At 42.7% G+C, this 121896-nt stretch overlaps 1 protein-coding gene, 1 long non-coding RNA gene and 1 other non-coding gene across 4 annotated transcripts; 2 read left to right on the forward strand and 1 right to left on the reverse strand.

Moving 5' to 3' along the window:
* Positions 1-27919: 27919 nt before the first annotated feature.
* LOC124104387 (uncharacterized) lies at positions 27920-64034 on the reverse strand. The gene is made up of 2 exons (XR_006855418.2): positions 63922-64034; positions 27920-28619 (listed from the first exon to the last, which is right to left on the reverse strand). It is a non-coding gene; the product is annotated as an uncharacterized LOC124104387 (long non-coding RNA).
* Gldn (gliomedin) lies at positions 37319-110196 on the forward strand. Of its 2 annotated transcripts, XM_046461314.2 has the most exons (11): positions 37319-37829; positions 73570-73621; positions 81016-81033; positions 81368-81475; positions 97862-98008; positions 100163-100291; positions 102104-102187; positions 102361-102486; positions 103747-103897; positions 105375-105613; positions 109951-110196. In XM_046461314.2, exons 1-11 carry the CDS (start codon positions 37467-37469, stop codon positions 109956-109958), a joined length of 1425 nt encoding a protein of 474 aa, XP_046317270.1. In that variant the 5' UTR covers positions 37319-37466; the 3' UTR covers positions 109959-110196. The 2 variants fall into 2 exon arrangements, with proteins under 2 accessions (XP_046317270.1, XP_046317269.1); XM_046461313.2 differs by lacking the exon at positions 109951-110196 and having other exon boundaries at positions 105375-109182.
* On the forward strand, positions 44231-44303 carry Trnag-ccc (transfer RNA glycine (anticodon CCC)). The gene has a single exon. It is a non-coding gene; the product is annotated as a tRNA-Gly (tRNA).
* Positions 110197-121896: the final 11700 nt, after the last annotated feature.

Raw genomic sequence — 121896 nt, forward strand, 5'->3', positions numbered from 1 at the left:
AGTAGTCTTTGAGGCTGAAGGAACAGGAATTACAAAAACACTTCTAGGGCTGGAGGGGACCTAGTCTCATGACCTTACAATGTGACTGTAGGGACATTATAAAGAGCACTGTGAGGGCATTAGAATAGGGGAGAATGTGGACCACTCTGAGGAACAGGGGAAGATCCAGGAAAGCTTCACAGAGAAGACGTTCAGGCTTGGCCTGGAAGCAAGAGTTAGAGTGAGGGCCTTCTGGCTGTAGCTCTCTCCCGTTCACTAGCAACCCCAAGAGCAAAGTGGGGGCTGGAGAACAGACTTGCATTAAGAGCTCAGCGGGGACTCAGCAGCTGGGCTGCAGCTACTGTGGAGGGTGGGTCAGGAACTGAATGCTCCTGCCATGTTAAGTGATAGGCCCTCAGCTGATATTATGAACTGAGATTTTTGTCTTAGTGACATTTAAACTACTGCACATTTTGGATTTATCTTGTTAAGGGTTTGTAGAATAATTTAGTTTGATGAAGTCCATGCTATGGAAAACAAAACATAAGAAATCAATGTTTTAACTATTATTTTGACAACACATCTTGATAGCTCCCCATCATTTATGCCCTTGGGTATGATGAAAAGTAATGATAGAACCATTATGATGAGGCTAGAAATAGGTCATGAACCTTTGTTTTTAGAATAACCTTTGAAACTAACAAAGGAATCCAGAAAAAAAATGTTCTATTGATCTTTGTGGGAAGAGCATCCACATGGGCATCAGGACTTGGCTCCTAACTCAAGCTCTGGCTCAGCACCAAAGCTAAGTGTCTCATCCCTAAACCACCACTCACTTGACTTCCTCATCTGTAGAAAGGAAGCAGTTGCCTATGGAGGGGAAAAATGGAATACATGGTTTCTAAGGACTCTTCCAGCTCTGCCGTAATTAGGACTAAATTCCAAAACATTTCCTTCCCTGCCCATCCATCATATTCATCATTTGCTTCTGAAACTCCAAATTCCTGCTCTCACAGGAACTCTTAAGTCTTGGTAGCTTGTTGACTCAAAAATTTCTCAGCTGCCAATGGTCACTGTCCTGTCCCGCTGCAACTGTTGCTGAAGAGGTGGCAGGGCCAGGGGAAATGAGAAAAGAGAAGTTGGGGCTGGGGCACAGAGGCACCCTGGGATAGTGGGATTGCTTCTTTTCCAAAAGTTAGAAAATGAGGTGTAAGCTGACAGCCAATGTGAGCTTCCTGCACAGCTAATGGTAAGTTGGAAAAGGAAATGAATAGGGCCAGACCGCATCTGACAGCTCTGTGTAGGTTTGTAGGACCCAACAAAATTATTTTTGCCTCTCTCAATCCTCTGCCTTCAGAGACGCAAGGGGCCATTTGCCAAGGCAGGACCTTTCCTTCTGAGGCCCCATGCATTCCTGTCCATTGTTGATGGCCTTTTCTGTCTGAAGGGCAACTGGGCATCATGCCACCACCAGGCTTCTGTTCTGGCTCCTGGTTTACATGGTTTTCTGCTGAGCAAATAAACGCACACTTCTCCCCACCCACAAAAAGACAAAGGCAGATCATTCACAGGAGCTGCTGCCTAGCTGACAGATGTTCCAGCCTTCTTGCCCTGCAGCTGGGCATGCTGCTGACCCCAAAGGTGAAAGGCTCTGTCACCCATTCTCATCCCCCAGTTGTCCAGTGGCTACCCGGGATCATCCAAGAATTTTGATATTTGTCTTTCCTCCCCTACTCCTGCCTCCACAGCTCTTAGTGGCTTTCAGGACAGAGCTGTTCCCCAAAGTGGCCTTTGATCAGGTCAGCTGGAGGATGGGAAAGATGGGCCATGTGACCAGAGATGCTTTGCCTCAGCTGCTCAAATTCTACATCAGCAGCCCTGACTGTACCTCTGCAAAGACAAGTCCATGAGAAGCCTTTTCACACTCTTCCTCACACACACACAGAGAGCAATGTCATTGAGAAGTCCCTTTACAGGAATTTAATCACTGAATACACAAGTGCCAATTTTCTGGCTTATTATAACCTTGATGCTCAGCATTCTCCTATTTACTCCTAGTTCACAGCCCAGCGGGGGCAATAAGACTTCTACTAAGATGCTACCTTAGCTTTTGAAGTATAGGAAAACAACCAACCAAATGCTTGTTGAGCCAGGGGGAGGTACCTTGAGCTCCCACAGGGTACTCATGGAAGTTCTAGGGAGGTGGTAATATGTAAGACCAGCCCAGAGAAGAGGAGGGATTTCACTGGGCAGAAGTGGTGATGGGAGAGTTTCATGTATGTCGCTGCCTCTGTGTGGAGGGAAGAGGATGCAGAGCCAACCTGGACAGCAGGGAATGTGGGAAACAGCAGCCCATAAAGCAGAACCACATCACCCCATGTACACTCTTCCAATTTGTCCATCACCGGGCTTGAGAGTCCTGGGAGCAGTCTGAGTAAAACTCAGGCCATTTTCTTCATAGAAACCCATAGGAAGAGTTTTGACAGAGAAGTGGCCCCTAAGGAATCCTTAAAATAGAAGACAACTCCATGACCTCAACTCAACTCCTCATCTAGGCTTCTTTGGAGTCTTCCAACATTTTTCTACATAAGTTACTGAGTGCTCTCTGCTTATACCACAAACCACAACTAACAGGAGGGCTGCAAGCAGCCTATTAGATTCTCAAAGAGGGTTAAGACTCTAAATATATCACTTCAGAGTTTTTCAACTGTTTTCATAGAATACTATTTCCAGGGGAGACAGTTTAAGTCACTTATGGGAGCGTTGAGCAAACAGATCCCTCATTCCCTGTCCATCATCAGGACAGAGCGTTTCAGGAAGAAGACCTTAAAGGGCTTGGGCTTGCTCCCAACTGAAATTTCTGGAATCTCCTGTGCCAGAGCCTGCAGCCTGAGCAGGGCCACCACTTGCTCCTCCTCCAACCCTCTGCTGAACCAGTTCCTGCTGCCTTTCCTTCCTGCAAGCAGAGTCCATCCCCCAAAGTACATCCGTACTCTAGACCTTTCTTATCAGACTAAATGCTTGAGGATCTTTGTTCATGCGATTTTTATTGTTTAAAAAAGCATAGTAAAAAGTGCATTTCCCCTTAAGAAAACTGTCACCCTCGGAGACAGAAAAGAATATTTGGGCATGGACTGGACTGGACACCAATATGATTGAAGGCCAGCAAATTGTGATTGGAGAATCAGCAGGAAGGAGAAAGAGGCGAAGAGAAGTGAACAGAAAGTTTTGTCCAGGGAAGAACATGCAGCCAGCCCAGGTTCAAGGGGAGCTGTCAGAAGAGAAATCAGATCCAAAGGAACCTGCCACATTGAGGGTTAAAGAGCTCCTTTGCTTGGACTTGGAAGGGGCATAGGAAAACTGGACTTCTGAAGCAAGCTGCTTAGAGGCAGACAGAAGCTGGAAAGACTGAACTTGGGGGGCTAAAATCCCCCAAAGGCAGTTTCTCACACTGGACTTAGCCATGTGGCCCCTTGTAATTTGTCTCCTCTCTCTGATAACCTGAGATTATTTGCACCCTTCTATGGCTGTTCTTGCCCCACCACATGGGCAAACACTGAGCATAAAACTGAGATGGCACAAAGTGTCCTTTCCAAATTAAGACAATTTAGCCTTCCTAGATATGACTTAACCAGAGGCAAATTTACTTCATTTTGGATGCAGGGGCTATACCTCCAAGGCCAAAGTTCCTTCTACCAAGCCTGATATATAATAGGTCAAGCAGAAAAGAAATGCCTCTCCTCTCCCAAGTGTTCTTAGGATCAGGAGCAGCAGGCTTAAATACTGTTTGACCTGCCTATGGCTGACCCACCATGCCTGCTCTCCCTTCTTTTATCTGGTTGTCCCAAATATGCTGCTGCTCTCTGGCCTGAATCTCCTGATCCTCATCCTTGGATTGACTAGACCTGACTTATCTGTCACTTTCTTTTCTATAAGGTATCATTGGGTCACTTGGTCTTTGCAAGGCTAGGGTGACTGCTGGCTAGTACATTCAGCCCACTGGGAATGACTAGAATCCTGAAAAAAATACTAGTTATTCTGGGACTTCAAAGTCCAAAGGGTGTGATGCTGCCCAAGGATTAAACAACAATTGTTCTTGAAAGTTATACAAACATAAACAGTCATGATTTCTGTAATTTCCCTGCCAGAGAAAAAATTTTACAAAATCCTCTGTAATCTCCACAAAATGGTAGCACTACAATTCCAAAATGGCAACAGAGAAAAAGAAATCTCAACTTCTAATGATTCTCCCTTCTTGGCCATCTTTTGGGGTTCTCACCAAGCAACCCATTGCCATCTCCTCCCTATCCAGTATTACCTCCAGGCTTCCTGTTCCTCACCTCTATCTGCCCACATATTCTTCAAAATATGTGTGCACACTGGTTGCGCTGGCAGACATGAACTAAACATTGAAACTACTGCAAATTCAAGTAAATAGCCCTGAGCATATTCACTTTTTGGGGTCTCATCTCCCATTCTACTGTGAAGGAGCATTATTCACATGGAGGACTTGCCCAGGTCCAAAGATATGTCACTCTCTCTCTCTGAATCACAAACTTGTAGAATGGTGGGGCTGAGGATTAGCCAACTGCCCTCAGAGGGCACTTAGCAAACACAGGTCTGAGTGTTCAACTTTTAGCCATTACTTTCTATAAACCATGGCCTATTTTTGACTGGGCAACACTGGGGAAAATGTTAAAGCAGGCAGAGTGTCATTCTCAGTGTCCTCTTACTACAGAAGGTGTCCAGAGCCTCCTTGGTCTCTTATCCTTCTCTAGCTTCCCCTACCCCATGCACACAGATCACAGCCTCGAAATGAAGGTGTCCAGCACCATAACTAGCAGTAGCTCCAATCTGTGCCTGTGGAACACTCCCTGTCATCTTCCAAGGTCCAACTCAAATGCGACCTCCTCTGGCCAGCCTTCTTGGATGTCCAGCTTATGGTCTTTCTCTCTTCTGAAGTCCCGTGACCCTTGGAATTGTCTTTGCTATGTACTTGGCACTTTTTGCCACTGGTCAATAAGCTCCTTGAGGGCAGGATCCATGTCTGATTCATCTCTGGATCCCCCATAGGGCTGAGCCCTGTAGATCCTCTCGGAGGCATGCAGGAATGACTGAGGGAGGGGTGAAGTTCTAACTATGGTGCCACATGCCTGGCCAGGGGGCTGGGAGGAGCTCAGGCCAGGAGTCTGCCTCTTCCTTAGGTATTCCCCATCCCTCTCCCTCTCACCCGCAACCCATTCCTGAAAGACCTGTCTCTCTCACTGTCTTCAGCCAACTGTCACTGTGGAACAGAATCCTCTGGGCAGTCTTCAGCTGTTAACAGCTTAGAATGTTGCTGCTCCCAGGAGTCTTTGAACTAAAGGGTGAAGATGAGGTAGGGCTGGGGGTTGAAAAGAGTGAGGGTATGAACATTTGCTCTTGAAAGTCACATTATCCTGTTAGAGGATTTAGGCAGAACAGGACGAGCAAAGGAAGGGATTGAAGGGTGGAGAGTGCTATTATTGATACTCCTTCAATTAGTACCTTCAGTTACTTTTCCCTTTGTCTAGTCCCATTTTAGAAAGATATATGTCCTGGCACATTTTAATAAGTAATCATTCTTATTTAATTACCATAAAGTCAAGGACATAAACAGTGTAAGCATGTGAAAACACACATAGTCTACTCTAAATACATGCATGCTTGGAGATACCAACCAAGTAGGAGATCTAAATGCATTAAGTTAGGCATAGATTCTAATAAGCAGTGTATGCAAGTCTCAAGGAATCCTCCCTTCTGGTGGTGGAAACAGTTTGAGCAAAGACAGGGAAGTGAAAACCAGCCAATTGCATACATACGGGGGGGGGGGGGATGGCTAAAGACAAAAGAGATGGCCATAAGGGACAGTAATGAAGCCCATTAGATGGCAGGAGCCCATGGAAAGGGAGATAGGAGCCAAGCAGCAGGGAGACATCATAACAAATTCAACTTTGAGTTACAATATCATGTGTTGGTAGACCAGGAAGTGGAGCCTGAAGATCCACTATGCAGGTGGAAAGGTGGGGTCTGGGGCCCCTGGGAGCCAGTGAATCATTCAAAGAAGCAAGTATAGATGAAAAGGCAAGATGCAAGATGTAGCAAGGAGTTCGAATGGAAAATAGGGTAATGAGGGTAGTGGTAGTAGTTCTTTCAGCCCCTCTAAGTTCACTAGTTGTGGCAAAAAGCCCAGAAAGGCCAGGATGAGAGATTCATTAGAAACCAACACTGGCTCTAAAGGCAACTTCATTTAAAATAAATACTTTTGGATTTACTCGGCCATTTCAAAAATCAACATTTTTATTGTTTTCCTCCTGCGTTTGGAGATATAATGAGGGCTCCACATATATTGAGTTAAAATTTCTGCTTGGCCCTTTTCCCTGGCACTAGAATTACACAGTTTCCCCCCCTACCCTGCACCCTGCCCCACCCTTACCTTGCAATGCTTTCTCAGGAGTGTTATGGAAATCATTACTTTTTTCCCATTCATCTTCCTTTACCTGCCAGCCAGGTAGAAAATCTTGCCAAGTAAAATCATCTTGACATGATTTGTGCTTCCCCTATTCCTAACATCCCTAAGCTAATGTTTGCTGTGAAGTTTGGAAGGAGTCAGCAATACTGGCTTTTCCGGGAGTAGACCTCTCCCTGATTTTTCCAATTCAAGTCCAGTTCCAAGTCTTGTTAACAGTGGTTTTCAGTGGGTGGTGAGATTATAGAGAATGTTTATTTCTTTTATATTTTCTGTATTTTCCAAATATTACTTCCATAGTTAATTTTTTTGTTTTAAAGACAAGTAGATTAGAGATTATGGATTTGTCACTTGGAAAGTCATGTAAGAGAATCCACCTATGCCACAAAATTCCCAGTGACTTGACAATAGTGCCTTTTTTTTTTTTTTTTTTTTTTTAGGTTTCTTTCAAGATGCTTGAGAAAAAAGTCCCTCACATGACTTTTCAGACTGCATTTAAAAACAGGTCACTTGCCACCCCCACCCCTCCTTTTGGTGTGAGGAGTCACTCACAAGCATCAACTCTTCAATGTATCACATAAAAATGTGACTTTGGATGTCTAAGAACAGAGTTGTGAGGGCATGGCCTACACCCTAAGCCTAGGAGAAACGGCCAGCAGGGAAGAAGGGAGAAAGCAGTCATCAGGTTATGTTGGTCTGGAGACCAAATGCAGCCAGAGTAAACTTAACCCATGAAGTAGAAGGGGCTGCTCACTGGCCTTCACTGCTCATCTTCACTTCCTGAGCCAGTCCAGCTGACAACCTCCTGTCTGCCCACATACTCTCTGGTGGCCTGCTTCCGACTCTTCCATTCAATGACAGTTCCTAAGTACCTAGGATGTGCCCTTGACTATGCTTCAGTTCTGACATGACAGACATGGATGTGGAGAGGCCTTGCCCTGAAGAGACTTTGGAGCTGGGTAGAGGGGCAGCCACGCCAGCATCACAGTCAGCAGTCTGCTGGCATGGAGGCACGCGGTGAGGGAGCAAGACAGTTCCTGTGACAAAGGGGGTGACCCAGGACCCATTCTGCCAAAATATTAATCAGAAGACTGAGCCTGGTTGACCCTAGGACAGGAGGGAGACAGCTGAGGCAGACAGAATTTTAAGATGGCCCCAAACCCTGTTCCTGGTACAAACATCTCCCTCTTTATTATATATATGTATATATACATATATATCTCGTATATTATATATATATCATATATTATATATATATATATATATATATATATATATATATATATATCACATACATATATTATATACATTGGTCCCCTGCCCTTGAGGATGGGTAGGACTTATGAATATGATACAATTTCATGCTTGCAATTATGAATTATATTACCCTTATATGGAGAAAGGACTTTTGTAGATATGATCAAGGTCCCTAATCAGATGACTCAAAGTTGATTAAAAAGGAGATTTGTTCCCTGAGTGGGCTTGACTAACCCAGCATAGTGCCCAGTACTTCTTGGAAATCAAACTGATTCAAAGCATCTCCAGAGAAAGCCTTGAAGAAACAACCTGACATGTTGTATAGAAGACCACATGATGGGGAGTGTTAGTTAACTTGTAGGAGCTGGGACAAGATTCTTCCAATAAACTGGGAACTTGGAAGAGAACCCCAAGTCTCAAAGGAGATTGTAGTTCTGACCAGCACCTTGATTTCAGCCCAAGGAGTCTCTGAGCAGAGGATCCAACCAACCCACACCTACACTCCTGGTCCACATGAGACAATGTATTTGTTATTTTAAGCTACTGAGTTTTTGGTAATCAGTTGCTTAGCAATAGAAAACTAATATCGAAGGAAAAGAAAGGAGTAAATGTTGAGGACAGAGGAGGACATAAGATCTAGAGTCCTTCAAGAAGAAAGCACTCAGGCCAGCTGACTCAGTCAGGCAGAACCACTGGAACACAAGGTCCTGCAAAGAAGCCTGCCTCTTCCTCAGTGCTGGAGCTCCCCTGGTTGGAATTAAGGCTCAAGCTTTTTCTTCAGGAGAGGGGTCCTCAGGTGAGCAATGCGGGCTGCCACTCTGGGATTTTACCTACCCAACAAGAATGGTAGAGATGGGCTGGGGTTGTGGCTCAGTGGTAGAGTGCTCGCCCAGCACGTGCAAGGCCCTGGGTTTGATCCTCAGCACCACATAAAAATCAATAAATAAAGGTATTGTGTCAACTACAACTAAAAAAGATTTATTTAAAAAAATGGTGGAGAGAATGGAATCCAGAACGAGGTGAAATGTACATGCTGGGGAGGCCCCAAAAGGGTGTCTCAAAGGCAATGTTTCACTTCTATCCCAGGAAACTTGGAATTTTAGAATTTTGTTTTTAGAACTTTCCTTCATTTTGTTGCTTGCTCCAAAAGCCACAAAAACAAGCTCTCTCATGTTGCATTTCAGGTTCTTTCAGAATGTTGAAAAAAACAAAAGCATAGCAAATTTATTTTTCCCTAAAAAGAGTCAATATTTGGCTCTTTCCTTCCTTCCTTTTTTAATTGTTTTGGAAGGGACATAACAGGTAAGAGAAATGTTTGGGAAAAGCAACCCACAGTGGAAGGTTTTAATCACTGAGTCTAGACCTTTCCATGATTGGTAGTATTTGGTTTTAATTTGTGGCAGAGAACCCAATGAGAGTTTATGGCAAAAAGTGACTTAAAAAAAAAAAAACAGCTAGGGCAGGGCAGTGGAAAAGAGAGGACATGATGTCATGCAAAATGTAAAATATAGAAAAATCAAAAGGACATGGTACTTCTCTAGGGAATCCACTAACTTCACAAAGCTTCAAAGATTTTGGTTTGGTCAGGACCCTACTTATTTGGTGGGGGACAAGCAGCCTCAGGCAACCTTCCTTTCCTTTTTTAATGATAAAGAATATGATTATTGTGGGCTTACTCTGATATTCTTACAAAATTAGCTCATGACTAACAGAGAATTTCGGAAATTAAAAATCTGGAACAGAGCATTTTAACAGTGTGAAAACCCTGCTGTGGGGCAAGTATGAGGCAACTTTTAAAGATGCTTTTTTGGTGCAAATTGGTACCCAAAGGTGCCGCCTGTGCCCGGAGTTTGCATAGGCTTCCATACATCTGCTGGTCCCTAGGTAAGCTGTCAGTTTCCGAGGTGCCTCGGCTTCCTTCTCATGCAACAGGCCTCCAAAAGAGGAGCACCCTGAGAAATGTTTGTGATTAGCTCTAACACTATCATTTGTGTCTGCCATTTTGACGTTGTTCTTGCCTCTTCTTTGCAGCACCCGTGAGGCTGAGCAATCAATCACCTGCTGCCTTGGGCCTGGAGATTGGAGATAGAGACACTAACGGTAAGAGCTAACATCTACCCAGCCTCTTCAGGGGTCCTCTGCTAAAAAAGAATAAATGTAAAGTGCTTGGCCCAGTCAGGGCTCAGTCAAGGTTCATTTCCTTTCTCCCTGCTAATAATTTAGAAAGCAGGAAGGAAGAAGTGGGAGGAAAGGAACTGGGAGAGGAAGGGGGGACATTGACAGGGAGAAGCCCTGGTGGCTCCCCCAACCCTCCCAGAGAAGGAGGAGAAGCTGCCCCTCAGTAACCACTCTGGGAGGAGAGAAGCCTCCCACCTCAATGCCCCAAGCTCTACTCTGACCCAGAGCCTACACTGAAGGCAAGAGGGGAACAAGGAGGGACAGGTAATTCTGCTACCCTGAGGCTGCCTCTGATGACATCACACGTTTACCATCCCCAACTCGCCCTCCTAGTCAGAGAAAAATGTCTGGGGAAATCATTCCTACCTTACCTCACTTTTTTCCTCTCTCTCTCAATTCAGCGCCTAAGCCAGATGCAGCCCCCAAACCACAATGCTACCACCAGAGGAAATCTGTGACTCTGGATAAAGTAAGAAAAAGGACTCTTGTTATGTGAAGAGAATGAGAGAGTCCTCATTCTTCTTCCCTTGCCACTTTATCTTGAGGAGAGACCAAGTGGCATGAAAGTGTGACATCAGTAGTGACTCTGACTCTTGAGAGAGACCTATCTTTCTAGTCAGAACACCAGGGAAAACAGTTCTGTGGAGCTACAGAAGGTGCTGCAGAGGAACGTTCTGAGCTCACCTACACGCTGCACAGGTATGGAACATGCCCAAACAGCCCAGTGAAGCCTTGGAAACCTGCAGAAGGTGAAACAGAGCTTGGGGCCTGGACTTAACTGGGCTGGTTGCTTACTAAAGCACAGCAAAACCAAAACATCACTCTGATTTTAACAGCACCCAGAGTCTCTGAACACATTATCCAGAATATCCAGGATACAATCTAAAACTATGCCACACAGGGAGATCTGACCAATTCTAAACTGGAAAGAATAAGACATTGTAGGAATTAGTAGGAAAAAGTCTCCAAAGCAGCTATTAGAAACAGCTTTCATTATGTAAATGTGAACTCTGTTGAAATGAGTGGAAAGAAGTTCTCAGTAAAAAAAAAAACACTAAAGAAGTGAATGAAAATTTTAGAACTGAGAAATGTAACATCTGGAATAAAACATTCACTAGTTGGGCTTGACAGAAGAATACAAGTAACAGAAGAAGTCAGTGTACTGGAAGGTAAATCAACAAAATATCCAATGTGATAAGCAGAAAGAAAAATGTCTGAAAAAAAATAGTCTCAGGGATCTATGGGACAATAGCAAATCACTTTCATGTCATTGGAATGCTTGAAGGAGAGGAGAAAGGAATGGCATGGAAAAAAAGTTTGAAAACTTCCACATTTGGTAAAAGATATAAACTTCTGATTCAGGTGACTCAGCAAATCCCAAATGGGAGGGAAAAAATGAAACTGGACATCCCTCAACTCCCTAGTATCTTACCTGCCCAGTGACCTGCTCCTTCCCAGCCTGGACTCTGAGGTATCTGGGGTTTCAACCCCCTGGTAGGCAAAGGAGCAATGAATAAGAGTGAGACCCCTGGAGATAAATTCTGGCTCCCAAACTCAAATTCGAGACCCACAGAAAACCAATTTCACTTCCCAGGCCTCAGTTCCTCATCTGAAAAATCTCAGGATTAAACTACATGGTCCTCTAAGCTCTTTTCGGGGCCAACATGTCACCCTCTATCATATGCTCCTATATGGAAGTAGTCTGTTCGAAAATTAACATCAAAACCTAACGCTGTGAAAAAAAGAAACTTGGCATTTCTCTGCTAAGAGTCCTTCCAACATTCAAAATGATGTAAATGAATGAAATTAAGGTGGCTGCAGAATAAGACCAAAAATGGAATTTCATAGCAACCAGCATGGAAGCCAGCTTTCCCCAGCTGCTTCTCACAGAGCCCTGCAAGCACCACAGGAAGCCTGGAATTCACTGGAAAGAACAGAAAGCTCTGTTGAAACTTTTTACTCTCAATAAGTGAATTTCCAATTTCACTGTTTTCAGATGCCGAGGAATGGAACATAATACCCGCATTGCCTCGGATTCTGAGTGTCAAGTCAGAACATGTTAATTTGCCTGTCTGTAATGACCACCATTTGCATAGCCTCTTGCAGTCCACAGAGCAGTTCCACATGCATTAGCTCACTTTACCCCTAAAAGCGCCATCCTCCCAGGTAGGTGGTAGAGGTTTTTGGTTTCTGAAGTGGAAATTGTTTGAAGATTTTGTTCCAGACCATGCAGCATAAGCTGGAGAAAGAGCCAACTCTTCTCGATTCCAAGTCTACCCTCTTTCCCCACCACCAAGATCCAGAGTCCTGAGCAATGCTGGGGCCAGGCTGTGGGCCACAGCCCACTGGGCCTGCGGGGGGCCAGTTACCTCACATCTGAAGGCAGATTCGGGTCCTCTTAGCTTTTTTCTCCAGAGAGGAACCAGTGTTGACAGCCAGCTCCAAGACTCTTCTGTCCCTCTCCCATCCCCTCATCTGCCTCTGGTCAGACTGCTTTGTCATGAGCCATCCATGGGCTGTGTGTGTGGACTATTGCACACCATAGCCAAATGAGGGGTTAGATCTGGCTCTGCGAACTCCCTCTCCCCGATTGATTGCATGATGCAGGTTAGCCTCCCCCTCAAGCTCTGCCTAAGATCCCACATAGCACCTGAGATGGGTGTGACCTGCAAGATGTCAGTCTTTCTGCTGACCATCAGACATCACAAAGGAAGACTCCACCCTTGAAGCCTTATCCCTGCCTTTGATGTCCCCATTATAAAATAAACCAAACACGAGCTCAGGCCCTCTGTCCCTCCGGTGTGGAAGCAGGACCCTTAAGGTCGCAGAGTCAATTAAAAATTATTTCTGTGTTGTTCGATTTTTTTGCCACCTTCTTCTTAGCTTAATGTTGCATTCTGCCTGTTTAAACCCAATTTGTTTCGTCTGTGCGGGTCATGGCCAAGACTGCTTGGCTTGGAGAGGTTCCTGTGTTAGACACAGGAAGTTCTCTGTCCCAACACCCTGCATATGACCTCTCTTTTGAAAATATCTTTCCTCCGCCCTCTTCAGCTCCTTGTGAAGATTCTAGGTCTTTAGTCAGGTAGGCTTGAGGATTGGAGGTCCTTCCTCAGGTTTTGCCACTGAGTGGCCTTGACAAGCTTTGCTGCTCAACCTCAGTGTCTAATTACACTCAGCTGTCCTCCCCACAAGGAGCCTTTCTTCCCTTGCTGGCACATTCACTGGGCCAACCCTGAGTTGAAGTGCCAGAGGTCATCCCTCCCTCCCTTCATGAGCCATTCCTGGCTCATTTATTCTCTCTGTTTAAAAAAAAAAAATACAAAGTAGTCTCTTTGGGTGTGATAATTCTGATTCAGTGCACACTGTCAACATTTGAGAGCAAAAGGAGACAAAAGGTGGGTGGGTTCATTTCACCTACAGGGGAATAGGCCCTCTATTCTTTGTTTTACCCTTGGTGAATCCTTCAAGCTGAATCAAAGCTGAGTAGTCCTCCTCTTCAGATAGGAGTCCAAGGGGAGCAATGCGTGGCACCATCCAAACTGGGGCCATGTTCATGCGGCAAGGAGTGCACAAAAGGGACAGAGAAAATAGAGCAGGAGCATGGTGGCTTGTGGAGCCCTCACATCTGGATTTCAAATCTGCCACCTGTAAGAATTTCAAAAGGATCACGCAAGACAGGGCTCTGCTACTCGGGAATTGATAGCTACATTCAGGAAAGGAAGTTCCACCCTGGTCAGCCTTATTTACTTGGGAAGATGAAGAGAGGAGGTTTTGGTGTTAGAGTTCAGTTTGAATACCACTTCTGCCAATTCCTAGCTGTGTGACCTTGGATTCATTACTTATCCTCTTTGAGACTGTTTACTCATCTGCTAAAGGGGAATACTAATGCTTATCCTTGTTAAGATAAAACTCCATCTATGAAATGTCTAATCATGCTTCCTATAATCAGTATTATGAATAGGAAAATAGTCATCTAATCTTACTTAGTTACATCATTGATAAAATGAAGGTAATACATGCTTTTTTTGTAAGAGGGCTATGAGCGTTAGAGATAACATGGTAAAGAGTCCGCATTGGCACTGGGTCACAGTGGCTCCTGAAGTGAGGCATAGTTATATGTTCATCTTAGAGGTCTCTAGCAGGAAAAGCTGAAAAAGTCCTTAGAGTCAGTGCCAGGACCTGGAGGCAGGGCCAAAGCAGGAAATACCATGGATTCCCAGCTGGAAAATGTGGGACAGGATGGCCATTAGGGTACAGGCAAGGGCCTGGGACAGGATGCCTATGCAGGACATGGTACCTGGCAAGAGACCTCTGAGAGCTGCTGCCCCTCATCCCCAGGGTGGAGCATGTCTTCTGCAGCCTTGGATTCATGCAGTCACCCTACTGAGTGCCGAGGCCTTGCTCATGGATACAGTCTGCCAGGCAGGTCTCTGCTGGGGTGAGAAGTAATGAAGCAACCCCTGGGACTGGAGCATCTCCCAAGATGGGGTGGGGTGGGGGGGGCAGGTCACAGCAGGAGGCCCATGAGCACAAAAGTATTCCTTTTGGGAAAGAGGGACTTTTTGTCTTTCTCACAGTGAAAACCAGTAGCTGTAGGGCTTCAGGCATGCTGGGTTGTCTTTTGGTCCATAGACCCCTGGAGCTTCCTACACTGGTGACCTGGGGTACACAAAGGACTCTGTACCATTTCTGGGAGGATGATGAGCACCATCTTCCCCAGTCCCTCTTTCCAACAGCAGTTTCAGTAGCAGCCCCTGGAGACCCAGATCATCAAGGCTTTCCCAAGAAAACCACAATCAAACCAGCTGCTAGACAAACCACAGCAGCCTGCCTCCATACTCTAATTGGCATGGCTGTTCAGCCTGAATGTTCTCTCCACCCACCCAAACCTTGCCCTTGCAGAAGGCTCAACTCCAGTCCCAGCTGTTCTAGGAAACCCTCCAAAATCCCTCCTGCCCACAGTGACCATCCTTTCTTCAAAACACAGGGTCATACAGTCATTTTCTTCTTGGAAAAATGTATTCAATTGCTTTGGGTGTTGGCATCTGTTTCGGTAATTTTGATCTTTTTTTTTTTTTCATGAATGTTGGTTTCTTCCAGCTTTCTCTTAGGAAATCAGTCACCAAAGCCTATCTGTTGTACCTCTCAAAGATGTCTCAAATCCATCCATCACTTTCTACATTCCAGGGCCAATTCCTAGTCCACGCCACCATTGCTGTGACAGCCTCCTCCTAAATGGCTCACATCTGGTCTTACCCACTCCAATCCACTCTCCACCCTAAGACCAAAGGGCTCTTTGTAACATAGAGACCAACTTCCATACCCTCATCCCACTTGCCTTGTACTCCCAGAGCATCCTGGGCCTGCCTCCAGTAGATGCTCAAGAAACAATGTTCTGAATGAATGAATGAAAATAAGACAGGATTTAAAGATCCAGAACCTCGAGAGCAGCAGCCATTTCTTATGCTTCTCTGTATTTGCACTCAGTGCCCAAGTCCGGGCTGTACATTCTAGAGACAAAGGAAGTAATATTCTTTCTAAGCAAAAATGTATCATTATTTTAATAGCATACTCCTCTGCTTCTCGATGTTTCTTCTCTTCAGACTAAGGGGTTTTGAGTGTCATGCTGGCACTGTTTCCCAGGTTTAGGCCTTTTGGTTCAACGTGGCCTAGATCGGCCTTTAGAAGTACTGGTTAAGCAGGATCCCCAGCTAGACTCGGAGAGCCACAGAATTTAAGCCCTCCAGGTGGCATCTGGCAGAACCTGACCAGATCATTCATTAAAGTGAGCAGGAAAAAGCCCTGAAGGGGTCCAGGAACTCAAGTTCCAGTCCTGGATCCTCCACTACTCAGCTATATGACTGTGGGAAAATTCCTCAGCTTCTCTTTAAGTAAAATGTGGTAAGGGGAAGGGCTGAGAATCTCTCCACATCAACTCTGAGCTATCATTTTATCATTTTATGAAAAAAAGCATGCTAGCATTCCCATTGGAGGTGAAGAAGGACTGGGCTGTTTCCCATTCAAAAAGCAGGATACATGTAGGTATCACTGCAAATGAGTTAAGTGTGTTTAAATAATTTCTTTTATAGAACTTTGAATTTTCTATTGAGGTTTATATTTTTCTTTCAATAACTGACAGGCAATTACAGGCATGTGTCACTTAATAATGGAGTATACTGACACAAACTTAAGATGGCTATGATGCCTTTAGGTGATATAATCTTATGGGACCACCATCATATATGCACCTGTCATTAACCATGACTATGTCATTAAACATGACTATGTGGCACATTACATTATAGGAGCACACCAATATCCATGCTCCCTCTTTTCCCTATCAATTTTATTAGAAGTTGCAATTTGCACAGTTAAAAAAAACTATATTCCTCAGGCTCCTTGCAGTCAGATGTGACCATGTGACTAAGTTCTAACCAATAAGATACAATCAAAAGTGCCATGTATGACATCCAAGTCTCCCTGAAGGGAGGGACTACACCCTTTTCCCTCAGCAACATTTCTGCCGACCAATGTCTGAAACCGCCAGACACAGTGGCACATGCCTGTAATCCCAGAGGCTTTGGGAGGCTGAGGCAGAAGGACTGTGAAGCCAGCCTCAGATTTAGCAAGGCCGTAAGCAATTTAGTGAGACTCTGTCTCAAAAAATATATAAAAAGGACTTGGTACCTAATTAAAATAATATTTTTTAATAAAAGGACTTGGGATGTGACTCAGAGGTTAAGTATCCCTGGGTTCAATTCCCAGTACCCCTCCAAAAAAAATTTTTTTAAGATGTCTGAAACTTGGGCAGCTGAACTGAACCCTGGGTGATGTACTAAGAATAGTTGGGCAGCAAAGCAGAAGGAGTCTGGGTTCCTAATTCCTAGAGCCACCTTCCTAAGCCTGGTTAGCTTTCTTTGGCACGAAAGAGAAATAACTCCTATCCTATTTAAACTACTGTTATGTTATCAAACTTAATTGATTAAAAAATATTTGATTTACACAAGAACCTTTGCTAGATGCTGTGTGTGGAGGGGTGCAAAGCTACATAGGATTTAGACACATGAAGACTTGGGCAAGAAGTTTCTGCTTAGGGGTGAAGGAAGCACCTAGAAGCTTGACAGAACCCTGTGGGCATGAAAAGGAGTTTTGGAAGGTGAGGTGAGAAATATGAGGAAAGAAGCTTGAATGTCAGGCTGAAAAGTTTGACCTTTATCCTGTGACAAATGAACAAGGCAGACAGACTTCCCCAGTCACCAGACAGGTAGTGACAGAGCCAATCTCAGTTCTCCCGACACTTGGCCCAGTGCCATCCCACAACCCTGGACTACCTTGAAGAGAATGTGGAACAGAAAGAAGAGCAATGGAGGTTTTGTACATAGATGCAGCTGGAGAAGTGAACTGCACTTCCAACCCCCTCATAGCCTCACGTGTTCATGAGAGGCTTTGGGGTATGTCAGAAGCCTAGGATCCAGACCTACCTTTAACTCAGAGGACACTCCCTTAGCCATGCCCACAAGCCTGCCATATCCAGGGCAGGATTTTGCTACAGAGTAAGTACCAACTTGTCAGGTATGGTGCAGTTTGTCTTATACACCTCACCTAATTTACTGCTTTCAAAAGCCTACAAAGAAGGTAATAACACCCCTATTTTACAGATAAAGATGAAGAAACTGAGGTTTTAAGAAATGAAGCCATCTACCCAAATCCACTCAGTTGATGGCAAAGTTGAGGCACAGCCATGTTTTTGGAACTCCAAAGATAAGTTCTTAGTACCACATTCTCACGTCTTCCCATTCCCTGCCAAACCAGCCACCAATTAAGAAAGCCGTCAAGCTCAACAATTATAATACCTAATTCCACTATTTCTATATCCTCTGGGGTCCACGGACTTACTTCTTTAGGTAAGGAACAAGGACCTCCTGCCAGGTTTCATCTGTGCACATCCCCACAGCAGCCAGGAGCCAGTGTCCCATCCCACAATCACATCATCCCCACCCTGCCCATGACCCCACATAGGTCAGGAATCTCCTCAAGAGGGACGGGCCCTCTGGTGCCCAACCTCCACAGCCTGGGTGCTCCCAGGGCTCTTGGCCTTATCTGATCATGGAGCAGGGCTGTCAGAGTCCTCCAAGTTTAGGTTGTAGAGGTCACAGATTCCAATGGGCTGTTTCATGGGATCAGGGACAGTCTGTTCTTTGTATCCTGTCTGTGGCTATCATGGTTAGAATGCATTTGTTATGATTTCAGCCAACAGTCTTTCAGGGAACAACTGGCCATTGGAAATGAAACTTATTACCAACATTTGGAAAGCTGAGTTTCAGCTTGTCAGTCATCCAGGGTACATCTTTCCAGTGATGTGGTATGTATCCAGTGTCCCAACATGAGCTCCATATTCCCCCAAGGTTACTGTTATCACTTTCTTCTTGAACTCTCCAGCAAACACCTAAGAGGTAGCCTGCAGAGCTGAGGGCAGTGGACGGCCTCAGCCCCTCTGCATTCACTGACCAACTCTGAAGGGTCAAGCACTGTGCCAGGCTTTTCCTTGGGTTGCCACCAGTCCAAATCATTCCTGTCTGGCACAGCCTCCCTTCCCCATCAACTAAATTCTTACTGTTCCTATCTAAGTTCAGCCCAGGTCTCTCACCCTTACACCCTCTCCCCATATCAGGCTGAAGTCAGAATGTAGTCATCTTATTTTATAACTAAACATGTCAGGCTTAGCCTAAACACTAGCAGATTTTGTTATTAGTAGAATACATATTCCTTTGTGAACACTATAATTAATCTTCCCATTCTCAGATGCACCACTTAAAGTACCTGAAGATCAGACATGAAAAAGTTAAATTTGTTCAAATTTCAAAGTTTTTGAAAGATATAAGCAGAGTCTGTCAGAATCAGAAGCACATACAATTCTTACAAACCCTTTCAGAAACATTATGTTATCAAAATATCTGACCAGAGCTTGTTATTATACCATGTAGACATTCTTATAAACGGTTCTCATACAATCTTCATAGCCCAACATCTGTCACCTGTAAGTGATAGACAGTAAAAAAACAGTTGAATCCACATGATCACCAAAGGCTGGATTTTTCATCAACTGTAGCAATCTCATATGAAAAAACATGCATTAAGTGAGTCACATATAGCAACACCTCACCGTTATATATCCTCCTAGCAAGAGTAAGCTGGATATGAAAGGCCTTTGGGACCCTGTATGTCACTGTCCATGTGCAAGCTGTTCTTTCATATAGACAGCCAAGGACAGTGATGGAAGTCAGGCTGGGCTCCAGGCCTAGTTCTACCTCTTACTAGTTGTGGGATCTCCATTAAGTCAGTTGTACTCTGACCCTCGGGTTTTTCATCATCAGGTAAAATGGAAATTATAATAGGGCCTGTCCTACAGTGAGGTTCATATGAAATAATGTGCATGAAAGCACTTTGTAGTCCATGAAGCAACTCTTGAGTAACAGCCATTATGTTTTTCACATAAGTTAATTGTCATAGCTCTAGGGGGTACAGATCATCTCCCCCTTTCACAGATGTGGAGATACAAGTAAGTAGGCACTTTTGGACTTCGAGTCCTGAGTAAAAAAAAGCAAACTCAGATTCAATTTCTCCTGCTGTACGCTCACCACACAGATCACTTGTGTGATCCCAAAATATGTGAGGATTTCTCCCCAACCAGCAAGCAAGCAGCTCTGCAGCGGTTGGGCATCTTCTAATTCAGTTCAGTCCTGACACTTTCTACCTGGCTACAAGGTTTTCTTGTCGCTTTCTTCAGGTTCAATTAATTTGCTAGAGCAGCTCCCAGAACTCAGAGAAATGCTATACTTACATTTACTGGTATAAAAATATTTTTACAGATACAAATAAGCAAGCAGTCAGATAGGGAAAGGTCTGGAAGGGTTCCGAGTACAGGAGCTTCTGATCCTGTGGAGTTGGTGCTAACCTCTTGTTCACCTTCCCATGAGCCTCTACAATTTCAGCTGTTCAGTTGCTCCCTGAACCTTGTTCCTGTGGGTTTTTATGAAGACTTTACTGAACAAGCACTACTGAAGCATAGACAGCTGTGTCCAAATGTGATTGGACAAAAGGGGCATGAGCTCATGCTAATACAGTGAGTAGGGAAACAGAGAGGCCTGTCTGTTCAGATTCCTCACTCCTTCCTCAAAGGTATGGAGCAAGACCCCTTCTGAAATGGGTTTTTTATCATCTACTATCAGGCAAGACAGATAAATGCTTCATGGCCCAGCAAGGTGGTGCACACCTATAATTCCAATGACTAGGGAGACAGAGGAAGGAGGATTGCAAGTTCTGAAGCAAGCCTCAGCAACTCAGTGAGACCCCTGTCTCAAACAATAAAAAGGGCTGGGGATGTAGCTCAGTGGTAGAGTGCCCCTAGGCTCAATCCCCAGTACTAAAAAAAAGGAAAGAGAGAATTGCTTTATGGCCAGCTATAACATAGAAGGGCAGGGGAAGATTAAAGTATTCTTTAAATTTCTATGACCCATCTTGAGGGGAAAAAAAATCTCTACTTTTTTCTTCCCAGTAGTTAAGATTGAACCCAGGAAGAGGCTTTTGATTTGGCTGAGGCAAGAACTCAAGAGACCCAGATAAGCAACAATCAAGCAGAAAGCAGCACATGGACAGGTGGCAGGCAAGTGGAAAGGCCAGAAGGACATTCCTGAATGTTCTTTTTGGAGCACTGGCAGTTCCTGAAGCTTCCCTAGGCCCCACCAAGCCTAAGAGGCTCCTCAGTTTGGAGAGACACTAAATCTGCATTATCTGCCCTTTTCCTCAACACTACTCCTGAGGCCCTCCTCTTAGTCCTGTCCTTTCCTGTTCCCAAACCTTTTTCATGTCCCTCACCCCCAACCCAACAATGTCCAGCAGAGACAGAATGTGAGCCACGAGAATAATTTCAAATGTGCTAGAACACACATTAAACAGAGAAGCAGGTGAAGTGATATATTTCACTTAGCATGCCCTAAATGCTATTATTTCATCAAGTAATCGATATAAGAAAATAATTAAGAAATTTTGCATTCTTCATATGAAATCTTTGAAATCTGGTACTTAAAAAAAGAAAGCTAGCACGTATTTCATACTTACAGTGCATCTCAATCTGGACTAGCCACATTCAAGTAATACAGGCTCATGGCCTCCATGGAATGGTATATCTATAAACCAATGATTTGATTCTCCCCCATCTATGACCTCAACCCATCCCTTTTCCCTCTCCACCCCACCCCACCCCACCCCAGGCCCTTGCTGTCAGTCATCTGCCCACACCCAAGCACTAGCATTCAAACTGGCTCCTGCTCTTTTTTTCCAATCTGCCCTTCACACTTCTGGCCATGCCTTCCCTAAAAGGCACCCATGATTGCCAGTGCCTCTGCTTTGCCTGTGGAATTCAGGGTTCTTCACAATCGGCCTTGCCAGGTCCTACAAGTGTCTCTCCCCATCCACCCCCATGTTCTGCACTTCACCCACCATGATGATTCACTGTACCCAGCAGAGCCTACCACGCCTTCCTCCTCCTGACCTCCCATGGCTCCCTCTGCCTGCCATGCCTATGTCTTGATTTGTCAGTATACTGTTTGCTTCACGATCCACTGCCCAATGGCCATCTTCTCAGGAGCTGCTTCCCTCATCTATTGATTTAAAATCAACTGGGCCTTAGAGTTTCCAAAGGCATTTCCCTGTTCTCCATAGGCCCTCATGCAGAGACAGGAGCTCAGAGGAATTCCCTGGGAGGAAAGGAAAAGAAACCCGTCAATACCCGATGAACTAAATTGAGAGCAACACTGTTTAGCAAGCACAATAAATGAAATTCCTGAGAGCAGCAGCTAAGTGAGGGAGCACTGGGTCCCCTTCTGCAAGGCAAGGGGGAGACGGAGCCACAGCGCCATTTCCATGTGCTTGTCTGCTTTGGACTCTCATCACAGGCCGTGGGTCAGAGCGGGGCTCCCCAGGCAAAGGGGACTTGAAGTAGACAGAGCAGAAAACTGCAATCCCCTTCCAGCCTCACTTTGAAAGGAGAAGGAGCCATCGGTGAGTTTGGAGAGCCCCCATCTCTACAGAGGAAGGTGTCCCAATGGCCAGGCAGGCTGGGAGTTCTCCCCAGACTCCTGCTGAGACAGCCCAACAGAGACCAAGCAACAAGCCCTCGCTTTCCTCTGAATTCTCTCAGAATGATTCAGTCCTCACCTGATTTGGAAGCACAAAGGGAAAATTAATAGCTAATTTATGCAAATGCTTCTCTCTTTTTGTATACTATATTTAGAGAAAGGAACTGCTTTGGCATTTAGAGATAAATTTTATTTTTGTTGCTGCTGCTGCTATTATACTGCTGTTAATTATCTAAATGATAAGAGTGAATTGGAAACACTCAAATGTCAGTAACATCACCAAGTAGCTTAAAAATACATTCTAGGCCCCCTTCAGTCATCACACCTCTCAATTTCTAGAATAATGCTTGACAAAATGTTTTGCAACCTTCCCTCCCCAACCTCTTCCTTTAGGGTTTTGCAAGTGCATTTGACTGCAAGAAACTTGGGTGAAACGAACTCATTGTGTAGTTTCAGTGAAGTCCTGCCTTCTGGGTCTCACTGTTACAAACCTGTTTCTCTCCTAGGGTGGATCACCTTCCAGCTCCCTGAGTCCATACCATACCAGTGAATGCATCCTATTATGAAGCAGTGTGGCTCCTAGACTTAGGGGTTTATGGGGAGCACACCTCACTTGGGGCTGAACTGCTCCTGAAGTGTGCTATGCAGAACTTTTTCACGCACTTCCAAGACTCAACAACAGCTCTAGGAAATTTGGTGTTTTCTTCTGTATCTATGAATGCTGGCACTAGAAGGGCTTTGGACAGGACTTAATTGGCGCAGGAAGAAGGAATTGACCTCCTGCCCTTTTCCTGCTTTCCCTTCCAGTACCCCAGGGCCGATGTCTCTGGGCCTCTCCCCAAATCCCTTTCCCATATTATCACCACCCTGAGAGTCCAGGTCCTGGGGTGGCCATCATGCCAGGCGTCTCTAGCCCTCTCATTCCTATCTGCTGAGAACCTCTGCTACTGAGAAGCTACTCTGAGCTGGGAAGTAGCCATGCCCAGGCATAATAATTCCTAAAGAATGAAAATACTGATGTCCTATGGGGAAAGAAAATCAATTAAGTTCCCAATGTTTGAATAACAGAACTTGAGGCCAGCCTCCAAGATGAACCCACAGAGAGATGTTTTGTGGCATGGGAGCTTTCCAACACCAAATTTCTGGATTGGGGTGTGGCTCTCCTTTTTTCCCAAGTATGTAGTATTTAGAAATTTATTTGACCCCTCCAAAATCCGCTGCTATGACTGCTACATGGCCATGAGTCGCTGACCTACCCCATGAGATAAAGTAAAAGTTCTTGCAAACTGTAAAGCTCAGCACGGATCTCAAAGCCCATGTCCCCAGCCCCAGCTTCAGTCTCCTCTGCCAGGTAGCTGGACCCACCCTCTTCTGTGTCATATCTAATAGCTCCAATGCTCAGGAGCTCTTCTGAGAAGAAGGAGAGGGAGCAGAACATGCCAGAGTTTTCCCTTCCAACCCTCTCCATGCTCCATTCCACCCCCCACCTCCCTAACTCACCACAGAGATTCCAAATGTTGTTTTGTGTATGTGGATTGTTTTTCCCTCAAGAAGTCACTCCAAAATTCTGAACCCCACAGATTTGAATTTCACTGCAGGGCTTCTGACGCTGGCCATAACAGGACAACAGGAGACTGGGCCAGACAGTAGAGAAAGGCATGTGTGTGGAGCTTGTCTACATCGTGAATAAAATGAAGGAACACAGGGATCTTCGTTAAAAAAAAAAAAACTATTCAAACGTGTCTCTTCTAACATATTCACATATGTACAGTGTCTCTCAGTCGCCTCCAAGACTGGGCAGCATGAGGACAAGCTTGGTCCCATTTTAAAATCATGCAGCACAGAGAATGGGGCTATTCCCACACGGAGAGGCCAGTGAGAAGTCAGCTCTCCAGACTCCAAGAGGGTGGACACTCCTACTTCTTTAAATGTAGACATTTTTGGTCATTTTTCAAAGATTACTATTTTATAAAGCCAGAACTTCCTGGGAAGTAGTCTAGATATTCCTAGTTACCATTAGGCTCATATGTTCCTAAATAAATTGGGGGATTTTTCTAAAAATGCTAATAAACAAAAGCAAATAAAGCCAATTCATAGGCTACTAGAACACCGTAAAGAGGGGCACCATCATGTTTATTAAGCTTCAGTCTGATGAATTAAGTAATATATCCTGTATGACAAGGTCACAGACCTATCCAAAGGGCTGCTATCTCTGGACCTCTGGGTCTCTGGGCCAGACCCAGGCCTTTCAGTCCTGCTCTTCAATAGACAAGAATTATTATTAATAAAATAGCATAAATGAAAACATAATTATGAGTCAAACATAAAAGGTAACTTGATAGCTGATTAAAAATTAAATGTCCAGGGACTGGGGTTGTGGCTTAGCAGTAGAGCACTTGCCTAGCACATGCGAGGCACTGGGTTCAATCCTCAGCACCACATAAAAATAAATAAAGTTATTGTGTCCAACTACAATTAAATATATATAAAATTAAATGTCCATTTAAATCCAACCAAAAAACATTTTGATAAAAACATAAATGGAAAATGCAAATTTCAGACCAATAGAGTAAATGTTAAGTGGAAATCCATTTCAACTGTTCACTATTTTGTTTGTTTTTAAACTACCTCTAAAGGTCCTAGAGTAATTCTAGAGTAGAAGTGAGTTTGTATTGGAAAAACAAAAGTTAGAGACAAACGATAACAAAATTCTAGGGTTTGTGTTGGACACAAATTGAAATCAGAAGTAAAATTGTAAATTCATTTTTGTATGTGAAAATGGCCAAGAAGAGTAGAGAGAGAAAACATCTCCTTCTCTTCTCCACAAAAATGGAACAAAATGTTAGTTTCAAGATAAAGTAATTAAGAGAATTTCTGAGTCCAGAGAACATTCCCAGTTTGATTAGGAATGATGTCCTAACCTATTCTTGGTGCGGATGGCTACAACAGCAAAGACTTGCCGGTCAGCTCCATGCATAGTTTAGCCAGAGGCAAATTTCTTTTAGATAAACAAAGAAAGAGGTATGCAGCTGTAGCATTTAGGTCAAATACTGAGAACTCCTGGACAAGAGATAAGACATCATACTGATCCTACAGTAAAAGTGTTCTTGTTGTTAAAAATTTAAACTACAAGAAAATGTAGAATGTGACTCAAGTTTAAATATTACACTGGTAAATTCCAGAGATCTAGGCTTTCATTAGTTTGTTTGGGTTTGTTTTTTGTTTTGTTTTTTTCCTTTATCAGAACTGTCCAAAGTCATGCTAAGTACCTAAGAAAGGAACAATGTACCTGACCCATTGTCCTTGAAACTCAAAAATTAGAAGTTATGAAGTAGAACAGAGTTATATAACAGAAAATGCCCTTCCTCAAGCCCTTTGGCCAGGAACACAGAATTTTGAACCAGGTTTAGGGTAATATTACCATCTGTCAAAATGAAGTGCAGGACCACTGGGATGGGCCTATGCCAAGGGGAGCCTGAGAGCTTAAACTCTAGCTTCAAGGTCAGTGTTCCCTGAACACATCACCCTGTAATCCCTCTAAGTTGCTGTTTACTGCATGTCATTGAATTGTAGACTTTCAAACCTGGAAATATACACTGACTTGCCATACAGCTTCTTGGTAGGAAACAGGGGCCAAGCCCAGTCTTGAGAATTCAAGTCCAGAATTTCTTTCCCCACACCCACGATGGCCCCAGCTACTTTGTGTACACCACTCACCATCCAAAAGCAGCTCATATTTTAGGATTTGGGCATTCAGTAAAAGGTATTAATCATCTGGCATTTTGAAAGAACAAATGCTTCTAACATTTAGCAGGTACCTAGGACTGAGTCCAGTCCTACACGGAAGCCAGTGAATGATACACAGCACCATAGAAAGGCCCACATCTCTCCTGCCTGTGCTCATTGCATTTCCCCAGTTTTTGCAGAATCAAGTGCCAGAGCTAATTAAACTCCTGATTAAAGCCCAAGGCACCACTAGGGGCTCAGCTGGCAAGCTGGCTGGGTAGACAGCACAAAGCAGCTTTCTCTCCATTTGACTTCCACAGATACCAGGGTGAAATCAATGGAGCATCTGATATTCTCCTCATCATGCACACATTAATCCATCCATCCATGTCTCCATCCACCCATTCCTTCATTCATTCGACATTCTTACTAAATGCCTTGGGACCTGGGGCATGCCAATCTCTCCCTTCAAGGAGTTTACAGTCTGTTTGAGAAATTAAGAAATGAACTTATGAAAAAAGTGAAAGTAGAGCAAGTCCCAACAGAACAGAAGAAGGGGAAAGAGTTTGCTCAAGACAGAGCTGATGGGAACCCAGAAACCTTCAGGGAGGAGGCAGAATCTGCATGCTCCTGGGAGGAACCAGGTGTGAAGTCTCTTCATCCTCCCATCCCTTAGTTGAAGAGAGAAAGATCTCAGCAACTCTGAGGAGTAAAACAGATTACCCAGTTGCTCAGGGACTTGTTCATTTCTGAAGTCTTCCTGAAGTGGAAGATAAGGTGATGGGACACCCAGTAACTTCACTGCACCCTTTGAGCTGGGTTCAGCCCAACAGGCAGATGAGTGGTTCTTTAGAGACTGGGTTCAATTAGAATAGCAGCTCTCAGCTACAGTGACACAGTTCCCTTCTTCTAACAAGTAATTTATAACTCTTCCTTTGTTGTGCTCCAACAAAACCCATAGACAACACTAACTTCTTATACACATGAAATTTTCCCCAAAATCCATAATATTAAATATATCACTATAACACACTATGTTAAAATCAAAGAACACAGAAGATCAATTTTATAGAAAAATAAGTATTTTGATCCCTGAAAAAAAAACATGTACACAACTACACTGGAATACCTAACATGTATTAGACATCTGCACCTGTGTGCAGAATCACCATCGAAGCAACAGATATCAGGGCACACAGATTCAAGTGTGTTGTGAGGATGGCTTGCTATGAATGTGACTGCTGTTGCCATTCATAACATGATTTTCCAGAGTTTGGAGCAATCCTCAGCAAAGTCCTGATAAAAAAAAAAAGTACCCCCTTCACTTCAGCTTGCACTTCTGAAAAAGTCAATGCATGTTAAAACTTTAAAAATCCTTCATGTTTATATATAAAATGGAGCTTGATACTAGATCTAACTAATTATGAACAGGGTTTTCATAGCCATGAATACACAGTGGAACATTTGACAGTCATGCAGGACTATCCTGACTACTGCAGAGCCTCTGACATCCCTGGCCCCATCCACTAAATACCAGCATAAACCCAATTTCCATCATTGTGACACCAGCAGTGGAGGGGAATCAAGGCTGAAGAACAGTCAGAGAAATAGGAGGAGGAAAACCAAGAGAAAGCAGTGTCACAGAAGCCAAGACCAAAGGAGTATCCAAGGTTGCAGAGAGGATGGTCCTTCAGATTAGAAAGTGTTTGTTGTATTTAGCAAAGAAGCTGTCAGTGACCCTGGCAGAAACCATTAGCCAAAATAAACCTTTCCTCTTTTTCAGTTGTTTATCTCAGGTATTTGATCAGAGTGATGGAAAACTAACAAGGAAAAGCAAGGGAGTAGAGGGAGCAAGAAGATAGGTATTTTAGGAAAATCCCTCCTCATGAAATAAGGACTGGGTAATACCTCAACAGACAAACATATATACTGACCCAGGAAGATAAGCGTAGTATGATTGCATCTTCTCAAGAGGTATATCTGTATTATGGGGTGGGATTGGATGGGAAGTGGGCTGTTCAGTGGGCACAACCTCTTAATGTATACAAAGCAAAAACGTGCTAGAATCATGAATGGTTTTGTCACCAAAGCCTAAGGAGTTCCCACACAGGGGACCTCAGACTCAAGATAAGTGGAATTTTTGCATACACGCCAGTCAGAGACATAGACAAAGGTTTATTTAGGAAAACAGAGACACATTCCGGGAGAATGTAGGCTCTCTCAGGGAAGAGACATTGGGGGGCGGTAAAGTAAGAAGTACACATTCAAGAGAGAATGCAGGCCATCTCCAAAGGGAAAGTTGGTGACCCCTTGGTGTGGGGCATTGATATTTATAGAGGGACAAATGCTAGGGGCTGGACTAGAGGTGCAGCCAAGGCAGAGGTACACAACTTCGCACCAGTATTCCCAGTGCTTGTGCCTTTCCCTCATGATACATTTCCAGGCAAGGGCATGGGCCAAGGGCATGGGTCAAGGGTACAGTCTAAGGACATGGACTGGGTTGCTCATCAATGCTTGTATTTTAAAGGTTCATGGGTACTTCCTGCTTTCCAGGGCTCCTGGCACTCCTTTTTTGAGACTGTCTTATCTTTCCATTTCTGTATCTCCAAATTCATGTCTCACCTCTCTCCCAACCCCCCAAGACTTGTGATCCCTTATTTTTAAGGCTCAATGAAGGGCAAAGATCCATCTTCTATGGCTGCTTCAAGCTGGTAAGGAGTGGTGATGCTGCTTAGCCAGGGATCTAAAGTCTCTCCTGCCTGGTCTAATGCAGACAGAGAAAAGACTGGTCCCACTTGTTGGGTTGGGTTGGAGTCCTCGCATTGCCATCATCTTAATCATGAACTGGTTGCAATCTGGAAGATACAAATTTCAGAAGGAGATTAAGAAGTATAGTAGCCAAAGGTCTTTTTTTTTTTTTAATAAGCCAACTGTTTTCATTTACAATGGTTATTTTTAGACTTCAAAATGCATTCATTGGTAAAGAACAACTGTGGAATTAATTTTATGTGAGCATAACAGTCTGTTTTATCTTCTTTGTAATAACTACCTTCTTGGGGATGAGAGCTCAGATAGTCCCGAGTTTCATCTTCTGAGCATTTCTTCCCTCTCCACTCAGGCTGCTCTGGGGGACTCCCTTAGAGGTGATAGTACAGATGAGTGCATTAGCTGACATGCCTAAGCATCATTGGGCCTATTGAGGGTGGCCAGGCAGAGTTCTGATTTATTAGAGACTAAGGAAGAAGGCTGTCTATTTCAACAGAGTAATGATGTGAGGTAGCCCTGCAGTGGCACTGGCTAGGTTAATTCTGGGCCCATTAGCTTTATCTTGGGAGGCTTAGCCAAAGGTCTTAATAGTAGTAACAGACAAGTTAGCTTAAATAGTTTTATTTACATCTCAAGTTCTGGATTTTTTTCTTTCAAAAGCATGTCTGTTAGATCAGACTTAAGTCAGGACAACTCAGGAAAAACTTAGAATTTTGGCCAAGTCTCTTTTGTGGGGGAGTGGGGGAGAGTTTACCAGGGAGTGAACTAAGGGGCGACTGGACCACTGAGCCACATCCCCAGCACTATTTTGTGTTTTGTTTAGACACAGAGTCTTACTGAGTTGCTTAGCACCTAGCTTTGGCTGAAGTTGGCTTTGAACTTTTGATCCTCCTGCCTCAGCCTCCAGAACCACTGGGATCACAGGTGTGGGCCAAGCCAAGTCTTTTTTGATAGTTATCATCAGACACTCATGAATAACGCCCCTTTTTCTGTAGCTTCTTGGCTTCACTTACTCTTGGTAGGGCTGACACAAGTACACATCTCAAGTCATGTTTTACTTTTAAATATCTATGAATGGCCGGTTTTTTTGTTTGTTTCCTTTTTTTAACTTTAAGACTTTGCATACAGCAGTGCATCAGTGATACAGTTCCTTTGGGTTTCGCCAGTGATTGTTTTCCATCAGTCACTGCAGGAAGATTCAGCAAGCTTTGTTTTTCTTTCAAACATGCATTCAACTAAATATGATTCAGAATAGATTACTACTTCCTTTTTATCATTACAATTAGCTAAAAACAAAATTGCCAAACTGTTCACAAAACAGGATTTGCTTTAAGACCAACTCGCAGAGTTAGTTGAAGACTAACGGTGCAGTGAGCTGCTGGACCAGTTTAGCTAAGTGTCAGGAGCAATATGAAGAAAGTCCTGGTTGGAGGCGCAAGGCTCCAAGGCTTCAGACTAGCTGTGGAACCTCAGTGGTGACTGTACAGCTCCATCCACAAGCAGTTATTTGCAGGGTGATCACCATGGAGGGGGAACATAGCTGTAGGTGGATGTTCTTGGGACCCAGTTCGTGGGCACAGTGACCAGATGAGGGGCAACAGGAGTTGGGCATTGGGCAATCAGCAGGTACCTACTAACATGGTCACAGTGTTCCCAGCAACCATGTGCATGGTGATTCCAATGCCTCTGAGCTGCATCCCATGGTGTGGCGGATGATGTGGGGGGATGCTGCATACAGTGGCTGTGCGTGGTTAGTGCCTTGCTGTGTACAGGCTCTGCTGGAGGTAGGTACTTCACACAGGGTACACAGCAGTCCGGCAGTGGGTGGGGGACCAGGACACTTAGTAAGGTGTGCCAGGAGTGTGATCTGTTTAGAAGGTGGAATTTGCTCAAGCGCATGTGTTAGGAGTACAGGCAGGAGCTGCTGCTGGGTAGACCCTGGGGAAACCAGTTCACGTCACCTGGGGCAGCACCTGGGCTTTCATTTCTCTTCCATCCTCATATTTGTAGATTAGTCTTTGGCTATGCTGCCCTGCCGGGTGACCCCTACTTTGGCCCCAAATTAACCTCACTCCCTTCCACTGTTAAGGTCAGCAGAGATTCCTTAGGGGCCACTTTGTGGAACGTGTGAGAAGCCTCTTGTCTCCTTTAGTCTTCTCCTCCACCAGTTTTGCCTCTTCTCGGGATGGGTCAGTGTCTCTCTGACTACATGTGGCTTCCTTGGAAGCTTTAGGGAGAATTTTACTGTTTTTCTCACATTTGATTTTTAGCACATACTGGTAAATTGACTTCTTTGTAAATTATTTTCTTTTCTTTACATAGCAACTCTCTTAGTCCTTTAAACTTTAGGTTTCATTATTTGTTGGGTATTAATAGAGTAATGCTTCCTGTTTTGTCACTTGCATTTACCTAGTATCTATTTCTGCTCCTCTTTTTTATTTTCGACTTTTCTTTATCTGTCTTATTTAGATGTGTTTCTCTTTTATATATAGCATATAACTGTTTTTTTTTAATTTTTTAACCAATCTGATATAGTGTCTCTTTTAAGGGATTATTCTATTTATTCGAATTTAATATAGCAAACAGCATACTTTTTGTCTATTTTATTAATGTTTATTATTCATTTGTTGCCACCACCCCCATGTCCTTTTTGTTAATTATGTAGCTTAAATTTCTGTTCTTTTTTTCTCTTGCTAGAGAGATTAATTCTGTTTTTCAGTCCTATCAGCTGCCTCATTCTTTTTGTCACTCAGTCAAACTCATAGGATTAATTTATTATATAAAGATAAGAATCCAACTGGTTAGCCATGGTGAAGTACCTCCTGGCTCCTCTGGAGGCTAAGGCAGAAGGATCAAAAGTTTGAGGCCAGCCTCAGCAACTTATAGAGATCCCTTATTTCAGAGGCTTAGAATGAACCCTAACAGCAGAAATTCCTTGGATCCTTTCCCTGCCCCCATTCTCCCGCCTCCTGTCCATTGTCTTGCTCATTTCTAACTAGTCCAAACTTTGGGCCAAAAAGCTTCCTACTTCCTAAGCAGGGGTATGGGTGAGTGTTGATGAGCTTTCTGTACCTTGAACTTGGGAAGTCACCTAACTTTCCTGAGATTTGGTTTCCTCATCTATGAAAGGGCAGGTTCTAGGACCTGCCCTTGGGGCTGGGAAGGTAGCTTAGTGGTAAAGTGTGCACTTGGTAGGTGTGAGGGCTGGGTTTCATCCCCTGCACCACATTTTCAGAAAAGAAAATAAAGAAGGCCTGCCCTGCCCACTTCACAGTCTTATTATGGAACTCTAGTGACATAAGACAGTACTTTGAAAACTGAGGTGCACTATACATGCAAGGCTTTGTTTGATCCTTTCAAAAAAAAAAAAACAGTGGTTCAAGTTTCATCAATGGGGCTTTGCAGTATTAACTTACTTCGGTGGACAAGGCAGTTTCAAATTCATGAGTGATTCTCATGATCTCACAGAATCCACTCCTGGAGCTTCTCTTCATATTTTAATGGTTTCTAAAGACAATCCCTTTTTTATTCACTGAAAGGCCATACTCCAGATAAAAAGTGAAAGGCGTCTCTCCACAGCCTGACACAGTATTGATTTAAGTTTAGTAATGTTGGAATTGGCAGACCCGTATCCAACACTAATCAGGTGGTTGACCTGTGTCCCAGATTCCCCTTGAAATAGTCACTTGCTGCCCCGCTGCAGGGTTGAGGTTAGGACACGTCTCAGCTGCAGAGTTACCTAACGCAAAGCCACACCATCTGAGGTTGCCCTCATCTATCCTATGACCAAGGAGACAGGGGTAAAGTCCAGTCATCTCTGATGGGTCATACACCATCCAGAGCTCACAAGTGGCTTGGCCAAGGCTTTGCAGGGCTGTCTTCAGTTGGACTTCTCTGCCCAACCCTGTCCCTGCCCCCCACCCCTGCCTTCACAGGTGCTGTCCCTAAGAAATATCTTGCATATCAAATTCCATCTCAACATCTACTTCCAGAGAAGCCAATCTGTACAATTGGCTACAATGCTCCAGAAGGGCAGGATGGGATAGGGAGGGTATGTTTGTTGTGAAGAAATAAAGAATGGAATTGGGGGGATTGAAATGATCCCACTACAGCAATCAAAAGACAGTTCTGCATCTGCTGATGAATGGGTGACTCAAAAGTCAAAGATACTGCAACTATGATAGGCAGAAACCTGTCATTACTTGCCCAGTTTAGATTAAGGTCTCACAAATGAAACAGTATCACCTAATTTTGTTCTCAACCCTAAAGGTTCCCTGAGTTAATGCTGTCAACTAGAGCCACCAAAAGTGGATTCCTGGGGCTGGGGCTGTAGCTCAGTGGTAAAGCGTTCGCCTCGCATGTGTGAGGCACTGGGTTTGATCCTCAGCGCCACATCAAAATAAATAAAGATACTGTATGTTCATCTACAACTAAATAATTTTTTTAAGTGGATTCCTGAGAAAATGTTGACATACTGGAGACTAACACAAACCCCAGATAGCATCATGATTATCCAAGTAATCTAAGTGTTGGTTCCAGGTCTTTCAATTATCTTTCTATCTGCAGATAACAGAGGAAGAGGCATTTGCTAAAACTCAAATGCCTTACTCCATTTGAAAAAATGGGTTGAAAGGCTGAGGTTGACCCTGGTGGAAGAAAGAGATGCACATAGTTTCTCTACTAACTAGTACTGGTAATAAAAGGTAATCTTTAAAAGTGAAAATCTGTCATTCATCCACACAGCCCTCCCCTTTGTAGCCTTACACTTCAAATTCCTCATTGGCTTCCCGTTGCTTTTACTAGGACCCCAACCCTACAGGTCTCACCCATGGATTCTGGCCCCTGGCCTGGCTCAAGCCTCACTTCACTGCCTTCTCCTCCCTCTTGATGCTGTCCGTACTGCAGCCTCCTTACCCTTCAAGTAATAATAAGGGTAGCTGAAATAACATCAGTACCTCCTGCCCTGGGGCCATGACCATACCGTTCCCTCTGCGACTCTGCAGTCCTGTTCTGACCCTCACCTTGTCAGCAATTACCCTGCTTCAGACTCCGGCTCAAAGTTTCATTACCTCAGACAAACCCCTGTTGACCCCCCGCCCTTAGGCTCCTCAGTGATGGCATCTTACAGAATCCCGCTGCCTCCTCTGATGACGCGTCTGTGACAACTAGGTTAATCTCTGTCTCCCCACTTGGATGACAGGCTTCAGGAAGGCAGGAATGAGTTCTTGTTTCTGTCTCCACTCTATTCCTAGCTCCCAGCACAGTTCCTGGCAGACAGTAGGCAGGAACCACTTATTGAATAAATGGATATGAATGGGGCGGGGGGAAGAAGAAGAAGAAAGAGAATTGATAACTTTGATTGGGTGGTTTGAAGTTGGTTTTTGTTGTTGTTGTTGTTTGGTTGTTTTGTTTTTTGTTTATTTGTTTGTTTTGTTTTGTTTTTGTTTTTTGTGGTACTGGGGACTGGACCCAGGGGCACTTTACCACTGAGCTCTGTCCTCAGACCTTTTAATTTTTTATTTTGAGACAGGTTCTCACTAAGCCGTTAGGCCCAAATTGCTGAAGTCTCCCAAGTCACTGGGATTATAGGCAGGCATCACCATCCCCTACCATTGGTTTGAAATTTCTTAGGTTTAGAATGTAGTAATGGGAAGTTAAAGGAGAGGAGACTGGGTGAAAGGTGTATCTGGTGGCAACTTTTAAAGAGACTTTCTTCCCAATCACTGGCAGGGACAAAAGCTAGGGCAGACAGCAGAACACCATCAGGAGTCACAACATAACTGCTACCCTCATGTCGGATCAAAATACCCAAGTGCCAAGCCTTAGAGTAAATGAAAATTATTCACTTCACAATCAGGAGGAGATGCTGTGGAATTAAAATTGGAGTATATTCTTGAATTGGATTTGATTCTCTAGAGCCCTAAAGTTAACTAGCTAGAATCATTTTTTAGGGACCATTCTATTTAACCTTTGGAAATAAAGTATCTTCCTTTTAATGAAAAAAAATGCTTCTCATTGTAAAGAGAGTACACAGTGTTCTTTGGCTTCTTTGGTGTCCAGAAAAGGGAATTCAGATATCTCCTTGTGCCCCTACTATTTCTTGAATCTTCCATATCAACAAAGAGGTCAGACTGATAGCTACCTTTTACAAAAATAATAATAATAAGTAGAAAGTACCAACTCATCCTGAGAAATACCAGGTAGGCATACTATGGAGACGAGACATGTCTGCTTCTTAAGAAGTCTCAAGAGGCTTAGGCATCCACAAATTGAAGGGCCCCACAGAACTCATGTCAAAGCCATGCTACTCAGACAAGAGCTCGAGTTTGCCATGCATTCAAAAGTTCTGTTGCTCAAGAGCATCAATAAAGTGTGATTACCAACCAGTTGATTAATCAACTATTCCTACTTGGCACAAGTTCCTGCTGTTTCCTGCTGTGATGGCCACAGTGAAGGTAGGTCCCTGACTTAAGCACACTATAACCTAAATGAGAAATGAAGATGTTGATCAACAACACAATGCACAGTGTTGCTGTCCACGAGCTCATACAGCCTAAGAGCAAAATTAATAATTAAAAAGCAGTTTCCCAAGAGTTATCTGTAAAATTGCAAAGCCTAAAGTGCAGTAAAAATAAAATATTTTGAAGAGAAAAAGCAGCTTCAAGCTCAGTTCTACTTGATTCCAAAGCTCATGTGCTCCTGACCACTGAGCTCCTGGGGCTTGCAGAGTCCAAAGAGAGGGAGTGTATGGCAAGGCAAGACTCAGTGAGGAAGGGGGGACACCAAGATAGGCCAGAGGAAGAAAGTGGATGTGTGGCACCTTGATGGGAAGAAGGTCTGAGAAGAGGGTCCAGGAGCAAGAGCACAGAGCAAGGCAGCTGCTATGCTATATGATGGGCACCACAGGGTCAAACAAGACACATTACCTAACCTCAGGAGAATTATGTTTTATTGTGGAGGGTGGATGTTGGTGACAGATGGGCAACGGTAACATTAATGAATGTTAGGGTGAAGAAAAGCCCAGAAGCACCACTGTGTTCCAACTGCTCACACTGCCTGCCTCATTCATTCCTACATCTCAGATGCCCATCACAGTGCCCAATACACAGTAAGCACTCAGTAAATATTTACTGAATTAAAAGAAGAACTTACTGATGCTGAGCCCCAACTCTGCCTCTCGGATGGCTCCTTACCATCTGCCCTAATTGTGACATGGATCAGAAAAGAAAGACAATACACAACAATTCTTCAAAGAAGTTCCAGTGTGTTGGAGTTGGGTGGAATTGAACAAAGTTGTCTACATTGCTGCCTTCCCTGCTCAGTCATCATGTCCCCTTATCAAGGAACTTTCCTAATTCTACCACATCCTGTGTGCCCTTTAGAAGACTGTTCTTAGACAATACTCAAGTTGGTTAATGTTCTTATTCAAATTCGGGAATCCAGACCCTGACACAGAGTTCTGGTTAAGGTGTAACTTCAGTATCCTTATTCTTGCTGGGAGGCTCTACTTGCTGGAGAGGAGGTAAGAAATCTAATGTCACTCTGTTTTTTTTTTCTCCTGTGCCACAAAGCCTACCTGTAGGTGTGCAAATCTTTGAGGAGTAGATGGTTACAGAGCTCCACTGTTAAATCAAAAGATGCTTACCTCCTACCCATTACCCTGCTGTTCTTCCTCCAGCACTGGCTGAAACAACCATGGCCCCCTGCTAGAAGTCCATTTTCCCTGACTATGCCAGGTGGCTTGATGACGCAGCAGCCATCTCCTTCTTGGGTTATCTACTATGAAAATAGCAATCTAAGCTTCTGGTTGGGTCTTCGCATATGACCAGGGCCTCCTATAGGCCCCAGGGTCCCAGCAAAGCATTACTATTCTGGAAGAAGCAGAGAAACATGGTGAGTGACTAGGTCCTTTCAGGAGGCTCAGAAATGACTAAGGAACAGTGGCCCTTGAAGCAGAACAAGTGGCTGCGCTAACAAGAAAGTGAAGGTGTCCTGAAAAGGTAATAAGCATGGAACAACCACAGGGCTAAGTAAGGTTCCAACCTGAACCAGGCTCTCCAGCCCTTAAGCCAGAAAGAAGTTCAGTATAGTCTTGGGATATTCTCAACTGCCCCACCCCCACCTCAGCGGTGATGGAAAAGGGTCTCCTGACGCTTCATTTTTTCCTCATAGCTCTCTGCCTCCCAGATATGGGTCTCATGGGAGAATTCTTGGCTTGTCAAATCTTGGAAATCACCCTTTGGGATAAGTCCTGCTTGCCAGGCAGGTCTGGGCTTCCTGGTTCTGACAGTAGCCTTTTTAACCCTGTAACACCAACTGTCTCCTTGTCCTCAACCATGCCCTTCCAGGGGAAAGATCTTAGAATCTTCAGTGGTTACATGAGGCCCCATGTCCTTGGAGAGGGGTGACGGGCATCCTGGTGCTGGGTCCAGCAGTAAACCTCCCAGGGACAGTGGACTTCTGCCTTGGCATCTGGACATGCTGATCATTTCATCCAAAGAAGGCAGTGTAGGGGGAATGGGATGCAATCTAGAGACTTCTCAGGCCTTAAGAATTCCTGCCTTCCCCCTCAGTCTGACCCTCGCTGTGCCCGTCTGGGTCATGACAATGCCCACTGGTTATACAGGGGGGAAAAAAGGAGAGTCCAGTTTGCTGGTTTGCTTGGCCGGCCAGGCTCTGGGAATGCGAGCCTTGCCCGCCCCTCCTCCGCGGGCTGTCTCCACTAGCTTCTCACCCCCTTGCTGCACGCCTGTCCCTTCGGGCTGCTCCGGCGCCACCTATACAGTCCCCAGCCCGCCTCGCCAACCCCGCGGAAGAGCGGCGTGACTCACAGCGCTGCCACCAGCCCACGGTTTGCTGGAGGCAGGCGAAGGGTATAAAGACTGCCCTGCGGGAGGGGACCCAACCCTGCCCTGCCTAGCCCGAGGCTCACAGACATGGCCCCAGGCGCCGAGCAAGGACACCGGGCAGCAGGCTGGGGACTGCGTGGCGCCCTGGCAGCGGTGGCATTGCTCTCTGTGCTCAATGCGGCAGGAACGGTGTTCGCGCTGTGCCAGTGGCGCGGCCTGAGCGCTGCGCTGCGGAAGCTGGAGGCGCAGCGCGGCCAGGAGCAACGCGAGGACAGTGCCCTGCGTGCCTTCTTGGCGGAGTTGAGCCGCGCGCCGCGCCGTGCGCCAGCGCCACCCCCGGACCCCGCGAGCGCGGCGCGCAACAAGCGCAGCCATCGTGGGGAGCCAGCACAGCACATCCGCACAGAAAGCCAGGACATGCTGATGATGATGACTTACTCCATGGTGCCGGTAGGCGGGGGCTCGTCTCCCGGTGGCGCCCCCGCCGGGCAGAACCTCGGGAGGTGTGGGGAAAAGGGAGGCGAAGTGCTGTGGGGAGGTCCTTGGGCGTGAGTGTGGCTAGGGAGGTCACCTTAACCCTTCTGGGATCAGTTTCCTCATCTGTCGGGGAAGGGGTGACGGGCAAGTCTCTTCCACGTCTGGCATCATGTGAGTCTTCAGGTGAATGGATTCTCTTTTCCTTCCCAACTTAGGACAGTTTTTGCCTCCTGATATGAACGGAGCCACAGAGGTCTCAGGGATCTGCCTGTGCCACTCGCCTGTGTCAGGGTCTCTCTGAAAGATGGAGGCGACCTTTCTGAAATAGCTCAGGCATCTTTAATAAAAGGCTTCTTTCCCTGGCACAGTCTAGTGGTCCAGCTTTTCACTTGACCTCCGCTTGACCCCACGAAATTGTCTACCTAATTTAATTGTCTCCGTTTAAGTAAAAGTCAGCCCTGATTTTACTGCCTTGGGACCTAGATGCTGAGAAAGTTGCTCTTGGATCTCAAGCTGTTCCAAACGGAAGAAATCAATACGGAGCAATGTTTCTTTAAAAGCACTGGCAATGTTGAGGTTCTTAATGTGGGGCCTGAGGATTGCCCTTTGTGTGAGCTCCAGAGAATCTATGGAACTCCAGAAACTTGCCAGTGTGTGTGTGATGGTACCTTACCCTCCTGGGGAAGGGTTCATTGTTTTTCATTACATTTTCAAAGGGGCCCTACTTCTCTCTCCATCTCTCCCTGCCTCTCTCCCTCTCCCCACCCCCAAGAATTATAACACACTGTTCTAAAGAAAGTCTTTAAAACGAAGCCCCCACCCAAATCATTTTTCCAGCTTTAAGTTTCTTTGCTTTTGCTTATTTCTTTTTTTTAATATTTTATTTTTTAGTTATAGGTGGACACAATGTTTTCATTTGATATTTATGTGGTGCTGAGGATCAAACCCAGTGCCTCAAGCATGCTAGGCAAGCGCTCTACTACTGAGCTACAGCCCCAGCCCTGCTTATTTAATTCAATAATTCTTTAACAAATATATTTAGATCATATTGCAGTTCCCCATTCCACCTCATTATCCATTAGAATAGCTCCGATCTTGTTTCACTTTATAATTAGGAAGATTTCAGTTGTCACTTCAAGTAATCCATAATTCAGAATCCTAGGTATTTGAAAAGAAATCCACTTAAAGCATCTGTTATCATAAAAGCTGCTAAATATCTTATGTGAGCTTGACTGCTTTTAAAACTACAAGTAATACACACTTCAAATAAATCTTTTGAGAGAGATCAAATTTTCCATTCCTAGCTTCATTTATTTTTTTAACTCATTTAAAAATCTGAGCCTAAGCAAAAATTTCAAAAAAGAGCTGTAAAATGAAGACTTCTTAGGGGAATTTACCTTTCCTCTCTCTTGGCTCTTGACCCTGCATTTTAGGTGTTTTTTGAAACCTTCAAAGAGAAATACATGTGAGCATCAACATTTTATATTTTTAATCCTGTGTTTAAGGTAAAGACTTTAATAACCAAATTGTCACCTGTTCAATCACTAACACAAGAAAATGGAGAGACTCCTTTCAGAGTCAACCCGAAAGGTAGATTTAATTCTAGGTGATCTAGGAGAGCCATCACCAGCTCTTACAGAGTAGAGAGCAGAAACATCGCAATCATCAAGCTGGGAAGCATTTGTAGATCATCATCAGCATGTTCCTCACCTGCAGCTTGTGTGTTTTGATCTTTTCCAGCCACTGAGGGACTTGCCCAGAGGCCAGGAGAAGGCAATGTAATGCTGCTGACTGTCCTCCTGAGGGTAGTTCTGGGTCAGTGGTTTAGAAATCACCTGGAAGTTCATTAAAACGCAATTGTTATAGCAATATTCTCACCATTCATCTTTTCAAATTTGCTCATGTTTACTATCTGCTTTTCTCAGAACAAAGAATTATTCACATGAGAACAATTTAAAAAAAATCACTGGGCACCTCTAGTAGAGAAGTTGTAAGAGAAGAATCTAGAATATATCATGGAGGTAGTCATGCACATTTCTCATGGTTGAAGTCTACAACTTCCTCTTGCCTTGTTATAGAGCACCAGAACTTAAATGAGAGTGAGACCCGAGGCCCTCACCCTGAGGTCCTATGTCCTTAAAGATCTAGGAACAAAGAAATAAGCTCTACACAGACTAATATCAGTGTTTTGAAAATCCTTCCAAAATGGTTTGTTTATCCAAGTTAAGCCTCCTCAAGCTGACTGACACTTCATATTTTTTGTGCTTTTGGCTGAAAGTACCTTCCTCAGCATGGTAATTCTGATCAGCACATTCTGACCAGAAGCTGGTTGGCAGCTGTAAATGACTTTTAAAGAGGCATGATAATTAATTTTTACTGAAGTACAGTTAATTTGGTACAGCCAAGCATATTAAGACTTTAAAAAGCAAGTGGGTACTTTGGAGGAAAAATATTAAAAGTGGCAGTGGATGAGGCCTAGGAAGCAATAAGCCAGGCCAGAAATGGGACCCAGGATCTGGTGAGGGGTAAGGAGGAGGTAAGATTCTGCTGCTTCTCTTGAATCTTTCTTTCTCCCAAATCTTTATATTTTTTTCTAGCTTTTCTTCCCAGCAGATACTCTCTTTCATCCCCTTCTTCATATCATACCTGTACTGATATTCTGATAGTTTTATCATCCTATCTTTCTTGCCCCAAATCTAGAACATCCAGAAAGTGTTTGACAAAAATCAAATTAATCAAACATAGAAGATGTAACACCATGAGGTTGGTAAATGTGTAGCCACAATAATCACTGCTCTGGGGGACCATATATTTCTATACCCAGGGCATTGTTCAAAATGCTGAGCACCTAACAAGAAAAACAATCTTACTATTTTAAAGTAGCAGTTGCAAATCCCAATGATTTATTCAAAAAAGGCTCAACAGCTATCAGACACTAAAAAGGCACATTTGACAAAATTTAACACTTATGCTTGATTTTTAAAATATGCAATATAATGGGAATCATGGATAAAATACAGTTTATATCTCTCACTCCCCAAAACCAGCTTTGCACTTAACAGAGAAATTCTGGAGATGGTCCTAGTAGTCACTGTTAAGACAGGGATGCCCACTGTCACTATTAGTATCTCAAATTGTCCTAGAAGGATTAGCCAAAGCAATGAGGCAAAGGAAGTAAGGAAGCAAAAGTCTGGCTATATTCAGATCAAACCAAGAGAAACCCAAGGGAATGTCATGATAAGCTATTTCAAACAAAAACAGAATTCAGTGGGAAGTAAGATATAAAAAATAATACAAAGAAATTGATAGACTTCTTTTTTTTCTTCTTTAAGATAAGAGAGAGAGGAGAGAGAGAGAGAGAGAGAATTCTTTAATATTTATTTTTCAGTTTTCGGTGGACACATCTTTATTTTATTTGTATGTGGTGCTGAGGATCGAACCCAGCACCCCGCGCATGCCAGGCGAGCGCATTACCGCTTGAGCCACATCCCCAGCTCCTGATAGACTTCTTATACAAAGATATAACAGAAGAAAAGATGTGCAAAAACTTGTGTATGTATCTATATCTATATCTTTGGAATGAAGAAAGGGCTGGGGCCAGGAGAGAAAGGGCTGGGGGACTACTCTGAAAGATCACAAAAGATTCAAATAAATGGAAAGAAACATCTTTTGTAGTAGGACTTTTAGCATCATATTAAGTTAATTCTCCTTAAGTTAGTTTATCAATCTAATATTATTCCAACATAAAAATACCGATAGTCTCTCCATCTACCCCCACTTCCCAGGAATAGACAAGCTGATTCTGAAGTGTACATGGAAAAGTAAAGTCACCAAACCTGCATTGCAAGGAAATGACTATAAAAGAAGAGGAATGAGGAGGACTCACTACTAGTTGTTAAAATATAATTAAAGCCTGATTCATTAAAACAGTATGAGATATGAATAGACAGACCAATGAGAAAAAAATAGAAAGTTCCTAAGTAGTTCTAAATATATTATGTCAATTTAGTACCTGTCAAAGATAGCACCTCATATCATGGGGGAAGGATGGAGTTAAGAAGTGATATTGAGCTGGGCTCCATGGCGCATTCCTTGTGATCCCAGCTGCTTAGGAGGCTGAGACTGGAGGATCTTGAGTTCAAAGCCAGCCTCAGCAAAAAGTGAGGCACTAAGCAATTCAGTGAGACCCTGTCTCTAAATAAAATACAAAATAGGGCTGGAGATGTGGCTTAGTGGTTGAGGGCCCCTGAGTTCAATCTCTGGTGCCTAAAAATAAAAGAAGTGATATTGAGACTAAAGGCAAGCCCTCTGGGAAAAGCAAAAGTTAGAAAAGCATGGTTCTGTTCCCACAGTGTGCAACACAACAAGCCCTAAGTGGATCAAAGATACACATTTTTAAAAAATGAAACTAAAATTACTGAAAGAAAATATGAACAAGTTCATTTTTAATCTTGAATTGCAAAGGTCTTCATTCAAACTGTAATTCAAAAGCCAGACACAAACAATAAAGAAATAAATTTTAAAAACACATGAAATCTCAACAAAACTTTTACATGGCAAACAACAACATAAATACCTCAAAGGCAAAAGTAAATGACAAGCAAGCAATAGTATTTGGAGCACATAACGTAGCTACATAGTCTTCCTAATATGTAGCTCTCCTAAAAGTTGATGCCAAAAAAACCCCAAGAATTTAATATGAAAATCAGCAGCAGAAATATGAATCCAGTATGAAAATGGAATACATATTTCCCAGGAAAAGAAATATAACTATCTTGTAAACACATGGAAATATATTTTTAATTTAAAAATACAAATCACAACTACCCTGAAGTATAATCTTTACTTGTCACAATGACAAAACTACCAAGGTTTTACAGTAGGCTCTATTGAGGAAGCTGAAGGGAGATAGACATACTCTTACACTGATGTTTGGAATACAGAATGGTACAACCCAAACAGAAAGCAATTTGGTAAAATCTAGAAAAATTACAGATGTATTTATCCTTCGACCCAGCAATCTCACTCATGAGAATTTATCCTGCACAATTGACTTTCTCACCTATGAATGACACATGTATGTTGTCATTCATTGCAGAATATCTGTGAAAGCATAAGTCTGTAAATAACCATGGCCATCAATCTAGGAGTAGTTAAATAATCTGATCTATACACCTACTACTAGGTAGCTGTAAAACAAGAATGAGGAAATTTTCTATGTACCATTTAGCACAATCTCCAGGATATATTGTCAGTGAAGAAAGCAAAGCAGAGAAAAATGTATATTACATCATCTTGTATAAGCAAGAAGGAGAAAAATAAATGAACTAATAAAAGTGCTTACTTATGGAGAGTGGGAATGAGCCTTTCACTGTATAGCTTTTTGTATTGTTTTTGACTTTTGAACCATGTGACTGTGCTATTCTTCTTAATATGAGTAAAAAAAGGCTCATAAGCCCCAGTTACATGGCAGCTGCTACTAGGCATGATAGAGATTTTACCAACCTCAGGTTCTGTCTTTGTCTGTTTCTGTTGCTATAACAAAATACTGGATGCTAGGTGATTTATGAAGAATAAATTTTTATTGGGCTTATGGTTCTTCAGTCTGGGAGGTCCCAGAGCATGACACAAGCATCTGGTAAGGGTTCTACTGCTGCATGATAGCATAGCAGAGGCACCACAGTGAAACAGAGCTAGCTTGTTAGCTCAGATCTCTCTTCCTCTTATTATAAAGCCACTAATGCCATCATGTGGACCCCACCCTCATGACCCCATCTAATCCTAACTATGTCCCAAAGGCCCCACCTCCAAATGCTGTTAACAATGTGAATTTTAGGATTGGGTTTCCAAAGTGCAGACCTTCAGAGGATGCATCCAAACTAGAGCAGGTTCAGATGATCTATCTAAAGAGGAAGTGCTCACTGAGGGTTGCTACACAAAAACCAGAGCCTAGTGTGCCTGATCATGGTATTTTTGTCAAGAGAAGTAAAAAAAAAAAAAAAGAACCTCTGACTTTTCATGTGATATCTCTCAACTTTCAAATATTGACAGCAATGCAAAAGAAAAAAATTTTTTAATTGGCTGACACTGAGTTGGTTGAACAACATTCACATTGTTAGAGGCCCTGTTAGGACGTGCAGTCATGAGTTTGTAGCAGTCTCATCTCATAATCATGAATTTTGAACAAAACTGGCTTTATTTAGCTTGACCACAACCATGTTATTTACCAGTCGGAATCTGAAAAGTAAGAGGTAACTATGTCACGGTTACTATTGCTATTACTGGTTGAGATAGAAATGATACTTTTGTATTTGGTGTGGTTTGGGTTTGGTTTTGTTTCCTTTTCTGCTTTTAAAAGTCCATTCCATGGGGCTGGGGATATAGCTCAGTTGGTAGAGTGCTTGCCTCCCATGCACAAGGCCCTGGGTTCAATCCCCAGCACCACCAAAAAACTTTAGTGGAAATTTCCTGTCCCTGTGTTTTTTCAAAATCATGCAAGGAGGAGATTCTAGCTGGACTAAGTGTAACACATAATTGTTTCAAACAAAGGCTTTTCATGATGACTGTTATATAGTACACTCATGTGAATCTACAAATTCTGTTGTTCATGGGAGGTGGTGGGAATCACATTGCCTCTAGTAACAACTCCTGCTTGCTTGGGTGCTCTATATCCCTAAATTAGCTGTGCCAAGGTTTACCTCCCTTTCCCACCTCCTTGGACTATATACTTCCAAATGGTATGAAAGTTGAAGATTTAGACCAGGGATCAGAAAACTATGGTCTATAGGCCAAATCCAGCTCAGGTCTTGTTTTTGTACAGTGCATGAAGAAAGAATGGTTTTACATTTCAAAAGCTGTGTGTGGGGTGGGGGGTCAAAAGAATAAAAATATTTCATTCCATATGAACAATACATGAAATTCAAATTTCAGTAACCATAAATAAAGTTTTATTGGGATATAATCACTGCTATTTGTTAACTTACTGTCTGTGGCTGCTCCTGCATAACAGCTTCAGAATTGAATAGTTCCAACAGTGACCAAGCGGCCCACAGAGCTTAAAACATTATCTGTCTGATCCTTTAGAGAAAGTTATCTGACCTCCCACATAGACTGTGGAGCAACAGCACTAGGGTTAATACTCTGGAGAGCCCAAGACTACTAAATCAGGGTTGTTCAGCTTTGGTTAAATCCGGGATATAAGACCTCCCCCAAGGAGACTGCATTCAGGATCCTGAATCTTCTTGGATGGAGGCTGTAAGGCTGAGCCACACTACTAGCTTCACAGTCAAGAGCAGTCAATTTGAGGGCAGCTTTTAACCACCCACTAATCTCAAATGCAGGCCTCTTTCAAATTCTGTTCTCTTTAATTGAAGAAGACAGCTTGTGTCCCTAAGTCCTGCAGTATGAAGAAGGCCCAGATTAGAAATTAGAAGCCTAATACAGAAGGACATTGAAGAAAGGGTATCCAAAGCTGTAAAACCACACAGAGAGCCTGGGACTTGGGTTTCCATGTCCTTCTTCAAAGCAGAATGTACCCATGGACTTGGGATGCCAGGACAGTATATTCTGAGCACATGACATTGTGCAGCTGATTGTATGTCAGATGCCATCTCTAGGTATCAATCAATGGTGGGGAAGAACTTAAAGCTATGTTTCTGCTAAGATTGTGCCCAGTGGTCTTGGTACAGTGAATGTGTCCATAAACTCTTGTCTCAGGGAATGATGTACATGGAGGAAGACAGGAGAGAGCTGGCCTTTTAGCTCCATCCTTCAGACACTTTACCGTACATGCTTCACATGTATACAAACAAAACATTTCCTATAGATAACGTTAGTCATCCATATTCATCCACAGATTCAACCAACCACAGATGGAAAATGTTTTTTAAAAATTGTATCTGTGGGGCTGGGATTGTGGCTCAATGGTAGAGCGCTTGACTCACATGCTTGAGGCCCTGGGTTCAATTCTCAGCGCCACATACAAATAAATAAATTTTTTAAAAAAAGATATTGTGTCCCTCTACAACTAAAAAAAAATATTTTAAAAAAAATGCATCTGTGGGCTGGGGTTGTGGCTCAGTGGTAGAGTGCTTGCCTAGCACATGTGAGGCCCTGAGTTCAATCCTCAGTACCACATAAAAAAATAAAGTTACCTCATTTAAAAAAAATTTTTTATTTACATCTGTGCTCAACATGTATAGACTATTTTCTTGTCATTATTTCTAAATAATACAACACTATTTAGATAGCATTCATATTATTTTAGGTATTACAAGAAATGATTTCAAGTATACAGAAAAAGGTGCTTAGTCTGTATACAAATGCTATGCCATTTTACATAATGAACATGAGCGTCTCTAGATTTGGGTATGGGGGGTGGGTTGTGAAACCAATCCTTGTCAGATACTGAGGGATGACTACATATGATTATCATGATTCTCTATGGGCATATGTAAGAAACAAGTGGGTCAAGACAGCATCTGGAACCATGGGAACACGGTGGGTCATGTTGATGGCATGAAACCATCTGGACCTGCTCCCAGATCCCAGCCCTATCAAAAAGACCCTGGTCTCAGTTATACGTGGTAGCCACACCTATAAACCCAGTGACTAGGTAGGCTGAGGCAGGAGGATCACAAGTTCATGGCCAGCCTCAACAACTTGGCAAAACCCTGTTTCAAAATAAAAAAATAAAATGAGCTGGGGCTATAGCTCAAAAGCAAAGCACCTGGGGTTTAATTCCCAGGACCAAAAAAAAAAAAAACTCTAGTCTTTTGCCAGCCAAGGTAGCAGAGGTGAAGGCAGAAGGAACAAGCCTGCAGAGCCCTTGTGGCCTGAGCAGGATGGGGCCTCTGGAGCCCACTGAATTATCTGCTCTCATCTTCATGCTCACTGACTCCCTGGCTCTTACTCTACCTTCACTGCCACCAGGCAGAGGAGAAACTGGATTTTTGTTGTGGAACCCAAAGCCACATGATCCCTAGAAAGTGCCTCTCTGCTCTAGGGAAACAGCAGACCCCCACAGACCCCATCATTGAGAGGTGCTGCATACTAAACCATAGACTGAGGGATCCTTGGGTGAAGGGCCCTTTCTGAAGGAGTAGCAGAACCTTCTCGATCACAGGTGCTCCCGACACCCTTGTCTCAGGATCTCTCTGTGGCAGGCCCAACCTCCCCTCCACCTGGCTCTGCTGTACCTTCAGCCTTTGTGTGGCTGCCCTAAAGTAGAACAACCTGGCATCCATTCTTCATTATTAAGTTCCCAGTTAGATTCTCTCCCTGGTCCTTGTCTGAAGTCTGAGGTGGTGAGCACCGTGGACCAGGAATCAGACGGATTCACCTCCTGGTCCCACAGGTTGATGGCTGGGTGGCCTTTGGCCGTCTTTTAACTTCTCCAACCTTCTATTTCCTCATCAGTAAGACCTCATAGGGTTGTTAGGAGGTTTAAAACATGTAGTATAGTAGAGGTCAGGTTCTCACTAAGTGTTGGTTGCTATTTTTAAAATGAGGCACTATCTGGGGTGATTAGGTTTCAACATGTGAGTTTCAAGGCCACAAAAAACATTCAGCCCATGGCAATCACTATTATTTGTCGGTCCTTCTTGCCCCATGCTCTCGCCTCTTGTATCTGTGTTTTCTGTTTCCAGTTCCTTTGGAGTGCCTGGTCGTCTGTTGTCTCTGCTCTTATCAGCTGCTGCCTTGGGATAATATCTTAGCTCATGGAGGATTGGTATTACACCAACTAAATCATCTCATCAATGACAGTGAGACAGAGTGACTCTTGAGATGGTAGCAGGGCTTCTTCAGTGGTTCAGGATTTCCAGCTCCCCACCGCCCTGTCCACCGCTGTTGATGAGGGGTGGCACCACTGAAAAGGAGTGATCTTCCCCCGCTTCCTGACTAGCTTAGCTGTTGTTAAATTCTGTTAACTTCCACTGATTCCTGTTGGTGGCATTCCTGAAAAAAAAATTGTTTTTGTATGTAAGCTTTCATTTGGAAAAATTGAGAAAATGGAAGTGAAAAGCAAAGCAAAACAACTTCCAAGAAAGTAAAACAATTTACTTCTTAGGGGCGGGGTCTGTGTTCTCCAGTTCTCCCTATATGGGAACTATCAGAACAATACTCAATTTGATTTAAAAAAAAAAAAACTTATGTGATTAAAAAAAAAAAAAGACATTCATTTTTTTCTCTCTCTACATTCCTCAAACTCCCCGCCACCCCACCACCACCAAAGAAATCCTTGGCCAAATCTAGTTGACATTCAAGCTTAATTTGCATTCATTTTATCTACAGACTAAAGGTCATGTTATATGAAACAAGCTGAAGCTTTTAGGTTGTGATTCAGCTATAAAAGGAGCATTTTTCAGCCCATCAGTTGCTTTTATGTAGATCTTTGAGTTTTAACAGCTCTATGTTTTAAATAGATATAATTTGCTTCAAGTTAACTAAAGTTCAACACTGAATTTTCTTTACTGAAAGGTAGAGTTAAAGTAACAATGCCAACTAAAGATCATTCAAAATGCAATTTGTGGAGTTTGTTCTTAATGCAATAATAGAGTAACCCCTTCATCTGCCACTCAGAAAAAGTATCCTGTGCTTGACAAAGTGCTGGGGACCTTGAGGGCTCTGCCTGGGATAGATATAAAAACTGTGAAGTTCTAGAAATGAATTATGGATAACTGTACCCTAGCTAAAATATTGAGCTGGTGACCACAAAATAATTCTCCATTTTTTTTTCATTTGAGCAAGTGAGTAAGCAGAATCTGGAATCCTTTTCAGTAAACAGCAGAAAATGGGGCTAGGGGCATGACTCAGTGATACAGCACATGCTTAGCATTTGTGAGGCCCTGGGTTTGATCCCCAGCACCACAAAACCAAAAAACAAAGATAGAAAATGCCATCTCTCCCCAAAAGCAGTCCTTGAAGACGTTGGTATCAAATTCTCTGAACAAGAAGAACTTTGGGGAAAAATCCTTTACAGTGTATTATGTGATGTGTCAAGAAGAGAGGAAATCAATCCTCTCTCAGGTGATGGAGGCCGGTTTCAAGAGACTACCCTTGAATGAGCAATGTTGAGATTAAGCAAGGAGGGTGAATCATTCCCAGTGCAGTCAAAACTTGAGAGGTCTAGGGACTGGGATAAAAATGGAGCAAGTCATGGGGAGAATGTCTTCTTAAACTAGAACTAAATTCAGAATGAACTGGTGAGCCACTGTTGACCCTGTGTAACCGATGTGATTCTGCAATCTGTATTTGGGGTAAAATTGGGAGTTCATAACCAACTTGAATCTAATGTATGAAATATGATATGTCAAGAGCTTTGTAATGTTTTGAACAACCAATAAAAAAAAAAGAGGAAAGTTGTAAAGAATGTGGTTTTATAGGAGGACAGACCTGGTGGTCTGGAAAGACTGCAGTGGGGAAGCCTGAAGGCAAGAAGAAAGTTAGGAAGTTATTTCATTAATGCAGGCAAGAAATGATTCCTGTCTGGCTAAGGTGGAGGCATTGGGAATGGAGACAGCACAGCACGACTATATCCTGGAAGTAAAAAGAGAGAAGAATGAATTGACCTTGGTAACTCATTGGACTTAAGGAAAAGGGCCACATGGGCCAGATCTGTTCAAAACGGAGAGGGATAGCAGTGTCATGGACAGAGAAGAGGAAACATGGAAATGGATTGGAAGTTAGGGTGCTGACTGTGTTTAGGGACTGAATATGACATGAAAAGAAAGAAAAGAGGGAAGAAAACCAAGAAAGAGTATTCAAGGAAGGGAAAGCAGCTTACTCCCAAGGAGAACTCTGTCTTCTCCATGAGAGAAGTCTTTACAATCTAAAAAGGGGAAGGCAGCTGGGCACGGTGGCCACGCCCATAATCTCAGCTACTCAGGAGACTGAGGCAGGAGGATCAAGTTGCCATCCTGGGCAACTTAGCAAAAAAAATTTTTTTTCCATTTTTTTAAATTTGTTTTAATTAGTTACACATGACAGTACAATGATCTTGACATATCATACATTTGAATCAGATGGGATCTAATTTCTCATTTTTCTGAGTGTACAGGTTACAGAATCACATTGGTCATGCAGTCACGTGCATACCCACAGCAATAATAATGTCTATTTTATTCTGCTGTCCTTCCATTCCCCCCTTCCCCTCCCCTCCCCTCCCATCACTTCTCTCTACCCAATCTAGTGTGCCCCACTTTTCTTTCGTTTTTTCCCCTCATATCGTCATACCTGTATACTGTATAACAAAGGGGGTCTCCTTCCCTCTTCCATGCAATTCCCATTCTCCCTCCTTTTCCCTCCCATCTCTCTTCCCTATGCAAAAAAAAAAAATTTTTAAAGGGCTGGGGATGTAGCTCAGTGGTAGTGCACCCCTGGGTTCTATCCCCAGTATGGAATCTCAGGCAATTGGGGCAACACAGAGACCTCTAGAAAAAATCCTGTTTTCCAGATAGTTTTTCTGATGGTTCATGGGTCTAAAAAAAATGTATTTTGGATATTAGATTTAGAAAGGTTAATTATACTGAGCATAATTTGAAAATATTTTTATCCTTTAAATCCAACATGAACTTACACACTCATTCTTTCATTGACTGAATCTGCATGCTTGTTAGACCAAAGGTCCCTGACAGCCCCTGTTCTGACACTAACACATCAACAACTGTTTTGTGGGTGAGCATCTCACTACATCCCGGAGGACCTCATCCACATGTTTTCTGGAGTAGCCACTTGTAGATGTTCCTATGCTTGGGGAGAGGAGCTGAGTAGGTTGATAAAACATCTTCACAAATGTTTTTGCTGTGCACAAAGAAAGCTACAGAGCAGGGTTTGGGGATAATGGTTTCCTTCTCTGTCCATTCCTCTCAACATCAAACAAGTTGCTTAAATATGGTTTATGCACACTTTTCTGACTATTGGGTGAGGATAAGAATGCTTGGATAAAAATCAGAAATTATCTGAAGATGCTTGTTGAAAGGGACAATGTGAGCACAAAACACTGTTATCAGTGGTGAGTGAAACAGTGTTCCAGGGCCCTCTTGCTTCAGAAGCTCCTTTAGAGGCCTGGGAGATACAAGTGATTCTCAGCTCATTTCAAAACACTCATCTCTTCCTACCCTAACTTCTGCACTTATATGTTTATATCGTAAACTGAAACTTTGTGCATGTATTTGTGTCTGTATTTCTTTGTCTCTAATTTTACCATCAGTCACCTTGTCTCTTTAAATATTTCTCACAGTTCTTCACTGTGCCTCTAGTAAGGTATTTGATAAATACCTCCTGACAGAGTTATCTACAACTCAACAAGGAAAAAAAAAACTCTGGTATATGGTTTCTTGCCATTTTAAAAGTTTTGGAGGTGGATCCTGGAGCATTTTCAAAATTGTTTCCTAGGAATTCATGCTACCCACCACATAGGAGATGACATAGGTTTTGGTAAAACTGACTTAGAGATCTGTGAAAGATTCATTCATTCATCCCACATGTCATCACTGAGCTCCTCTTGTGTCCCAGGCACTATTGTGGATGCACAAAAAACAATATGAACAAAACATACAAATCTCTGATCTCTTGGAGTTTATGTTCTGGGGGAGGTAAAGAACAGACAGAAAAACAAAGTAAGTTAGTAGATTATTTACAATATTAGAAGGTGATAAGCACTGCGGACAACTATAAAGCAGGGGAGGGAATGAGAGAGAAGGATAGGAAGATGTAATTCTAAGCAGTGTGGCTGGGGAAGGGCCACACTGAGCAGGTAACAGTTGAGCAAAGACTTGAGGGAGTCAGCCGTGTCCATTTCTGGGGAAGGGTCATTTGGGCAGAAGAAACAGTAAGTGCAAAGGCCCGAGTTGGAAAGCGTCTAGAGAGCTCAGGGAACAGCAAGGAGACTGGAGTGGAGTGAGTGAAAAAGAGAGTAGTAGGGAAAAAGGTCAGAAAGATGATTGAGGGAAGGAAGAACAGGGACCAGTTCATGAACAAGGGCTTCGAAGGCTATTGTTAGAACACTGGCTATTATGAGAAGTCTTTGGAGGACGTGGGGAAGACCAGTGACAAAGAATGACTCTGAACATCATGTACAACCAGACGAATGGGAAGTTAGACTCATTTATGTAGGATGTGTCGGAATGCATTCTACTGTCATGTCTAACTAACAGAACAAATTTCAAAAAGAAAGAAGAATGACTCTGATTTCTCTGTAATGAGAATTTCTCTGTGTGTGGGCAGGTTGGGGAGAAGTAGGGCAGGTTTGACAGCTATCAGTCATTTAGGTGAAAGACATTGGTAGCTTAGACCAGGTGGTAGCAGTAGAGAAGATAAAGTAGACAGCTTGTCTAGAAATGCCTGAGGCTTGAGCTGACAGTTTAAATGTGGGATGTGTATGTGGGGGGGGGGGGGGGTTGGGTGGGTGTGGTGAGGGGGGGATTAAGTAACTCCAGTATTAGTGGCTGGACAATAAAAGAATTACCATTAATTGAGATGGCAAAAACACAGATGGAATAACTTTGGGGAGAAGATCAAGAGTTCAGTTTTGGAACATTGATATTTTCTTTAGAAGTCCAAGTGAGGATGTCAAAGAGTTAGCTTCATACTTTGGCTGGGAGTGGGTCTCTCAGGAAACTGTGGAGAAGCTGAACATCCTCTCTTTGGTTAGCTGGACACAGAGAGGCTAACAAGAGTCCGCCTTATCCTCATTAAACCTAGACAGCTTGGAAAAAATAAAAGCTTTTTAAGCAACCAAATTAAATCAACTAACTCTATTGTGAGTCTTTTGTACCCAGAAATTTTGTTTTACTTCGAAAAGCATAGGGCCTGGCTCATCAAGTGTTTGGTTATGAATAAATACTTTTAAATCAGTCATAAATGTCTTGAAGACACCAGGCGCAATGATGCACACCTGTAATCCCAGTGGCTTGGGAGGCTGAGGCAGGAGGATCACCAGTTCAAATCCAGCCTCAGCAATTTAGTGAGCCCTAAGCAACTTAGTAAGACCCTGTCTTAAAATGAAAAATAAAAAGGGCTGGGAATGTAGCTCAGTGGTTAAGCACCCTGGGGTTCCATCCCCATACCAAGGAAAAAAAATTCTTGAAAAAAGGTTTAAACAAATTATGCTGTGTACATATATGAATATATCACAGTGAATTTCACCTTTATGTATACCTATGAAGGATTATTTAAAAACAATAAATTAATAGAAGGAAGACCAATGGAGTAGAGGAAGGGGAACAGGAGGAAAGAGGAAGAGAGAAAGAGGAGGTATTGGGGACTGAAATGGAGCAAATGACATCCCATGCATGTATGATTATGTATCAAATGAAACCCACTATTATATAGAACTATAATGCACTAATAAAAACATTTTTTAAACAAATCTTTTATTATCCTAGTAAAATTTAAGTACATGTAGCAAACATTCAGTTCCTAATATAGGCAGTGTGGGTGTGAACTGTGGGTGATAAGGAAGAACAAGAAAGGGGCACTCCTGGAATGTATGGGCTACTGGGAGGGAAGAGGCCAATTCTCAAACACTTGGGACTCAAAGCAATGGATAATAGGACCCAAAGAGAGGCATGAAGAGGGTGCAGCGGGCAATTGGGGAAGATTTCCAGAAGGAGGCAGCATTGAGCCTGGTCTTGAAGGATGGGAGGGGGAGGGGCTGGGACAGCAGGTGGTTTTTCTCATCTTGAGGGTGACACAGGTAAAGATGTGTAAATATCAGAAAACTCTTTATTCTGGCTTGTCTAAAGAAAAAGAAAAGGGTTGATCTCCACTTATTCCTTCTCCCATGCTTTTCCTTTGTGTAAATAATGAGTTTCTGATCTATATCATTTTTATTTCTCTGAAGAACTTCTTTGTATTCATTTTTTAAAATAATTTTGAGTATAGACTTCTGGGCTGAAAATGGTTTTCTTAGGGCTGGTGTTGAAGCTCAATGGTAGAGCACTTGCCTAGCATGTATGAGGCCCTGGCTTGGATCCCTGACACTGAAAACAAAAAAGTTTTGTATCTTTCAGGTCACTTAACTGATGTTACTCCACTGTCCACTGTCTTCTCATTTGTGTTGTTTCTTTTTTCCTTTTTCTTTTTTTTTTTTTTTTTTTGTACTGGGGATTGAACCCAGAGGTGCTTTACCACTGAGCCACATCCCCAGCCCTTTTTACTTTGAGGTAGGGTCTCACTAATTTGCTCAGGGACTTACTAAATTGCTAAGGCTGGCCTCAAATTTGTAATCTTTCTGCCTTAGCCTCCTGAGTCACTGTCACCACACACAGCTCAGCATTTTTTTTTTTATTTTTCCTTTAATTTTCATTATTGGTTGTTCAAAACATTACATAGTTCTTGATATATCATATTTCACACTTTGATTCAAGTGGGTTATGAACTCCCATTTTTACCCCATATACAGATTGCAGCATCACATCAGTTACACATCCATTGATTTACATATTGCTATACTAGTGTCTGTTGTATTCTGCTGCCTTTCCTATCCTCTACTATCCCCCATCCCCTCCCCTCCCATCTTCTCTCTCTACCCCATCTACTGTAATTCATTTCTCCCCCTTGTTTTTTTCCCCCTTTCCCCTCACTTCCTCTTGTATGTAATTTTGTATAACCATGAGGGTCTCCTTCCATTTCCATGCAATTTCCCTTCTCTTTCCTTTTCCCTCCCACCTCTCACCCCTGTTTAATGTTAATCTTCTTCTCATGCTCTTCCTCCCAATTCTGTTCTTAGTTACTCTCCTTATATCAAAGAAAACATTTGGCATTTGTTTTTTAGGGATTGGCTAGCTTCACTTAGCATAATCTGTTCTAATGCCATCCATTTCCCTGCAAATTCTATGATTTTGTCATTTTTTAATGCAGAGTAATACTCCATTGTGTATAAATGCCACATTTTTTTATCCATTCGTCTATTGAAGGGCATCTAGGTTGGTCCCACAGTCTTGCTATTGTGAATTGTGCTGCTATGAACATCGATGTAGCAGTGTCCCTGTAGCATGCTCTTTTTAGGTCTTTAGGGAATAGACCGAGAAGGGGAATAGCTGGGTCAAATGGTGGTTCCATTCCCAGCTTTCCAAGAAATCTCCATACTGCTTTCCAAATTGGCTGCACCAATTTGCAGTCCCACCAGCAATGTACAAGTGTACCCTTTTCCCCACATCCTCGCCAGCACTTGTTGTTGTTTGACTTCATAATGGCTGCCAATCTTACTGGAGTGAGATGGTATCTTAGGGTGGTTTTGATTTGCATTTCTCTGACTGCTAGAGATGGTGAGCATTTTTTCATGTACTTATTGATTGATTGTATGTCCTCCTCTGAGAAGTGTCTGTTCAGGTCCTTGGCCCATTTGTTGATTGGGTTATTCATTTTCTTATTGTTTAATTTTTTGAGTTCTTTGTATACTCTGGATATTAGGGCTCTATCTGAAGTGTGAGGAGTAAAGATTTGTTCCCAGGATGTAGGCTCCCTATTTGCCTCTCTTATTGTTTCTTTTGCTGAGAAAAAAAACTTTTTAGTTTGAATAAGTCCCATTTGTTGATTCTAGTTATTAACTCTTGTGCCATGGGTGTCCTATTGAGGAATTTGGAGCCCGACCCCACAGTATGTAGATCGTAGCCAACTTTTTCTTGTATCAGATGCCGTGTCTCTGATTTGATATCAAGCTCCTTGATCCATTTTGAGTTAACTTTTGTGCATGGCGAGAGAAAGGGATTCAGTTTCATTTTGTTGCATATGGATTTCCAGTTTTCCCAGCACCATTTGTTGAAGATGCTATCCTTCCTCCATTTCATGCTTTTAGCCCCTTTATCAAATATAAGATAGTTGTAGTTTTGTGGATTGGTTTCTGTGTCCTCTATTCTGTACCATTGGTCCACCCGCCTGTTTTGGTATCAGTACCATGCTGTTTTTGTTACTATTGCTCTGTAGTATAGTTTGACGTCTGGTATCGCTATACCGCCTGATTCACACTTCCTGCTTAGAGTTGTTTTTGCTATTCTGGGTCTTTTATTTTTCCATATGAATTTCATAATTGCTTTATCTATTTCTACAAGAAATGCCGTTGGGATTTTGATTGGCATTGCATTAAACCTATAGAGAACTTTTGGTAATATCGCCATTTTGATGATGTTAGTTCTGCCTATCCATGAACAGGGTATATTTTTCCATCTTCTAAGATCTTCTTCTATTTCTCTCTTTAGGGTTCTGAAGTTTTCATTGTATAAGTCTTTCACCTTTTTTGTTAGGTTGATTCCCAAGTATTTCATTTTTTTTGAGGATATTGTGAATGGAGTGGTTGTCCTCATTTCCATTTCAGAGGATTTGTCGCTGATATACAGGAATGCCTTTGATTTATGTGTGTTGATTTTATATCCTGCCACTTTGCTGAATTTATTTATTAGCTCTAATAGTTTCTTTGTAGACCCTTTTGGGTCTGCTAGGTATAGAATCATGTCAACTGCAAATAGTGATAATTTAAGTTCTTCTTTTCCTATTTTTATGCCTTTAATTTCTTTCATCTGTCTAATTGCTCTGGCCAGTGTTTCGAGAACTATGTTGAACAGAAGTGGTGAGAGAGGGCATCCCTGTCTTGTTCCAGATTTTAGAAGGAATGCCTTCAATTTTTCTCCATTCAGAATGATGCTAGCCTGAGGCTTAGCATAGATTGCTTTTACAATATTGAGGTATGTTCCTGTTATCCCTAGTTTTCTAGAGTTTTGAACATAAAGGTATGCTGTACTTTGTCGAATGCTTTTTCTGCATCTATCGAGATGATCATATGGTTCTTATTTTTAAGTCTATTGATGTGGTGAATAACATTTATTGATTTCCGTATATTGAACCAGCCTTGCATCTCAGGGATGAATCCTACTTGATCATGGTGCACAATTTTTTTGATACGTTTTTGTATCCAATTCGCCAGAATTTTATTGAGGATTTTTGCATCTAGGTTCATTAGAGATATTGGTCTGTAGTTTTCTTTCTTTGAAGTGTCTTTGTCTGGTTTGGGAATCAGGGTGATGTTGGCCTCGTAGAATGAATTTGGAAGTTCTCCCTCTTTTTCTATTTCCTGAAATAGCTTGGAAAGTATTGGTATTAGTTCCTCTTTAAAGATTTTGTAAAACTCTGCTGTATACCCATCCGGTCCTGGGCTTTTCTTAGTTGGTAGTCTTTTGATGGTTTCTTCTATTTCCTCAATTGATATTGGTCTGTTTAGGTTGTCTATATCCTCCTGACTCAATCTGGGCAGATCATATGACTTAAGAAATTTATCTATGCCTTCACTATCTTCTAATTTATTGGAGTATAAGGATTCAAAATAATTTCTGATTATCTTCTGTATTTCTGAAGTGTCTGTTGTGATATTGCCTTTTTCATCCCGTATGCTAGTAATTTGAGTTCTCTCTCTTCTTCTCTTCCTTAGCATGGCTAAGGGTCTGTCGATTTTATTTATTTTTTCAAAGAACCAACTTTTAGTTTTGTCACTTTTTTCAATTGTTTCTTTTGTTTTGATTTCATTAATTTCAGCTCTGATTTTAATTATTTCTTGCCTTCTACTTCTTTTGCTGTTGTTTTTCTCTTCTTTTTCTAGGATTTTGAGATGAAGTATGAGATCATTTATTTGTTGGTTTTTTCTTTTTTAAGGAATGAACTCCAAGCAATGAATTTTCCTCTTAGAACTGCTTTCAATGTGTCCCATAGATTCCAATATGTTGTGTCTGTGTTTTCATTTATCTCTAAGAATTTTTTAATTTCCTCCTTGATGTCTTCTATAACCCATTGATCATTCAGTAACCTATTGTTCATTCTCCAAGTGATGCATGATTTTTCCTTCCTTCTTTTATCGTTGATTTTCAGTTTCATTCCAGTATGATCAGATAAGATGCATGGTATTATCTCTACTCCTTTATATTGTCTAAGAGTTGCCCTGTGACATAATATATGATCTATTTTTGAGAAGGATCCATGTGCTGCTGAGAAAAAAGTATAACTGCTTGATGTTGGCTCGTATATTCTATATATGTCAATTAAGTCTAGGTTATTAATTGTGTTATTGAGTTCTATAGTTTCCTTATTCAACTTTTGTTTGAAAGATCTGTCCAGTGGTGAGAGAGGTGTGTTGAAGTCTCCCATGATTATTGTATGGTGGTCTATTAGACTCTTGAACTTGAGAAGAGTTTGTTTGATGAACATAGCTGCACCATTTTGGGGGGCATATATATTTATGATTGTTATGTCTTGTTGGTGTATGGTTCCCTTAAGCAGTATGTAATGTCCCTCTTTATCCCTTTTGATTAACTTGGGCTTGAAATCTATTTTATTTGATATGAGTATGGACACTCCTGCTTGTTTCCGAAGCCCATATGAGTGATATGATTTTTCCCAACCTTTCACCTTCAGTCTATGTATGTCTTTTCCTATCAAATGCGTCTCCTGTAGGCAGCATATTGTTGGGTCTTGTTTTGTGATCCATTCTACTAGCCTATGTCTCTTAATTGGTGAGTTTAAGCCATTAACATTTAGGGTTATTATTGAGATATGGGTTGTTCTTCCAGCCATATTTGTTTATTTATGTTACTAAACATGGTTTGTTTTCCTCTTTGATTATTTTTCCCCCCTTTAGTGTCCTACCTCCCACTGTTGGTTTTCATTGTTATTTTCCATTTCCTCTTCCTGTAATGTTTTGCCGAGGATGTTTTGAAGAGATGGTTTTCTAGCTGCAAATTCTTTTAACTTTTGTTTATCGTGGAAGGTTTTAATTTCATCTTCCATCCTGAAGCTTAATTTTGCTGGATACACAATTCTTGGTTGGAACCCATTTTCTTTCAGTGTTTGAAATATGTTATTCCAGGATCTTCTAGCTTTCAGAGTCTGTGTTGAAAGATCAGCTGTTATCCTGATTGGCTTACCCCTAAATGTAATCTGCTTCCTTTCTCCTGTAGCTTTTAAAATTCTCTCCTTATTCTGTATGTTGGGCATCTTCATTATAATGTGTCTAGGTGTGGATCTCTTATGATTTTGCACATTCGACGTCCTGTAGGCTTCTAGGATTTGGGATTCTGTCTCATTCTTCAAGTCTGGGAAGTTTTCTCGTATTATTTCATTGAATAGATTGCTCATTCCTTTGGTTTGGACCTCTATACCTTCATGTATCCCAATGACTCTTAAGTTTGGTCTCTTTATGTTATCCCATATTTCTTGGATGTTCTGCTCATGGTTTCTTAACAGTCTTGCTGAGCTGTCTATGTTCTTTTCAAGTTGAAATACTTTGTCTTCATTGTCTGATGTTCTGTCTTCTAAGTGTTCTACTCTGCTGGTAGTATTCTCAATTGAGTTTTTAAGTTGGTTTATTGCTTCCTGCATTTCTAGGATTTCTGTTTGTTTTTTATAACCTCTATCTCCCTGTATAGTTGATCTTTTGCTTCTTGGATTTGTTTATGTAATTCATTGTCGAAGTGATCTTTCATTGTCTGATTTTGCTGTCTAACGTCTTCCTTGAGACTCCAGATCATCTGAAGCATGTATACCCTGAATTCTTTATCTGACATTCCATCTGCTGCCAATATTACCTCTTCTAACGTTGAGTTGACCTGCATTGCTTGTGGTCCTTTCTTTCCTTGTCTTTTCATACTGTTCGCGTTTCTTTCTGCTTGGTGAAACTGTTGTGTTTTTTAATTTTCCCCCTATATATTTATATTGCTCTCGTATAGTTGCAAAGTCTCCCTCGCAGGCGCGGGCGGCGGCTCTGCCCCTCCTCCAATTGGGGCAATGTGCCTGCCACGCTGGCAGGCCGTTGGGCCTGTTCTGCCTGTCGGTAGCAGGTCCTCCTACCTTGCAGGCGCGGGCGGCGGCTCTGCCCCTCTACGGGCCGCTGGGCCTGTTCTGCCAGTGGGTAGCAGGTCCACCTACCTTGCAGGCGCGGGCGGCGGCTCTGCCCCTCCCCCAACCAGGGCAATGTGTCTACCACACTGGCAGGTCGCTGGGCCTGTTCTGCCGGTGGGTCGCAGGTCCGCCTACCTTGCAGGCGCGGGGGGCGGCTCTGCCCCTCCGCGGGTTGCTGGGCCTATTCTGCCGGTGGGTCCACAGCTCAGCGTTTTCATCATTTCTGATGACAAGTCTATTGTTCATCTTGGCTTTCTTTGTCTCTGTATGAAATGTGTCATTTTTTTCCTCTGGCTCCTTTTAAGATTTTCTCTTCCCACATGATTTTAGCAATTTTATTTTGATATGCCTTGGTGTTCTTTTCTTCATGCTTCCTGTGTTTGAGGTTTGTTGAGCTTATTAGATTTAGGGATTTGTAGTTTACATTAAATTTTGGAAATGTTTCTGCCGTGGTCATTGAAAATGTTTTTCCTGCCCTCCCCGCCTGCCCAGGACTCTGATTACACATATATTGAGCCACTTTAAGTTTCCCCACAGCTCAATGATGCTTCATTTTGTTTGTTTGTGGTGCTGGGGAACCTTCTGCATGCTAGGCCAGCGCTCTACCTCTGGGCCACACATCCCAGCCCTCATCTTTAAAAGCTTCTCCACGGGTTTCATTTTGGATAGTTTCTATTGCTATATCTACCGGTTCAATAATTTTTCTTTTGCAATATCTAATTTGCCATTAATGTCAACCAGAGTACTTTTCATCTCAGAATTTGCAGTTTTCATTCCTAGAAGTATGAGTTGGGTGTTTCTTATACTTTTAGTTTTTAATCTAACATATTCCATCTTTTCTCTAGCTTTTTTCGAATGTGTGGGATGCAGTTAAAGCCACTATTTTATTGTCTTTCTTTTCTAATTCCTTTATCTGAATCATTTCTGGGTTGGTTTCAGTTGGCTGATTCTCCACTCTTCCTTCCCATTTTTGGTTGTCTTTCTGTTTCTTTTTAGGCACAGTAATTTTTTTTTTTTTTGAACACCAGACATTGTGAGTTTTACCTTTTGGGGATGCTAAAGCTTTGTGAAGCAACTTTCAATTCCAAGACAGTTTGGCTGATCATCGCAGACACTACACATTGTAGCCTTGTGCCCAAAAGGTCCTACTGTTGACTGAACAGTCAAAAATATCAAAGGATATTCAAAAACTGTCGAAGACAAGTATAATTTGAATCTAGTAAGTCAATGAATGACATCATAATATTGGAGAATCAGGGGCCTCAAACTAAGCCAGATTGGGTGGGAGAAGGGATTGGAGTCTTGGTAGCCTGAAGTTGAAATGAGAAAGACCTGACTCCTGATGGACTGGATCCCTCACCCCTTGAAAGGGGCTACCAGTGTTTGATCGTAGTGACAGTGAATATTTTTTGATATGTTGATTAGTGATTTGAACTTTTTTTATTGTATGACTGTTCGTTCATGTTCTTTGCTTATTTTAATTGGGGTTTTAATCTTTTTTTTGTTTTTGTTTTTTTTACTAATTTACAAGTGTTCTTCACAAAGGAACATTATTCACTTTTCTTGTCCTATATATTTTGTAATATTTCCCCCCTAATAACAATTATACCATGTGCTAGGTGCTATGCTAAGAGCTTTAGGTATGTATTTCAAGAAGGTCATTATCTTATCCTACAGACAATTCTGTGAGGAAGTTGTTGCTGCTGTTGTTATTTCCCGTTTTGCAGACAGAAGCTTAGAGATGTTAGGCACTCTAAGCCGCTATGTGACCCACTTAGAAAAGGAAGTGGAATTCAGACAGAATGTGTCTGATTCCAAAACCCATGTTCTTTACACCTTTTGGTCTAGGACATTTTCTTCCTTTTAATTTTGTTTATAGGTCTTTTAATGGGATGGTAGTTGAAATTTTTTCATTTCCACATAGTCAGATCAATAAAGTTGTTCATTGATGCGTTTTGCTTTTGTTTTTATGTTTAGAATGTTTCTTCCTTCCTCTAGATCTCAAGATCAGACAAATCTTCATCTATATTTTCTCATATTACATATACTTTAATTCAGAAGTTATTCTATTACATTTACATATATCTAAAATATACAGAGGTCAAAAAGATCTTGTCTCCTTTAAGAAAAAATTGACCAAAATAGTTCAAACATTGCAGAACTGCCAAATAAGCAACCCACTACAAAATCATTTCGTTTTTGTTTGGTTTGGTTTGGTACCAAGGGTGCTTAACCTCTGAGCCACATCCCCAAGATTTTTTATTTTTTTTTTTATTTTGAGACAGTGTCTTGCTAAGTTGCTTATGGCCTTGCTAAGTTTCTGAGGCTGACCTCAAACTTGTGATCCTCCTGCCTCACACTCCTGAGCCACTGGGATTACAGGTGTGCACCACCACACCCGGCAAAAATGACTTCTTGAAAACAAAGTATGGGCACATGTTTAAGATTAGTAACTTGATTTATAGCTGCTTTTTTTTTTTTCTTTTAATTCCGGAGAAAAACTGTTTCAGGATCAGATACTGTATTTAATCAGATATAACACTGTGTTTATGACCTGAATGAGGAAAGATTAAGCAGGGATACTGGAAGAATATAGCCTGAAGCTTTCTTCCCCCCCCCCCCAAGTGATTGGGATCAAACTCAGTGCCTTGCACATGCTGGGCAAGTGTTCTGCTTCTGAGCTGTTCCCCCAGCCCTGAGGCCTCTTTTGAGAATGATCCAGCATTTCTGGTTCTGGAGCTGGGTCAGTCAATTAGTACAAGGAGGAATCCTTGCTGCTGGCAACTCCCATTTAACCAGGCAACAAGAGGAAAACCAAAAATACTTGTCATCACTGAGTGGCAGTCACTTGAACTGAAGACAGAACCTGGCTGGGAAGTGGGGACTTGATGGAGCCTGTTGGGCTTCAGGCATGAGAAGATAAAAGTTTAGGAACCAGTTTTAGCTTATATTTATTTGGTGGTGAGTTATGACACTTATTGAATCATGCTTGGCTATTTTTGAAAAAATCTTTCTCATATTACATTTTTAATTCAATTGATAGATCAAGCTTGCAATTAGACCTTAATGAGAAGGCTTCATTGCAATTGTATTAATTGACAAAATGATAATTTTTCAGAAAGCAAATCAGCTGATTTGCATACAATTCATGACTAGATATGTTTCTATAATACCAATGCAAACAAGCAGTTGTTTTCGTGAGGCCTTTTTCATTGAGTCCTCACAACTACCATCTGGGATAAGAATTGCCATTTTTATTACTTTGTTTCTTATTTTGTCAAAGGGGCTGGGAAACATCTCCAGGGTCCCCCTGCAGTTAATAAGAAAAAACAACCAGACCATTGCTGCCCCTGCCAAGCTTACCGGGTCTTCCCTTTGACCTGAGGTCAGACCCTTAAGAAGGCCTTGAAGCACATCTGGGGGAGGAGTGCTTCTTCAGGGACTTGAGCCATGTGCTTTTGCTTGTTCCCAATGTTAACCAATGTCATACAGAGTGTTTCCAAAGGCCCTGGTCCTGGCTGAACGTTGTTTTTTTGTTTTGTTTTGTTTTGTTTATTTATTTATTTTTTTAGTTGTAGTTGGACACAATACCTTTATTTATTGATTTTTATATGGTGCTGAGGATCGAACCCAGGGCCTCATACATGCTAGGTGAGTGCTCTACTGCTGAGCCACAACTTCAGCCCCAAAAGTTTGGGGGTTTTTTGTTTTATTTTTTTCCTCAGAGATTTTGGCATGCATGTGTTTGCTGGCACTGCCTCTTCAATTGGGTTGTCCACAAGTCCTTAGCCAAACCCAGCCAAGCTTTGGCTTATGTGACTCTCACAGCCTCTGTATGCATGACAGCTGGCCAGTGCTTGTCAGTGGACTTCAGACTGACACCTGTTAATTATTTGTTCAACATTTCATTAGAGAATCTGAGCAATCACTGAGCTAGACTGCAAAGGAGGGCTGCTGGAGGGCTGCACTCAGTCTCCAGCGATTCAGTTCAGCTCTCCAGACCTCCTCAGCAAGACACATGCCTCAGAGACAGGCCCTAGCACTTGGGAGGCAGCCTGGCCCCCACCAGACCCTAGTGCGCTTAGCAAAGCAGGAAGCTCTGCTGAGTGCCCTGTTATTTTAGTCAGCTTTTTCACTTTTGTGACTAAAAGATCTGACCAGAACTATTTATTTGAGGGCTCACGGTTTCAGCGGTCCCAGTTCACAGACAGCCGACTCCACTCCTCAAGGCTTGAAGTGTGGCAGAACATCATGGCAGAACAGTGTGGCAGAGGGAAGCAGCTCAAATGATGCTCAGGAAGCAGAGAGACTCCTCTGGCCAGATACAAATATATACCCCAAAGCCACACCCCCAATTAACCACTTCCTCCAGCCACACCCCACCTGCCTCTGTTACCACTCAGTTAATCCCATCAGGGATTAATTCACTGATTAGTTAAGGCTATAACCCAATCATTTCTCCTCCGAACCTTCTTGTATTGTCTCACACCTGAGCTTTTGGGGGATACCTCACATCCAAACCATAACACATGTTTTGCTGTGGCTGTGTATTTTCAGTAATATCTTAGACTCCTTTCCATATAAAAACCCCAGTCTCTGCATGGCTGATCCAGTCCTAACCTGACCTGGATGCAGAACCTCATGTGGGGCACCTTGATTCAAGATAGTAGGAAAAATTTGTGTATTATTACCATATAGACCAGGATGCATCGTGGTTTCTGATTTTACTATGATAATGATATGGGCAGGAGGGGGATAGTATGTCTTGGGATTCTAATAAGATAACCCTAGCATCTTCAAGGTCCTGATTTCTAGGAGATTTTGGAGTATCTGTAAAAATGAAATTATCCTAAAGAGGCGCAAAGAGAAACAAATAACCAAATAGTGGATTTTCAGTTCCTGTTGTTGAGAAACTCAAACTTTCCCTCTGTAGGTTCAAAATAAATATGCTGAAATAAACTGAAAATAGATGAACAGAAGAAAAATACACAAATTTTATTAACATGCATAAATATGGGAGCCATACAAAATATCAATGAAACTCAAAGATTCAGATGGTTGAATTTAAATAGCATTGTGAGTACAGAAAGAAATAGGGGGTTCAGGCTCCTGGGAGGAGGGGGCAGCAGGTTAGAAGGGTGAGGGAAGGAAACTGCACTGTGAACAAGGTGGTCTTATTATGCAGATAAAGTCTCACAAGGTAATCTCAGAGATGCCCTCAAAAGAACAGATTTTTAAAAGTCTGACTCTATATGTTGGTTATTATTAACCTCTTCTCTGGTGGTTAATCTTTCCTAGTTATTCAATGAGATTCTTAAGGATAGAGTTTAAGACTGTTGCATTTATTTTGGAAGTATTTTCTAGAAAGAACCCTTCCCTTCCCAAGTGCAGGGTATGTAGGAGAAGCTTAGAAAATCCTTGGTTCTGAGGCAGCTTTTAAGGACTTCCAAATTCTTTTAATTCAAAAGCACTTAGCATACCAAAGCACATATTTTGGGGCATAGTTTCCTGAGCTGCAACAATACAAACAACATTACTACCAGTCAGAAACCAATATCATTGATTTAGGAAAATATTTCCCTCCCAGTTGAGCAAATAAATGATACTGAAGTGTTAATTAAACACCTAGTATGGACTCAATGCCATTCTAGTGCTGGGAAAGGGGTTAAATGTATGCATGGGGCAAACAGGATGAAATAGCCCCATCAGTAGGAGCCTATGAGAAATGCTGGAGTTAACAGTGACAAAGTGAGCTAACTACTGTCCAAGCTGTGGTGCTGCAGATTCAGAAGGAGCAGTAGGTGGGCTGTTGGGAAAAGCCTGGGCAGGACTCCTCTGTGTTCTGAGGATCCCAATCTGAATGATCTGATGGGAGCAGGCCACTGATGTTGTCTGGCAGAAGATGGCCAGGACGTGTTCACAGGAGCTGATAATGCCTGCTAAACCTTCAGCTGATATTCCTGTGGAGCTGCAGCTCAACACCAGCTGGGCCTATGAGGACAGGCCCCAGAGTGTGACTCTTATGCTCAGAGCATCTCCATCCACAGTGTCAAAGATAAAACCAAATCAAGTTAGAGCTTACCCTACAGAATTAGCTTTCTATCACTGTGACCAAAATGCCTGACAAGAACAATTTAAAGGAGGAAAAGTTTATTTTGGCTCATGATTTTAGAGTTCAGTCCCTGGTTGGCCAACTCCATTGCTCTGGACCCGAAGTAAGGCAAAACATCATGGTGGAAGGATGTGATGGAGGAAAGTGTCAGATCAGGCGAGGCAGGCAGCGACTAAAGGAGGCAGATTTAAAAGGGCTGCTGAACAGGCTTTATTGAGATATCACTCCCGGGCGGAACTTGATCAGACCCACAGAGGGGACAGGGGAAGGGTCTGAGGAGAAACCGCGTGGAAGCTCGACCGGACTGGACTTTTATGGGGCTTACAGAGGGAAGGAAGGGCTTGGGACAGGAAAAGGTGTTTCTAGGGTGCCTTTCCCCCTTGGAGTTGGTCAAGGGAGTTGGCTGAACTCCAGGATTGGCCAGGGGGTCCTGCTGATTGACAGGCGTTAGTCAGGAGATCTCACTGATTGACAGGCATTTCCGCCGGCATCTGATTGATGTTCTTTTCCAGCTCAGGCTGCTTTGTTCTAAGTCGCCACTAAGTCGCCACCATCAACCTAACAGAAAGCTGCTCAGCCAATGGCAGCTGGGAAGGAGGGGTGGAGAAAGTACTCGAGGAACCAAGGATAAAATATAATCCCCAAAGGTATACCCAATCATACACCACCTACTTATAGTGACCACCTAGCGCAGTAGTTCTTTCAAATTATAAAACTATCAAATGGGTTTATTCACTGATTAGATTACAGCTGTCAGTAATCTGATCATTTCACTTCTAAATATCCTTACATTATCTATCCCCCATGAGCTCTGGGGGATACCTCATATCCAAACCATAACAGCATGTAAGAAAACAGTTCCCAAATTGGGAGATCTCACACCAAAAGAAAAAAAAAGAAAGAAAGAAAAGAAAAGAAAAGACTCAAAATCTCAGTGTTAAAGCAGTTTAGAGTACAGTTGATAATGGAGGAAGTATTTTGATCTTTTTCATAATTAGCTGCCTGCCATATGTTCTTTTTTTAAGGCAAACAGCTATATAAGCTGACTTGTCAATAGTTGATTGCTTTAATTTCGTTGAATCTTGGTAACAAGCACCAAAAACAAAACAACAAACAAACAAATCTTCCTTCATGTTTTCTTTTTGGCCAGGGCTAGTATTTGGAGAGGTGGAAATCAGAAAGGCTTAAGTTTTGGTTAGGTGGCTATATGGTTGGCCTTAGGAATTAGAATTATGATTCTTTCTTCCTTTCTTTCATTTTTCCCCCTTTTCTTTCATTTTTTAAACAGAGGTGAAGTCCACATTCCTCTTGGGTTTGCAGCTCACCCTCACCATACCTTGGCCACAGTGCTAATTTCTACCTTTCCCATGGATGAGGCCATGGTGTCTGACAGCAGCATCAGATCCCATGAGGAACTCCTCCAACATCTGTGGTCTAACCTTCTAGTGACAAGCAGCTGGACCACCCCATTCATAGACCTATGTCTCCAGTCTAAGGAATCTTGGTCAATGGCAGGCTGATTATCAGGTCCCTGAAGCTTTTTCTAACAAGAACATTTGCATGCATATAATAACGTCAATTTGCATAATTAAGGAGAGTCAGAAAGAGTATTCAATTGTCTAAGAGAGAAAGAATTTAAGTTGCACAATAGGTCAGATCTGGAAGGTGACTTAGCATTTAAACAGCCTTCCAATTAGCAGTTGGAAATCTGTGCTTGCTGAACTTCAGAGAAACCCAGACAAGGCTCATTGTTTTAGCTACACCCAAACCAGAGGAAGGACCAGCAGGTTTGCTCCATTCTTTTTTCTGAACCAATCCCGAGAGTAAATAGCCAGAGAAAAGGAGTTCAAGAGAGTAGCCAGTCAACTTCTGTACATTTTTAGTTGGGGTGAGCTGATGTAGCTCACTCATTTAGGTCTATTCATTCTGATGAGAAAGATACACTTTTGATTAAACCTTTCAGTTTTGCACAGAAATTGACATACTTTCAATTATACCTGTATTAGTAAAAATCTAATATCCTGCTCATATGCGAACTAAATGAAAGCAAAAGTCTGCATTTCAAGTTGAATTCAGACAATTCTTTTTCCCAAAGGTTAAGCAGGGGGAGGAAGTAGATGAGGTGTTGGGGTAGGGTGGGGGGTGAAGTCAGCTCTGGAAGGCGGATGGGTGAGTGCGGCCAGCCACTCTACTAGTTTCCTCAGTTGACTTTCTCATCCCTCCTCCCCTCACTCTGGAGCCTCTGAATGTGTCCCCACCTCCCCCTGTCCCCCACCATTCTAATGGAGCAGAGATTGAGAATCATCTGTCTAGTCTAACCCTCTCATTTTACAGACAATAACTAAGGTCAGCCCCACCCCAGATGGCCCATGACAGCTCCATTTTTAATCTTTTTTTTTTTAACTTTGGGATTTGGCAATTTATTTGGAAACAAGAAAAGTCTTCTGGTTTAGGAACCACTTGAAAATCACTGGACTAGACAACTGTTCTAGTTCATTCTCTTTATTTATCTAGAACAATAGAAATCTGTCCATGTTCTATCAAGTGCTGGGGTGATTGTCAAGGTTTGCTGTTCGGGGGTCATAAAGCTAGGTTGTTAGTCTCATTATTTCATTCACATTGTCCTCTTGCTCTCTCACTAAAAGGACAGCAAAGTAAACATCATTCATCATTCCAATATATCTTTTAAACTGTAAACAAAGAATGGGGGGGAAATCTCCTTTCAGTATGTAAATACATGCATACATAAGCAAGAAAATATTAGGAAATAATAAGCACCACTAAGACAAAATGTCAGCCTCAATCTTTGGGGAAAAAAACAATCTCAGTTAATGGTTTGGTTCATGACCGACCAGTGTTTCTCTGTGCTTATACTAACATATTTAGTTTTTTATTGTTGTTTGTTTTTTTCAACTGAAAAGCTCTATTATGTGGCTTGGCTGCACTTTGCTCTTTTCACTTAAAAGCTGTCTTTCCGTGTAGTACATATAGCTCTACCTCATCTTTTTAAATTTGTTTACAAGTCCCTTGATAAACATTCAGGCTGTCTGCATGTTTTTGCTACACAGTGTGGCAATGAGCATTTTTGTCCAGCTATCCTTGCATCCTACAAGCAGGTTCCTAACATGTAGCATTTGCTTCTTAAGAGATGCTGCCAAACTATGTCCCCTCTTTATTTAATTTGAATAAAAGCCAGCTCAAGTCATCTGATGCCAGGCTATCATGTCCATTATTTTTCTCCTGGGGCCCCTTCCTTGCCCAGTTCCCCACCATGAATCCTACTAATCCAGTGAGACCAGTTCTCTTTCCAGAGAGAAAGCTGGGAGGTCAGGTCAGGTCACCAGCAGAGCCCGTTTTGGCTGTCTTCTCTATCACTGCCACATGTTGTAGGGGTGGAAAGGGGGATGATCCCATTGCTGCCCATTTTAAAGGGCTGGGACCAACAACCCTATACCAGAATACAGGTTTTCAGGAGAGAAGCATGACCAATTGACTTGATTGTATTTTATGGGACCTTCAGGTGACTATCTATTTTTATGCTTAGGTGCCACCAAGCACGGACAGCCATGATTGGAGGAGAGTATTGAGCTAATGCTGAGGGAGAACCCAGCCAGGCCTCTGTTCAGTCTCCTTGGCCTCTTTATGCAGCATTCCTTCCTCCTGGGCTTGAAGCAGGCCCCTTCTGAAATGAGGGTCTACGATCTACTGCCCAACAAGACATGGCAGAGAATTTCTTTATGGCTAGCTCCAAGACAGAAAGGCAGGGTGGATGGGAGTAAGAGAAATTAGAGCAATATTTTTAGGCTTTATAGTTTTCTTTGGGGAAAAGGACTTCTAGTTTCTATGACTTGCCTTGTGGGAAGAGGAAGGAGCAAGAGACAGAGGACAAGAGAAGATCAGAAACTTTGCTTCTGAGGGTGCTTCTGCCTATATCTTGGGGCTTCTATTGTCTTCTGAGCCCCAACATTATCAATGTGGAGGACAAGTTCCCATACAATGCAGTGTGACTCTGCCCATTGTTGTGTTGATCTTGCCAAGGAGATGAAACTGACAGGTCCTCTGGGGATATGAGTCTCCGTCCTCAATGATGCTGTGGCCATGGATGCACTAAGCCTGTGCTCTCTGGGTACCCTTCTTTACTTTACACCCAGGGCGAAGGTCATTGTTCCCACAAAACATGTCCTCCACGCTAGACCAGCTGAGTTAGGAGGGACTTCCCACCACTGTCATGGACCTTTTCCTGTGCCCGGTCCAACCCTCTTCCCAACACCGTCAGATTCCCATATCATAATCCCAGACCAGCAATTTCTTGTCGGCTTCCCTCAAGGCAGACTCTCCCTCACTTTCCCACTGGATGCTATTCTCCCCAGTGGAGCTCTAGGCCGGACACCAGGACTGTTCCAGACACAGGGGATGCAGACAAAACAAAGAGAAAGTTTTCCTGTGTCCAAAATTTGGAGATTGGGGGCAGGTAATAAATAAATACATAAGAAAGATAATATTGGATAATAAATGCTACTGAGACAAGTCAGGAGAGTAAGGGGGAGTGGCTGCCTGGGCTCCTCTCAGTTGGGAGTCGGGGAAGGGCTAGGTGGGAGCCAACCACAGCCCCAGCGCACAGCTTCAGGGAAGAGTGGTGGGAGGTGGCCTCTGACAGGAGACAGGGCCATGCCACCATTAAATCCCATGAAACAATCCTAGGACAATGGCCTCAAAGACCTCATCCAGCTTCAACATTCTCAAAACCTAAATCAAGATCTAGGAAGCCTACAAATGGGACTCTTTAGTGTGACCATGTAGATTTTATTATTTTAGTTTTGAATTGCCTTATTTTCACCCAAATTCTTCATCATTGTGATAAAATGGGGAGCAGTTCTGGCTTTATGGCCACAGGTTTCTCTCATGTGTTTCACTTCAACACAATCTTACATAGCTTACCTTTGTTAAAAGAATATTTCTAAGAGAAGATTAAGGTGATTTACTGGTAAGTATCTAAACTAACATTTAGCATAAAAATGAAGCCAAAGGTCAGGAAGTGAAAACTCCTTCTTAGTTTTTCCAGTGTGCCTTCCTAGACCAGTGATCAGTATCAAAGAGAAAGGCTCATTTTCCCTATTGATGCTTCTGTTGTTTGAAACTACTCCTTCTGCTCTGATCCCCCAGGCAACAAATGAAGCATTGTAAGTCTTTTCTGGTCCCTTCAATGGCTAATTATACATTTTTAAAGACAATAAATTTTGTCCACAGTGCAGCTGATTACATTCATTTATGAAAATGACTAAAAACAGCACATCAATTTTTTTTTTTCTGTCTGGTTACTTAAAAGTGATCATCAAAGCCATAATAGAGTACAGTGGACCTGGAATCGGGAAATGTGGCGTTCAGCCTGCTCCCTCTAAAGGCAAGCTGTGTGCCCTTGAGTACATGATGGCACCTCTCTAAACTTCTCTTCTTACCTGGGGGAGAATGGAACTGCCTTATATACTTCAGCTGGAAGAGTTGTAGGGTGGGGAGGGGCACCTGGGATGCTTCCAAGCCACTGGAAATTTCCAGTTCTTCAACTAGGATGGTATGTGTCATCCTCCAATATCCATGAGGGATTAGTTTAGAACCCTTCAATGATACCCAAGTCTGAGGATCTTCAGGTCCTTTATAGACAATGACATAGTATTGCTTAGAACCCAGGGCCTTGTGCATGCGAGGCAAGTGCTGTATCACTGAGCTGCATCCACAGCCCTCCTCCTGTATAATTTAAATCATCTCTAGATTATTTACAATATCTACATAATACAGTATAAGTGTTACATAAAGGTTATACTATATGTTAATAGAATCATGATGAGAAAATAGTTTGTACATGCTCAATACAGATACATTTTTTTAAATCTGTGGTTAATTGAATCTGTAAATGCAAAACCCCACAGATGGCCAAATGTACATGTTTCTTATGTTGTTCATCCTTAAATTTTATAGATTTGTAATGTGTTTGGCATATATCACAATAAGTGTCTAAATAAATAACTGTTGATATTGAAGGATATGGAAAATGACAAACAGTGTGACCCAAGAGGAAGGAGGAAGAAGGCAAAACATTGATCCTTCCCCAGTAAATTATTTCCCAGTGACAAGATAATCCCTGGGAAGGAGGCAAACATCAATTCTAAAAAGGCAGCCCCTGGAAAGAGGACAAATATTGATCCTTTCCCAGTAAATTATTTCCCAGTGACAAGACAATCCCTGGGAAGGAGGCAAACATCAATTCTAAAAAGGCAGCCCCTGGAAAGAGGACAAATATTGATCCTTTCCCAGTAAATTATTTCCCAAGGAAAATAGACCCTGGAGGAAGAAGCCAAACATTGATCCTTTCCCAGTACAATGATCCCTGGCAGAAAAAGATAAACACTGGACCCCCCCATATTTGCCCAGTAAAAACAAGTTTCAAATTCTCACAACCTGTTTCCTGAATGCCCAAATTGACACATTCTATCAATGAAGCCACCTCTCAGTGTAACCTATAAAAACCAGACCCTTCTTGTAACCAGAGGCCATTTTCTACCCAGAAAGTGAGCCCCTCTGATACCTGACTCCACTACTGAATAAAAGGCAGCACTGGACCATGAGGTCTGCTTTCACTATGGTACCAAAACCATTTTGGTTATTTTCACTTACATACATACGTGGCAAAAAGTAAACACAGTATGAGTTTCCCTCTGGACTCCTAGCAAGTGGATTCAACATAGATAAAAGGCAAAATCACTTTTCTCCTCACATCAAAACATGTTCTTTTGAAAATAGTTTAATTGAAAGAGTAATCTGTGAACATTTGAATAAAACAACAGCTCTCTTCCCCCTGACCCTCTATTACCCCTCACTTGAGGCTTTTTAGTGGTCTCCAGAAATATTCTAGAAAGCCAAAGATGAAAATCAGCAAGAGAGAAGCATGTAGAAACATTTGTATGTGCACCACTGTTTTCCATAAATGAAAGTATATTATGCATGCTGTTCTGTACTTTGCATTTTACTAATTTTCTTAGAGATCTTTCAGATCAGTCTATGGATCTAACATGATCAAACTTGGTTTTAGGGAACATTACAGAGACCGGTAGGGGTAGACAGTGGATGTGGGAGAGCCAGATATCAGGCTAATACCACCGTGACAGGTAGTTATCCGAGGTGAGTAGGCAGGGTCCACATGGTCCACCAAAGCACAGGTTCTGCATGCCAGGGATTGAGCTAGCCCAACCCTCAAGGTAGGTGCTTATGTTATTTGAGTTTTCAGAAAAGGAAACAAAAGTGTCAAGAGGTTGAATATCTCAGCTGCGTTCTCCCCTTTGATAAGTGCGTGCTTCTAACCACTAAGCTCACCACTCTCTTTATTCAGGCCCACAGATGGACCCTTCAGAGGCTGGATGGTCAACTAATTACACTGGTGAAAACTGGATTTGGTGATTCCCTCACCATCCTCTATTTTCTCAGAAGTTGATAGAAATCTAGGAAATTCTCTTTGTGGTGTTAATAGATGAGCACTCACATCAAATGTCGTTAGATCTTCTAAAGGGTTCTTTTCAGTTTTAAGTCAATCCTTTTCCTCAAAATTCTGCACATTCTCCTGAAGTTACTTGGTGCATTTTTATCATTACTTTCTGCTTGATTGAGTAAAGGGCAAATTCAGGGCCCAATGCCTCCTGACTGCTGTTCATCGCCCTCTCTCCTCTGCAGATCCGAGTGATGGTGGACCTGTGCAACAGCACCCAGGGCATCTGCCTCACAGGTAAGCTGGCCAGCCACTGACCCAGTGGCTCACTCCGCCAATACCCGTGCTGGCCAAAAGGCAGTGGCAGAGTGAACACAGGAGCATTTTATGTTGGAAAAATACATGTTGGTTTACTTGTACCAGGTGTTTTTACTGAGCTAAAAGCCAATTATAATATAATTATGAAAAGTTATAATAAGTTCTGGTATTGCCATAGAAATACAGCCATGGAAAATAATTAGGCCTTGGGTAATTAGAAACTCGGGGTACCTTGAACCAGGGCCATAGGTATTTTCCCCATTCCCATTAGTTTTAAAAGGGGAAAGACCTTGTAAAATGGTAGAGTTCTTGTACATGAGAAATAGAGTTCTCTTATCAGGAATAATTCTCTCCCTGCATCATACATATAGCATGAACAGGAAGGTCTGGAAGCCAATTTCTAAGTAGTCAAGAAATGCCCCCCCCCGTTTCCAGGGATTGAATCCAGGGGCACTTAACCACTGAACCACATCCCCTTTTTATTTTGAGACAGGGTCTTGCTAAGTTGCTTATGGCCTTGCTAAATTGCCGAGGCTGACTTTGAACTCACTTTTTATGAAGAATTTTCTATGAGGTTCTAACCATGTGCTCGGTGGGCCTGGAGGTTGGCCACATACTGCACCCCTCCACCACATGCATCACTGACATAGAGAACAGAGGAAAGGAACAAGCCGGGGGCACATCAAGACTTGGGACTAGGAATGGCTGATGGAAGGGTAGGTTTTGAGACGATTTTCTAAATCTGAGTGTGAAAGAAACCTGTATCTCACCTGAGGGGAGAATCCTGCCTTCAGAAGGTGAGAGCAAAGAGAAACACAGGCAGCAGAGCAGTCCCCCAAGTCCAGCAAGGCTCTGGCCAGGCCAAAGATGGGCCTAGCAGCCTGACCTCAGACATGGCAGCTCCTGCCCCTCTAAAGTGAAGGGAGCTCTCAGATCAGGTGAGGTGGACAGCGACCAAAGGAGGCAGATTTAAAAAGGGCCGCCAAACGAGGCTTTATTGAGATATCACTCCTGGGCAGAACTCCATCAGACCCATAGAGTGGACAGGAGAAGGGTCTCAGGAGGCTGACCGGACTGGACTTTTATGGGACTTACAGCAGGAAGGGAAGGGCTTGGAACAGGGAAAGGTGTTTTTAGGGTCCCTTGTCCCTTTGGAGTTGGTCAGAGGAGTTGGCTGAACTCCTGGATTGGCCAGGGGGTCCTGCTGATTAACAGGCCTTAGTCAGGAGATCTCGCTGATTGACAGGCATTTCCACCAGGGCCTGATTGATGTTCCTTTCCTGCGCAGGCTGCTTTGTTCTAAGTCATCACCAAGTCGCCACCACCGACCTAACAGGAGCATTCTAAGGAAACAAGGAAATCATTTTTACATAAAAACAATGTCTGCAAAATTATGAAGCCAGCTGAGCTTTCCTTGGGCCTCAGAAGTTTATGACCTCAGGCTCTGGGGAGGCCACATCAGCACTTCACTCTGCTGAGAAACCCTGCTCAATCTGTTTCTGGCTTTAAGAAACCGAGCCATTTTCTGCAGTATTCTCCCCAGTTCCTCTCATTGCCTGACACACATTAACAACGCAATGTGCAAGTTTTGTTGAAGGGAGAAATCTGTGGCTTATGTAAGGAGTGAATGAAGGAGAGAGCTTCCCTCGGGAGCCCCAAGTCCAAGCTCACTCTCATTTGCTTCTTTTGACCTCAGAGCAAAAAACTATCAACTTGGGGCTTCTTGGGAAATTCTAATTGAATTACTCAAGTCACATTTTGTCCCTCACAGAAAATTAAATATCTTCCGAACAGCTTGGTCCTTTGTTCGGAGACTCTTGTGGTTTAAGCACCTTTCTTCCATCTCTGGAAGGGCCTTTTCAGAGCTCCTAGGTGTGACGGTAATGAGTACTAGAGAAATGTTCAGATGGATGAAATGACAGGCACAAAAGCCTCCTTGAGAGGCACAGGAAAATCCCCTTCCCTTCCGACTGGTACAGTGGCCGACCTGAGAGCCGGGCTTCGTGGTGAAAGCACAGGATGGAGCTCCTGAGACCACTTAGGGGAGGGTGATGGGGAGCAGGGAACTGCATCCCTGCTGGAAATGGGTTGAGCAGGTGATTCTTTAGCACTTCAAAATGCTTTTCAAAAGCCAGCACTCCTTCTTTTTTAGCCTCCTTTTTACACAGAAATCTCTGCAATTTAAAAGTTTGATGTGAAAAGTACAAATTGCAAAGTGAGAAGATGACTTGGGATAGACCCCACTGCCTGCATTTGAGGGGGTGGTAGATGACAGGACCCAGGACTGAAATGGGCAACTTGAAGAATGGGCAGAGAGCCTTGGTCCCTAGGCGCAAGAGGATGCTGAGCAGAAAGGTTCTCCAGGGCAGAGCCTGGGCTTGGTCCCCAGAGCAAGATCTAGCTTTTACACTAGATTCATCTCTTAAGAAGCAGATGTGGAAGCCAGGAATGAAGCTCAGTGGTACAGCACGAGCTTAGTGTTTGTAAGGCCCTGGGTTCAATCCCCACCAGCACACAAAAATAAAAAGTAAATAAAACTGGACATGGTGGCACATACCTGTAATGCTAGCAACTTGGGAAGCTGAGGCAGGAGGATTGCAAGTTTGAGAACAGCCTGGGCAACTTTGTGAGACCCTGTCTCAAAATAAAATAATAAGGCCTAGAGATATATGTCAGCGATAGAGCACGTCTGGGTTCAATCTCCAGTACAATCAATCAATCAATGCAGGTGCATGTAACTGGGGGCTAGTCTAGCTATGACCATGAAACCCTGTTCCTGTTCCATTTCTTTGCCTCAGCCATAGTTGCTCTGGAGATCAGGACAGATACTATGTAGTTTGTATAGCCTGTGACATCTCAGGGTGAATAGGGAGGGAAATTCCCTAACTACAGTGGTTATGTGTTTTCCTGGTGCAGAATTTGTCAAACAACATATGACATATGCTTTTCTGGGCGCATCTTACTGCCAGACCAAAGTTTTCTTGGGAACCCAGAAACATATCTTCTGGAAGAACAGATGGCTTGAAAAAGACAGGATCTTCAGTTATTCTTTGTTCTATATATGGACCTGAAAAAATGTCTGAACTAGCATGTGGCCCAAACTGCTCATTGGGGGCAGAGGCACTTTAGATCCACAGTGCCCATTCTCCTTGCATCTAAGTGACCCTGATCTAGTGATGGCACTTGTCACTACTCCCTTATTTCCTAAGTTGGGCAACTTTAGGAATCAGCAGAGAGCCTTGATCTGCAGGCCCAAGAAGATGTCAGTCGGGGAAAGTTTGCCAGGGCAGACATCAGGCAAACATCAGTGATGGATCTTGATTACTGCTGAGCATGGCCTAGTGACATTCTTTTCTGGAATTCCAGGAAGCTACTACTAATTGATTGGAAGTGCCTCTTAAAACCGATTCATACTGCTGTTCATACTCTAATTTTTTAAGGACACCATGGCCTCTGCCCAGAATTTAAATGTATCCAGTAAACGAGATTGATCTGAAGTTTCATGTCCCAGTTTAATGGGACATGTGAAGAAAGATACCTTGTCGGATGTGGCAGCACATATCTGTAATCTCAATGACCTGGGAGCCTGAGGCAAGAGGATTACAAGTTTGAGGCCAGCCTCAGTAACATAGTAACACTGTGTTTCAAAATGTAAAAACAAATAAAAAGATCTGGTGATGTAGCCCAGTGATAGAATGTCCTTGAATTTAATCCCCAGTAACCCCACTACTACCCCCACCAAAAAGAAAGATACTTTTCCAAGCCAGGTGCCCCAGGGCTGGCCCAATAGGTAATGACAGGGCAACTGCAGAGGGTGTCCCAGGGAAAATAGGGTAAGGATGAAGGCCTCAGAGCTGTATCCTTGGTAAATGAATGGACAGGCCAAACTCAGCTGGTGCCTCAGATTGGTTTTTCACCCAACTAGATCTCCTGACCAAACCAGAAGGCTGTTTTAGTATTAGTGAGTTCAGCCCCCTAGTGTGAGCCTGGGCCCTCTCTGGCCATCCCTTAAGCAAGTTTGTCTCTCACAGGAAAGAGACCACACCCACTCTGACCCTGAGACTGAAGCTATGGCCTACAAGAAGGCTGAGTCCCAGGGAGTTCTTGCTAGGGAGGAGGAGGAGGGGAGAATCAGGACGACAGTCCTCCAAACCTGGTTCCGTAAGGTTTACAGACCTGCATCTTTCACTAGCTCTTTCTGAATGTGCAGCCCCAGCCCTCACCTGAATGTTTCTCTTTGGTTTTGTTTGACTTCTTTATTTCCTATATCTTCCCAAGACTTGGAGAAATATGTAGCTACTTCTTCCATGGTCATGCTCTGCTAAACAGGTGCCTTGGGTAGGGAGCACCTTGTTGAAAATCATTCTAGAGTTAATAGAGGCTGCTGGAGGGAAACCAGAGATACTCAGAGGTGATTCTCTTCCCCTTGATTTGGAATGGCCATGGTGGGAAGAGACAGGCAGCAGCATTCCACAGCCCTGCATGTTAGCCACTGGCCAGGCCTGCTCTTGATAATAATGAGACACATATGTCCTTATTATTACTTCCCACTAACTGAGGTGCCTGTATTTCTTATCTCAGTTAAGATTTTTCTGTTAGATAATAGGAAAAATGCATTAGAACTTATGAGAGGGAAAAAAATGTGAGATGTCAAATTATTATAAAGTGATAGGAGTAACATTTGTCAGGATAAGTTAGGCAATGCTTGGGTAACAAACTAAAACCTCAGGGGCTGGGAATGTGGCTCAAGTGCACGCGCTGGGCGCTGGGTTCGGCGATCCTCAGCACCACATACAAATAAAATAAAGATGCTGTGTCTACCGGGGGCGGGGGAAGCAAACTAAAACCTCAGTGGCTTAATGCAACAAAGACTATTTCTCACTCCATAAAGTCCAGTGACGTTTGAGTGACTCTCCCAGGAAGTCCTGGTGACTCAGGGATCCAGGCAGCTGCCGTCTTGCAGCTCTGTCACCTCAACAATAAGGTTACCCCTCCGAGAAGAGAAATGACCAATGGATGGCACTTGGGGCTCTTATAGGCCAACCTGGAAATTTCTCACTTCCCCACAATGAGTCCCCCTAGCCAGGGACCCCTCATTCACAAGGATTCCTTTAAGGAGTTGTTGATGGTAACTAATTATTTTGCCAGAAAATTTTTACATCACATCAGAGGGCCCATTAATATCTGCATCCTAATCATCTGTGATGTTGGTAAAAATGCAAGTTCCTGGGCCTCTAATTAGAATCTCCAGACCTGACCAAGGGACCTGCATTGAAACTAGCATTGCAGGAGAGTCTGTAGATTCATACAGTAGGAACTGTAGCTAGGAAGTCAGTGGAGCTATGTCAGGGGACCTTAATCCAAATGCTTCCCTATCGAGAGGCTAATGTGTCCTAAACATGCAGCTCCAACCTGAGCTTTCATTACATCCTCACCCCATAGACATAGTCATTGGGCTCTCTGGGAACTCCTGAAACCTACAGTCAATCTTGCTTCTTGCAGTCAAATTGTCCTACCAATCTGTGCAATGGAATGTGCCTGCATCTGTAGCCAGGAATGATGATTAATTAATTTCTTCTGACCTGTTCACTGTTCACACCACCCTTTCCACACCACCCCTTTTCCAGTGTGTGTGTGTGTGTGCGCGCGCGCACCACCTGGTGGTTAAGTCAGGTAGCCACAGGCTGCACTGACTAGAGAATTGGAAGCCATTTTCAGCAAATCATTTTGACCTGAAATGCAACTGTCTGTATTAAAAGCATACCCTCCAACACCTATCCGTCTGAGAGTCCCTATGTCCCCAGCCTCTATCCATCAGTTTTCCTCTAGTTATCTGAGAGGAATCTTACACAGTCTTGCTCATTCCACTGAAATACTTTTTGAATTTCTAGCTTTGCCACTCTGTGGTCACCAGATTTATCCCAACCTTGTCCCTGATTTTAATTACAAAGATTTGTTTATTTCCTCTGCAATTACTCCCTTATCTTTGTGTCTCTCCCTGTCTCTCTATGTCTCTCTCATCTTAGTCCAAATGATTCTATTCGATGTCTAGCTACAAAGAGGGTCTCAAACCTACATCGATCTCCAGCATCATCCCCCTGCTTAAGAACCTGCTGTAGATCCCCATTTCCTCTCAGACAGAGTCTACATCTTACAGTCTACACCTTCTGGCATGGCAGTCAAGTGCTTCTATTGCCCAGCCACCTGTGTTCTGACTTAGCCTCATCTCTTACACATCTAGCTTGGCCAATCCTCTTCCTTTCTCCCACCTGAAGCTCCCAGGTTCTGACCTCTGGACCTGTGCTGCTAACTCTGGTGCTGTGTGTGGAATGCCTGGCTCTTAACCTACGGCTGTCTTAGGCTCACCATTCTTCAGGGTCATAGCTCAAGGCTCTCTGTCTTGGGAAGTCTTCTCAGTCCGTTGTATGGCTAGACTGCCCCAGCACCCCTTCAGGGAAGGGGTTACCTCTCTGTAGCTCTCTCATACTGCATTGTGGTTTCAAAGGGTCCACCTTTCTCACACAGGCTATGGGCACAGTAGACACAGGGGCTGAGATTCCTTGGTAGAGTTTGGTGCATGTAGTAAGTGCTTAGTAAATGCTTGTTTTCTGAATAGTCATAGGCTTGGATTTGTGGAAGACCTTTCCACTCTGATATTGATACTCATTATATGTGGTCTGGAGAAACAAAAGCAATTCACCTCCTCTTGTTACAGCCTCATTGACTTGTCTGATTGTTCAAGTAGACACGCTGGCAATAAGACACTCCTGTGGAAGCAAAATCTTTTTTTTTTTTTCCTGGTTACATGTAAATGATTCATCCAAGTCCCTTAGATCCTTAGGTAATTTCACATTAAAGGAAAATGTTTGTTACCTGATCTGGGCCCTCAAGTTTTCTCAGGCTATTTCATGCAACAAATAGAAATCTAGCAAGCCAGCATCTGCTGGTGATACCCCTAGGTGACCTGGAGAAGGCCAGCTGGCTGCCCAAGAGCACTGGGCCTGCTCCCAGGAAAGAGGCTTCCAGCCCTCCAATGACAGCAGTGGGTGGGCTGAGCTCATGGCTGAGCCCCTGGGCCTGGGCTGCACAAGAGCCCACCTGCACTGTCACTCACCTCAATTTGGTCGGCTGCTTCAGAAATTATTCTTGGTCTCTTAAAACTTAAATTGGTTCGATTGGCCAATGGATCTCTGTTGAATTGTTTTTAAGGCTCTTTTGAACAAATATGATGAACTCTACATAAAGAGGTATGAAATCAGTTTCTGAGGGTCAGTAGATGAGTAGGACATTTTAAGGAGGAAGAGGCGGTTGTGGTGCTAGGTTTTCTTTCTGCCACCTGTGTCTTATCACTTAAATTTCTTTTTCTGTTGTAGGTCCACCTGGCCCACCAGGTAAGAGTCTATTAACTTTCCTAGTTCAAGGGGAGGATGTGGGTGGCTGGGCCCTTGGGATCCTTCCAAAGGGACAGAGATGGGGAGGGAAAGGTGTGGAAGTGACCTGGCCACATCCCATCCTTCTTCAGGCCCTCTCACTGGAGAATCTGCTATCACTATTCCTAACACCTGTCACTGCTTCAAACAGAGAAGGGAGGGAAGAAGCAGGACATGATGTAGAAAAGATGGATGCCCACCCAGTTTCACCAGCTAAAGGAATAAAGGAAAGCACATTAACTTCAGTGGAAAAAAAAACAATTTTAAATGTTTTTATTTCCGTGTTTTAATGCAGGACCTCCAGGAGTTGATGGGTTACCAGGACACAATGGATCAGACGGACAGCCTGGTCTAGAGGGCCCAAAAGGCGAAAAAGGAGCAAATGGAAAAAGAGGAAAAATGGGTATTTTGGCAACTCTTTGAATTAATTTCCCTATTTCTTGTTTGTTTGTTGTTTGTACTAAGGATTAAACCCAAGGGTGCTTAACCACTGAGTTTTTAATATTTTATTTACAGACAGAGTCTCTCTGAGTTGCTTAGGGCCTTACTAAGTTGCTGAGGCTGGCTTCGAACTCACTGTCCTGCCTCAGCCTCCCAACCTGCTGGGATTATAGGCATGTGCCATCACACCCAGCTTTCTTTATTTCTTGTCTCCATGATTTCACATGGAATAGTCTGAAGCTATGTACAAAGTGAGTAGGGCATTTCATTTTCTGCATGAAAAGTTAACTCCTTCCTGGAAGCCACTGTATTCTGGAATGCCAAGGGCATTCTTTTTGGTTCAACACCATCAGATATTTATGTCAAATTGAATTAATTCTCTCCCTGGAATTAATACCCTAATGCCCACCTTTTGACTTTCTCTGATGCATATGGAGGGAGCTGGCAGCCTTGGGAGGATACTCCATGGGCTGTGTGACAGCCGTAGGTGTGGACACTTGGTGTTCTTTCAGGGTTCAGCTCCTGTTTTCCCTTCTGTTGCCTCCTTCTTCCCAGAAAGTTCTGTATTTGACTGAAAATTAATAGGCAGATGTTGGCCCCTGTGAGGGGTGTCCCTGGTTAGGGGAATAGCTCCAACCACCTGAACAGAAAGGCAGCATCCAGGACTCCCTACGGTGGGCACTCAGCTCATAGGGTCCTCTCATCAGGAGCATTACAAAGAGGTGTCTGGCCTCTCTAGGGGATTCCTCTGCCCTGTTGTTGGTAGCAACATTGCCATCATCTCAGCAAGGACCCAGAGGCACCAAGGTATCAGATGTGTCCAGGGAGCAGAGAGAAGCAGGGGCCCGGGCCAGGGTGGGCAGTTCTGAAGGCTGTAAGCAACAATCCCAGGGTCCATGGAGAAGCACTGGCAGATTCAGCTGAGGAAATATGTAGAAGAAATACTAGAAAATTCTTTCCAACAGCACAGTTATCCCTTTAAGCACCTGTGCTGTTATTCCCATAAGCAATTTAAGTGAGAGCCAATGGAGGAGAAAATTGCTGAGCACTTCTGCCCCTTGGCAAGGTCTACCTGCTTATGTTCCCAGGGGCAGCCCTGTAGATGAAAATGGGTACACACAGTTCAAAGACAGCTGAGGCCTCAGAAGGCCAGCAATTACAACTGGAATTACAGAGTAGTGATGGACAATTCCGTGTAGAATAATAATTATAATTATAGATGAACATCGGCATCGAATAATGATGACTCTCAGAGTATAGACATTGGATTCATCCTGGGAAGGCTCCAAATGTGTGACCCAGTCCCAAGGATTCAGCAGCGTGTTTGATGAAACAGTCTTGGTGAGAGGGTGCCATGATAGAACTAGGTGTGAGTCAGGTAGGGAAGAGATGGCTTTCAAAAAGATTTCAGTTCAGGAGGCTGAGGCAGGAGGATCACGAGTTCAAAGCGAGCCTCAGCAACAGCCAGGCACTAAGCAACTCAGTGAGACCCTGTCTCTAAATAAAATACAAAATATGGCTGGGGATGTGGCTCAGTGGTCAAGTGCCCCTGAGTTCAATCCCCATTACTCAAAAAAAAAAGATCTGAGACTGACGCCTGGCCTTGGGGAGATATGCTAAGCATGGAACCCACAATGTAGGAGGGCAGAAAAGAAAAAGTTCATTTATTTATGAAATGTACATTTATGTGGCAGGTACTATTCCAGACACTAGAGTCCAGAAATGACAAAGTAGACAAAATCCTGCCTTTGTGGGACAGAGGTAAATTTCCCCTCTCCCCTCTGAAGGCTCACTGGAGTACATTGACAAAGCCATCAAATGGGAGCAGAGAGGCAGCCACATGGTGTAATTACCCACTAGCCCAGCATCATTCAGAAGCTTATATGCCCTTTTTTCAATGGGGAGGGAGATGTTGACAGTTTTGATGGGTTGTCAGTGATTATTTGGGAGAATGAATGGGCCCTTGGGACACACAGACCCCAGCTTGTATAAAGGTTCTCTTTGGAATTTGAAGGTGCCTAAGGGAACGATCTTATAAGGGAAATCTGTCAGGGTGTGCTTACAGTCCTCCAGTCTTCTCTCTGAGATAGATAATGGGATTTGGGGGTGGGGTGGGAGTGGAAAGCATAGGTGTGCCCCTCTGCAGTCTTCATGTGATAACAGGAATTCCAGACAGAGCCTCTCCCTGCTGTGAGTGGGCAGAAACAAGACAAGCAAAGAGGATCTTGATTATGAGCCTGTGTTTGAGACCTTAATGTCCTTTACATCAAATTTCTGAGCAAGCCAAAAAAATACCCATACTTAGGAGTATATTGTTCTCAGTGCCCCAACACTTTCATGAAGCTGCCGTTCTAGCTGGAAGAGATGGACAATAAACAAAAATAATCAAAAGAAGGTTTGGTCTGCTAATGGTGATGAATGCTGAAGAGGACAGGTAGAGCACCTCTCCAAGGGGAACATCCCAGCCCCAGACTTGGGTTTAGGGAAGCACTTGGGGGCTCAGATGAGATACGCTGAGTTTGAGATGCCTTGAGATATCTAGGGGGACATGTCAGGGAGCCTTGGAGATACAGCTGGGCAGTTGGAGGAGACCTCAGGGCTTGAGAGGTGCTTAGGGAGTCATCACAGACAACTGGGCATGTGGGCATGAGTGTGGTCACTTAGGAAAGGAGCATGTTAGGACAAGAAAACCTGGTGGGGAGACCTGAGAACTGCAGCATCTAGTGATCATTTAGAAAAGGATCAGCCTCGAGCACTTGCTTAGCATGGCAAGGCCCTGGATTCAATCGCCAGCACTGAAAATTAAAAAAAAAAAAATTTATATGTATTTCTATTGAAATAGTAATATTTTAGACACATCGAATGATATAAAAGTAGAACATTAAAGTTGAACAGGTGTTGAGTGCTAGTCAGGGTACGTTTAGGAAACTTCCGCCTTTGGTGGGGAGGCTGACATTACCAGTGAGCAATCATACACATTAGAATCAAAAGGTGATGTAGGTTTGAAAGAAAGAGCAGAATGCTAGGAGGCGCGGTAATAGAGACAGTGGGGTGGGAGTTTCAGTCTTAGGTCAGACCCAAAGGATGAGAGCAGAGGAGGAGTCCAGAGGGAGGGCACAGTACTTGCAAATGCCTGGCCATGGGGACTGGGGGGAGGGCTGGGGTGCTTGTAGTGAAGTGAAGATGGAGGTGGGGCCAGGACCTTCTAGGACCTTTCAGCTTAGTATGGGTCTTGCTGTCAGCTTCCAGGAAAGCCCTTTAGGATCCTAAGCAGAGATGTGAAACGACTGGGTGTGACTTTAGAGAAGTTAAAGCTGAGAGTAAAAGGATCCTTAGTGGTTTGCCAGGCAGGGGTGGGAGAGGGAGCTGTGGGAGTGCATTCCAGAAAGAGGGAACAACAAGTGCCAAAGGAACTGTGTTCCACAGAGATAGGGACTCAGCTGGGGCAGGATGTGCCCTCTAGCAACAATCTTCTGTGCAATAGTAAACAGCCACCACCTACCGCCAGGCTTGCTTGCTACTAAGCGCTGGGTTGCTCATTCTATCCCCACAGCGCCACCCAAGGGAAGGGTATTTTTGCTAGCTCAGTTCCTTCCTCTAGCCTAACAGTTGTTTCCAGGACACAGAAGTATCAAAGACCCTCAGTGTCTGACCCTGGAAGCATTAAGAACCATGGTGGGATAGAATGGAGCCAGATCTAGAGCACAGGAACTTGGCTCGGTCCTGGCTCTTGCATTTACTAGCTGCGTGCCCTGGAGCAAGTTATTTAGTCACTTGGTGCTGCCTTTACTTGTACCAGTTTGTAAGATAGATAATTATAGCATCGACCCCAGAGTGTTGTTAGGAAGACTAAATGAGTATTCATATGACGTGCTTAGAACAGGATCTGACACACAGTTCAATTCCGTATTAGGGCTAGCTATTATTATTGTTGTTGATTCTAAAAATGAAAAAGAATCTTGATTTTAGACCAAAAGGAAAAATTTTTTTTGGCATGTCCAATTTTTTAACTTTTTATTAGTATGTTTTAATTGATACATGATAATTATGCATATTTATGGGGAACAGTGTGGCATTTCAATACATGTACAAAATGTATAATCATCAGATGAGGGTAATTGGCATATCTGTCCTCTTAGACATGCATCCTTCCTTTGTTTGGGGAGCATCCAAAACAGTCTCTATTAATTATTTTGAAATATTCGATTAATTGTGTCAACCACGGTTACCCTGTTTTGCTATAGAAATTACAAGCTATTCTTCCTGCCCAGTTTCACCCCTGCGCTCACTAACAGTCCTGCCTCTGTCCTCCCTTGCCCTTATCCTTCCCAGGCTCTGCTAACTGCTATTCTAATTTCTACTTCTTTGGGATCAACTTCAGCTTCCATATATAAGTAAGAACATGAGGTGTTTGTCTTTTTGTGTCTGTTTTGTTTCACTTAACATCATGTCTTGACCAAAAGGAAATGAAGAGGAACTGTCCTGCATGCATGTGAAAACATGGACTTAGATTCGGAGAGGAGAGTTGGAACCCAAAGAGACTGAACTGTTGTCAATTGTGCAACTAGCATCTTCTATGAAGTTTGACATTCTCGTGCCTCAAAATCAAGCATTTTCTTTATTTTCCATCTGTCTCTTGTTTTCTCACATAAGAGTGAATGCTGCAATGTCTTCTATAAAAATCAAATGCTCATCTAAGAAACAGAAATAAATGCCCTCCTCCTTCTTCATGTTTGGGACTAGTTTTACATGACACCCTCTGGTCTCCTTTCCCCCGCCTAAGTGACAGATGGTACTGCCGAAAATAAAATGTCCTCCCTCACCCCCTGTCGTGGAGTTGCCCCAGCTGGGGCTCTCTTACAACCCCAAGTTCCAATGCTGATGGAGATGTTTGTTTTGAGTAGGCGACACCGGAAGAAAAATAGCAAAGAGCCACTTATAGGACACAAGTTAGGCAGGGAAAATCCAGCCTTTCTTCTCTAGCTGAATGTGCTGATTCAGAGCCAACCAGGAGTGCCAGGGCAAAAAAAAAATGCCAGGGTCCAGATCACAAAGTACGATGGTGTCACCGTGCAGGCCTCGCAGTCCTGACCTTTGCTGAAGTCAGAGTAGAAAGTGTTGCACAGAAGTCCTCTGATGGCGCATGGTGACTGGGGGGAGTTCTATTTCCGACATGCATTGGCCACAGTGATTTTGCTAACAAAGGAGATGCTTTGTCAGACACGTTGGTGGACAAGAGGGCAAAGGCAGACTGTAGGTAGGCAAACGTTCTACCTCTTTCTTGACAAGAAATTAAAAATGGCAAGGCACACCCCAGCTAAGAGGCATAAACACCTTCAAGCAAAGACCTTTATCAGCTTTAAATACCTGCCCCTGTGGGAGCTGCCTTACCAGGCTTCATTACAATTGGAACATTTCCCGGCTTCACATATGGCCTTTTTGACAAAGAAAATAAGAGACATAAGAGGTAGTAATAAAAGAAAGGAAGGGGAAATCGGATGATGATGCAGAAAGGCTCTTTGTGTAGAATAAATGACTGAAAAAGAAAACCTTGGTATGACCAGCAGATACCATTTCCCTGAGCTCTGCTAAATCTGGGTCATGTGAGACCTTTAGAAGGGATCGGTTGCACTTGGCGCATTGTGCAGGCTGGACTCTATGGCAACGTCCTAATCTTTTGTCTCCTTCAGATAATGTGCCAAATTACCTATTTAAAATACTGACAAAGGAAACATCTTCTCATGTAGAGGGCCCTGCATAAGAGCTCTTGTCAAGTGAGTGGACCTAGTGACCGTGGGCAGGGAAGCTGTTGCAAGAGATGACTCCTTTCTCAGTAATAAGCATTACTTTTTTTAATAATGTATTTATTTTTTTTAGTTGTAGTTGGCTGCAATACCTTTATTTTATTTATTTATATTTATGTGGTGCTGAGGATTGAACCCAGCGCCTCTCACATGCTAGGCAAGTGCTCTACCGCTGAGCCCCAGCCCCAGCCCCAGCCCCAGCCCCAACTGTTTTTCTTCTTACTGTAGTATTAAGTCCACACCAGAGGAAGTACTAACAACCAAGGGACACCCTGCAGCTCCTTCAGGGCATGATGTCACCCAGATTCACCACTGGCAGAAGCAGTGACCATGGGTCTTCCAGCTCCCAGCCATAGTTGAATTTTATGGTTTTCACTAAAGTTGTTTTTTTTTTTTTAATGGTTGATTGAAATCTAGCAAATGTTTCTTTGTTTGCTATACTTACTGACAGTGATCAATACCTTGGTGTTCTTTCATGTACTGCTGTCTTACTTGGGATGGTCTATGGGTGGTCCATTGAATATGGGAGGACAGAAACCATTTTGGATATTTATCATGCGTCTGCAGTCAATGAAAGGTAATAAGAGATCCAGATTTACATTTGAGGGAACAACTGACTTCAATGGCAGAAAGAGCATTTGAGTACAAACTGATGGGTTGTGATGTGAACACCTCCCCACCATTTAACAACCTGGAGAAGAGCCAGCTAGGAGAGAGCCTTTTAGGATCGGCTGGGAGGTTGGTCTGAATGACCTCTAAGGTGCCTTCCTGCATGAAATTCTGCATTCTCTTGGGACAATTAGATTGTACCCCAATAGTGCTGGGCCAGGTATGGTTTTAAAACTGGAGGGAGGATATTTGCAATGCCAGAGGATAACAGTTAGAAAATGGGTATTGCTCAGATTAATGGGGTATAATATATGAACAAATGGGCAGTCACTTAGAGCCTAAAGAAGGCACAGGAACTGACAGAGCAGTCAGAGAAGGCAAAGATCCTAAGTTGTCTTGATTACAGATGAGGAAAGGAATTGAAGTTTTGCTTGCATTAACGAATGCCTCTGGCTCTTCTTTGTTGCCTGACATCTCTGTCGCTTTGAGTAGTGTCATTGTTAAACCACTTAGGTGACTCTTATCAAAATGGACAAATATTTCTGAGATAAGGTATCTCATTAGTTGATCCATATCTAGCAATGTCTTTGTACAATATCATGCAACTACTTTTCCTCTCAGGGCCTGGATACCTGTGTACTCATGAGTTCTACTAGCTTTTTTATAGATGCCTTGAAATTTTCTACATGAGCAGCCATGTCAGCTGCAGATAAAGACAGTTTTATGTCATCCTTTCCAATTAACATGACTTTGATCTCTTTTTCCTTTCATTATTGTACTCACTAGGACTTCCTGTTGAATGTTAAATCAAAATGATGAGAGTAGGTACCGAGTCCTGTTCCTGACTTTAGGGGAAACACATTTCTTTCACTGGGAAAGGCGACACTAGCTATAGGCTTCACAAGTGCCCTCTTTCAGACTGAGTAAATTCCCTTCTATTTCTAGTTTGATAAGAATTTTTATTAGGAATGATTGTTGAATTTTATCAAATGCATTTTCTGCATCCATTGAAATGATTGTATAACTTTTTCTTGCTTAATGTGTTAATATCCAAATTACATTGACTAAGGAGATTAAATTTTGGAGTCTATTCAGGCAGTTAGTGAAATTACTTGCAAATATCTCTGATCCTTTCAACCTTGGTTTTAAGCTCTGTAATAATGGTCCTCAAGCAGTTTTTACCCTGGGGCTAATTTAGCTCCATTACTAATACATGATTTTTCCAAGATCTAATATACCTGCCAACATAAAATAACAAGGAAATTTTTTTAAAAAGAGTTTATTCTGAGACAAATACCAGTGACCAGGGTCTGGGAACATGATTCAAGTTACCCTGAGTGATGCACTCTGACATGAAAGAGGTTATATAAAGTTTTAGAGCCATATGTGGGGCATGAAGTGGTTGGGCTATAGTGAAGTGGAAAAATATTTCTGCAGGTTTCAGATGTTATTACAGCATTCTTCACTTTAGGGTTGGGGGAGGCTAGAGATCTGCTGACCTTAACAATACATTCCAAGAAATTTACCTGATATGAGAATGTTAGGTCAGATACAAAAGCTGAGTAAATGGCTATTTTTCTAAAGGGCCTAAGATAGGCTAAGATAAGTTGGCTCTGGACATGTGACATTCCATCTCTTCACAATTTTCACAGTGTTCTTCTCAGCACAGGTGGAAGAGGCTGCAGGATCTTTCATACAGATGTGGCTTCTTCAGAAAACTTCAGTTCCTATCCCATAACTTTATGGGTCTCTCCACTTTGATGGGATGAGAACTTTTCACTGTGTGGGCTCTGAAAATTGCATACTGAACTGTGAATTCTCTTCCTGGGTCTGTAGAATTTTACCCTGCACAGGTCATCAAATAGCCAGAGACTCATGGAAGTCCTCCGCAGATCCCCAGTGATCTTTCTGCTGCCAATCAATCCAAACTCAGAACTGTAAGAGTAAAAGGACTTTATTTGGGGTCTTAGGAATTGCAACTTGGGAGACGGGTTCAGATATAGCTCTGAATCAGTTTTCTGAGAAAGGCAAGAAAGGTGGGAGCTTGTCTAGATTAGTGGGTGCTGAAAAGGAACAATGGCTTTGGGCTGATAGAAGATAAAGGAAAGAATGTATAAATAGCATGGAAATGTCCAGAAAACAAGAGTCCCCTACCTCTTGATATGTATATTGAGCTTCTGAGCATAATATAATTGTCCCTTCTTATTGTTCCAGATGCTTTCAGATCAGAGGGTGGATGTGACCAGGTGACAGCTAGAGTCAAGCATAAGTCCTGCTCCCTTCATGGCCTCCATACTTCCTTATGAAAAGCTCTTTCCATGTTGTTTTCTTTTTTTTTTTTATATTTTTAATTTTTTATTGTGGGTTGTTCAAAACATTACAAATTTCTTGACATATCATATTCCACACTTTGATTCAAGTGGGTTATGAACTCCCACCTTCACCCCATACACAGATTGCAGAATCACATCAGTTACACATCCATTGATTTACATATTGCCATACTAGTGTCTGTTGTGCTCCGCTGCCTTTCCCATCCTCCACCGTCCCCCCTCCCCACCTCTCCCCTCCCCTCCCCTCCTCTCTCTCTACCCCCTCCACTGTATAACCCTGAGGGTCTCCTTCCATTACCATGCAATTTCCCTTCTCTCTCCCTTTCCCTCCCACCTCTCATCCCTGTTAAATGTTAATCTTCTTCTCCTGCTCTTCGTCCCTACTCTGATCTTAGTTACTCTCCTTATATCAAAGAAGACATTTGGCATTTGTTTTTTAGGGATTGGCTAGCTTCACTTAGCATAATCTGCTCTAATGCCATCCATTTCCCTGTAAATTCTATGATTTTGTCATTTTTTAATGCAGAGTAATACTCCATTGTGTATAAATGCCACATTTTTTTTTATCCATTCGTCTATTGAAGGGCATCTAGGTTGGTTCCACAGTCTTGCTATTGTGAACTGTGCTGCTATGAACATCGATGTAGCAGTGTCCCTGTAGCATGCTCTTTTTAGGTCTTTAGGGAATAGACCAAGAAGGGGAATAGCTGGGTCAAATGGTGGCTCCATTCCCAGCTTTCCAAGAAATCTCCATACTGCTTTCCAAATTGGCTGCACCAATCTGCAGTCCCACCAGCAATGAACAAGTGTACCCTTTTCCCCACATCCTCGCCAGCACTTGTTGTTGTTTGACTTCATAATGGCTGCCAATCTTACTGGAGTGAGATGGTATCTTAGGGTGGTTTTGATTTGCATTTCTCTGACTGCTAGAGATGGTGAGCATTTTTTCATGTACTTGTTGATTGACTGTATGTCCTCCTCTGAGAAGTGTCTGTTCAGGTCCTTGGCCCATTTGTTGATTGGGTTGTTTGTTCTCTTATTGTCTAATTTTTTGAGTTCTTTGTATACTCTGGATATTAGGGCTCTATCTGAAGTGTGAGGAGTAAAGATTTGTTCCCAGGGTGTAGGCTCCCTATTTACCTCTCTTATTGTTTCTTTTGCTGAGAAAAAACTTTTTAGTTTGAGTAAGTCCCATTTGTTGATTCTAGTTATTAACTTTTGTGCTATGGGTGTCCTATTGAGGAATTTGGAGCCCGACCCCACAGTATGTAGATCGTAGCCAACTTTTTCTTCTATCAGACGGCTCGTCTCTGATTTGATATCAAGCTCCTTGATCCATTTTGAATTCACTTTTGTGCATGGCGAGAGAAAGGGATTCAGTTTCATTTTGTTGCATATGGATTTCCAGTTTTCCCAGCACCATTTGTTGAAGATGCTATCCTTCCTCCATTGCATGCTTTTAGCCCCTTTATCAAATATAAGATAGTTGTAGTTTTGTGGATTGGTTTCTGTGTCCTCTATTCTGTACCATTGGTCCACCCGCCTGTTTTGGTACCAGTACCATGCTGTTTTTGTTACTATTGCTCTGTAGTATAGTTTGAAGTCTGGTATCGCTATACCGCCTGATTCACACTTCCTGCTTAGCATTGTTTTTGCTATTCTGGGTCTTTTATTTTTCCATATGAATTTCATGATTGCTTTCTCTATTTCTACAAGAAATGCTGTTGGTATTTTGATTGGCATTGCATTAAACCTATGGAGAACTTTTGGTAATATCGCCATTTTGATGATGTTAGTTCTGCCTATCCATGAACAGGGTATATTTTTCCATCTTCTAAGATCTTCTTCTATTTCTCTCTTTAGGGTTCTGTAGTTTTCATTGTATAAGTCTTTCACCTCTTTTGTTAGGTTGATTCCCAAGTATTTTATTTTTTTTGAAGATATTTTGAATGGAGTGGTTGTCCTCACTTCCATTTCAGAGGATTTGTCGCTGATATACAGGAATGCCTTTGATTTATGCGTGTTGATTTTATATCCTGCCACTTTGCTGAATTCATTTATTAGCTCTAATAGTTTCTTTGTAGAGCCTTTTGGGTCTGCTAGGTATAGAATCATATCATCTGCAAATAGTGATAATTTAAGTTCTTCTTTTCCTATTTTTATGCCTTTAATTTCTTTCGTCTGTCTAATTGCTCTGGCCAGTGTTTCGAGAACTATGTTGAAGAGAAGTGGAGAGAGAGGGCATCCCTGTCTTGTTCCAGATTTTAGAGGGAATGCCTTCAGTTTTTCTCCATTCAGAATGATGCTAGCCTGAGGCTTAGCATAGATTGCTTTTACAATATTGAGGTATGTTCCTGTTATCCCTAGTTTTTCTAGAGTTTTGAACATAAAGGGATGCTGTACTTTGTCGAATGCTTTTTCCGCATCTATCGAGATGATCATATGGTTCTTATTTTTAAGTCTATTGATGTGGTGAATAACATTTATTGATTTCCGTATATTAAACCAGCCTTGCATCCCAGGGATGAATCCTACTTGATCATGGTGCACAATTTTTTTGATATGTTTTTGTATCCGATTTGCCAGAATTTTATTGAGGATTTTTGCATCTAGGTTCATTAGAGATATTGGTCTGTAGTTTACTTTCTTTGAAGTGCTTTGTCTGGTTTAGGAATCAGGGTGATGTTGGCCTCATAAAATGAATTTGGAAGTTCTCCCTCCTTTTCTATTTCCTGAAGTAGCTTGAAAAGTATTGGTATTAGTTCTTCTTTAAAGGTGTTGTAAAATTCTTCTGTATACCCATCCGGTCCTGGGCTTTTCTTAGTTGGTAGTCTTTTTATGGTTTCTTCTATTTCCTCAATTGATATTGGTCTGTTTAGGTTTTCTATATCCTCCTGACTCAATCTGGGCAGATCATATGACTTAAGAAATTTATCTATGCCTTCACTATCTTCTAATTTATTGGAGTATAAGGATTCAAAATAGTTTTTGATTATCTTCTGTATTTCTGAAGTGTCTGTTGTGATATTGCCTTTTTCATCCCATATGCTAGTAATTTGAGTTCTCTCTCTTCTTCTCTTCGATAGCATCGCTAAGGGTCTGTCAATTTAGTTTATTTTTTCAAAGAACCAACTTTTAGTTTTGTCAATTTTTTCAATTGTTTCTTTTGTTTCGATTTCATTAATTTCAGCTCTGATTTTAATTATTTCTTGCCTTCTACTTCTTTTGCTGTTGTTTTGCTCTTCTTTTTCAAGGATTTTGAGATGAAGTATGAGATAATTTATTTTTTGGTTTTTTCTTTTTTTAAAGAATGAACTCCAAGCAATGAATTTTCCTCTTAGAACTGCTTTCAATGTGTCCCATAGATTCCGATATGTTGTGTCTGTGTTTTCATTTATCTCTAAGAATTTTTTAATTTCCTCCTTGATGTCTTCTATAACCCATTGATCATTCAGTAACCTATTGTTCATTCTCCAAGTGATGTATGCTTTTTCCTTCCTTCTTTTATCGTTGATTTTCAGTTTCATTCCATTATGATCAGATAAGATGCATGGTATTATCTCTACTCCTTTATATTGTCTAAGAGTTGCCCTGTGACATAATATATGATCTATTTTTGAGAAGGATCCATGTGCTGCTGAGAAAAAAGTGTAACTGCTTGATGTTGGGTGGTATACTCTATATATGTCAATTAGGTCTAGGTTATTAATAGTGTTATTGAGTTCTATAGTTTCCTTATTCAACTTTTGTTTGGAAGATCTGTCCAGTGGCGATAGAGGTGTGTTGAAGTCTCCCATGATAATGGTATGGTGGTCTATTAGACTCTTGAACTTGAGAAGAGTTTGTTTGATGAACATAGCTGCACCATTGTTTGGGGCATAAATATTTATGATTGTTATGTCTTGTTGGTGTATGGTTCCCTTAAGCAGTATGTAGTGTCCCTCTTTATCCCTTTTGATTAACTTTGGCTTGAAATCTATTTTATTTGATATGAGTATGGACACTCCTGCTTGTTTCCGAAGTCCATATGAGTGATATGATTTTTCCCAACCTTTCACCTTCAGCCTATGTATGTCTTTTCCTATCAAATGCGTCTCCTGTAGGCAGCATATTTTTGGGTCTTGTTTTGTGATCCATTCTACTAGCCTATGTCTCTTAATTGGTGAGTTTAAGCCATTAACATTTAGGGTTATTATTGAGATATGGGTTGTTCTTCCAGCCATATTTGTTTATTTCTGTTACTAAACATGGTTTGTTTTCCTCTTTGATTATTTTCCCCCCTTTACTGTCCTACCTCCCACTGTTGGTTTTCATTGTTAATTTCCATTTCCTCTTCCTGTAGTGCTTTGGCGAGGATGTTTTGAAGAGATGGTTTTCTAGCTGCAAATTCTTTTAACTTTTGTTTATCGTGGAAGGTTTTAATTTCATCTTCCATCCTGAAGCTTAATTTCCCTGGATACACAATTCTTGGTTGGAACCCATTTTCTTTCAGTGTTTGAAATATGTTATTCCAGGATCTTCTAGCTTTCAGAGTCTGTGTTGAAAGATCAGCTGTTATCCTGATTGGCTTACCCCTAAATGTCATCTGCTTCCTTTCTCTTGTAGCTTTTAAAATTCTCTCCTTATTCTGTATGTTGGGCATCTTCATTATAATGTGTCTAGGTGTGGATCTCTTATGATTTTGCACATTCGGCGTCCTGTAGGCTTCTAGGATTTGGGATTCTGTCTCATTCTTCAAGTCTGGGAAGTTTTCTCGTATTATTTCATTGAATAGACTGCTCATTCCTTTGGTTTGGAGCTCTGTACCTTCGTGTATCCCAATGACTCTTAAGTTTGGTCTCTTAATGTTATCCCATATTTCTTGGATGTTCTGCTCATGGTTTCTTAACAGTCTTGCTGAGCTGTCTATGTTCTTTTCCAGTTGAAATACTTTGTCTTCATTGTCTGATGTTCTATCTTCTAAGTGTTCTACTCTGCTGGTAGTATTCTCCATTGAGTTTTTATGTTGGTTTATTGCTTCCTGCATTTCTAGGATTTCTGTTTGTTTGTTTTTTATAACCTCTATCTCCCTGTATAGTTGATCCTTTGCTTCCTGGATTTGTTTGCGTAATTCATTGTCGAAGTGATCTTTTATTGTCTGATTTTGCTGTTTAATGTCTTCCTTGATACTCCAGATCATCTGAAGCATGTATATCCTGAATTCTTTATCTGACATTCCATCTGCTGCAGCTGTTACCTCTTCTAAAGTTGCGTTGACCTGCATTGCTTGTGGTCCTTTCTTTCCTTGTCTTTTCATACTGCTTGCGTATCTTTCCTGCAGGTGCGGGCGGCGGCTCTGCTCTCTCCTTATTCCAATTGGGGTGTCGTGGCTACCACGCCGGCAGGTCACTGGGCCTGTTCTGGGCGCTGGCGGCGGCTCTGTTCTGCCGCTACTCCAATTGGGGTGACAAGTGTACCACGCCGGCAGGCCACTGGGCCTGATCGGCCGGTCGGTTGCAGGTTTGCCTACCCTGCAGGCGCGGGCGGCGGCTCTACTCTGCCCCTACTCCAAATGGGGTGACGTGTCTGTCATACCAGCAGGCCACTGGGCCTGTCCTGCTGGTCGGTCGCAGATCTGCCCACCTTTCGGGCACGGGTGGAGGCTCTGCTCTGCCCCTACTCCAATTGGGGTGTCGTGACTACCCCGCCTGCAGGACGCTGGGCCTGTTCCTGGCATGGGCGGCGACTCTGCTCTGCCCCTACTCCAATTAGGGTGGTGTGTGTACCACACCGGCAGGCTCCTGGGCCTGATCCGCCGGTCTGTTGCAGGTCTGCCTACCTTGGAGGCGCGGGCGGCGGATCTGCCCTGCCCCTCCTACCACGCCTGCGGACCCCTGGGCCTGATCTGCAGGTTGGTCACAGGTCTGCTCACCCTGCGGGCACGGGTGGCGGTTCCGCTCCGCCCCCACTCCAATTGGGGTCACGTGACCACCACACCAGCAGGGCCTGATCCGGGCGTGGGAGAAGGATCTGCTCTGCCCCTACTCCAGTTGGGGTGACGTGTGTACCACACTGGCAGGCCACTGGGCCTGACCCGCCAGGCTGTCACAGGTCTGTTTACCTTGCAAGCGCGAACGGCGGCTCTGCCCTGCCCCTCCTACCACGCCCATGTACCACTGGGTCGCGGGTCTGCCCACCTTGCGGGTGCGGGTGGCGGCTCCGCTCCGCCCCCTCTCCAATTGGGGTCACGCAGAGTACGACGACGCATCTTGGGTGCTTTGTTGACCTGGATATGTTCAATGACCAGAGAATCTACATCTAAACCCTTAAGTTCAGCATTACTCCCTGCATTTTTAAGCATGTGCAGCAAAAATTCAGCACTCTTTTTGGGCCACCGGCCCTATGTCCAGCCCCACTGTTTGGCCTGGGCACACCTCCCAACTCCACCATTGTAACGCCGGAATGGCACGCATTGCTTCTTTAATGTGACATCTTTCAGGTACTTGGTGGCTTTTCGGATATGCATACCCTTGATGGCTTGCGCAGTTTCACGGGTGTTTGAGAAGGGTTTGGTTTAGATCTGCCTTTATTCCCTCAAAACTTTCTCACATTGCGGCCACAAATGCTCTGCGTACTGGCCACCACTCACCGCGGGACACTGTCCATGTTGTTTTCTCTGTAATTTTCTACAACACAGCTCTCTCCTCTCTGCTGTCCTATCTAGCAAATTCTAGCCATGTCCATCTCCCCAAACTGATGCTTTACTCAACTCAGGGATTTTGCTATGCTCTGTTTTGGTTTTTCCCTCCCTGTGCTACTGGGAATTACTTCCCAGCAGTAAGCTGGAATGATCTAGGGTGCCCTGTCCTGTCCATGGTCTATGCGAAGACATATTGTCACTCAGATCTTGAAAGACTTCTAGTTGTGTGTGAGAGGATGGTAATTCCTAAAGTCATGGCTCTCCATAAGTAAAAGCAGAAATTTCACCCACTATCTTTTATTCACCCCATTAGTCATCCTATACAACTTCACCTGTTTTGCTATTGTGAGTAGAAGCATTTTGCATTTGTCCAGGGCACATGCCTCTGTGGATCCTCTTCATCTGCTGTGGGGATGGTGCCAGACTTCTAGTTTGACCTTCCTCACCTTCTTTCTCCTATAGTAATTGTCCCTCTTGTGCTTCCCTCCTCTCTCTAACCTGTTGGCCCAGCCAAATTTCTAGCAAGCTGGGAGTGGTGGTGCATGCCTATAATCCCAGCGATCTGGGAGCCTGAGGCAGGAGGATTGAAAGTTCAAAGCCAGCCTTAGCAACTTAGTCAGGCCCTCAGCAACCTAGGGAGATCCTGTCTCAAAATAAAAACTGAAAGGGGTCAGGGATGTGGCTCAGTGGTAAAGCACCTCTGGGTTCAATCTGCAGTGTGCCCATGGTCACACACACCCACACAATTCTTTAGTGTATATACAGCCATTTTTCTGCCTTAAAATGGCTATGAAGGATTCTATTCAGCTCTATGATTTGATTCAGAGCTGCTTTACCCCAAAAGGATAAAGTACAATTTTTGCAAAGTGGTGTACCCGGAATCTATTGCACAACAGGCTAATATGTCATTTCCTTTCCCTCAGGGCTTCCTGGAGCCACAGGAAATCCAGGGGAAAAGGGAGAAAAGGGAGACCCTGGCGAACTGGGCTCACCAGGAAATGAGGGCCCACCAGGACAGAAGGGTGAAAAAGGAGACAAAGGAGATGTGTCCAACGATTTACTGCTGGCAGGTAGGAGGAGTGCTCTCTGGCTCCCTTCAAGGGCACACATGCTCAGAGACCTCGCTGGCTTTCAGTTCAACTGTTATTCTGTGTCCTCTCTCTTTATTGTCCTTCCATTGTCCTCTGTTTTGCAGCAGATTCTGGAATTCTGTACTTTCAAAGAGGAGAAAGCGGTACCTGTTTCTCCATGTGGGCAAGACCAGATCTGAGATCTAAGTATGAGTCATTTAAATAACTTAGGTCTAAAAGCCATAGTTAGATTGAATGGGTTGAAGGAAGTTTCCCTTTTCCAAATATCTATTGAAATCCAGCAACAAGTAAGTAAGCCACTCTAGAGACTTCCAGGGACAATTGACAGAGGTCACAAGCATTTTCTTCACAGTCAAGCTATAGCCATATAAACCACTTGACAGAGAATTTGGGCAAAAGTCAGTGGCTGATTTTCTAGTCCAGATTGAAAGTGATAGCCAGCACTTGTGTAGAAGGAAGCTTAGGGGCAGCACCCCAAAGATAATCACATGATAGAAGGAGCTGATTGTCATGGAGGAGGAGATGCAGAAGAATTTTGAAATCACAGTACTTTGGAAACCATCTATATCATGAAAACATAACTTTCTACTAATGCACTCAATACACATTTATTGAGTATCTGAGAATACCATCCATGAATCAAGAACTCTGCCAGTTGCTAAAACTATGAATATGAAAGTAAGCAAGGCACAGTATCTGTCCTCAAGAAGCTAGGATGGTAATAAATATTCACAATAATGACCCCAAGTCAGTTGCACAGCCAGACAGACAGCCACCCAGGCACAATGGATCGAATGCCTACTTTTCGCCAGGCGAAAGGCCAAAGCACCAGGGGAAGATCAAGTTATGTTTAACATACTTTGTTTTATAAACAAGGGGTGTTGCTAGGCACAACATGTAAACTTTAAGGAGGGTCTGAAAGGGTCGTATATGTAAATACATGTATTTGAAACCATAAGATCATGTTACATTTCAGTCACACAGAAAATCTACACATCCAGAATTCTCTACACTGCTGAATAAGTGAGGGGTGACAAACCTTTTATTCAGAAAAGCACCATCCTTCTACCCAATGCAAAAGGGATAGGACAGAACTCAGTGCACCCTCAGTGGAGTAGAGAAGGGGCAGGAGGATTGGATCAGGTCCATTCTACCTAGAGATCTCTGCCCCTTCCACAGTGGTCATAGACCCATCTGCAGCCCCGGTGTCCCCCACTTGTTCACTCCAGAAAGATTGAAAAGGCTGACGTGGTCTGGCTGGGAAGAGGCAGCTAAATAGACTTGATCTCTCCAGTCTCAACCCTGGAGGTTAGAACAAAAGGGCTGAACAGCCCAGAGAGGGGCATCTTTATGAATTCTCCAGAACCAATGACCCCTGCAAAGGGCAACCACTCTCGCTGACCGTCTATAGACCAAGGTGTGACTGCCTATCCGTGGGCAAGATTACAGCTGTCAAATCATCATAGCAGTGACCTCATTGATTCTTACAGGGCAGGGCAGGGACTTTGAGACAATGTGGAGACGAAGAAATGGCTCTCAGAAGGGTTTAAAAAGTCACAAAGCTGAATAGAAGCAGAGCTGAAGGAGCTCCTGGTTCATCTCCCTCACACAGCAGCACCTCTCATACCTGGCTGCATATGAGGAAGCTTTTAAAAATACAGAGGCCAACCTGCTCCCAACATTCTGATTAGTCAGGATGGGGCCCAGGCTTCAGAATTTCCTACATCATTTTCCGTGTCCCACCAAGCAGTCAGGGCTGAGACCCACTGACATGAGCCTGTTCAAAGGAGGAGCTATGCCGTGACAGCTGAAGCTGAGTTCCTGCTGTCTGCAGGCGGTGACCTCAGCAGATCACTCAGCATCCCTGAGACTCCAGCTTCTGAGAGGAGTGGTTTGGGAGACTGAGGTGGAGATCTGTAAGACTCTTAGCACAATTCCTGGCACATAGTGGGTCCTCAATACCTACTATGGTGGCTCCTCAACTCAGCAGAGATAAGTGCTAAGTTGATCATCTCTGGGAAGGGGTGAGCTCAGTGGGCCCCCCATGTGAAACCCAATCTCTGTTGGTAACTCTTTATCAATTGTTCTCCCTCTTCCTTCTCTATCTCCCTCACTTCTTCTCTGTCTTTGCAGGTGCCAAAGGTGACCAAGGCCCACCTGGGCCCCCTGGACCCCCAGGCCCTCCAGGACCTCCTGGGCCTCCTGGAAGCAGAAGATCCAAAGGCCTTCGGCAGCCAAACATGTTCAATGGCCAATGTGCAGGTCACCAACCCCTTCCACTAATGACCCTAAATTCTTGATCTGCATCCCAATCTAGGTGACCAGATTGTTTAAAACTGAGGGGGTAGAGTTGCCCTGAATGGGAGCTCTCCCTTTGAGACATGCTCATGGAAGATCTAAGCCATCTGCCCTGGGAAAGAGGACAGAGAAAGGCCTAGAATTGAGCCTCCACCTATTTCCCTCATCTTTTACCTTCACTTACCACCAGACTGTTCCTCCTCCTTGCCATATCTATCATCCCTCTCCCCCAAGTGGTCTTGAGGACTTAGCTTTATGTAGCCACAAACTCATGGGAGAAGAAGGGCTTGGCTGATGCTCGGGAGATCAAGGGGCAATCAGATTGGTTAACCCTGCACACACATTAACAATAGAACTACCATCCCCACCACACTGATGTGTGTGTGTGTGTGTGTGTGTGTTTCAGTATTTCAGTGTGGAAGATCTTACCCTGGGCCTCACGCAGGCACTCTACCACTGAGCTACCCCCAACCCCTCCACTACTAATTTTTTGTTGTTGTTGTCGCAATAGTTTGTCTTCTTATTACTATTTTTTAGTATTTGGTTAACAATGCTCCACCAGTAATTTTTGAGCACTAGTGATGTGCAGGCATGGTGCCAAGCGCTTAGTTCTCCTAATTCTCCAACCATCCTGTGATATTGGCATCGTTATTGTCTCCCACTAACAGATACATAACTGCCACCTGAGGAGCTAAGTAACTTGCCCAAGGTCACACAATGAGTAAGTGGCAGAGCTATGATTCAAATCCAGTCTTGTCTAGCTGTAGAGCTTCCCCCTCTCAGACTGTTGCCCTTTCACAGATGGAAAGACACGCTTTGGGACCTGACCCAGGCCTGACCTCTGGCAGGCCCCGAGAACTCATTCTTCAGCTAATTTGTGGTAGCGGTGGCTGTGGGATAGAAGGCTAACTAAAAATCAAGGACCACATTAGTGGGAAGTATTTTTAGGGTGGCCTTAGAATTTTTTCTGTAAAGAGGTGACCCAGGGAGAATCACCTAACTTAAACTGCGAGAAGGCACAACTGAATACCGTGACTGCAGTGGCTGACTTTGAGGAGGATCCTGACTGGAATTTCTCTCAGATTTCCCTGAAGGGCCCATGTTCTATTTGGTAAACTGCTCTTTCCAGGAGACATGTCAGGGAGAGGCACTCAGCTGTTAGAGGGGACAAATCTGGCTTTCAAAGAAGTCACTGCTCCTCCCCTCAATAAATGGAGGCTGATCATAACTGCCTAGCAGTTATCACGATGCTGAACTGCAGCAGCCTTGTTCCTATTAGACATCCTATTAGAATTGTATTATCTTAGTAACTGTGGTCATCGAAAGCTTGCTGGGAACTCATCAAGCAGGGGAGGAAATTAAAAGTATAACAGCTAGGGTTTTTTTAAGAATAAGCAAACAAGGGGCTGGAGTTGTGGCTCAGCAGTAGAGCGCTCACCTAGCACTTGCAAGGCACTGGGTTTGATCCTCAGCACCACACAAAGATAAGTATTTGCTATTTCTGGTATAGACCTATGCTGCTCAATAGAATATTTTATAAACACTAGGCCAGGTATGGTGGCGCACAAAGATAAATAAATAAAATAAAGTCATTGTGTCCAACTACAACTAAAAATATATATTTTAAAAAACAAGCAAACAAGAAACTTGGTGGACATAGTCTAAGGGATGTTTATGGAACTAGCATCTGGAATGAGGTAGGGAAAAGCAGCAGTTCTAAAACTGTGCCAACTGCATTTGCTTTGATTATTATTATTGCTGTTGTTGTTGTTTTAGGTGAGACGTGTGCCATACCAAACGATGATACCTTGGTGGGAAAAGCTGATGAGAAAGTCAATGAACACCATTCCCCTCAAGCAGGTACACCGACAAAGCTTCCTGGGCAAGGGGCGTAGCTCAGTGGTAGGGCACTTGTCTAGCATGTGCAAGGCTCTGGGTTCAATCCCTAGCCATGAGGAAAAAAAAATATGTCTTGAAATTTAAAAATTAAAGTCATAATTGGCAGGTAACTTTCCTTTTTCTTCTTCTGGCAGATTCCATGATCACTGCCATTGGAAACCCAACACAAATATTAAAGGTTACAGAGACATTTGGGACTTGGATAAGAGAGTCTGCTAATAAGAGTGATGACCGTATCTGGGTGACTGAACATTTTTCAGGTACTTTCATCAACAGAGGATCCAAACCTGCTGTAATTGTATTTTCATCTGTCACTTACCTTCAGGCTTATTCTACTTCTGTTTCTGAAATCCCTGCTATTATTGGTATACTAATTGCTCCTTATTTCAGAAAGTACAGTCAGGGGTCAGAATACATACCTCCCTTGAACATGCTGGTTGGAGAGCCTTGCAGTCCTAGTCACAGGGACACAACCGGGCAATGTAGCCTGTCCAATTGTAGGCAAAGTATCTGAAAGGATACAACAACATGATGACTGTAGGCCTTATAATCCCCAAATCCATAATGTGGAAGAAATGTCAGAGGCAAATTCTTTGTGCACCTCCATCTTTCTCTAGGTTTGTACCATTCAGGAGAATACTTCTTGGCCATTTTTCTCAGATATCTGGTGGACCAAGGGAGAAGGTACAGGACCATCCTGCAGTCACACTTCATCTAATTTTGACCCTAGTCATGCTGATCTAATGGAATGTGGTCACACATTGCCTATAAAAATGGCCTCATTCCAGAATGTGTCCCGCCATATGCACTCATTAGAGAAGGAGCTGAAAAGAAACAGCTTCTTTATTTCCTCAGGGCTAACTGGTCAGCCAGTAGTAACTGTCCAAATTACCAGTTGAGAAAGATTTGAGGCTTAAAAGACATTAGCAGTAACTGTTGTGGCATGCAGGAAAAGGCAGGAGGCTGTGAGAAGTCCATCCACAAATGCCAAGTATTTGCTATTTCTGGTATAGACTTTTGCTGCTCAATAGAATATTTTATAAACACTAGGCCAGGCATGGTGGCGCATGCCTGTAACCCCAGCAACTCAGGAAGCTGAGATAGGAGGATCTCGAGTTCAAGGCCAGCCTCAGCAACTTAGTGAGACCCTCAGCAACCTAGCAAGACCCTGTCTAAAAATAAGAAATAAAAAAGACTGAGGATGTAATTTAGGGTAAAATGCCCTGAGTCCTATTTGTAATACCAAAGAAGATTTATAAACATTAGAGAGAGGGGTGGGGAAGGAGGACAGGGCCTCTCTGGAGGAGCCAAACCAATTCTATGATGACCATATCTGAATGATTTGTCAGGAACCGATAGGGAGAGCTGGACTTTGGGAGTCTCAACTCTTCAAACTGGACAAGAGACCTTAGGACACATGTTGCTCTTACCTTCCCTCCTTTTAAGATCCTCCCAGACTCACTCCCCAGCTGTGGTTGCTGGAGGTAGGTAATCGCCTTCCCCTGGCTTTCCCCCTGCAGGCATCATGGTGAAGGAGTTCAAAGACTGGCCCTCCCTTCTGAACGGCAGTTACACCTTCATCCACCTCCCGCACTACTTCCACGGTTGTGGGCATGCTGTTTACAACAACTCTCTCTACTACCACAAAGGGGGCTCCAACACCATAGTGAGGTGAGCCACCTGGACCTCAGCTCTGTCCTCCATGCCCTTTTACTGCACCCTAGAGAGCACCTACTGTGTGGTACTCTGATGACCTTAGGAGTGGGGACTGTGTCTTTTTCATCTTTATGACCCTCAGGCTGGCACACAAGGGAGATCAATCAGGGTTTGTTGACTGAATGCATCATAGGACAATGACAGAGCTCTCTATCCAAGCCCCTGCCTCGGGTTTATACTAATTGCTGGTCTGGACACGGGGAGGGGTGGGGATGGGGGGCTGAGGCAAGGTGGAGGGGCCATGAGTAGTAACATCTGCACTTCCTCATCCTTGGATGAACTTGTAGCTCCCTCCAGGTGTCACTCCCTGGAGGCATCAGTTTTGTTTTGAAAAATTTGGGGTGTGAGGAATTTCATGTCACAATTGAGATCACTGAAGACTAGGGACGCAGCCTTTCAAAGTCAGGCATCTCTGCCTTCAGATCCACTGGTCACACCTATGGATCCTCACAACCACCCCAGCTCAGCTTACCTCCTCCCTCTGCTTTCCCAAGGGGAAGGGGAGACTAAGGGAGACTGTGCCCCAGGCAGCGCCTGAGTCCTCCTGCTCTCCCCAGGGATTATATCCACAGATGCACACACACCAATATTCCTGTGCTGCTCAATGGCACCCTCTGGTGTTTTATTTTAGCCTAACGTCACTGCGTTGTTATTTCTGAATTGAGGTCATTTTTTAATCATTATACATGTTTTTGAGTCATCTAGATTTGTCAAAACAAAGCCTGTCAAATCAGCCCCTGGGAGTTAAGGGGCATGGGATTCCATGCCACAGTTTAATTTTTCAGCCACTTACCTGACAAAAAAGATTGGCATCACAGCCCTGACATTGCTACATCTCTTCTCAGCTGGAGACTTTTAATTTAAAATAATATGGATTAAAAAAAAATTCCAGCAGGAAGTAAGGAATAACTAGCAAACTTGGAGTTAGAAAAAAATCCTAAGTTCCCACTGTGGCTCTACTACTTCTATTTGTGGACTCATCTTTTCCTTTTTCTTTTATAATGAAAGGATCAAACTAGGTCATCTTTACAGGCCCTTGTAGCTTTGAGAACCTTTGAGAAGACAGTTGGAATCCATACACCTGAAGATGAGCAAGGTTAAGTGGTTTTCCCAGGGTCACATGGCTAGTAAGTAGTTGCTTAAATGTGAATTCATTCTGACTCCAGGGAGGATTGTCCCTGACCCTATACTGCTGCCTCCCTGCTTCTTTGGCTAGCACAGGCTAGTCACTGTCCTTTACATCCTAGCTGCCCACAGAGTTGCAAAAGGACCAGCAGAACAGGCATTACCTGGAGCTTGTTAGCAATGCAGAATCCCAGGCCCCACCCCAGGTCTACTAGCTCAGTTTAAGGCATTTCACAAAACCACCTTTTCCCACAGAAATGGTAACTTAGATCTATTTTGTTGTTGTTGTTGTTTGTACACATTTCAGATTTGAATTTGGCAAAGAAACATCCCAAATTCTGAAGCTCGAAAATGCCTTGTATTTTGATCGGAAATACCTTTTTGCAAATTCCAAGACTTACTTCAACCTAGCTGTAGATGAAAAGGGCCTCTGGATCATCTATGCCTCAAGTGTGGATGGCTCGAGCATTGTTGTAGCACAGCTGGACGAGAGAACCTTCTCAGTGGTGCAGCACATCAATACCACGTACCCCAAGTCCAAGGCCGGTAATGCCTTCATAGCTCGGGGAATCCTCTACGTCACAGATACCAAAGATACAAGGATCACATTCGCCTTCGATTTGTTAGGAGAGAAACAGATTAATGCAAACTTTGATTTGAGAACTTCCCAGTCTGTTCTTGCCATGTTATCATACAACATGAGAGATCAGCACTTATACTCCTGGGAAGATGGCCATTTAATGCTTTATCCTGTGCATTTTTTGTCAGCTACATTAAAACAGTGATGAGCTGCCTTCCATTCCCCTCCCCTCTCCTCCATCCCCACCACCAGTACATTTCAGGTGTTTTCTGGGGTCACTTTTATCCAACAGAAAACTTTTCTAAAGACAAGTGAGGTAGCCAGGGTACTTAGAACATAATCTTATAGCATGAGTGTTTATAGTCAGTGGGCACCTTTAAAATCAGATTGCTTAATCAAATAGCAACAGATTGGAACTTAAATGGTGAGTTCTCCATAAACAACTCATTTAGGCAAGTTAGCTCTCCTTCCTTGGGCCTTGGTCCCCTGTTAATAATATAAACCATCTGGTTAGGGTAATTGGTAAGATGTTCTCTAATTGTAGGAAATTTTGTGATTCTTGGTTGTTATTCTTCTCACAACTTTTACAAGTCTGGTTCTGTTTTCTGGTTTGTCAGCCAAATGTGAGCAAATTTACCTTTAAGTTGATAGTCCCTATTTCTTGTGCAGTGAATTCCCCAGTACTGACTTATATTGGGCACCTTGGGAAAGTACATTGACCCTTTAAGCCTTCTTAATGCCATGTTATCCATAATTTATTTATTAGTTTTCTCTAAATTTGCACCTGCTACCACAGAATGGCCATTGTCCTCATCTCCAAGATTAGCTAAAGCCAGGAACACTTGCATGCTCAGGTTTCTAAATGAAACAGAATCAGGCCCGATCATGTTCCTGTCAACTTCTGATCATGTTGATTTACTGCAGGGGACCATAAACACTGAACCCTTGGGCACTCTGGTTGCTTACTCTATAGCACTAAAACCTGAGTCAATGGGCATTAATCTGGCCAGAACCATAGGAAGCACTTTGCAGTTTCAAAAGAGAGGCACTATTTGTGGTTATTATGTAGAACCAGGGTGGGTAAACTATAACCCAAGGGCCAAAGCCAATCTGTGGCCTGTTTTTGTAAATAAAGTTTTATTGGAACATAGTCTCACTCATTTGTTTACAGGCTATGACTACTTTTGCTGGATAACAGCAGAGTGGAGTAGCTGCTGCAGAGAATGTATGGCTCCATAAAGCCTGAAACATTACTATCTGGCTTTTTGTAGAAAGGATTTGCTGACCTTTGATCTAGAATACAAAGTCAGCCTGATTTATGCAAGGGCTTACTCACCAGGACCTGTTTTGTTTTGTTCCAACTAAGAACTGGCACTTGATATGGTTGGAGTCTCAGGTAGAGGGAAAGGCTGAGAACAGCATCAAATGAAGTGACTCCAGCAGTAAGTGAGCTGTTCTTTCCTAAACAATTTAAAGGATATATCTAGTCCCCATGGGCAGGAGAGGATCCAGTTTAATTTGCTCCCAAATTCACTTAAACATGAATGTTTTCTGCCAACTCAGTCTGAACATCCTTCAGCCCCGTGCTGAGACACTGAGAAAAGAGGAAGCTGGACAGATTACTAGAGAGATCCTTGTTGTCAGGAAAGAGACAGAGGGAAACTCTTAGGTAGATCATCTGCCCCAGTTTGTGTGTCTTCTGAGACTTTTCTCTGGGCCCAAGTCTATTCTCACTTATTATAGTCCATGATTTCTGGGTCCTGGTTTATACCTTATTAATAGAAGGATTTTTAAATGTAAAAGATGTGCAGATTTAAATATCTAAGTCTCCCCACCCCCTCAAAATGCCCAGGCAGCTGTTAGTGATGTGTTTGTTGTGTTCTCAAGATAATGAGTCTTTGAAACTTCTCCCCCTACTTTTAAATTAGATAGTTGTATCATGTCACCATAGCTTTGTAAAAATACTCTTTTGGAATTTATGTTTTGTAGCAAAGTAAGGGTCTCATGATTGATCAATGTGTCTAAAAATGCTTGTGTTCTTTTAAATGTAAATGTATATATTGCTGTTTTCAAACATGAATATAATTTCATAGTATTAGTAGTCTTAGTTGATAATACATGAAATACTAAACCAAGAATTTAATTATTGAATTAGCATATCGCTTTTTGTTTTGGGGGGGATTTTTGTTTTGTTTTGTTTTTGTTTTTGTTTTTGTTTTGTACTGGGGATTGAACACAGGGGCTCTTAACCACTGTGCTACATCCCCAGCCCCTTTTTTATATTTTACTTTGAGACAGGGTCTTGCTAAGTTACTAAGTTACTGACCAAGTTCCTGAGGCTCCCCTTGAACTTGTGATCCTCCTGAGATGCTGGGATTACAGGTGCACACTACCATGCCCGGCTACATATTTCTTTCAGAAAAATGTTATAGAAGCCCCAGTTTTGATATCTGAGCTATCTCAGAGCTATCTTGGCTCTTTTTTTTCTTTTCTTTTCTTTTTTTTTTTGAGGCAGAGCCTCACTATATTGCCCAAGTTGATATTGAACTTCTTGGCTCAACTGATCGTCCTGCCACTGCCTTCCTAGTGGCTGAGACTATAGGTGTGCACCACCATGACTAGATCTTTGGTTCTCTTAATTGTGGGTAAAAAATCATATGCTCATAATGAGAGAAGCTTATATTGGGACTTGTTTATTTTTTTATTTATTTTGCTAGGTCATAGTGATATAAGAACAACCATATTTAAGTGATGTTTAATAACAGGGTAATTTTATAATCTGATTGACTATCTTTACAGAATTAAAATTATTAAATTTTCAATTATTCTTTCCTGGAAACAGTGCTTGATTGGGGGGAAAAAGGGCTTTGGGCTTGTTGCTAAAATAGAATGCACAACCTAATATTTTTAAGTCAAGACACTGTTTTAATAGTTTATATTCTCACTTATAATCAAAGTTGCTTTGAAGCACTTTCCAAGTATCTGCACTTCTGATGTCAAAATCAAAACAGATAATTCTCTAATTCTTCTCAAATCTAAAGTAGATAGCTTTCTACTGGAAGGTAAATAAAACCATCTCTTCCAACCTCAAAGTTAGGCCAGACCCTATTTCAAAGTGTTTTCTTTCAACTGATAAAGTGTTCTATTGAAGTCATGCAGGTGGCTCTGGTCTCAGTCTATCGCTAAAGCACAGGTGTTGGGACAGAGAAAAGGTTCTGAGTTGAAAGTTTTAAAATGAAGAGTTCCCAGTCATTACCTTCAGTGTGTCAAGGTGAAAAGTCAAATGAGGCTGGCTGTTCTTAAAGAGCCAGGTGTCATTTTCCAGCCACACAGAGCACAATTTAGCTGAGTATCTAATGTCAAACCATCTGAAGAAGCGGGTGACAGGGCTTTCCAAGTTTCACCCAGCTGCTGTGACCTTGTATAATTTCCAATCTGTAACTACAGATTCTGAACAAAAAATAATAATAATGAATTTTCGTTTGTCATTTATTCAACTTTCATTTGTCAAATAAAAAATCATTGCTGAGTACAATTCCATGTTAAAACAAGTGTATTGTTATTTTTTCCTCTTATTAATTTATATGTAATATTTGAAAGAAAAATAACAATCCAAAACAATATTGTTGTAGAATTAAATTAGTTGCTCCTCTGTAGAAACTCTCTCAATTTTCTAGTTCCTTCGGAATATTGAAAAATCATTGATGTGGACTGTTTTCACTATAGGAAAATATAAAAAGTGGAAATCTAGTAACTAGTACTGGGTAAGCATAAATGCAGTGAAAATCTGCTAATATTACCAGCATGAGCAAGGCAACTAAAAACATAATATTTAGATTTATGTGAATTTGAGCAAGTTTTTAATCCCTCAGACCTCATTTCATCTGTAAAAGATGGATAATAGTATTACTTAGCTTCCCTGATTTTTTCAGGGAAATGATCTGAAAAAAATCTCCAATTCATGACAAATGATCATTGCTACTTTTATAGTTCATCCCTGTAGGGACCCAGAGAATCCCTGCTCTTATGGTCTTATATTGGGCTGCAGAAGTGGGCAGAGACACATGTCAGTAGTTTCCTCGTACTGGTCTGTTAGATCAGGTGGGTAACATTGTCACACCACCACAAACTGATTCCTTAATTTTGCAATGAATTTGCAATAAAACTGCCCCAAATAGTAAAAATAAAACAAAACAGTTGAAGAACTTATTTTGCTTTGACCTATGGAGCTTCCTTCTAACTCTCCCTAGAAGTATGTCCTCCACCCCTTTTAATTTTTTTTTTTTTTTTTACTTTGAGACAGGCCCTTGAACTTGCAATCCTCCTGCTTCAGCCTCCCGAATCACTGGAATTATGGTTGTATGCCACCACGCCCTGTTGCTGATGATTTTTTTTAGTTGAAATATTACAAAGTAAAAAAGTTGAGTCCAGAAAGAAAATCATAGTCTTGCCCCTTTAAACAGATCATTCACACCTTGCATGTGACTTTAAGGTATCTAATATCACAGCTGTTCTCTGTAAGATGTAAATAAAATAAGGATGAAATTAATCCCTCAGCCTCACTGCTTTTTTTCTCCAAGCAATCTGGTATGGTCAATCTCAATGACTATTTTAATTAAGTTTAGGTTTTAATTAAGAAGTGGTGAGCCGGGCGGGAGTGGTGGTGCCCACCTGTAATTTCAATGGTTTGGAGCTGAGGCAGGGAGGATTGTAAGCTCAAGGCCAGTCGCAGCAACTAAGCAAGACCCTGTCTCAAAATTAAAAACAAGAAGGGCTGGGGATGGGCTCAGAGGTTAAGCGTTCCTGGGTTCAATCCCTGGTACCACGAAAAGAAGCAGAAGGAGAAGGAGAAGAAGACAATGATGACGGGGTGAAACTAGTTCTAAAATCCATCTGATTCTTGCATCTAGCAGTTGGCATTGTGAATGTCCTAAGCTCGTTTGCCAAGAGGCCACATGCACAAACACAGGATCATAAAGGATCTTTACAGAACACTTGTTCCAACACTCTCGTTTTAAAGTATAGGAAAGTGAGACCAGAGGAGCGGACTAGTTGGATGCAAGAATTCCTGCAAAAGCTTCTGTGTTAATGCAGGAATATTCAGAGGTGAGATGATTGGATTCTGGGAGCTGTAACCTTATCATTCCATCCTAGTTTGAATGGACTGACTGGTGGCAACTGTAGGCAGGTGGGTCTTGGCTGGAGGAGGTGGTTCATTGGAGGTATGCCCTGGAAGGGTTACTCTTCCCTGAGGTCCCTCCCTGTCCCTCTGCCTCAGCTTCCTTGGGGGCAGTGAAGGGAGCAGTTTTCCTCCACCACACCCTTCAGCCATGCTGTTCTGCCTCATCTTGGGCCCAGAACTTGGCTGGGTTGGACTTGGCTGACCATGGACTAAACTTCTGGAACTGGGAGCCCAAATCAACTTTTCCTTCTCTTTATTCTTCTTGTCAGGTATTTTGGTCACAGTGATGAAAGGTGACTAACACAATGACTCACTCACCCCACATTCCAGTCTATGTGCCAGAATCAAGAGCAGATGCACGATTATGTTGTTCACCTCACTCTGCCACTGCCAAAGGAAGGGTCTGGTTCTTACAATTAGGAAGTGAAAATAGCTAACTTTGAACATGTTTGTGAAAGGCACTCCTTTTTATAAAGCTGTAGAAGAACATGCCAAACCCAGTATCGTCAGACAGAATACTCCCCAACCAAGAATTTTCATCACGCAGTAGTAACATAGGTCATCACCTTCTGCATGTTAATGGACACACTGAAGTCCAGCACCACCTGTTATTGTAATAGCCCTACCACCACTAGACTTCTTTGCTCAAAGTTTTAGAAACATCAAAGAAGCCACTACGTGGTGCTCAACATCTATACGCCATGATCTCTTCTAAGTAATTTGCACACATTATTTCACTTAATCATAGATGCCCACACGAGCCCTTTAAATATTAGCTCTCAATGTTTAAATTGTTCACAAATGTAGTAGACACTGTGATGGACCTGGCTACTTGGGTTTTGCTTCAGGAAAGACTTTCTGTTCCTGCTGCCAGGAGTCTCTCAGTCCCCAGGAATTACCAGAGCTACACAGAGCTGCTTTGCTCAAGGACAAGTCCCCTCATCCAGTGACAGACCAAGGCATGAGTGTGCAGTCCTGGACATTGCTGCTCACCTTGAAACTACTCTAACTGGTCATTCTGGTGCCAGAGTTCCCCATGCTCAGCCAAGTCCTTCACTGGGCCTATAACACAGATAGACCCCACCACTACAAATAGTTCACCAGGAATAGTCCAAAGGAGAAGCCTCAGAGTTGGGGTGGCTCTGCCTGCAGTGAGAACCCCAGGCTGGTGGCCACTGGGATGAGGTGGTCCAATTCTGAAAACTTCAGTTGGTGACGGGTTTGAATGGTAGACAGTGGGCAAGGAACACGTCAGATGACGCTCTGCACCAAATGTTTGAGGATTTGGGAAGAAATAGGAACTAAAAAGATAATGAAATCAGCTGGGTGCTGCTAGGCTTTGTTGACCTTCCAGAAACAGATAAAAAGCTGAGCATGCTTAAACACCAACAGAAAGCTCAGTGGAAAGCCAGGGCCCCCCTACAAGCTCCTTAAATCTGCAGCACAGTAAGAAGCTTTCATCCTCTGCTAAAAGCTCAAGATCAGACCTTGGCCTTGAAAGTCAGAGTTGTCAAGCACAAAGAAGGATGAACACCAGCAAAGGAAAGTCTGCCGTGCCGAGGTCAGAACCCACACAGGTAAAGAGTGGGGCCCTGCCGTGTGGACAGGATTGCTGGGTTAGCACTTTCAGGTGGCAGTTTGTGTAGAGTTTGTGGGCATTTGGATATAAGGGGAAATTCAGTAATGGTTGAAATCAAGTTTGTTGGCAAACTTTTTCTATAAAAGAGCTGATAATAAATTCAGGTTCTGTGAGCTACACAGTCTCTGTTGAACTCAACTTTGCTGTTGAAAACAACCGTGGTTAATACTTATTAAATTAATGGATAATACTTGTTAACTTATTAACAAGTATGGCTTTATTCCACAAAGTCTATTTATTGACACTGATATGTGAATTTTATGTAATTTTCATGTGTCAAAATGTTTTTCTTTGATTCTGTTCAACCACTTATAAAGATATGAAAAACAGGGGAGGGGTTAGTGGCTCAGGGGCAGAGTGCTCTCCTGGCATTGGGTTCCATCCTCAGCACCACATAGGTATAAATAAATAAATAAAATAAAGGTACTGTGATGTCTACAACTAAATATATTTTTTTAATGTGAAAAACATTCTTAGCAACAAGTGGTGAGCAGAACTGACCTTCAGGTCATCATTTCCCTAGTCCTAGGTTAAATCATGCCACTCCAAATGGTACTTACAACTGACAGCATTTTATTGGCCACTCCTCAAGGATGAGAGCCACTGCGTCAACCTAAAGATCGTTGCACACCAAGGGTAGAATAATTTTTTTTTCACTTTCTTCAAAGAGCCTAGAAAAAGAACACCATGGTGATGGTCACACCAAAGTCATCATCAGAGTGCACATTTGTTGTTTATGAGGTGCCAGGTACCGTACTAAATTCTTCACATGGATTCATGTAATCCTCAAGGGAAGCCCGTAAGGCATATTCTCTTTGTATCATCACTTTCTAGATTAACTAAAGAGAGAGAAACTCACCACTGTCAGCTGATATGTGGTGGAACTGGAATTTCAATTCAGCTCACAATTTTAGCAGCCACTCCTTCTCGCCTCTCAGAGAGAATGGCTTGGAATCCCCCCTCTATCTGGTTCCATCTGACGTTCCTAGTGTAGTAACAAGGACTAAAGGCATGTACTCATGGGAGGAGACTCCCAAGTCCTTTTCTGTTCTTGTCCTATTGGTCCCTCTTGTTCCAAGGAGTCTGGCAAGGTAATGTGAGGTTGGCCACCTGCCATCTTTCTAGTTTTGCTCTTGCTCTCTCTCCCTCTCTCTCCTCACCCCTGGCTCTAGAATATACTTTGACTATCCCACATGGGTACTCCAGCCTTCTTTTAGTTCATATATTTTATATACTTTTACTTTTAATCATGGGTATCATATTAAAGTGTTTTTGTAGTGAACGACATGTAGTTAACTCTTTCATTTTTATCTTTCTTGCCCAATCTGACATTTCAGCATTTTTTTTTTCTTTTTCAGCACTGGGGATTGAACCCAAGGGTGCTTTACCACTGAGCTATGCTACATGCCAAGACCTATGTATTTATTTATTTATTTTTGGAAACAGGGTCTTGCTAAATTGCCAAGACTGGCTTTTAAACTTGTGATCTTCCTGCCTCAGCTTCCTGTCACTGGGATGACAGGCATGCACCACCTGCCCAACTGTGCCTTTTAATTGGGGTATTTAGACCAGAAATTAGTAGACCATGATTTAGCACACTGCCTATTTTTGTAAATAACGTTTTATTGAAATGTAGCCATACCCTTTTGTTCATGCATGGTCTCTGGCTGCTTTTGTGCTTCTATAGTTGTTTCAGAGACTTTATGGTCTACAAGCTTAAAATATTTACTTTCTGGCCCTTTAAGAAAAGGCTTGAAGATCATTGGTTTAGATCATTTACATTATATGTAATTTATATTGTTGGCTTAAGTCTGCCACCATGTTCTTTTTCCATCTGTTCTTCATTCCTTTTTTTTCTTCAGTTTTTTTGGATTGATTAAATGTTTTTTATATTTGCACCATATTTCCTTTTTTGGGTTGCTAGTTATAATTTGTTATGTTGTTTTACTTTAGGGCTTATAGTGTATATCTTTATTTCAAAGCCTTTTGAAAAATTAATATTTTAAATCGACAAAAATTGAAAATATTCCAGGTGTGGTGGCTCATGCCTGCAATTCCAGTGACTCAGGAGGCTGAGGCAAGAGGATCACAAGATTGAGGCCAGCCTCAGCAACTTAGTGAAGCCCTCTCTCAAAATAAAAGTAAAAAGGACTGAGGATGTGAGAGAGCACCTCTGGGTTCAATCCCTAGTGCCAAAGGGAAAAAATTAATCATATATAACATGATGCTTTGAAATATGTGTGTATTGAGAAATGGCTAAACCAAGCTAATTAACATATGTATTAACTCATATCTTTTGTGGTCAGAACAACTAAAATCTCTCTTCAAATACATAAGAAGTTGTTATTAATTGAAGTTGTATTGTACAAGAGATCTCTTGAACTTACTGCTCCAGTGTAAGATATTATATCCTTGGATCGATATTCTAGCCCCAATCCTTGTACCCCCCACAAAATCTTGTATTCCTCTCTGCTTCTGTGAGTTCAGTGTTTTTACCTTACACACATACGTGATATGGTGCAGTGTTTGGCTGGCTTCTTTAACTTCACATAATGTCCTCCAGGTTTATCCATGTCAGTGCAAATGCAAGGATTTTTTTTTCCATTTTAAGGATGAGTAATATTCCATGTGTGTATATATCACATTTTCTTTATCCATTCATCTGTTGTGGACACTTAGGTTGATTCCCTCTCTTGGCTATTGTGAGTTGTGCTGCAGTGAACACAGAGTCTCTTTCACACACAGATATCATCTTCTATGGGATGGATATATGCACAGAAGTGAGCTTGGGGGATCATAGGTAGTTCTGTTTTTAATTTTTTAAGGAACCTGCATGCTGATTTCCACAGTGACTATACTATTTACATTCCCAACAGTGTGCAAGAGCTCCCTTTTCTTCATCTTCTTACCACACTTGCTTGCTTATTCTTTTTTTTAATATATATATATATATATATTTTTAGTTGGACACATATCTTTATTTATTTATTTTTATGTGGTGCTGAGGATCGAACCCAGAGCCTCGCATGTGCTAGGCGAGTGCTCTACTGCTGAGCCACAATCCCAGCCCCTTGCTTAGTCTTTTTGATACTAGCCATTTTAGCAGGTGTGAGGTAGTATCTCATTGTGACTTCAATGTGCATTTTGCTGTTGGTTAGTGATGCTGAACACTCTTTCATATACTTGTTGGCGGTTTGTATGTTTTCTTTTGAGAAAATAACTATTCAGTTTTTTTGCCCACTTTTTAATTGTTATTGGGTTATGAATGCCCTATAATTTTGGTTATTAAACTCTTATCAGTTGTATGGTTTGTAAGCATTTTCTCCCATTCTGTAGGATGTCTGTTTGCTTTATTGGTTGTTTCCTTTCCTGGGCTTAGTTTCATGTATTCCCATTTGTCTATTTTTGCTTTTGTTGTCTGTGCATTTGGTATAGATATTTATTTATTTATTTATTTATATCATACATATATACATATATGTTTATATATACATATATGTGTGTATATATATATGTGTGCGTGTGTATACACACCAATGTCATGGAGACATTCCGCTGTTTTCTGTTAATAGTTTCATGTCTTATATTTAGATCTTACTCTATTTTTAGTTTATTTATATATATGGTGTGAGATAAAGGTCTAATTTTATTCTTGTGGATATCCAATTTTCCCAATCACTTATTGAAGAGACTGTCCTTGCCCTATAGGGTGTTCTTGGCACCTTTGAAGATCAGTTGGTTGTAGAGTTGTGGGTTAATTTCCAGATTCTCTATTTATTCCATTTGTCTATTTGTCTTTTTTCGCCAGAACTATACTAATTTGATTAACATGCGTGTGTTGTATTTTGAAGTCAAGTATATGATGCCTCCAGACTTTTTTCCTCAAAATTTCCTTGGCTAGTTGGGGTCTTGTTCCATATGAAGTTTAGGATTTTTTCTCTGTGAAAATTCATGGAATTTTGATTAGAGGTGACATTGAATCTAAAGACTGCTTTGTATTGGATGGACTTTTTATATTTGTATAAAAATGTTTATTACTGCATTGTTTATAGTTGGAAAAACACTGAAAACCAAGTGCATGCCCACCATTAGGGGAATGATTGAATAAATTATAGTTGGTATATACCATGGAGAATTATGCAGCCATTTAAAAATGTAAATTAATCTATGCTAATTGACTTTAAGGGATTTCCATGAAATGTAACTTAAGTGGGAAAAGCTATCTCTGTAAAGGTCTATATATACTCTGAACCAATTTTCAAAAAATAAACACCTAACAACAACAAAACTAAAACCTCTCTTTCTTTCATTCTCTTGCTCTCTCTCTTGCTCAACAGATGGCTGGTTGTTTATCTAAATCTGTTCTCTTTCTTTCTTGCTAAGAGAACCTTCATTATCAGAGGTAGCAATGTGCCAAGAGAAGAAGGACATTTTTTGTCTCATCTTGCAGATAGAAATGGCCAATGAGACTTAAGTGGAAGCTTTAGATGAAATGTTTGGTGAAGTTCCTTTTGCCCCTGGTGTTCCCTTTTCTTATCTGAAATCAGGATATGATGGCTGGTGCTTTTGCAATCACTTTATGACTTTGAAAATCTGACTGTGAAAGACTACAGGCAGATAACTCCCTTTGTGGAACCTTCAGACCAACCCTGGACTCCTATATATAAGAATAAACTCCTAAACGATTAAGCCTCTTTAGTTGGGTCACCATTATGGGGAGCCAAACACAATACATGATTATATGAGCATGAAAAGAAAAACATGATGGAGGTATGAATACTCAGTGGTTACCATGGATTACCAGGGTTGCAGGTGAAGGTATAGGTAGTACAGAAAGAGAAAAGAAGGAGGGGAAAGAAAAAAAAGATGATTTAAATAGAAGATGCCTCATTGAAAACAAAGCAGCATTATGATATCATCCCACTGCTTATGGTTATATGTACAATTGCTTTTTAAAAAATTTGTTCTGATTAGTTATACATGATAGTAGAATGAATCTTGACACATCATAATAAATAGATGGATGGCCATTTTAACAATATTAATTCTTTTAATCCGGGGACATAGCAGTATCTATTCATTTATTTACAACTTCTTTAATTCCTTTCACCAACGTTTTATAGTTTCAGTGTGCAGATCTTTAACTTCCTTGGTTAAATTTATTGCTTATGTATTTTATATTTTGTAGCTATTGTAAATGGGAATGTTTTCTTGATTGTGAAATAACATTTCAGTTATTTTCAAGTGTTGATTTTGTATCCCACAACTTTACTGAATTTATTAGTTTTATCAGCTTTGGGGGGGGGTCATCATTAGGATTTTCTCTATTTTATCTATAAACAATGGCAACTTTTTTTCCCAAAAAATTTTGGATGCTTTTTCTTTCTCTTGCCTAATTGCTCTATCTGGGACTTCCAGGACTATGATGAGTAGAAATTATAAGAGTGGGCATCATTGTCTGGTTACACTCTAGAGGAAAGGCTTTCCATTTTTCACCATTGAGCATGATATTAGTTGGGGCTCTTCATATATGGCCTTTGGGGTATTAAAGCACAGTCCTTCTCTACCTACTTTTCTTAGAGTATTTGCCATGAAAGAATGTTGAATTTTGTTGAATGCTTTTTTTTTTTTTTACATCAATCGAGATGATCATGTAATTTTTGCCCTTCATTCTTTTAACCTGCTATATGATGTTGATACATTTGTTTATGTTGAACCATCCTTGCATCCCTGGAATAAATTTCATACGATCATGGTGAATGATGTTTTTAATATACTGTCAGATCCAGATTGTAGTTTTTCTAATTTGAATTACAATTATTAACGCATTTACTTTTATAAATTAGTGGGATTTGCTGATATTTCTGTACATGCATACATCATGTATTATCATCTCCATCCACCCTTTTTCTACCCCACTCTCCCCTCCCTTACCTGCCCCCACTCCAAGGCACCCTTCTCAGTTCCTAGGAATATCATGATTTTACTTTCAGTTTGTCTTTTGTTTTCATTCTACACATGACAGAGGACATGCAATACTTGTCTTTCTGTGTCTGCTTTGTTTAACATGATTGGCTCCAGTTCCATCCATTTTGCTGCAAATGACAGGATTTTATTCTTTTTTAAAAAATATTTATTTTTTAGTTGTAGTTGGACACAGTATCTTTATTTTACTCACTTATTTTTATGTGGTGGTGAGGATCTAACCCAGGGTCTTGCATGTGCAAGGCAAGCCCTCTACCGCTGAGCCACAACCCCAGCCCCAGGATTTTATTCTTTATTGCTCTGCTGTGTATGTACACCATATTTTCTTTATTCATTCATCTATTGGCAGGCACATAAGCTGAGTACGTATCTAGAGCTGCAGTAAACATGTCCATGCAGGTGTCTCTCATATGTTGACTTTGTTTTCTTCAGATACATACCCAAGAGCTGTAGTATAGTTGGATCATAGGGTAGTTCTATTTTTAGTTTTTTTGTTGTTGATAGAAGTACCCGCACACACACCTTGTGTTATTGGGGATTGAACCTTGGGCCTTGTGCATGCTAAGAGCACTCTACTACTAAGCTACATCCCTAACTCTTATTAATTTAATTTTGATCTCACTAAGTTGTCAAGTCTGGCCTTGAATTTGTGATCCTTCTGCCTTAACCTTCCAAGTAGCTGAAATTACAGGTGTAAGCCACTGCACCCAGCTTATATTTAGTTTTTGAGGAACCTCAATACTGTTTTTTATAGTAACTGTACCAATTTACATTCCTATCAATAGTATATTTAGGTTTCTTTTTTCTTCCACTTGATCTATCCTGTTATTGACTTTTTAAATCTCACTTATAGAGCTCTTCATTTCCAAGATTAATTGATATCTTCTTCCTTCCTGCCTTCCTTCATTTCTTTCTTTCTTTTCTTCTAGTACTGAGATTGTACCCAGGGGTGCTTCACCACAGAACTATATCCACAGCCTCTTTTCTCCTTTATTTTGGGACAAGGTCTTGCTAAGTTGATGAGGTTGCCCTTAAACTTGAAATCCTCTGCCTCAGTCTCCTGAGTTGCTGAGATTACAGATGTGTGCTGCCATGCCTGGCCTTCCAAGATTGCTAAATTCTTTTTCAAACTTCTCTTTACTGAATTTCTCATTCATATCCCATGTTGTCTTCCTAATTTTGTTCAACTACTTATTTGTATTCTCTTGGATTTCATTGAGCTATCTTCAAATTATTATTTTGCATTCCTCATCAGGCACTTCACTCATTTTGACATCTTCAGAATCTGTTGATAGAACTGTAAACTTTATGGAAAACTTTGTTTTCCATATCTGTGTTCCTAAATTGAGGCTATCCACCTGGTGGGATGGATACCTCTACCACTGGTATGGAATGGCCTTCTTAGGAAGTGACTTCCTCTTAAACACATGTTGTGGGAATCAATTTGTTACACAATGTTGAGTTCATTTCCAGCAGGGCACTGTAGTATAACCTCCCTGTAGCTTTTTTGGTTGTGGTTAGTTTGGGCACTGTGCTGGAGTTGGAGAAACCCACTGTCTGCAGGTCACACAAGAGTGGGGCAACTCATTTCAGGCAGGTATGGTGTAGGTAGCATTGTGTGGGGTGAACCCCATGTGGTTATTCCTACAATGAAGTGGTGGGCCCTCTAGGATAATGGGGGTTTCCTCAGGCACTGTTGATGTTGGCCCTGTTGTTTAAATAGGTCTCTGGCAGTGGCTGTTGCATTAGTGGTAAGGAACATGAAGCACCTGTCCTTGGATTAGATACTGTTTCCAACCCAGGCGCCTCACAGGGAGAGGCAGGTGCTGGAATTACAGCACCTCTTTGGGGCCCTCAGGCTTCTCAGGGTGCATGGGTTCCCAATACAGTGGACCTGCATAAGTATCCATCTAGGCACAACTTGTGTGATTTCTCTTTGCTGCTACTATGGGCATGCCCACCAGGAGCAGGAGCTCACCTCGCCAGCTAGGCACCCCTATGGATGGCTGCAGGCTTCTCCTTCCCCACCCCTGCTGATTTGTTCATTCATAGTTCCTGCCAGGAATGAAGTGGGAGCCCATTGAGGTTGAAGTCGTGTGATATTCTGCTGGGCTGAGGTGCTCTCAGGAGCGAGGGCTGAGCAGTTTCTCTCCAGACCTTGTTAGACTGTGTGCCTCAGAGGTGGGGCTAAAGCCAGGGCCAAGCATTGCTGGAATCTGCCTCAGCACCTCCACCTTGCTACTGACCAGTGTCTGTGTGGAGTGCTGGAAAAGGATGGCAGGAACTGCACGGGCAAGTGCCCTTAGTCCTGGCACCCATGCAGAACCACACACAGCTACCTACACCCTGTCTCAGAAGGCAGGCTCTTTGGGCCCCTGGTGCTTGTGGATGGCACCCTCTGCTCTTCTCCGAATACCAACACCTAATCCCCACTATGTTGTTCCATTCCCAGTGGTTTGTGTCAGTAACTTTACTGAACCCTATCTGGCTGTTGAGGCAGACACCCAATGGGTCAGTGAGTGGAATGTCTGTAGGGTTCCAGTGATGGGGACGTGTGAGGGTTTCTAAGCCAGTCCAATTTCAGAAAATATTTCTCTTCTCAAGATGGCTCCTGGCTACAACACCCTGGAGGTTCACTGGAAGATTAAGTAGATTCCTTTTCCAAAGTCATTCAGGCCTCTTATTTGTTCAGGCTGTGCCGCAGTCTGGCTGGGCACAATCAGGAGCCACTTGTCAAAAGAAACTAACTTTATTTTTAGAACCACACACGCCAAACAAAACAGCCTCTCAGGAAAAACCCTCAGAGCCCCAACTGCCACCACCGGCTTCCCACAAGCCTCTCTCTCCAACACCAGCCTCTCTCCACCTCCCACAATCCTCCTGCTCTTGAGGCCGATTGGCTGGGTCACGTGGGCGGAGCCAAAAAAGTCCCCCAATGAGCAGCTCCATGGTCTGAAAGGGCAGGGAAACAGCCCAATGAGCATCACCGCAGAGGAGCCAATCAGCTAGATGTTGCTGGGGCCGCTGTGAGCCAATCATCAGCCGGCAGCTGGAAGTTTGCTGGCAGCTGGAAGTTTGCTGGGGCCCCTTCGGCTGTGGCTCTCAACATCTCCCCCTCTCTGTTTAAACAAAAAGCATGTGGCTTAGGGACCGTGCCTGCCTTAGGTTGTCCAATAGTACATATGGTCCTTACCCATTAGGTTGGTACCATTGCAATTGGATCTTACCCATCACTGACTACTGGTCCAGTATACAGCCACACCTGTGGAGAGGTCTTTGTACCAGTGGGGGGTGAGGTTCTTTGCCTCACCTCTGTTGGCCCCCAAATTTTAGCTGGACGATCGTGACAAGCAGAAGGGAGGAAGATACACCAAGCCAATTGACGGCTCCTTTTGGAAAAATTGTACCACCGATGACATCATCAGCAAAAATACCCCAACACT

The sequence above is a fragment of the Marmota monax genome, unplaced genomic scaffold (genome assembly GCF_021218885.2).
Source record: "Marmota monax isolate L192 unplaced genomic scaffold, Marmota_monax_Labrador192_F-V1.1 WCK01_AAM20220418_F8-fsc00001, whole genome shotgun sequence".
Taxonomy (NCBI): domain Eukaryota; kingdom Metazoa; phylum Chordata; class Mammalia; order Rodentia; family Sciuridae; genus Marmota; species Marmota monax.

Excerpts from the sequence above, each read along its gene's own strand:
- Gldn (XM_046461313.2), top strand. The coding sequence starts at position 37,467 with ATGGCCCCAGGCGCCGAGCAAGGACACCGGGCAGCAGGCTGGGGACTG. Across the intron at positions 81,476-97,861 it reads TGGAAAAAGAGGAAAAATGG|GGCTTCCTGGAGCCACAGGA; the intron begins GTATTTTGGCAA and ends CCTTTCCCTCAG. Across the intron at positions 103,898-105,374 it reads GGCTCCAACACCATAGTGAG|ATTTGAATTTGGCAAAGAAA; the intron begins GTGAGCCACCTG and ends TACACATTTCAG.